This window comes from Balaenoptera acutorostrata, chromosome 4, assembly GCF_949987535.1.
Source record: "Balaenoptera acutorostrata chromosome 4, mBalAcu1.1, whole genome shotgun sequence".
NCBI classification, from domain to species: domain Eukaryota; kingdom Metazoa; phylum Chordata; class Mammalia; order Artiodactyla; family Balaenopteridae; genus Balaenoptera; species Balaenoptera acutorostrata.
Window position 1 is genome coordinate 148087145 of NC_080067.1, and position 144179 is coordinate 148231323.

A 144179-nucleotide genomic window follows, 5' to 3' on the forward strand; every position below is an offset into this window, starting at 1 on the left:
TCACGGTAGGTCTGCACCACAGCCTCCTACACCTAGATCACCTCACCTGTGTCCCCTCACCTCCACCCTGCTAGTGCCCCCCCCTAGAGTGGTGAAGTCCCAGCCCGCCGCCAGGCTTCTGTTCCTCCAACACATTCCCAAGATCTGCACGCATTCCCACTATCTTGGAACACGTTCCCAGGTTCTCCACCACCATCTCCCCGTCATTCAGGTCTTTGCCCAAATGCGCCCCAACTCCCAAGAGCCCCAAACTGACCACGACAGCTAATGTGCTTCCCCCACCTACACACCCACCCCTCTGGTGACATCACTTACAATGCTCATCCCAGATGGCTGGTTCTCTGGTCTCTGCACACTAAGTATCTACTGGCATATAGGCACAAAAGCAGGTCGTTTATAGAAAAAAGTGTCAGGTCAGAGCAAGAGTGGAAAAGCAGACAAGACCTCAACCCCCCCCAAAGCCATTTCTCATAGCAATGCATGCAGCCCAGGGCTGGGTCCACATTCCCCAAGGTCATTACATCTTCAAAAGAAATCTCAGCCTGTTCATTATATTCTATCTGTGAGGGCTGGAAATAATTCCTTTTAAGGCAGATTTGTAGCCAAAATTCTAAAATTAAAAAAAAAATGGTTTGTTGCTGAAAGTGTCAAATTCTCATTGTTAACAACTAATGCAACAGGCCTTCACTGAATTCCAGGCAGAAAAAAAGGAAAACCACCTATAAAGGACGTCGTGGAGGCAGTCAGGGAAATGTGAATATAGACTGTGATACTAGATAATAGTATTGCATTGATGTTAAATTGAAATTTTTAAACATTAATGTTAGATTTCCCAGACATGATCATTGCATTGAATTATGACATGAAGATGCCTGTGTTCTTAGAAAAAGCCTTCTGAAGAATTTAGGGTGAAACATGATGTCCTCAAACAATAATTGATCGATTGACCGATAGATGCTGGATAGAGCAAATGCAGCAAAACTGGGGAATCTAGGTGAAGGGTATGTAGGTTATTCTGTAGGTTTGGAATTTTTAAAAATAAATTGGGAGAATTTAAAAAAAAAAACATAAACAGGGAAGAGCCTCCCTTATTGTCAGTGGATTTTCCTTCCTGAACAGAGACTAGCTATGACGTTAAGATGTCATCAGTTTACCCTGTGGCCCCAGATTGGGTGTCATGCTCTCAGTCCTGACATTGGCCTGCCTGACACGTGTACTTTCCAACTAACTTGTCTCATCAGCTCTGGTTTTTTGTTAATTTAGATATAAAACTCCTTTGCTAGGGGACATTATGGATGTACATATCCTAAGCTTCACTTCTTTACACCACCTTTAGGTTCTACTTTCAATCTGGCTAATTCTTCCCATCCAGATAAAGGGAGAAGTAATCAGCAAATAATCTCATTCCTACTATGTGCAAAGCAGTGCATCTCACTTTCCATCATTCTCACCCACAACAGGGAGCATTAAAGTTCAGGAGAGACTACATAAGGCCACAAGTCCTTGGTCTCTCCAGTTGACACAAGGTAGTAGAGACTTGTGGTCATGATCATGTATTCTCCAGCCAGACAGCCTGGCTTCAAATTCTGGTTCTGCCACTTATCAGCTGTGTGATCTTGGGCAAGTTACTTAACTTCCCTGTGCCTCAGTTTCCTAATCTGTAAAGCAGAGATAGATCATAACTCATGGGGTTGCTTCAAAGAGTATAGGAGTCAGTATCTGTTAAACACTTTGCAAAATTCCTGGCACGTAGTAAGTGCTCAGTTAGTATTGGCTATAATCACTGTGCTCTCGAGTCTCTCTTTCCTGGTATTTCTCTAAAATGCCAAGTAACCCAAAGCACCTAAGCAAGCATCCAACTTTATAAATATTGATGACATCAATATAATGAATAGTTAGCTTTGAATGCCTGGCACATGCAGGGCACAGCTCGGCAACTTGCATTATGGACAGTCATGGTTACAGAGCCAAGGTGAGCAGTGGACAGTGGTGAAACTTGGTGCTTCAGGGGGTCTGGCCTGGCAGCTTTCTCTTGAGGGCGGGCACTGTGCAAGGTCCTTCATCCTGGTGGCCAGCCCTCTGTGGTGAGCGAGCTGCATTTTCTTTTAATAAACGATTTAGTGACATGTACACACAGCACCCTATAATTGTAGGAAGTGACCGAGGTCAAGAGCAGCATGTTTTTTGTCATGTGCCGCCCCTCCATGTCTGGCTCTGTCCGCTGACCCTGGGCCCTGGTGAGTAGGGTAGGATGGGCGTAAGCAGACTTCCTATTTGAGTTTATATAAAGCTGTCTGCTGATGTCCATCATTGCTCTAAGTGGGCACCATCCTAAACCCAGGGGATACGGGCACCTACATTCTTGCTGGGGTGCAAGTCTAGGAGAGAGTGAGATGGGGCCAAGCGACAGGGACTGAAGGATGCCGACGGAAGTGTCCTGGGGCATCCGAGGTGGCCGAGCACTTCATGCAGAAGGCGGGGCTTGTGTCTGGTTAGATCGGAAGAATAGGGAGAAGTGTACCCTGGGGCCAAGGGGTGTGCATCCCAGAATGACCAAAGGTGGTTGAAGTGGATACATTTGGGCTGTACAGAGGGGATTGGCAAGAGCAGTGTGCACCTGCAGGTGACCGGCAGGAGGTCAGGCTGGGAAAGCCGGCCATCCAGCAAGTCCCTCCAGATTCCTAGAGTGTGAGTGCAGAGTGGACCACCGGCCACACAGGAAGCAGCAGTTCCATCCCAGGCCCCAGGATACCTTAATCCCAAACCAGATGCAGCACCATCGCCACCTGCCACATCCAGAGCAGAGAATCCAGGGTCTGAGCCCCGCTAACACTGGGGCTTTGCATGGGCAGACTCTTGCTCTGAAATGCAGAGCTGTGTGTCAGTCTCGGCCCTCAAGTGACCACTCCACACCCGAAAGGATAGGCAGGGTCAGGGCAGCTGCGAGGAAGGGTGGGGGGATGGGTGAGGGGCTGGGGTGGGTACCAGATTTCTAAGTGCCGGGTGCTTGGGCAGAGCAGGGGGGTGAAACTGATGGCAACGGGGAAGCTGATGACCAGGAGAGACGTGAGGCCTGCAGGGCCGGTGCAGGACACTGTGCACCCCTCCCGGCCCCTGCCCCGGCCCCACCCAGTAACCGTGGAGGAGCCCACGCCAGCCTGGATGCCAGCCACCCCAGAGCCCCACCTGGCATATGCCCCTCTGACCCCGTGCAGGTGTCCACTGTGCACCCACCCTCGGGCGACTGCTGGGATGGGGCGATGACAACGGGGGCGATGGATGGATAAAGGCTTCACGCCCCAAGGGGACGGCACTCCTCATAAGGTCCCTGGGGATCACACAGGGTCACGTGGCCACTGGGGGACCCAGGCCAAGCAGACCCTGACTGGCAGCACCTACAATTCACCAGAACCCGAAAGTTCACGGCAGACATGGACGGTCTAGTAAATGATTTTCGCCCCAGGCCTAAAGCGGCTGCTAAGTGACTTACAAAATCACCTAAGAAGAATGTTAGGAGGATGGCTCCTTGTTTAGCCAGCTGACCAGGGTGGCGCCTGACAAAAGAAAGACCAGGATTCCGGAGCCTCAGAGAAGCCGCTGGACTTTGGGGACAGCGCAGGACTCAGCAAAAACGACTCCATGTTTAGTGTTGCATGGGCACGTTTATTTCCTTCAAAGACCGTTCGTGTTCCAGCCACACCTTCCCCGCATGAACCCGACTGCACAGGCCTGGCGCGGGACTGCAGTCTGTTTTTAAAGTGCTTCCCAGGGATACAATCATTGTCGGGTAAAGTCATCACCACACTTGGTCATCAAGCCAAACCTCTCCACATACCTGGAAAACCTCTTATTTTCTTCTTTAAAAAAAAAAAATATGTAGCTTTGATATGATATTGGGGGAAAAAAAGCTACAAGCCTAAATTATAAACGGCATATCACTGACCAGCTGGCAGCTGGGTGAATGGGGCAGTTTGTTGTATTTCAAATGCCTCCTCATCCAGAAGGTAAGAATGCCCCCCCCCCCCAAAAAAAGGAACCAGAGAGGTGTAACCTGAGTTTGCTTCGCAGGATAAGCAGTGCTGGCGTCCCTGTGCCGCTTGCTTTGGTCATCACGCCTTCGCAGGTTTGGGGCAGCAGAGGCAGGGCCTGGCGTCAGGGTCTAGGCCGGCGCTGAGACCTGTTTTTCATCTGATGGAGTTAAATGTTCTGCCTTCGAACATCCACCAACCTACACTCTCAGGTTTCAAGAGAGCCGAGATGGTTACTCAGAAAACATCTGAATTGAGTGGCAGCAGCGTAAATTAATCTTTCCCTTTCTGTTCAAGAAGAAAATCTGCAATATTCTTCTATAGGTGTGGCCAGTGAAACAATCAAACACCTGGTCAGACACCCAGCTTGTGACTGGTTGGCAGCGGCAGGCCAGGTAGCCCTCTCTAGGAATCCAGGGCCGCTTGTGAACTTAAACTTGAGACCTGATTTAAATAAAGTGCTCGGTCTAAACCTTCTTCCTCACAGCAGGTTTTCAGGTGGAACGATGAGATGGGTACTTCTGTTGATGCTACATGAAAACATACACGCACACCTAAAGGTCCATTTCATTCCTCCGCAAGGAACACAGGCTCGTCCTTGAACAAATCCAAGAGAAGCGTTGACAGCTCATTAAAACCAACGTGACCAGCTGGTTCCAGACATACAGACGCACATTAACATTAGTGCTCGCGAGAAGCTGCTTTCAAAACACCACTCTGCAAAGATTTCATCAAGACAAAACAAAAACAAAAACAAAAGCCCTCAAAACACTCCAGCATGTGGAAAAGGTAAGGGAATAAGGTGACTTACAAATGAGTAGGTCTTGCATTTGGTGTATAATCTAGATTGATGTTTGGCCTTAATGACATTTACTTTGACATAAATATCCTACACCATTAAAAAACAGATCTGGATAAACAGCTTGGAAAGGAAACATTCACAGTATCAATACAGCCCCTGTTCTCATGGTGCTACCCTGACCCTACGCTTCTTTTTGCTCATCCTATTCCCTGCTACGTTAGTGTCCTCCGTAACTTCAGAAAAAGCCATTTGACGGTGACTATGTGTGTGTGTCTGGAGGGTGAGCTCTGGGATTGACTCAAGTGTACAGGGTTCTTGACGTGCATCCAACAGACACCAAGAAACGTGCATCTCCCCAGCAACACTGTCCCCCTCGTGTTAATCCACGTGCTTCTCACACACGGGGTGGACGCAGCCCACCCAACACATTCCCAGGACCCTGAAGAGGTTTCAAGTCACGAGGAAGCTGAGAAAGCACAGCCCCGGGTAAAAGTATGAAGCAGTGAACAGAACGCTCATGGGGTCATTCAGGAATGGGAATGGCTAAGACTTTTTTTTAGAGCGAGAAAGTTGAATCTAAAACTCTTGACACCTTCACACTTGAATAAATCGAGTCCATCTGAATTTCCAAATCAAAAACAAATTGTACTAACTACTTCTGATCAGTGCCTGAAATTCAACACACAATATCCTCTTAGAATTAATTCCGGAATGTCACAGGTTCTGTCGACCACATGAGAGAGAACAGTAATCCTTCAAGTAGAATAGAACATTAACGAGACCATCAGTTCCAAAAAGACTAGTAGAGATTACTAGCCTATGGGGACTAACTTGGTAGAAACGTACTATATTTTGGAATACCAGGTGCTAATTTACAGTGATTACAATTGGAGTATAATCTTTAAAAGCAAACTATGCTGAAAAAGTCATTTTACAGTTACTTGATAATTCTTGGGATACCTAAGAATTTTAAATGTGCATTTTATAATAAAATCCTTAATGTAGTTTTCTAATCTCTCTCTCAAAAAAAAGGAAAGGAAAAAAATTCTATAATTTTGATTTTTATAAAGGTTTTTGCTCATCCATGGCTCTCTTGCTCCTGAAATATATGTTTAAGGATTCACAAGAGCAGCTATAGGAAGGAACTCACCCAATTTCATGTCTGTGACAGAGGCCAAGTTTTCATTATAGCCTTTAAATCTTATTGGAGGAAAATGAATCTTACTCAAAACCTTTCACCCTGATAACAAGTGCTTTTTAATAAGTATGTCTCCTAAAAGTGTTTCATCGAGGAGTGGACAATGTGAAAATTGTGAATGAACCCCAGGGTAATGGCGTACAGATGAGGAAAGTGGTTTGGAAGACATGTAGGGATATTAACATCATGTGCTGAACTAACTGTTTTTTCCACTGGGAATCAAAACAAGGGCATCCCAAGAGTTGCTAAACACAGCAGAATTCTGAAGAGCTCATAGAAGAAATGTGATGCACATTTGGCTCATTTGTTATTAAACTTCCATTCCTAAGACCCACACCTGAGACATAATTTCCTCTTTTGCCCTAAAAGTACTTTGTTTCGGCTATGGGCAATATTTGGCAAACCAACCTTGGACTGAAGAAAAACCATATGTGTGTGGTGCCCACGTCCCTCTAGCTGTGGCTTATTGCTCCTAACTTCATCTTTTGGCTTTTCTGTGAACAAGGAGGCCGGACGGGAGAGAAACATTCCATGTGTTGGCTGCTCTGTTGGTATTATTACAGCTCTGATGCTATAGAGAAAAATATAAAAACCACATAAGGATTTATCTATCTCCCACTCGCAAATAGGCTCAAAGCAAACTTAGAAAAGTGTTCAGCATAATATGCATAGGATATATTTAGTATTTGCATAATTTTTCAAGTTATATGGCTAATACCAAAGGCAAATGTCTTCCTACGTTTGTCAGTGTTTCCATCCCCATGGTAATTTCTCTGTTTGCCTGCGTCCCACCTCTCAGTACTCAGGGCCGCCTGCACTTTTTATTCTGAGCAGCCAGTTAGGAGAGGTGACCCATCCATTCCGCTCTCAGTGAAGGCACAGAGGGGCCCTCCTCTCTGTGATGTGGTCCAGGCACGGACCGAAGTTAGAGCGTGGAGGGCAAAGCCTGTCCGCCTCACCTGCCCGTCCACAGCCCCTTATAGTAAGTTCCACAGTTCACAGTGGAAAATATCCTTCTCCCGTTTAACTTCAACTCTTAGACGTGAGCACCGCCCATGCTGTGAAGCCATCGGGTGTCGTGGCTTCTGGTGGCAAATTGGGCTTTGTAGGTTCTCTCCGGGGGAAACCTCCTGGCTGGAGACTCAGATTGTTGAGTTTTTTCTTTCCCCTTTAAAAGATGAAATTGTTGGAAAAAACCCAGCTAGACTGGGGACAGGGAGGCCGTCCACAGCTCACGGACCCTCTGGCTGCGTCCTGGCGGGTGGTTACGGAGGGTCCACGTCTGCAGCATCGCGGGGAAGGAGGCGCGCGCCGGCCTACGGGCAGGGGTCCAGCGGGGCGCCGTTTGCGGTGCTCTGGCCCCGGTGTCTGGAGAGCAGCTTCTTGTTCAGGATCCGGGCCAGCGTCGCACCCTTCCTCCGCGGCCCTGCCGGCTGCTGCAGGAACACGAGGTCGTTGTGGGACTGGCTCAGGCCGGGGTCTTTCTGCTGGTGCCGCCGGCGGAAGAACAGCTTCGCGCCCTTCCTTAAAATCCCTCCTGCAAGAGCAAGGCACGGGGTCAGGGGGGGCTGCGGGTGAAAAGCCGGGTGGGCGACGCGTCCAGGAGGAAAGGAAGGAAGGCGGGTCCCTCCAGCGACTCTAATACAAGGCAGCCTGTGACTGCAGCACGCCTCTCTGTCGGCACAAGAAAGGCAGCTGGGTCTGGCCTGAGCACAGCACAGGTGCTTCCAAGGCGCAGTGAGCAGGGCTGTCACTTGGAACCCATTCCCAGGCAGGCATCTGGATCCCTGACTTTTAGAGATTCCCCTGGCCTTACCCACTCCCCATCATGAGGAGGGGTATAGACGGCAGAGCAGTGCTTTGTGCCCCAGAAAGGATGCTCGTGCTATTGAAACCAAATTAAGGACCCTGAGAACACGGTGTTCACTTCCTTAGGAAATTTAAATAACATTTATTCTTTTGGGGAGTAAGATCTTTTACAACTCCAGATCCAGCACGTGTATATCAGGCTAAGTCACACGAAATGTCTGTTACTTGATCACTTTAGACCTAAAACCCTCCATTTTGTTTGCTTTGACCTATCTGTATATGACGTCAAGTGGTGGAATATGAAATAATAGAAAAAAAATTAGCAGCAGCAATGATTTCCACGGCAATGGTTCCTTAAAGGTTAAATGCCAGCTAACATATCAATGGCCAGAGCCCACTAACCTGCTTCCATTTTCACAAACTAGTTTCACATCCTATGAACAAGGCCCAGGGGGATCAGGGGCCCCTTCCAGCCAGGCTGTGAAACCCATGACCACGTGCATGTAGGCGTTAATGACTTTGAAAGAAGAATGGCCTGACCATCTCCATAAGGAGCTTTATAGCTAATTTGGCAATTCATTCTTTTCATGACAGATCCAAAGAATACTTCAACACTTATGACATACGCAGAAACCATCCTGGTTTATCCAAACGGGAGGCTGGAAGGCATCACTTTGCTTTTCTACATGAAATGTAAGGACAGTTGTGGAATCTGACCCAGCCTTGTCCACAGACCTTTGCATAAGCAGCACTTACCTCGGGAAAAACAGCACGCCCGTGACTTTAAGAGGCCATTTACTGGACCTGACCTTAAGGATGCATGTCCGAGGGGATATATATATATATATGTATAGCTGATTCATTTTGCTGTACAGTAGAAACTAACACAACATTGTAAAGCAACTGTACTCCCATAAAAAATTTTTAAAAAAAGAAATTTTCCAATTAACAATGAAGAAAAAAAAAAAAAAAAGGATGCGTGTCCTACTTGCTCTGCCTGGGTTAAGCAGCAGAACGCAGAAGCTCAAAGCTCCAAGGAATGGGCCGAATTTAATTTGGTCAAAGCTGTCCAAAAGAATTGTTTTTCATTTGCTCTTTGGATACAATCAACCTATTGCGAAGACTCATTCGGACATTTTCTACCATTATCTAAAGCTGGAAGGCAGTGTACAGGGGGGCTGAGGAAGGCTGGAAAGGGATGAAGCAGAAGGGTGAGTATAAAAGTGTCAGTGGCTTTAGGCTCAATGGGCTTCTCCTTGGGCCAGAAAGGTCTCCTCCCGGAGCCGTTCAAATCCCTGTAGGATGCAGCGTATCTCAAAAAACCACCGGGTAGGGTGTGTTACGGCAGGGGTCACCACCACCGACAGGGCTTGACTCTGGACTCTGGCCAGTCCCAGGGGCAGATGCAGTGATGCCCAGCGGTCAGTTTCCCAGCATATCGCAAGTCCCGGGGCCTCCCAGCCTGACCAGGTTACCTCAGATTGGGGGGCACCTAGGAGGTATTTAAGATCTCTAGGTACCTGCTTTGGGTTAAGCTTGGAGCCCCCAAATAGCACGTGAATGGGGGGCTGTCACATTGGAACAGAGGAGAGGAAGGAAGGTCTGATGGATCTATTCCGTTAACCTGGACCCTAATGCCACACCCCACCCCCATCTCCCCGGGGCAGGGGGCAGGGGATGGAAGTGTGGAGAGGGGAACAGACCAGTCCATCCCCCAGGCCAGCTGCAGATCTAGGGATGTGGAAGCCCGGCAGAAAGAGGATCTCCCCTGGAAGGCTCCATCTGCAAAGCCCATTTCATACGTGTCCCTGTGCTGAAATTCAGTCTGGGGTCTGGAGCCAAGGTCTGAGGTGTGAGCAGGGGCGGTGTCATGGGTTGGATCGTGTCCCTCCAACAGTCTTACGTTGGGGTCCTAACCCCAGCACCTCAGAACGTGACCTTGTTTAGAGATACGGTCACTAAAGAGGCAATTAAGTTATAGTGAGGGCATTAGGACAGGTGCTAATCCAGTATGACTACTGTCCTTATAAAAACGGGAAATTTGGACAGAGACACGCAGGGAGACGCCAGGTGAAGATGAAGGCAGAGCTCAAGGTGATGTTCTACAAGCCAAGGAGTGACAAAGATTGTTAACAAACCCCCAGAAGCTGGGGGAGAGCCTGGGACAGATTCTCCCTCGTAGCCTCAGGAGGAACCAGCCCTGCCCACACCTTTATCGTGGACTTCCAGCCTCCAGAACTCAGAGAGAAGAAATCTCTGTCGTTTAAACCACCCCATCTACGGTACTATGCTACAGCAGCCCCAGGAATCTAACACAGACAAGAAAGGTGGGGGGGAGGATCTGACTTAAGATGAGGGTCCTGAAGCACCAGCCACATCCTCCTGTTCATCCTCGGACCCTGGACGCCCCGTGGAAGATCAGGGCAGAGGGCAGATGCTAGAGCAAGTCTTCTCAGCCCCAAGGCATGCTGGAGTCGGGCAGCAACCTGGAAAAACTCCAGACGTCCAGGTCCCAGCTCTGGGGAATCTGATGTGAGGGGCTCTGGGGAGACATCTGGACATCAGCATCTTTCAAAAAATCCCAGGTCTTTCTAACATGCAGCTGGGGCTGGAAACCACCCACCAAGGTCTGGTCAAACCGCCATCAGTACTTGGTACGTGGAAAACACTCTGCTAAGGACACAGACGTCAGCGCCGGGGACCAGACCAGAAGGCAGAAGGTAAGCAGTGCGTTCACTTCCTTTTACATAGTTTCCTGATGCCCCTTCGCGTTTCAATATCTCAGGGCCGTGCGGGACAGGGGACGGGGACATGGCAGCCTAGCCTGCAGGGCACAGCACCCGGTTCTGAGGGTCTGGCTTTGCACCCTGGATTGAGCGAGAAACCAGAACACAGGAACAGGCAAGGGGCAGCTGTGCTCAAAACTCCTTAAAAAGGGAGTCTGCATACTTCCCAGCGGTCGCTTTCTCTCATTTAAATGACATTGCACCTGAAACGCCTAAACTTCGAGTTCTCGTCACATTAACATAAAACAGCAAGGACTTGCGTCCTGGGAGCAGAGCTGGTAGAGGAGACGTGTTGGCCATAACTGTTTAAACGGCCCTGCCGGACGTGCTTTGTTTCAACAGCATCCCCGCCCCAGCCAGCCAGCCCCATGTCGGCTGCGCTGCCCCGACAGGCCTGCAACGCGGTGTTTCTGTTCTTGGTCCTCACGCCCACCCTCTGGAGCAGGTGTGCTGTGTTGTTAACTCTGCCTGTTCCGCGTCACCGCCTGAACCGGATGCTGTCACGTGTGCCCTGGTGTGCATCGTCCTGAGGTCACGTGCACGGCTCACCAGGTCCACGTTTCCCCTAACTTGACACCACTTGTCATGGCTTCTATGGGGACGTGGGCTTCTTGGACAGAGGACAGTCATGTGAGGGGAGACACAGAGGTTTGCAAATCTACAGGCTGGAGCCCCGGTTACATCTCCCAGCCACCTCTGAGGGCGCTCTTATCTCTCGCTTACAAATAAGGAAGCAGAGACTCGGAGGGGTGACGTGCTCTGCCCTACAAAGCCGTGCTCTCAAGCCTGGCTCTTCCGTGCTGCTGAGGATGGCGTCTGAGCTGGAAGTGGCCAGTAGGCGTCTGGAGCGCCGGTCTGCGGGTGGCCGCTGGCGGAGCCTCTGGAAGGCGAGATGGATGCAGCTCTCAGACGGATCGCAGAGCAGAGCCCTGCTCTCTGGGAACGACTCTGACAGGCTCTCCAGAATGATGTAAATCTCCCGAGAGGCATGCTGGCGGCCTGGGTAGGACAGAACATTCTAGCAATGTGAGCCCATCTCCAGGGTCCACAGATTAACTCATCAAACGTGAAGAATAACCAGCACAAACAGAGGTTATTCCATTTTCATGACTAAATAAAAATGTCATTGTCCGTTGAAACTTGGCCAATAAAGCACAACGACCTTTGGGGTAAGTAACGCCGGAAGGACATGGCCACAGGTGGGCTCAGTGGACGCCAATCTGGCTGCACCGCAGGCGGGTGTGAGGTCGTAACTCAGACGGGCGAGTGCCCCCTCGGCTGCTGGCAGGCGGCCGTGACTAATGGACATCGGAGCTCGGTTTCCTGGGCCAGTTTGCCCAGAGCGCCCAGTGACTCCATCCCAGTACTGAGCTGAGTGCTGCAGGGAAGGCTCCTAGTCGACGTGGTCCAGATCTCCCATCAGTGCCTGAGCTCTAGGAGACAACCCGGAGTGAGGTGGGTGGGCTTCATCCAATCACTGAATGCCTGAGAACAAAAAGGAAGGCTCCCGGGGCGGAGATTCTGCCCCAAGACTGCAGCGCCAGCTCCTGCCTGCCCTGCAGATTTCAGACTCGTCAACACGAACCGGTTCCTTGAAATACAGAACCTATTGGTTCTGCTTCCCTGGAGAACCCTGACCGAGAGAAGAACTCTAGTTTGGTATGTCACAGTTGACTCTGGGCCCACAGAATCTGTCACCCTTTGCTGATAGGGAAATTCACATCAATGGGGCAAGGCAGCTGGGGCCGTTTGGATTTAATAAGCCCACCTCCTTCACTCTGGGCTACCTCATCCACCCAACAGGCAAGAAGCAAGACTCAGACCTCACTCCCAATCTTAAAGATGTCTGAAGGTAAGATTTGGAAACAGGTTATGTGAAATTTAAGGCAAATAACCAAAATCTTAGATGGGACAGGGAAGAGAAAAAAAATCTTTCCCGGGTTCTAAAAACAATCATAAGACTAAAGGTTAATAAAAAAAACAATCATAAGGCTAAGGTATAAACAAATATATGAAGGAATTAAAAATAATTATTCTAAGTTATAGCTTTAATATTGCAAATATTCCCAAATTTATTCCCACTCATCTCAGTTTAACAGATGTAAATTGCTCATTGAAGAATACATCTTAACATCTTATAGGTAGGAAAACAGTGACCAAAAGCAACCTTATAAATTATAGTTTGTTGCCCAAAGAACAGCTTTAGATTACAAGGGGAACCATGGAAGACCCAATTACAGAAGTGACAACTTTTTAGAACCAAGGACAATTAAGGGAGTCGGTCTGTCTGTATCTCTTGGCGAGGCTGTTTTGTCGTGTCAGCTAACACAGGGATGCCTTCCCCTGAGACGATGGCCCTCTACTACCAGACCAGGGCACTCTGAAGGAGGAAGATGGGAAAACTGGCATCTGGGGACAGTCAAAGTGGAAAGCGATGGGAGGGAAAAGGAAGGGGGGAGGGGTTAACTTCCGGCTCAGTTATGATATGTGCTTTTCTCATAGCGAGGCTATACTTAATTAAAAAATATATATAAAAAACAAAAATAACTTACTGTGTAGGCAATTAATTCTGGTTGGCATAGCGATCCTCTTAAGTTTAAGGGGATGAGCAGGAGATGGAGAGAAGGAAGAGGTGAAAAGAAAAGTTTGCAACAGCAAAATCAGAACGAGAGATGGTAAGAGTTTGAAGCATTTGCATTATATACAACACGTGACGTTACTGTGCAGGATGCTTGGCAAGGTTTGTTTTTGTTTTCCTTTTTAATACTTTTCAAAGTCTCCACCAATGCTTTTGTTCTTACTTGTGGTAAAATACACATAACATAAAATGCACCATCGTAGCCAGTTCTAAGTGTAGAGTTCGGTTGTATTAAGTACATTCACATATTTGTACTAGCACATCAATGCTTTGTTAAGCTAAAAATGAAACCAAATTGGAGGAATGCATTTCCTGTCTTGCCTGCATCATAACCATATGTACAAGGAACAAGGACTCTCCAGTCAGCAGAGGTCCAGGGGAGTTCTAAATAGGCAGTCTTGGAAAGCTAGAGCCAACTCCTTCCTATGACAGGAGATGCAGGTGGTTCTTGAACTGAAAAATAGGCTTCAGTTTACAAAGGAGAGAAAACTCCACAGAGCTGCCCCCTAGATCATCAGTGTGGAAAAAATTCTGGTGGAAAAGAAAAACTATTTGGTACCCATAAAGCGTAATCATCTAAGGTTCTGACGGTATCTCGTAGAGATGCCGAGTGCAAATCTCTCAGGAAACAATGGAATGAAAAGCAATTTTTAAAACGCTGCCAAATGGGTCCCTTTAAAAACTCCCGGGTCTGTGCAGCGCTAAGAGCCAGGTGCATGACTGCTGGCTCCCGGGTCTGTGCAGCGCTAAGAGCGAGGTGCATGACTGCCGGCTCCCGGGTCTGTGCAGCGCTAAGAGCCAGGTGCATGACTGCCGGCTCCCGGGTCTGTGCAGCGCTAAGAGCCAGGTGCATGACTGCCGGCTCCCGGGTCTGTGCAGCGCTAAGAGCCAGGTGCATGACTGCCGGCTCCCGGGTCTGTGCAGCGCTAAGAGCCAGGTGCATGACTGCCGGCTCCCGGGTCTGTGCAGCGCTAAGAGCCAGGTGCATGACTGCCGGCTCCCGGGTCTGTGCAGCGCTAAGAGCCAGGTGCATGACTGCCGGCTCCCGGGTCTGTGCAGCACTAAGAGCGAGGTGCATGACTGCCGGCTCCCGGGTCTGTGCAGCGCTAAGAGCCAGGTGCATGACTGCTGGCTCAGCGTCCGCGCGCGGCCCCAGCCGCCAGGCCTCAGGGTGCAGCACAGGGCACGCCTGCCGGCACCAGGTCCCAAGAGTGAGGATGTCACCCACCTGGCTGGTGACGGGAGAGGAGCAGCGTGGCCAGGACACAGCAAGGGCGGAAACCCAAGGGAAAGAGCTCCCCGGAAGGGAGAGCAGAGGGAGGGAGGGAGGGAGGCAGGGCAGCGGTCTCGGAACGGACCTGGGGTGGTGAGGCTCGGCCTTCCAGAATGAACGGACGGCGGGAGGGAGGGGCGGGTTCTGTGAGAAGAGGGGGTGGGCTGCTGGCCCATCAGGTCACAGATGGGGCAGCCCACCTGCACCCCACCCTGCCCAGCGCCCACCTGCCTTCCTCAGGTCCCGGTGAGCCCCCTTGGGCTGCTCTGGGCCCAAGACAAAGCCGAGGCCGGGGGGGCGCGTGCCGGGCTGTGGACCAGCAGCCGGGCCCCCTTTTCCATAACAGAAGCCGGGAGCCACCACAGAGCGCAGGGCTCACCCCCACGCTGCTCCCGGCCACCCGACGGGGCCCTGGGGATAAGGCGCCAGGAGCGGGCAGTGGGCAGACAGAGTCCAGTCGTCATCACAGGGTCTGGAAATCACATCCAGGAATCCTGCTCCGTCCTCTCTCCCCTCTTCTTCTGCCTCCACCCCGTCTGTCCCGCTCTGCTCCGGCGAGGGGGTGGGTCATGGGGGAGCCCACGAAGCGAATGGGAAAGAGGAGGGCAAGGCAGGAAGCCGACCTTCCCCAGCGGGGCTCTCGGCTCGGGCCCGTGGACACTGGGGCCACGTGATGCTGCGGTGGGGTGTTGAGCGCCACCCCTGGCCTCCACCCACCTGAAGCCCCCAGCACCCTCTGTCCCCAGCTGTGCCAACTGAAACGGTCTCCAGCCATGGCCAGTGTCCCCCGGGGAGGGGGCACGATCGCCCCGCGTAGGAACCACTGGTCTGCGGCACCAAGAACAGAGCAGCAGGAGGCAGAGCAGCTCCAAGGTTCCCGACCCGAGTGGCCGGGATTCCTAATGTCTACACTCGCGGGGGAGCCGGGACTTGGTGCAGAGTTGCACCCAGGACTGCTGGTTTGGCTCCGGCCCCTGCCTGGGCTCTCCCGTCCTGTCCTCTGCACTGGGCTCTCCTATTACCGCCTGGCCGGTGGGGTTCTCGGGGAGGTGGGCGCACGTGGTGGGCACATCCCATTCACAGAGGAGGGAGCTGAGACTCAGTGAGTCTTGAAGCCTCACATCTAGAACTGGCCCGAGCCTCTGGACTATATTCCCTCGGCAAGTATCTTCAGGTCACCATCGTGCCAAAGCACCGTCTGGGAAAAACTGCACGCGCTGAAGACATTTACAGATTTAGAGCACTGATTTAGCGCTAATGGGAAACAGTCGCTTTTCCTAATGCAATGATTCCCTCACCACTGCACACATATTAAGTTAATCGGCTAATTTTCTAGGGAGCTCATCTCCCCATGGACCCTGTTAGGGTCGAGTGGGGACGTCTGGTTTGCTTTCCGTTGGGGGGGGGCTCTGAGAGGCACACAAGGGGAGGGGTGCCCATCTCGGCAGCTGAGGGAACCCCGGTCTCTGCCCGGCTGGCCTCTGGCTCCATCGTGGTACACGGCTCTTGGTGACCCCTCTCAATGTTCTGGAGAGTTCTACCCCTGCGGGGAGGAGTGCCCAGACAGAGGAAGGGGCGCTTCTAGCCATGAACACAAATTGCCTCCACCAATGAAGAGAGATGACCCGGCCGCTCACACTCGGAAGGATTCTGAATACAGCCCGCACCCCCTACCCCTGCCCGTGGGCTCTAAATGGGCTCAGATGCTCAGCGCAGGTGTTCCTGTAGGTGTGGGGGCGCTGAGGGTGGGGTGCCCTTGTAGAGGAGAAGGGAAGGAAAGCAGAGGGTGAGAACTTGCTTAGCCTGGAAACTAGTAGGAGAGCAGAGCCGTGGGGCGGGGGGGAGTGGTGGGGAGTGACGGGGCGTGGGCAGGGAGGGCACGGGAGGGGCTGGTACCTTTACGCTTCTGGGAAGCGCCCGGCTCCAGCTCAGACACACTCAGGGAGCTCTCCGACCGCTCATCCCCAGCGGGGTCCAGCGGGGCCTGGCCGCCCCACGCCCCGGCCAGTGGCTCCTTCTCCGAGTCCCAGGAATCCAGCTCAGTCTCCTGGGGCTCCAGGGCCAGTCGGGCCCCTGCTGGGGTCTCCTCCTCCTCCTCCTCCTCCTCCTCGGGTGGGGCAGCTGCCACGGCCGCCCCTGGCTGGCCCGGGCCATCCTTCTGGCGGGCGCTGTCCATGGAGGCCGCGTAGTCCAGCATCAGGGAGGCGCCGTTGTCCTGAGATAGCGAGGTCTACCCGGGGGGCGAGAGACAGAGTCAGGGTAAGGAAGATGCCAAGGATACCTGGAAGGAGCTGCGGGCGAGGAAAAGCCTCAGCAGCCTGGTCCAAACATGCTGGCTGGCGGTTTCAGCGTCAGAAGGCGCCCCGGCCCTCCAAGGAGGCAGCTAAGGGAAGCATGGGCTGAAACGCAGTGGATGAAGGTCTCCTGTGGCAGAGGGTCGGCCCGAGGTCGCAGGCTGGAGGGGTCTGGGGGAAGAGCATCCTTCCTACGTATGGGATGGCAGACAGGGTGACAGAGGATGTGAGCTCTGGAGTGCCAGATTCGATTTATCTTTAACCTGTGTTCCTACAGCATTTTTGTGTTTCCTGCAAGGAGGAACTGACCGCTATGCACTTTGTATCCTAAGAGTTATATTTACATGTAAAAGAGATGTAGGTGCTTGGGGCTGGGAAAGTGGTTCTCTGGAGGGCAGGGAAGTAACTGCAGGGACATGGCGGGGGTACCTGGGGGCCGGTCTGCTGTTCCTGATCTGCGTGGCAGTTGGACAGGAGAGTCTGCTAAGTGACAGGTGACAACTGCCCTTTTCTGAGCCAAGTCAGGAGTGCCCACTGACACAGTTTGGGACAATTTTATCATCAGCAAAGATATTAACTGCAGTCGGTTGGATGGACTAAATGATCTAGAATAAAATCTCAGAGAAGGCACAGAGGAGGAGACGGTCACGAGTCTTGTCCTTATTTCACTCATTTATTTATTCATCCTAAAGAAAACCCAACCATTGGGCCAGGCGCTTCCAGAGACGCCATCGCCCCCTGCTGGCTGCCTCTGGAAGCGCACTCAGGAAGCCCAGAGACTCACCCGGCCCCTGGACACTACGGCCACATTGGTGACTCACCTCTGGCACCTCCCAGGACCTGTTCTGGCCCCTCTCCCAGTAGCCAAGGGGTCAACTGTCATCATGCCCTCCCGTCCCACCCTCTCATGCCCTCAAAGTATCAACCCACCCTCCGTGTCCAAAAATTCACCTTCCTCATCCCCTCCCAACTACCAAATGTCCCACCCACCCCTCCATTGCTCACATTCTCCTTGCTTGTTCTGAAATGTTAAAAAGAGTAAGGGGGGGCTTCCCTGGTGGCGCAGTGGTTAAGAATCTGCCTGCCAATGCAGGGGACACGGGTTCGAGCCCTGGTCTGGGAAGATCCCACATGCCGCAGAGCAACTAGGCCCATGAGCCACAATTACTGAGCCTGCGCATCTGGAGCTTGTGCCCCGCAACAAGAGAGGCCGCGATAGTGAGAGGCCCGCGCACCGTGATGAAGAGTGGCCCCCGCTCGCCGCAACTGGAGAGAGCCCTCGCACAGAAACGAAGACCCAACACAGCCAAAAATAAATAAATAAAATTTAAACAAACAAACAAACAAAAAACCCTTAAAAAAAAAAAAAAGAGTAAGAGACTGTAATGTGGGCCCTTGCCTGCCCGGGGTCCACCAGGGACGCCTTGCACCCGCCACCTGCTCTGGACAAAGGTCACAGAGCAGGAGAAGGAAGGCATGGGGATCAGGATGAGTTTTAAAACAAGCTTCGTTTCTCTGATTCTGAAAGGCATAAACATTCACTGCAAAATGGAAACGGTTTGGAAATGTGTGATGTGTGAAGTGAAAGCTCCCCAAGATGGGGCGGCCATGAGGGTGGAGGTTCTGTCCCAAAGGGGAGCTGACATCATGCTGGTCTTTCTCTTTCAATAATTTGTCTTCACATGATTCACCCACCTTTCAACAACCAGAGCATCCCCGGGTCAGAAACGTTCACATTTCCTTCCTCAACAGGATAAGCTGCATAAACGAAATACCACGAATAGCCCCTCGTAGGTGAGGGGATGTAACCTGACACCTGCGGGGTGGAACTCGCTGGAGCTGATCAAGGGCTGGGGCGGGGCTGACGCAGGCTGAGCGGCCGGCTCACCTTGGAGACCCCAGATATGATGATGGTGCTCTTCTTCCGGGGGGATTTGAGCTTCAGCTTCGAGGACTCGCTGAGCTGTCGGATGGCGACTTCGGCCACCGGGTCGGCACCGTTCAGCACCAGTAGCTCTGCCGGAGGAAAAGCGGGCGTGAAGCACGTTAACAAAATCTGAGGCTTTGACAGGAACTTCCGGGGTGACGGATTTGGTCTTTAAGCAGGGGTTGGCAAATATTTTCTGTAAAGGGCCAGACAGCGACTTTGCGGGCAGCCGGCCTGTCACAAGTACTCCACGCTGACTTGGAAGCTAGGAAGCAGAGACTGGACGTAAAAGTGTCCACGGCTGGGTTCTGGGGAAACTTTACGAGCAGGACAGGTGATGCCCCTGGGTCTGGAGCTGATGCTCTGTGGTTACACACACTCACCGAGGTGTGCGCTTCAAATCATGCACTTTAATGAATGTAAATATGCCTCGATTGAGGTGAAAAACAGAAACCTCTGAGCTTTGGGGATATTGTGAACTTTGAAAGGCAGCGCAGCTACTCCCTGGCCCTCCCAGGAGTGATCGAACACAAAAACTAGTGTTCAGGGCGACCGAGGGCTGGTTCACAGAAGCTGCTTCTTCCCAGGGTTAATTCCACACCTGGGCCAACATCCGGGGAGTGCTTAACATGGACCTGCGCCCTGCAAAGAGCTCCGTGCACATTATTTCAGGTAATTAACCCCAAGCTCTCTGAGGGAGTTGCCTTTCAGTTTCCATCTGAGAAATGGGGCAGGTAGGAGACAGCCAGGTGGGCGGCGGAGCTGAGATGCCCGGCCAGGTCTCTCCCACTCAGAGCTGACGCTGGAACTCACACTAAGGTGTCTGCTGCTGCAGGAAAATGAAAAGGGCAATGGGATTAAGGGGCAGGAGGTTACCAGGAACTTTTTCTCAGTTTGGCCTCGGCCTGCTGACAACAGATGCTACATTTGTGTGTGTGTGTGTGTGTATATGTATTTTAACGACTTAAAGCATACATTGATATCCCACAAAAGGAGGATCAACTTTTTTTGGTAAACACATACACATCAAATTTTATGATAACTTTCAGTTAAACAACAAAAAAATTTATGATATCAACTCAAAGTAGTAAAGGAAATTTTACTTCCTGAGAATTTTTTTTTTACAGAAAAAAATTTCTCAACTTAGAACTTCCTAGAAAATGTCTAGGTCAATGCCAGGAGGGTTTGGAAAGACCTTTAAGAGAAGGCCAGCCCAGCATCTTTCTCGGAAGTAGAGGTGGATTTGCTTTCAAGAAACTAGGCCTGTTGGAAGTGATAAAATGGAAGAAATCCTTTAGGAATCACTGGATGTAAGATACTGTTAAAATCTCTCTAAAAACACAGATGCTCCATTTCCCAAGGCGGCGGCGAGGGACCAAGCGGCTGAGAACTCTGGGGCTGCCGACGCGGAGGGAAGAGCGGGACGTGGTGAGGACACCTGGGGAGAGGGCTGCGCTGTGAGTCCCAGGCCTTGGGACACCAGTCGGGGGGGCGCTGAGCCCAGAGCTCCTGTCCGTCCTCAGCGAGCCCGGCCAGGCGCCAGCTGGGCCTGAGGCAGCGAGCCTGCAGGGCTCCTGGCTGCATGGTGCGGGCCGGTACCAGCACCCACAGACCAGAGGGGCAACCACAGCGGGGACGTCAGCCCGGGGTGAAGGGGCCCCCGTGGTACAAAGCAGAGCTAAGAAAGGGCCCCCAGGAGCGGCCAGTGAGGGGCATTGCTTCTGTCTAGGATCTTGCAGCTGGGGGGACCCTGCCGCTTCTAAGCAACCAGGGAAGCTCCCCCAGGGAAAGAGGCAGTTTTCCACTTCCGCCAGGTTCAGAGAACACACGGCCATCCCAAGACAGCAGCCATCAAACGAGAGCTGCCTGCCCACTGCCTGCTCCCCCCGTCCTCTCCTGGACATTGGCAGGATCAGACACAGGACTCAGGGGACGGGGGTGGGGAGAAGCTGCCCACCCGGCCCTTCTCAGCCTGCAGGTCACACTTGAGCGAAGGGAGAAAATTTAACCCCCAAATTTAGATTATGCTCTGATTCCAAGAGACAGTGACACAAGCGGCCATGAAAGTGGGAAATCTGCATCCAGAGTTCCAGGGGAAACGAATCCTATTAAACAGGTTTCAGGGGACGGTGGGAGACAAAATAAATTGCCTTTATGATTATGTCCCCTGAGTCCTGCTTATTTTATGACATCCGTGTTAACTAGTACGTTGAACAAGAGAAAAAATAACATTCAGAAATTTTGCACAGTGACGCATAAGCTGGCTTTTTGTGCTTATTTTGTTCAAGTGTTCCCTAAAACTTAAGGCAGGGATGCCAACGCCACTCCTGGTCTTCCATAGACTTGGATTTCCCTTTTCTCCTTCTAGTTCCTCACTTACTATATTAAAACACCTCTCCCCAGACTCTAAAAAGGAAAAGCGTCCTTCTCACCAGATGCGGAGCTCGAGGGCAGAGCCTGAAGGAGCTGAGCGGGGACCATCTCGAGTGGCCTTGCGTTACCTGTATCTGAGGAAGAGAACATCTTGCTGACGGGGGCGCCGTGGCAGGAGATGGCCTGGATGGAGATGTCCTTCTCGATGACCTTCACCTTGACAGGTGTTCTCAGGGGAGATTCTGCCCGGGAGAAACCCTGATTACAACAGCCCGCCGAAAGCTGCCTGACCATTACAGTTACCGGAAACTGAAATCACACCTCACTTCAACTCTACTTCATGCAGTTGGAAAAGGTTAAGAGGCAAACCTTAAGATATTTTTAACAACCTCTCTGATTCTTTTTTGGGGGAGGGGAGGAATGCCCAAGAGGGGCATTGGAAGCCCAGGTTTAAATAAAATTTCAGAAACCTTTTAATTAAGCCGGAATTTCACTTTCTGTTTTGCATTCAAGAACAGTGCCAAGTGATTTATTCTGGGATGATAATACTTTTGTACAGGCAGGAACACATTATAAATTTTAAAAAATAATAAATCATACACTTATACAGAAGTTGTCTCCAGGGCAGTGGCTATGGGGACAGGTACAGAATTCGGCTAGATCTAAAATGACTGCACATCAAGCCTTCAAATGAATGATTTTTAACATAAGAAACTCTATGTTGGCCGCTCACATCTAATGTTTCAAGATAGTGTGCTGTCCCCACGTAAACGTCATGGAGTACTTAATGTAACGAGATATTTCATCTAGTATCTAGATTTTAGCTTCAGAATTCACTACAGGTTTGAACCTTGCTTTGGCATGTCATGTGTCTGACAAGATAGAAAGATAATTGTCTGAAAAAAAAAGCTATGCAGAAGCCTTGCCAATTACCATTCTTCCCGTACCAGGACATTTTCTTACAGATAATCCTGCAGCCTACAGCGCTCTGCAGTTTATAGAGGCAAGATGTTTACAGGGGAGGCGTGACTTCAGAGTTCCTGCGGGGAGGAAACTCACCGGAGCTCAGCGGGGACGCCCTCCCTGCATCGAAGCGAGGCTTGGTTTTCACGGCAGTGACAGTAGTGACCACGGTCCCGCACGGCATCACCGTGCGGTCTTTTTCTATCTTTGCAGCAGGAACAGGTGGAGGCATTTGCCAGGATTTCGCTTCACCGGGTTCGATGTAAGAAAACTGCAGAGAGGGCTGGTTACATGCTTTGTAGTCAGCGCAGACGGACACCCCGCCAGGGCACGCTGCCTGCCTTCCAATAACCTCTGATTTCTTTAGCTGTCGCTTAGTATCACAAGTAACTTATAATTAACCGATTTCCCCAGAACTGACACAGGATGATGAGACCCAGGCTCAAACCCAGCCACTCAGCACATAATGATGGGAACAAAAGCTGGAGAACCAAATGAAATAAAAGAGCCCTTTCTGGGTTAGGCCTGCGTGAAAGGGCATCACGGCAAGTTATGTCAGGTAGACAATGCAACACAACCCTGGGCAGGAAGCATCCCATTCGCGTCTAGAAATGCCTGGGAGGAAACATCAGGTCTCGGACAAGCTTCTTGCTTTATGTTGAAGCGAGAGCAAGACTCTGACAGACATAAATGAAGATGCCCCTTTTCTAAAGTGGGTCGAGCTGGGCCTTGGCATCGTAGAGAATGACGTCATACCTCTGCAGTGACCGAACCCAATGCTGAGCTGCCCGAGGAGGACCCGCTGGTCAGTGTAAAGCTCTGTGGCCCAGAAGGCTGCTTCTTGAACAAATCCAAGGGGACAGTCGTCATCGCCAACAGAGCTAAAGAGACAGGGGACAAGCAGGGAGCATCGGGGGTGTCTCCATGGGAACAGGATGCCCGCAAGCGGCTGCAACCAGAACCAACTCTGGACGTGCGTCCCGCTCACTGGGAAATGCTCCCGTTTCAGAACGTTTTAGAAAAGTCAAGGTCATGAAAGACAAAGGAAGGCTGTGGAACTGTTCCAGACCAAGGGAGGCTACAGATGTGACAATCAAGAGGTAGTATCTGATCCTACACAGGACTGGGAAATACCGCTAGGAAGGACCTCAGGGGCTTGGCTGATGGAAACTGCTGTGGACAAATAATATCCCTACTCTTAGGAAATACACACTAAAGAATTTAGGGTAAAGGGCCAGGATGCCCGAAACTTACACTCACATGGTGCACACATTTACCCTTGGGGTGTGTGCGCGCGCGCGTGTGCGTGTGTGTGTGTGTGTGTGTGTGTGTGTGTGTGTGTAGACAGAGAGAGCAAAGTGAGAGCAAGCAGCAATTGTGAGTACAAATGATAAAGGAAATGGGGCAAAATGTTAAAAATATATGAGCCTGAGTAAAGGTTATATGGTTGTTGTTTGTTCTGGGGTTTTTTTTTTTGGTTTTTTTTTTAAGTTTGAAATTTCATAGATCCCATCAAGCTGGACTGGAATGAAATTCCAATGGAGCCAACGGGGGTGGTGCCCCAGGAATGGATTAGGCAAACAGTGGTCCCGCCCTGTGTTCAGACCACACGCCCTCTCTTGGAATGTCAGTTCTTATCTCAGGAGCATCCGAGTTATCTCTAGACTACAGAACCAGGGAAAGTGCCTCAAAAATCCTTGCTAATAACTAGGAGCTTGAATTGTTTTTTCCCATGCCTCTGTAACTTTAGGAGGTAACCAGATGGCTTGGTTTCACAGCTGAATAGGCCAGGGAAGGGTCACCTCTCCCAAATTTGGTATGTTCATAGGGATTTTTAAAAACCTAACAAATACTGAAACTACTGATTTACACACATACACACACAGGTCCATGTTCACTTTAGTGATTTTTACCTCTATTTGTTGCTGACTTGTATCTAAAGCATGTGTCCAAGTTAAGCTGCTGTGGTTTATTCCATACGGAAAAGTCAGCTGAAATTCACGGAGACAGAGAGCAGAAGGGTGGGGGCCAGGGGCTGCGGGAGGGGCCTGGGGAGTGAGTGTCTAATGGGGACAGAGTTTCGGTTTTGTAAGATGAATTCTGGAGATGCGTGGCAGTGATGGTTGCACAACCATGTGAATGCACTTAATACCACTAAATTCTACACTCAAAAATTGCTAAGATGGTAACTTTTAAGTTATATGTATCAACACAATTAAAAACTGAAGTAAAAAAAAAAGTAAAAGGTCTATTAAGGCTAAGAGGGTTGAGAACTGCTCTAAGCCAAGAACTGTTGAATAAAAGATTTTGGATATTTGTTTAAAAAAAAAAAGAAAAAGAAAAAGAAAAGAACCAGTTGAATATACTCTTTCCCACAGTGTTTGACCTTGCTAGTAACAGAATGGACTTTCAACCAAACATTCCCTTGGGAAGACCTGGAGTGGCTTAGGGGGAGGGGCCGAGGCTCTGCTGGGTCTCCCGCCCTCCCCACCCCAAGGCCCTGGTCAGGGCCGCTGGATGACCCTTCCAGAGAGCAGGGTCTCCGTCCGCCTACTGACCACCCACCTTCTGAGGACTGCCCATCCTCTGAAATCTGCAGGTGCAACTCCCTCGACTTGGCATTCAACTCACTGTGGAAAGGAAGAAGGGCCATGAATCCTTAAAAATGCTTTACTATTTTCTTGAAATAGTATTTTTTTTCCTGATGGTAGAAAGGAATGCAAATCACCATCAATATTTAAGAAACTGCAGAGATATATAACCAAAATACAAAGATTATCTGCAACTTCACCATCCAGAAATAGTTACTGTTAATATTTGGTGACTAGTCTCCGAGGGTAATCCAATGGGACTTTCTGAATGATGGTGGAAATGTTCTGTAGAGCTGCTATCAAATTCGGTGGCCACTAGCCACATACGGCTATTCAGAACTTGAAATGAGGCCAGTGCAAACTGAGGAACTGGGTTTAATTTTGTTTACTTTTAATTAATTGAAATTTAAAGAGCTACATGTGGCTAGTAGGTACTGTATTGAAAGATATAGCCATATAATTGCCTGAAAACAAATATAGAACATAACATACCTCCCTCCTCCTTTGTAACCTATTTTTTTCACTTAAGATATCATGGACATCTTTCCATGTCAATAACTACAGAGCAACATCCTTTTTAATAGGTGTCTAGTATTCCACAATCTGGCCTTAAGAGATTTTATTCAGCCAATTCCTTAATAACCAACCCTTAATAATGGGTTGTTTCCAATATTTTGTAATTATAAACAAGCTGAGATAAATATCCTCATACATATATCTTTGTACACACTGTGTGATTATTTCCTTAGGAAAAGAGCAATTGCCAATCAAAAGGTACATGCATATAAGAGATTTTCTTTTTTTATATATATTGATGACTTCCAGAATGATTATTCTAATATATACAGTATTTCCACTGGCCTTTCTCACTTTTTCTTTACCAACCTATAAGGTGAAAAACAATCTCTTTTGTTTAAGTTTGCATTACTTTAGCTATTTCTGAGACTGAACATCTTTTCAGATGTTTCTAGCTATCTACAGTTCTTACTTTTGCTTTTCTAGTACAGAAATTTTGCCCAGTTTTCTAAGAGAGTGCCCATATTTTCATTAATAATTTATGAAGGCTCTTTATATTATACATGGGACACCTTCTTCCATGACTTTTTCTAATTATTTATTGTTTATGTACCAGAAAGTGATTGATTTCTGTATTTTTGTACTCAGCTACTTTACTGAAATATTATTTATATTAGTTTTTATAATATTATTATTTCTACCCTATATTCATTATTTCAAATAGTTTCAACTGATTTTCTGGAGTAGTCTAAATATGCAATAATATTATCTCCAAGTAATGATTAGTTTTGCCTCTTCCTTTCCACTACTTGTGTACTATTTCTTTTTCTTATCTAATTGCATTAACTAGTACTTCTAGAACAAAACAGTGGGTATCCTTCTCTTGACTTTAGCGGGACTGTTCCTACTACTTATCACTTACAGTGATTTTTTTTTTTTAATCTTATGAAAAAAGTGACCATAAATCTTGTTCTAATTAAGTTTTAAAAATTAGAAATGGTTATTAAATGTCACTGAATATCTTTTGGGCATATAGAGAAATAATAAGTTTGTTTTCTCCCTTGATCTAGTGACACAGTGGATTTCATTAATAGATCTCCTCACATTAAACCATCCTTGCATTTTCGGTATGAACTCAGTTGGTCTTGGTGTATTATTTTTAATGTGCTACTGGATTCTATTTGATAATACATTACTCAGAATTCCTACATCATAATTTATAAGTGGTCTATAATTTTCCCTTTTTCCATTCTCTGTGTCAGATTTTGGTATCAATCAGAAGTTTCCTTCCATTCTGCTCTGGATGGTGTGTGTTTCTAAAGCAAGTGGAAGGCCCAACAACAGATCTCTCGTCACAGCAGGGCGTGGGTGTGTCGGTGAGGAGTGAATCGATACTAAGAGCTGCCTTCAAAAAGAAATCCATGTCTGACTTACAGCTTCCTCAGACGCTTAATATACTTCTTTTTAAATTTTTATATTTTCTTTTTTTCTCCCTCGCTCCCTCCCTTCCTTCCTCCCTCCCTCCTTTCTTTTGTATGAACAGTGCTGCAGAATGGTTTTAGAATTTCGCAGTCTTGAGTAGGTGTGGCCATGGAAACCCGGGCCCCTTACGCACAAGGTGAATTCTTCTTCCCAAGTGAGGGTGGTAGTGTTTTTCGAGAGGGTGCTGGAGAACTTCTGGACGGGATCATTCAGCTGAACTACACATACTGGGTTAATGTTGCCTGTAATCAAACAGAGGGGCACCGTATTGGCTTTTATTTTTGTTTTCTAGTTGCATATAAAAGAAAGGCTGAATTAAATGTCTGGTCTTGGCTCACTGGACCCTTGGCTCAGAGGGTCCAGTGTTCCTTTCATTTGCCATTTACAAACTCTCAAAGCACCTCATCTGGGGTTACAGATTCTATTCTCACTGGATGTCCATAGCCCCGGGCTGCCCCAAGTGCCCCTGCTCCCCCCTTGGTTCTGACTGCGGGCACAGCTCTCTGGTGGGAGCCCTCCCTGGGGGCAACATTACTCCAGCAGGGATGTGGGCCCCACTTTGGACAAGACTAACAGCTTGGAAAAGGAAGGGCATCTGAGGTAACTGCTAAATTTGGGGCTACCTCACAGAGAACCCATTTCCCTCTTACAAAGATGCAGGTTTTTATACCTAACTCAGCTCAGTCAAAAGTTTTTGAGGTATTAGATCCAGATAACAGGACATTTCACTAGTGAACAGGTTGTGTCTGCTTCGAGGCAATGCTTGCCCCATGGCAGAAAGCCGTGAATATACTGTGTAATCAATAATCAATGGTAAAGGACTGGAAATGTGTTGGCCCTTTACCGTGTACCAGGTGGTGTTCGGTGTTCTACACACATCATCTTACTAATCACCACAGTCACTTTCAAGGAGAGACTCCGACTCAGATGGGGACCTGCTGGCAAAGGTTAGAAATTGGGACCCCAACCCTGGCCGACTGGGTCCCGGGAGCCCCTCCCGGCTGCTAAGCGGCGTGCCCTCAGGGGGCGAGGTGTGAGCTACCAAAACACCACCCATACCCAGCTTCATTCACAGAGTTTCTAGGTAGTTCAATGTGTTCTACCTGCACTTCTGGAACGGGAGGAAACTCCCCACAAATAATCATAAGTAACCCCGATGTTCTCAGACAATACAAAGAACTCATCGCTACTCTTAGCAAAAACCACACCACACTGGAAAGATGTGTCCGGTCCCAGGCTACTCAGCATCCGGGGTCTCGGCAGTGACTCAGAATCACCGAGAAAGAGTCACCCGCTCTGCAATGTTTCTGTCTTGTCTCCATAGCAGCGTCTCTGGGCAACTCAGGGTTCCCGGTGGGCCCAAAGCCTTCCGGACACCCATAATCCCCCCATGTGGCACCCCCCTTCCACAGGAGGAAGCAAAGGCCACGGACAACCCACAAGGCACCTCCTCCCCTCTGCTCACCCTGCAGACGGTCACATTCACAGCCAGCCGGGTGCCCTGCCCTCACCTGGGTGTCCCTGCAGCGCCATCACCCACCTGAAGCACCAGGATGGCTCATCAGCGAGGCTCGGATATTCTTCACCAATAGTTTGAGCTCATGAGCCCTTGGAGGTTTGGGAGGGCAGGATTCCTGAGTAGATGAAGTGCACTGCAGATGCTGCAGAGAGGAAAACAAAGAACAGTGAGCCGTGGGAAAGAGGGAGTGGCCGCTGGACACCTGTTACAGGGAAGGAATCTTCAGGAAAACCTTCAGAGGGAGCCTGGCCCCCAGGCCTGCTCTGTAACAACTGGGGAGGGAGGGTACCAGTCACCCACAGCTGCTTCCCCTGCTTGGGAGCCTTGTACATCCCACAGAAAGCAAGCGAGGGAGTTAAGCGTTCACCCAGAGAGGACTCCCCTGAATCTCACTGTGGGCGGAGACGGGGCCACGCGTGACCCAGGGCAGGAGCTTGAGACAGAGTGGGGAGCCCTCCCTGGGATGCAGGGGCCCACTGCCCACCAGCACTAAGTGTGACACCAGCCAGGACACTGGCTACTTCCCACCTCCTGGCAGGCCTGCCATCCACGTGGGGAGGATCTAAGTGTCATCCAGGTGTCACGCTAGGGACAAAGCAGAGGCAGGTACCCCTGGAGTCTGCTTCATCACCATATCCTCAAATGGGCATCAAGGTGTTTCCAACAGAGAGCCTCCCCAAGCTTGTGGGGCCTCACCTTCAGACCAGTCTTTCTCAAGCTAGCTTCCTCCTCCCACTCATGGCTACGAGTGTTATTTACAAGGGGCTCCTTAGGTACAAACATTTGGGAATCCTGGAAAAGCTTCTCCGAGACATCACAGGCCTCTGCACAGTGAGAGCCTTCCAGGGAGGGATCCTCAGAGCTGATTTGGCCTCAGAGGGCTTTTGGGGGGGATGCCTACTAACATCTCAAGCGACTGTAGTGCTCTTAGGTCACCACCTAGAAAACATTATTCTGAGCCGGGGCCTTGCCCACTGTGAGCTGCAGGTGCTGGGAGGCCAAGAAGTAAACCCAGAAGTCCTCAAGATCCAGGTCCCTGAGCACTGGGGACAGAGCAGCCCACATGTCTGGGGTGGAGATGCAATGTTTTCTCAATTGTGTATGCGTGATGGCTAATCTCATGTGTTGACTTGACTGGACCATGGGGTGCCCAGGCATGTGGTCAGACAGGATTCTGGGTATGTCTGCGAGGAGGTTTCTGCCTGAGATTTACATTTAGATCAACAGACCGTGTAAAGCAGACTGCCTTCCCTAGTGTGGTGGGCCTCGTCCAATCAGGTGAAGGCCTGAATAGAACAAAGGGCTGACTCTCCTTCAAATAAGAGGGAGTTCCTCATGCCTGATGGCCTTAGAGCTGGGATATCCATTTTTCCCTGTCTTTGGACTTGAGTGGAAACATCAGCTCTCCTGGGTCCCAGCCTGCTGGCTTCTCCTGCAACTCTTGGGGCTTGTCAGCCTCTGGCATGAGCCAACTGCCTAGAATAAGTCTCCTTATATACATGAATATATATATTTTATACATAAATATATAATTGGCTCATGCAGTTACGGAGGCTATTTTATACACACACACACACATCCATTGGTTCTGTTTCTCTAGACTACCCTAATATAATATGCGTGTTATTTTGATACATACACTCTACAAATTTATTTAAAAGCATTATTGAATTTATAGTAGTCTTGGTCCCTTTATTTTCTGGATCAATGTATTCTAAAAAGGCAGTACTATTTTGTGAAGTTTCTCAAATTTTGACATTAAAAAGGTATAGTCATATTCAAAACAGGCACCTCTGATTTGAACTAAGCCACCAGGATAGCATTACTGAAAGAGAGAACGGCCAAGCCTCTGCTCTCACCCCTGGGAAGCCTGGCCTGACCCCCAATCTCTGGGCTGAGCCCCACCCAGCGGCACACCCCTGGGAACGTTGCACGCACGCCCACAAACCCCTCCCTCTGCTTGTCTGCTTACTCAGCTGCCCCTTCTGCTGCATCAGGTTTCTTATGTTCTGATAACCTTCAGCACCCAGAGCGAACCACAAAGCACTGTGATCCCCTGATATCTGTGCAGTGAATCAAAGAGATTTTGTCTCCAGGCTCTACACAGGCACAGTGGTGATGCCCTAACGGGAACCAGAGACCAAGAGCCTGCATCAAAAAATCATATTAAAAGTTATACTTTAGGGACTTCCCTGGCTGTCCAGGGGTTAAGACTTCACCTTCCAAGGCAGAGGGTGAGGGTTCGATCCCTGGTCAGGGAGCTAAGCTCCCACATGCCTCGTGGCCAAAACACCAAAACATAAAAAACAGAAGCGATATTGTAACAAATTCAATAAAGACTTAAAAAAAAAAAGTTATACTTTCACACTGACTTCACCACCCACTATATAATAACAGTGGATATTCTACCATGCCACATAAAAATACTGGAAAGACATAGGAAAAATAACTTTAGGGACTGTAAATATATGTTTTGCAGAGTCATCACGAAAAGATCTGCTCATGATTGGGAGAATTAATTCACCTCAAGCCAAGGTTTTTAGATGTGTCGCCAAAAGAGATGTGCGTGACCAAGCCCAGGGAGGCTGTCCTGGGCGAATGCCCTGGACGTGAATTTAGCCAGAGAATTAGCACCTAATCAGGTGGTGGGGAGGGCCCCAGAATGGGGAGGGGGGTCGTCAGCATGGGAAGGACCCCACAGAGGAGATGGCCTCATGTGTCCACACTGCCTGAGGGCGACAGACCCCCAAGAGGCAGTGTGGACGGAGGCTGTCCCCGTCCTGGGCTAAACGTCTGTGGGTCCAGTGTGCTTCCTCTGCCTGCCTCGGGGCAGTTCCCAGGTACCTCAGTTCTGGAAGGTTGTGATCCCAGACAACAGGCTCTGGGGGCACAACGAAAAGTCAAGTTCTGGTTCCTAAAAGGAGAGGATCTGGGCTACTTCGGCTTGGACTCTGCTGAGTGGGCTGGACCCCTCTTCCTTCCCTCCCATGGGGCTTCAGAACCCTGTGCCCTGAACTCAGAGCTTTGCCCCAGACCATGGTCATCACCCACCAGCAAGCGACCGTGCAATCTCACTCTACCACGACGGGGGTGGGCAGAGGCAAGGTGCAGGGGTGGGGGGGCGAGCATGGGAAATGCACACAAATTCTCCAAGCGGGCGGACCGCGGTTCTTCATGGGGTCATGAAGCACCCACACTCCGTGAACTGGTTTACCTGAACTTCCCTCACATCCGTAGGCTTTGTGCTCAGAACCACTGATGGGGAGGCAGAGCTAACCAGGTGCTTCAAAATATCCTTGAGACTTTCTGAGACTGCATCTGCCCCAACCGCCTGGTCCTGCCGAAAGAGGAGGGAGTCACCAAACCATCTCGTAACCAGGCACGTGGACAAGTGGGCAAGCAAATGCATGGCTCTCCGGATGTCCCTGGGACAAAACAGACTTGGGGTCACCAGGGCTCCAGGAGATCAGACTAGGACAGTGAGACGCTCACTCATTCTTATCTTTGCCGATCTCAGAAGTCATTCATCCTCCTTGTTTTTAAAAGTTAAAGATAAGACATGTGCAACACAGACATGTGTCATTTCTGTGGATATCTTTTCAGTCCTTTCCCGTAAACATATAGGCACATGTTTTTTCTTTCTTGCCTGATGTTTGATTTTTTTTTTTAATTAAAAGGTAGTCACGGGACTTCCCTGGTGGTCCAGTGGTTAAAACATCACCTTCCAATGCAGGGGTTGCAGGTTCGATCCCTGGTTGGGGAGCTAAGATCCCACATGCTTTGCGGCCAAAAAAAAAAAAAAAACCAAAACATAAAAGCAGAAGCAATAATGTAACAAATTCAATAAAGACTTTAAAAATGGTCCACATCAAAAAAAATAAGAAGAAAAAAAATAAATGGTATTCAAGTAAATGTAAAGGCTCAATAAAAATGAAGACAAGCTTGTAGAAGAATAACAGAGCAGGATGACTTGCATCACCAGATGTCAAGCTCTATAAGGCTACAATAACTAATACCCAACAGAAACGCGCTCATGTGTTCTAGAATGTTCACAGCACCACCATTCATAATGACTCCAAACTGGAAACTACCTAAGTATCCATCAATACCTGAACAGATACACAAGTTATGGTGCAGTCACACAATGGAATACCACAGGGCAATGAGCACAATGTACAAGCACACACAATGACACAGATGAATCTCACAGACATAATGTTAAGTGAAAGAAAACAAACACAGAAAAATACATACATAGAACTGCATGATTCCTTTATTTAAAGTACCAAAACAGGCAAAACTAAGCTAATGCTGTTTGTGGGCAGAATTCTAAGATGACCCTCAACGAGTCATGTTCTGCATCATCCCCTCGCCTTGAGGGCAGGTGGCACCCGTGACTTGCTTCCAGCCAACGGAATACGGCAAAGTGATGTGATGGCCAAAGGTTATGTTATATACAACTCCCTCTTAGCAAACCAGAGCAAGAGATTCTCCCGCTAACCTCTAAGAAGTCAGCTTCCACGTGTGAGGGGGCCACATGGCACAGAACTGCAGGGCTTCAAGGAGCTGAGAGCAGCCCCAGCCCACAGCCATCAAGGAACTGAGGACCTCAGTCCTACAACCACAAGGAACCGAGTTTTGCCAACAACCATAGGAGACTGGAAGAGGATCCCAAGCTCTAGGAAGGGCAGTCAGCCCAGACCGTGATGACAGCCCATGAGACCCCGAGCAGGGGACCCAGTTAAGCCTGGACTGACCGACAGATACTCTGAGGTAAATGTGTGTTGTTTCACGCTGCTGGGTTTGAGGTAATTATTAGTTGCAAGCATAGATAACTCATACATGTTAGAAGTCAGAAGCATGGTTACCCTTTGTAGGGGCTGCAGGTAGTGAGTGGAAGTGGGTAGAGGGGGTTTTCTCAGGAACTGACCCTGCTCTGTTTGTTGAGCTGGGTGCTGGGTTCTCATGAATGGTCAGTGTGTGAAAGCTTCAATGAGCTGCGCGCTTACAATATGTGCACTTTTCTGCATATCTTATCTCTCATTTTTTAAGCAAGGAGGATCTATTTTTTAAAATCTCAGTTAAAAGCCTTGTTTAAATATAATAGCTTTTGTTTTGAACTCTTAAAAGGTGGATCTGGCTGGACACTTGCTAAAAGAAAATGTCAAACTCTGCCAGCTCTGCTGGCATCCACGCCATCATTCCGTGGTTTCAGGAGAGCAGCTGCAGTGTGGTGAGCGCCGGGCCATGATTCTGGCTCTGCCATTGACGGCTCCAGGGCCCTCTGTGCCCCTCGCCACTTCTGGTGTAAACGTCCCCACTGTGGGGCTCCTGCCCCCGCTGCGCAGGGGGATGGACACCGGCAAGACTTGATTTCCACCAGGACCACAGACCTATTGAAAAATCTTCCAACTTGCGGGGCTGGATTTCAGAAATTGGTCTGTGGTGTCCCAAGGACAACCAGCTGGCCAGGCCTTGTTACAGCAAACTTAGGCCAAATCTGCCATTTATTGAAAATCTACTCTCTGCCAGGAACTCTAACCTGATAATAATAGAAATGGCTCACATTTACGTCACTCTTACGATGTGTCAGGCTCGATGCTACGCATTTACACATATTAACTAGTTGAATCCCCACAACCACCTTGAAAATCATCATCCCCATTTTACAGACGAGGAAACTGAGGCACAGAGAAATCAGTTAACATGTGTGGGGTCTCGCAGCTCATAAGTGGCAGAGCTGAGAGTTAAGCCCAGGCACTAAGGCTCCAGGGTCTGCACTGAGAACCGCTCTGCCATCATCTTTCTCTTATTGCAATAGGTTCTTGATACCCTTATTTTTAAACTGAGGTGAATTCACGTAACATAAATGTAACCATTTTAAGGTATGCATTTCAGTGGTGTTTAGTACATACATACACAGTGTTGTAAAACTATCACCTCTATCTAGTTCCAAAATATTTCCATCACCTCCAAAGTAAACCCTTTACTCATTAGCAGTCACTCCCCAATCCTCCCCCCAACAGCCCCTGACAGCCACTAATCTGCTTTGCATCTTCATGGATTTGTGTATTCTGGGTATTTCATAGGAATGGGATCATATGACATGGTCATTTATGTCTGGCTTCTTTTACTTAGCACAATGTTTTCAAGGTTCATTCATAAGCTAGCACATATTAGTACTCCAATCTTTTTATGACTGAAGAATAGTCCATTGTATGGATGTGTTGCACTTGGTTTATCTATTTCTATCTTTTTTAACCCGCCCATTTCTCCTCACTTTACAGAGGAGGAAACCAAGGGGGAAAGATGGGTTCTGGGGTGCTCAGGGTCCATCACATTTTAGATCTGCAGAGCAGCTGACTTGGGGACCTTCCTTTATAGCTGTCCCCCTGCCCCCATGCCATCTCAACCGCCAGGGGCCCAAGGGGTTACTAAGCCCACAGGACCCAGCTCCAAGGGGCTGGTTTAATCCCACAGGATTACTTCATTGGGAAAGTCATGCTTCTTATTAATACGGGGAGCCCATGGTTGGCAGAGAAATGTACAGGGCCTTGTGGGGAGCAAGGTGTGAAGACTGCATACAGCATGCCACTGAGTGGCTTAAGAATGGGGCAATAAGGTCCATTTTGCAAAAAGAAACCTAGGATGGGTAAACGAAAACGAAAGAGACAAGCGAGCAGAGAGCAGGGGATGGATGGGGTGGAGGGGAGAGGGATGGAGACTGGACTTCTGCACACAATATTTCATGTAATTTTGACTGTTGAACTATGTTAATATTCTGCACGTTCAAAAAATATGTAAATCAACAAAGATGGGGGACAAAACCTGAAACTGTACTAACAGAAGCAAATGCTTACATCTGCTTACATTAACTCACATCAAGTTGGTAACGTAACCACACAGAGGAAAACACTTAATTTGAGTAGTTTTTGAGCACAGAACTCAGTACCCCCTCGGCGGGATACACTCTGCTATGAAGACCAGCAGAGCAATCTTGAACTCTGGAAGGTCTGATGTCAGAGGTGGCAGGGGAGCAGTTTACAGAACCGTTCTGTGTGTACTGTAGGCCTGAAAAAGCAGTGCCATGTGGGGGAAAGCAGATGCAAACGTGGGCGGGAAGGAGAAAAAGAAAATAAACCAGTGACTAGGGAAACACTTAACATGTGTACTTTGTACAACTAAACGGTCAGGCAACAATTCCACTTCTGACGTATGCAAGGGAAAAGAATTACAATTCAAACTTCTTAGTCTTAAAAACAAACTGCCTACACCTATATCAAGGCACAAACAGTTATAATATTTATGGACAAATTATTAAATTTTGAACAATTTTTCCAGCAACTGAAAGTGACAGCACCCACGTGACTCAGCAGGCCCCTCCTGCTCCCAAATTCACTTCCTCACACCCCCAAGACCACAGGAAGCGGGGAGATCACCTTCAGACTTGAGATGCAGCTTTGCAAAAGCTGTGGAGAGAAAGGAGGTGGTGGCCTTGGAAGCCAGGCTTTGGACTCAGGCTGAGCTGTAGGTGAGTGGAGCGCCCTCACAGTGAAGGCAAGCGTCTGAGGGTCAGGGGTGATAGAACGGTGAGGAAAACCTAGGTTCCATCACTGCCATGGTTTTCAACCACTGCACACAAGTGCTGCACACAAGTGCTTTAAAAAATCCCCGGTCCAATTAAACCTGCCTGGGGGACGGGGGAGGCTTCAGGATTTTTAAAAGCTGCCAGGTGACTGCAGGTGCAGCCCAGGTGAGAGCTGGCATTAAATCCACGGAAGGCCCTCCCCACCTCCCCTACCCCCCACCCCGCCCACCAACGCTGCCCCATCACTGCCCTGTGCATTCCCCGGGATCACACATCAGACACGCATTAATCAGAGGCTCCGTCTCCCAGAGCAGGGGGTCATAATGTGCCACGTTTGCACGTACACGAGGGAGGAATCACAGTCACTCACGGACTGACCTCCCCCGGTGCCTTGGGCTGGATCGTAATGGCCATCTCTGGCGCACTGATGAAGGACCACTTGATCTGAATGTCTTCTCTCTTCTCCTTCATGTGGAGCTCCAGCTATTAAAGAAAAAAAAAAAAAAAAAAGATGGGAGGACTGCTCTCTTCACTGGAGCCTCAAAATGTGTCTGTGTGTTCATTTGTTTTCTTAGACCGTTATTTATCGCCTCCTTGGCATACCGTGTGCTTTCAAAATGGAAAGCAGGGTCCCAGATCCCCTGACCTCCCCTTCCCCGTTGTGTAGCCCACCCCGCCCTCCCCGGCGCCTTCCTCTGCCTCAACCTGTCACTTGGCGAGGAACGTCAGGGTCGGGGCTAAAGGCCAGGTGCCATGAAAACCCTGCAGCCTCTTGATGACCAGCCCTCTGCTTTGCAGCTCTCTCCTGAGAGCCTCACCAAGGCATAATGGAGCCGGAGGAACAAAGAGAAGGGAGCCGGACGCCTTGTCCAGCCCCCACACGCTGACACAGCCCCCGAGGGTTGTGTACAGAGCCGTCAGCATTCTTATCCTCTCTTGCCGGGGCCACTACACAACCTCCACTTGGACTCTGATCTCTCCCGATGCCCCTTCCGGCCCTACCCATCTGTTGTGGCAGAATAACGCCTGCCCCCCCAAAGATGTCCACACCCCAATCCTTAGAACCTGTGGATATATTACCTCACGTGGCAAAAGGGACTCTACAGGTGTGATTAGGGTAAGGACCTTGGGGTGTGGTGACAACCCTGCATTAACCCAGTGATCCCTGGGGAAGCATAGGAGCCCTTAAAAATAGAAGAGGAAGACAGACGAGCATGCCAGGGAGATGTGACTGGAAGATAGAGAAAGATGCCAGGAACCCAGGAGTGAGGTCGCCTCTCGAACCTGGGACCTTGCCCTTAGCTGACAGCCAGCAGGGAATTCGATCCTCAGTCCTACAACCATAAGGAGCTGAATCCTGCTGATGACAGGTGAGCAAGGAAACAGATTCTCCCCCGAGAGCTTCCAGAAAGGAAGGCAGCCCACCAACACCAGGATTTTAGCCCGTGTTGGACATCAGACCTCCAGAATGGTGACATGATAAATGTGTGCTGTTTTCAGCTAAGATTACGGTGATTTGTTTCAGCAGCTAGAGCAAACTAATACGCCATCCTTCCTTCTTCAGCTGGAGACTCATTCTAAAGCCAACATCTTGACCCTTCCCACCTCCACGCCTCCGCCCCACCACCCAGGGAAAGGGAAGGAGAGAATGGCTTTAGACTTGTTTTCTCAGTACTCAGTACTCTCCCTCATGCTAGCAACTAGCATGAGGTAAGAGAAACGATGCTTCCCTTGCCCTGTAATTCTGGGTGACTCTCGCAAAAGTGCACTTTAATTTCATTGCCACAGTCCCCGAGTCGCTCCCACCAGGTTGGGGAGAGGGCTTAGCTGCTCGTCTCTATGCATCTTTTATCTGAAGAACAGCAGAGGGGGGGAATGCCTCCTGGCATGAGCGTTAATAATTCACCAACCTCTAGCAGCTGCCTCTGCTCTGAGAGGTAATCCACAGGCTGCTTTTAAACTACGGTAAGAGATCAAAGATACAATAGTGTTACCTGTATCTGAGCTGCCGAAAATGGCACATAAACAGCATCTCAGAAACTACGTTTCCTCGGTGAATGTCTGTGGTCCTTGCTGGACTCACCCCATCCTGAAACGTGTGTCATGTTGGGTACGTGTGTCCCAGACTTTAAAATAATCTTCTAATCACACTGTCCAAAAAACTAGTCGGGGAGCAGGAGGGCTTTAACATCTGACAAGTCCACGACGTCAACTTAACCTCTGCGACTCTCGGAAAGGGAATGTTACCAGGGTAGGGGTGGGGAGGCTGGGTTTCAGAGAAAAGCCATTTAGGGAGCCAGAAATTTTTGTTTGCTCTGGTTGTTTAAAACCATGTCTTTTAAGCAAAGCAAATGGAATATAATCTTCCCTTGTGGTTGAGAACCCTGAATGATTTGCCCTCGTTCCCCAAATTAGCAGTCAAGCACAAGGACAGAGGAGAGGGAACAACTTGAATCAGCAGTGACCCCTGAAACAGAGCCAGAAATTCACAGTTTTTACACACCGGCTAAACAAGAGCTTCAGTGAACTTCTGCTTCTGTGTGTGTGACATGCTATCTGATGGTTTAGGCATCCAGAAGTTTCACTAGTAAGTCTATTATAATTATTACATATGTCTCTATTTATAATTGCTTTATGTATAATTATTAATGTTATATATACAATATATAAAGGTATCAATCATAAAAGTTATAATTATGTAAGTCTAATATAATTATTATAATAATGTCTATTATCCAAAAAATAATGGTAGTACACATCCTTTAACATATAAAAATAATAAGGGGTCTTTTAAAGCTGACTTTTTCAAACACTAAAAGGAGGAATGCCAAGTCCAGCCCCTAAGCTGTTTTCCAAGCTGCAGGAGACTTCTGAGGTCTAGTACTTGATCCTGAAATAGAACCACTTTCCTCCTCTCAGATGCCATTTACCTTAATCTAACAGTCGACAACACCCTTGATATGCTTCAGTGCCTTGAAAAATACCGTATCTCCCGTATTTGATGGATGGGAAACTCTGAATTCGTTATATATACGTGTACATATGTGTGTGTGTATATATATGTGTCTGTGTATATACCTATGTGTGTACATATGTGTGTGTGTGTATACATACACCTATTTCACACACACTTTATTTCCTACAGAGACAATATAATATGGAAGGTGGCAGTCTGAAACTTATGGAATGAACGGTAATTAATGAAAACAAGAGCATCCACGTCCGTGACTGCACCCCTCTCACCCTGCAGGTTTATGAGAACTGTTTTCCTAGGACTCGCTCAGTCTCCGCAACTTTACCTGTAGATGAAGCGGGGAGAGCCGCACACTGTAGAGAGGCCGCCCCGTGTCCTCGGACGAGGGTAGCCCCACGCTGACCAGGAACTGGATGGTCTCGGCCAACACATGACAAAACACCACCTAGAGAAGGGGCCATAAAACCACGGAACTTTACGCAAGACAGAGGAGAGCTTGCACCTTACCCATCTTCGTTTCACTGAACAAAATAATCTGGACTCTATAAATGAGCAAGGACAAGAATTCAGAGTTTCAAATATGGAGGAATATCCAGACTCACACCTTTTCTATTATGCAGCAATTTGAAAACTAGAAGCAAAATTTCAGATCTTTTCTTCCTGATGGACTCCTGGGAGCTCACTCTGGCTTGCCCAAATCTAGTTAGGATCTTTCCACTCATAAAGATTTTTTTCTTTAAACATGGCTTTGTTCTATTTCTCCACGCAGCTGATTTTAAACTGCCCAGACAGTTCCACATTCACATGGAGTGAACGCCATTAGCCACCGTCTCTCACTAAAAATGGGCCTTAAAAAGAAAATTTCTTATGGATGTTGCAAGGAAAAAATAAAAAATGTACCCAGAACACAAGAAATTGTTTCTATTTAAATACATTTTAACCTATTGTGGTTTTCAAAGAGGCAGGGATAATTCAAAGAACGAATGAAATATTAAACAGTTACAAAATGATATAGCCTTAATAAAAATAGAATTATAAAATGAGCTCATTTAAAGACCTACGAGAGAAAATAATTACATCAGGAATAAACCTGACCATATTCCTGACATAAATCGCAAAGCATTTTAGAGGGATGAGTGTGAAAGCTGTTGCCTCACAGAGGAGTATCGAGTTTCTGCCACAGAATCCCCCTACTGGAGCAGACCTTCCAGAATGAGGGGTCGGCCACCCTCCTGGCAAGATGCCAAGCAAGCCCAGTGTGGGATGACCACAAGGCCAGGTGCCAGGTGTGCAAAGGCAGGGAGGAAGGGCAGTGGGAGAGGATGGAGGGGGTCCAGCAGGTGGCCAGTGCGTCTGGCCAAAGCCGGGTCGGCAGAGGCTGAGAGTACGGCGGGATGGATCCCACATTCCCAAGGGAACTGCTCACCCCACATTGGATGGTGTCACTTGGGAAGAAAGGAAAAATTCTTTTAATTCTCTGGTGGATTTAGAACCTAAAATACCAAGTAGAAAGACTGTCAAAACAGTTACTTTGTCGGGGTAACTGCTATGTCACAAAGTTCAGACTAAAAACATGTCCTCCCCACTAACCCTCTCCCCGACCCTCTCCACTCGGGGCCTACCTGCCCCTCCAACAAAAACCTGACCTGTACTATACCAGGCCCCCCAGCAAGGGGCCCATCTCCAGGGTCCACTATAAATGCTCTGGACAGTGCAGGGCTAGAAAAAGAAAATCTTGCCTTTACCAAATACTGGCAGAGAATTGCACAACCCTTATTTTCATGCGTTCTTGTGAAGTCCCTCTCAGAGGACTGATCTACGTGGATTAGTGCTATATCTTCATCATGTTATTGCATCTCCAGAGTTCATCAAAGGGTGGAACAAAAAAAATGTTTGTATAAGAAATGTCATCTATTCATTTTAAAAATAAATGCTCTATAAACAATCCTTTGAGAAGGAACTTGTTTTTGTTTTTGGCCGAGCCACGTGGCATGCGGGATCTTAGTTCCCCGACCAGAGATAGAACCTGGGCCCCCTGCACTGGGAGCGTGGAGTCTTAACCACTGGACCACCAGGGAAGTCCCAGAAGGAATGTATTTTGATGCCGGATGAGTTATACACACAAGTGACATGACACGGAGAAAATTCTCTGTTCTTTGTCTCAATAGCGGAGGCTGTTTTACTGCTTAAAATTAAAAACCAGACAGTGACTGGTTGACTTCTTCTTTGGAAACGTCTATACTGAGCTAATTAGAATGTTACCGAGAAAACTGACAGCTTCATTAGCGCCCTGACTCAAGAAAAAGTTTGGTTTCCGTTTGTACCCAGTTCTACAAAAAGCTACCCCACTGCCCCATTCCTGATACACAGATAGCCCAAGCACCTGGTTAGAAGCAAATAAACAAATAATCCAACAAAGATTTTAAAAGACTTTAAAACTTCTAGAATGCAAGCCTCCAAAGGTCACAATTACCATTCAAGTCACATCAGGAAAGTAAGTGCAATCACTAAAAATGGGACATCTAAAGGTCTGAATGCCGTTTCATAGAGACCCCCCCCCCCGGAGGGTCTTCCCTGGCCCTATGGCTTTCTGACCCTCTAAATAACACCTGTCATATAGACCAACCATTTCTTGGCCATTCTTTAGTATATTCAGCTGGAAAAACTAATTAAATCAACAATCTGATCAGTTTTGATACGGCCAAACGAAATGCCACCACTGTTCCTGTGGGTCCAGCTGGAGGGATGACCATTAGGCCAAATCCATGCCCAGGGCCAGGCTCTGCCCCCGCCTCTCTGAGAGGAATAATGTCCCATTTGCCAAATGGATGAAAACAAAATGGAAAGGAGGCTTTCAAAATAAGTAATCTTCTTTTAGTGCATTAAGGTGTTATCCACAACGGGGATTAAATTCTCTCAACCCAGGCAAATAGCGGCAAGGCTGTCCGCATCCCCAAGGGGTCCCCTCTTGGAACAGCAGAAGGCAGAATCACCTGATGCAAGGTTAAGCAGACCCTTCCAGCTAGTGCCAGAGCGTCCAGGGTTGACTTCTACCTAAATATGGACGAGCGGGTAGAGACCCTGATCTTGACCCTAGAGTCTCCCTGCCCCAAACACAATCGTGTTCATGAGGCTCCCTTCTGAAGTTTACAAGTCAGCTCCTTGGAGCATCCCAATTATACAGGGCTGTTTAAATATGGCTGTCAAACCTTTAATGTGTGGGCCTCCCCCCCGAAGCAATCTGATATCGGTACTGGATTTTTAAAGTTAAACTGAAGCGATGTCTGGCTTCTGTGGCAGAGGCCCTGGAGCAGAATTCCACAAAGCCAAGATCTGGACGCACAGAAGCGAGCTCCCTTCAAAGTAGCCAGCCACAAATCCACCTGCTTTATTCTTGAGATTTTGTTTCCCAAAGCAAGCAAAGAAATCCTCGATTACATAAACCATTTCAAAAATCACACAACAGAAGGCTGAACCGTGTATTCAGATAAATCCCCTTCCTCTCTACATAGGAGAGCCTTTCATGGGGGGTGGGCGGGCTCCACATGGGGAGGGTTTCAAAGGTGCAAGTCTTTAGCCCAAGGAGCAGCTGCGCTGACAGGTGAAGGGTCAGGGTCCCTGGTCCACCCCCAAGGGTCAAGAGGGGAGGCAGCTGAGGGAAGCATCTTCAGGATGTGAAAGTGGGCACATTTCGTTATAACTGCAGGGAGGCCATCAGTCAAGGTTATTTTTTTTCTCTCTAGCCTCCAGACCTTAAACTCAGTCACATACCTATGCAAATGGGTCTTATCTTCAAACTATATTCCTTTGTTTAGACAGGGGCCCAAAGAATTCCAGGCCTAGGTAGTCCCAGGTTTTGCTACTGCTTGCCAACAAGAAAGTCCTCAGAATCTGTCAATCTCACCACACTTTTCCACTTTCCTTTTCAATTAAGCCTCTTGTATGATTGCCTTAGCTCCTCCTTCTCTGAGAACACTCTAGAGAACTGGAAATAATGTAATTACTTTTGTCTCCAAAAGAATTAGGAATACAGCTGAGAAAAAGGATCTAAAAGGTTTATGTCACCCAATATATTTCACTTCAATCACGCTATATGACATCGTGCGGGAAAGAACTCCAAAATAAAAATGGAAGTAAAGACCCTTCACTAGTCCTTCAGAGTTCCCAGTCAGATTTCTTCCCCAACTCTGCAACCCAGTCTTGGCCCTGTAAGTATTCTTTAAGATGGCACGAGCCTGATAGAAAATATTACTTCTACTCTGGAACAGACTCAATTTAAAAGTAAACTCCATCAGAGCTGACTATTCTCAGAACATCTATAAAGTTAACCCTCCTTGCCCGCTTGTTCACAATACCTGGCTGAAGGTGTATTTCTATAAGGACTCTCCCAGTGGACAGAGGTGAAAAATGCTGGAAACAAGATGGCAGCCAACCCCAAGGAATGCTGGGTAGATGCTCTATTTCATCCCCTCGAGGGGTGTGCCTTGGACCACACGGGCTCCGATACCCCACCCCCAACTACACTCTCCATCCCTTCTCTTGTTGGGATACTTTAAAAAGAACAACGAGGCTTTTCAGTAATAGTACACGACCAGAAGGTATTGTTACTACACCATGTGGTTTAATGTGAGCATTCCTTGGCTTAAAAATCCAAGAATGTGCTGTTCTCCTCCATGGACTCTATGCATTAAAAGACATATACAGGACACTTCCTTTAAAATGCAGGCACTTGGTCACACCTCCACCCAATGCCACTGCTCTGTGTGTTCCAACTCACAAACAAAACCCCAGCTTACCTGAGGGTCCTTTTACCTGGTCTTCACCAGGCGAAGTACCTGAGGGCTGACTCAGCCCAGAATTCCACATTCCTCTATCCAAACAAACAGGTGGCCCTCCCGGAGACACTGCTCCCATTCACACCTCAAAGGGCAGGGCCTCCAATGAGGAATTTCGCACCTGCCCTTGGAAAGACCTGGCGTCAAAACAATTTCACAACCTGTTAGTATTTTAGCATAAATACCAGGCTAATGTGGTACCTGGAATTTCAAGTCATGCAAAGCCAAATAAAGAGTCAACCAAATTTCCTATTTGCAACTACGACTTTGCGTGCTCTACCCTTGCAAAGTAAGGGGTCCACCAAGGTCTGGAAAGAGCACAGGAGTGCCCAGAAGCTCCCAGAGTATATTATAGTATATGAATGCATAACAGCCTTAGACAGAAAAAACCCACGTGCTCACAATATACAATTCATCCCAGTGACGGCTGTGGGGTTCCCCAACATACACTGTGGAATAAGATTCCGGGGGAAATTCCATGCAATTTCCCGAGGTCTGTTTGTTGCTATGGTTTTACAGAAGCAAGGGTTGGTTAGTGCCTTTCAGTTCCTTTTTTTCCCATTTTCACCGTCTCTTTCCTGGGGGGGGTGGGTGGGAGCTTAAGTGAAATGATAATAATAAAAATGTAAATAATAATAGTAACAGTGCTGTTTATGGTGTATTGCGGTTGGAGCTCGTTTCTGGAGGCCGACTCGGGTTCAGTTCCAGCCTCTGTTATTCAGCAGCTCTTAGTTCCCTTGCCCGAGTGCCCCAGCCTCTCTTAGCCTCAGTTTCCTCCTCTGTACAATGGGCACAATGCTTCCTTGGGCAGAGAAGAGCTGTGGGCACTAATGAGAACAGACACGGCCCTTATTGCCCGACGGCATCAGAGCTACCACATGGCAGGGGCCCTGCAGGTGCTGCACAGGCCGGGGCCGGGGAAGGATTCATCCTTTACAGACACAAAGCCCGTGGCTCAGAGAGGGCCTCACACCGAGAAGGCCAGCATCACTGCAGTCCCCCAGCAGCAAGTGACCCTTGCTTTGCCTGGCAAGCCTTCCACATATACATCCTGTTCAAAGGGACACTCACTATGCTTGCTAAGTAAACGTGTGGCCTTTGCAGCGCGTGCCTGTCCCAGCACAACACTCCTAACCCTGATTCACGTTTGGAGAGCTCCCAGGCTGCCCTTGTAGACCTCACGCCTTCACAAAGCTTCCGAACCCACGCATTTGCCCTGGAGGGGTTAAGGCTGCACCCCAAGAAGGAAGAGCTAAACTAAGTTTGCTCCTTCTGGGTCAAACATTCTGGAGCAAACCTCTCCTAGGACATGAGGAAAGAGAACACAGCTGAAACTCGCTGCTCTTGTGTAAGAGCGCAATTACAGTCTGGGAGAGAGAAATGTACTGGGGGCGTGTTGAGACTGGAAGGGAGGACACAGAGAGCCCTGGAGAGAAGATGAAGGGCAATGCTCTCCTCCACAAGAAGTGCCCCACCGAGAATGCCTCTCGGTACCGAGCCCTCACTGGGCCTGCCACCCGGCTAAGCTGAGCGTGTGTCTGCAGACCATGAGCCCTGGAGACCCAGGGGTGCTTCCAGTCGCCACCTGGAAAGATGCCCGTCCACACGAGCACAGGCGTCCTGCCCTGCACGGGGAGAACTCCTTTAGAAAAATGCCCCTGCCCCAGCACAGCTTGCCTCTTGGAATAAATATCTGGTCTTTGTCCTCAGTTCCTGGCACACAGCTCCTAAAAGCCTTGGAATCTCCGGAGTGATAAGAATGTCTTTTGTATGCTAAGGAGATGACTGGTGGTTGCCAGCCCCTAGATAACATCAGGATGGGGACTGGGGGCCAGAAAGACCAAGGCGTGGTTAGAAGGTAGCAGCTTTGCCACCTGGACTTCAGGGGAGGGGATGGGAACTAGAGAGGGAACACTCACCCATGCCTGTGATTTAATCAGCCATGCCTCTGTAATGGAACCTCCAGAAAACCCCTAAACAATGGGGTTCGGAGAGCTTCTGGTCCTGGGAGGGCGGTACATGTGGAGAGCGTGGAAGCTCCGCACCCCTTCTCCCTTCCCTGTCCCAGGCATCTGCCATTTGGCCGTTCCTGAGCTGTGTCCTTTATTAGACACTGATAATAGTAAGTAAAGTGCTTTCCCGAGTTCTGTGAGCTGTCCTAGCAAATGCTCAAGCATTTGGAAGGGGTTGTGGGACCTGCCGCTTTATAGCCAGTTGGTGGGTACAGGTGGCCCAGACTTGGGGTTGGCGTCTGAAGTGAGGGGCAGTCTTGGGCTGAGCCCTTAACCTGTAGGGTCTGTGCTGAGTGGGTAGTCAGTGCCAGAATCGAGTTGAATTGTAGGACACCCTGTTGGTGTCCAGAGAACTGGAGGACTGCTTGTTGGGTGCAAGAAAAATCGCACATATTTGGTGTCAGAAGAGTCATGAGTAAACTGCTCAGAAGCCCCCAATTCAGCCACGGCTGCCGGGTGTGGAGTGTGCATCTACCACGGGTCCTGCAAGGTGACTCAGATGCTCTAAGCTATGCAAGACCCCACTCTCTGTGCAGCACGGGAGCGGGGAGCTTGCTGATGAGCCAGGTACTTGCAAAGGTAGTTGCTCTGCCACATGGGGGTCTTCGGGGGCTGCAGGAGAAAGTCCGAGCACATGGCAACTGGTAGGCAGGGGAGACCCGGTTCTTTTCTGCGAGGGTCGTGCTGGGAGACTCAAGACCAAACACAAGCTGGGAAGATGCTCACGAAGGGAGACCAGAACCCCATTCTCATCTACTTGATTGAAGACGTGACTAGACACCAGACCCCAGAGTCATCCCTTTCGTTACCTCAAATGTCATCCACACGCCCCCTGTCAGGACTGAGTTAGAGGGATGAGAAACACAGACCCTGACACTCTGGAGGGAGTGTGGAAAGGGGAGGGGGATGTCATTGAATCTCCCATCTGCATTCCTTGGACACCTTCTGAGTCCTCAGGCTCTGCTACGGTTCTTCCCTTCTCAAGAATTACACAGAGCAGAGAGAACACATGACGTTGCTGGCACAGGATTCAACCTAAGTTTGGAACCCATGGGGGGTGTTTAGATCCTAAAAGGAGGAAGACACCGTCATCAGCGTCCTGCCCGACAGGCAGCCCTAGAGCACGAGCTCCTGGGACAACGCCTGTCCTTCGTTTAACGCAGGGGTCCCCAACCCCGGGGCCAGTCTGTGGCCTAACAGGAACCCACAGCAGGAGGTGAGCGGCAGGCAGGTGAGCGAAGCTTCATCTGCCGCCCCCCAGCGCTCACATTACTGCCTGAACCATCTCCCCTCCACTGCTTCCCACCCCACATCCGTGGAAAAGTTGTCTTCCGCAAAATCAGTCCCTGGTCAAGAAAACACACGAGTCAAGAACTACGAAGAAACTTGTAAAAGAATACGAGATCGTGTGCACTTTCCCAGTAGTTTACTGGGTAAAAAGCTTCCTAGAAGATAGTGTGGACAGCCGTCCATGGTCCTATCCGGGGGGAGCAGAGGAAGGAAGGCTGAGAGCAGAGAGGAAGAGGGCAGACTTAAAAAAAAAGCTTATGCACTCTATATATTGTTTTTAACTTTTTGAGGGGTATGCACAATTACTGTAATGGTATTAAAACAAACACAGTTTAACTGTCCACTTTCCAAAGGATGCTTTTCTGGCAATATATATCAAGACCTTTAAAAATGGTCTATTGCCATTTCCAATCTCTGCTCCCTCCCGGCACCTCCAGGCCAGCCCCTGAGATCTGTCCCTCTCTTAACGCTGACAGTGTCAGAAATCAGCAAACAGAAACTGTCCACCACAAAGGGACCTGGGGTCTATTTGTAATAATAGGGCACTCACTGCACAGGGGCACTTGCCAAGCAGGGACCTTGGGTAGGTGAGGCCAGCAGCAATCTGTCCCTCAGTCCCCCAGCCTTTGAAACTTAGGCACTGGAGCATCTGCTCGCAAGGCCCCTTCCAGCTCTTATGGGCTGTGCCGCTGTCAGCATCCTGCCTTGTGGCCACCAGTTTCCTCCCAATATCTTCCAGAGACTTCTCCATGCTTGTTGCAGGGGTTATGGAGCTCTGTGACCCCCGTATCGGCCAAGGGTGGGGAAAGAGAGCTTCCCTGCGCTGCCCGGGCAGAGGAAGCTGGGCCAGCTCCCGGGCGACCAATTCTGGAATCCGTGGTGGAGCTGAAGCGTGCGTACCTACAAGCTAGGAATGCCATGCCTGCCCTGGAGATACTCCCGTTCTTATGCCTGAGGACTCAGGAGACAGTCCATGGCAGCTCTGCTTGCTGTACTTGAGAAAAAGAGAAAACTACCTAATTATCCATCAGTGGAAAGTGGAAAAAGCAGCCCTGGTCCACCCAGAATCCTGAACTGTAGTTCCAGCTAATGAACTAGAGAGACACAAATCAACCTGGATGAACCTCCAAGCTGTCATGTTCCATAAGGAGAAAGCTTCTTGTGAAACTGTGCACACAGAACAATAAACGTCTGAAATGCACAAACAATGCTCTAGCTGAGCCAGGGAGGAGATACACAAGAGGTGGGGTTCCAGGGGGCTGGATGTGAGCTCCTCCTGGGCCCGGGGGCCACCCAGGTGTCCCCTCCTTGCTGTCTGCTAAATGATATGCATTTAATTTGATAATAAAATATAGAGAGATACAAGGGTAAGCCTTGTACCTAAGAGTTTCTCAGCACTTCTACAGACGCTTTTTGTTAAAAAAAAAAAAAAAAAAAGAACTTACAATTATTTATGGTATTCGAGCAGTCTAATAAGTAACTTCAGCATGTGAGCTGTTAGGAACTATAAAATAAACTCTACGTGATATCTAAATGACTCAAATCTATATATCGTGTTACAGAAATTATTCACATATTATTTATATAACTATATGTATAAATTTAGATATAATTCACCCATTTAAACTATACAATTAAATGGTTTTTAAATATATTTCACAGCGTTGTACAAACATCACCAGTCTAGAACATTTTCATCACCCCCTGAAACCCTGTCCTGTTCACCGAAGCAGTCAGTCCCTGTTCACGTCCCCTCAAGCATTACCCGGCCCCAGCCCCTGGACACCACTCATCTACTTTCTGCCTCTACTGATTTATCTATTCTGAATATTTCATATAAATGGAACCTTATGTGTCTTTTCATGTCTGGCTTCTCTCACTTAGTGGAGTGTCTTCGAGGCTCATCCACATGGGAGCACGTGTCAGAACTGCATTCCTTTAGGAGGCCAAATAATACTCCATCGTGTGGATATGCCATGTCTTATTTATCTAGTCATCAAGGTGATGGATCAGATTTTATTTATTTTTTTGATGTAAGGTGTCTGGCATTTTCAATAATTCCAAGACAGAATAAATTCCCCCATCCCAGCTTTTTTTCTTTTTTAAGCTGAAGTCTAGCTGATCTACAATGCTGTGTCAATCTCTGCTGCACAGCAACGTGACTCAGTTATCCAACCCCGCTTTAAATTCGCTTCTGCGGTGAGGAAAGGCCCAAGGCAGGTGACGGCGCCCGGCTCACCTTCTCCTGGGCTGACTGGGCCACGCTGGACACTTGTCCCATGGCCAGATCCAGGGGCTGCTGCAGCGGGTCCTCCTGGAAGCAGAGGAGTGGCGGGCCCTGGAACGGAAAAGCACGGTGAGGAGACGGGTGCAGTGCCAGGCGGGGTGGCTACTTTCTAAAGGCAGTGACGTACTTGCCGCAAAGCTCGGCAGACCTCAGAAAATGTGGTCTGACTTCTTTCGGTTCAATCCATGCCTCTAAATAGCAGCAACGGGCAAATATCAGTAAGGAACGCAGGGACAAAACCAAAGATGTCGCAATAAAGTCGGCAAAGGATATTCTGAGAGCTCGTGTTTACAGTGTAAGGGGAGAAGCCCAGGCTCCTGGGGTGGACGGTGGGTCTGGAGATCAAGCCCAGCGCCTGGCCAAGCACAGCAGGTTCAAGGGCTGTGCTGCCCTTCTTCCGGGAAAGCACGCTCTCCGGTTTCAGAGAATCACCTCGCCCTGCTCCACGTGGGTGCTGGCACTCTACTCAGGGTGGCCCCCTTCTCCTCTCCCACTGCCCAAACGGCGCGTGAGTGGGAACCCGGGCGGGGGCACTGGGAAGCTGTGGATGCTTCTCCCTGGAATTTGGGATTCCTTGGCTGGAAATGACCTTGGGCCGGGGCCATGCCCAAGGATCGGGTTCCTCCAGGGCTGCCAGGCTCCTGCCCTCCAGGGTCTCCTGGTTCAACCCCGTCCTCGGCTCTGTGCATCCCCATAAGCTTCCAGAAAAGTCCTCCGTGGCTTGTCACCCTATGTCCATTTTGGTTCTTGCCATTAAAATCTCCAAGTGCAAGACGTGCAGGTAATGAATATGACCACAAGGCAACAAGATTGATGTCTTATAAAAGAACAAATCAGGCTTGGATTGCCAACCAAGTCTTGGCCTTTTAAAAATAAGTTCTCTTGAGAAGCTGAACACTTATGCCTACAATACGACCCCGGAACGAAACTCTTCTTAAACTCTTTTCCGGACATGCTCCAGAAAGTACATCATCGTCAAGTGAGCTCCGATTGACTGGTTAAAAAAGAGATTCAGACCCACAACTTCCCTCCGTATCTCATCTATTTCCGAGACTCTCAGCTGCGATGTGCTGGTTCCAACTACAAGGCCAGATCAAGGGTAGGGAATTAAAATGGTACAAAAAGGCACGAAAGCTCTCCTGGAAAGTGCAGTGCAGAGGAACAAGAATGAAGTCATCACAGGGCTGTTTCTTAAGAATTCCCAGTGATCCAGAGTAAACCTACAAGGCACAGAACATTGTCATTGACATGCTTCTAACCTCACCCTGTCTTAGCAATATTGATCTCACCCCCTAAGAATCAACAGGGAAGAATTAAATCTACTTCTCAAGCGTGATGAAGTCATGCTTTGGGGGCTGCTCTGCTGACATTCTCCACGGCTAGAGCTTGGATGACCTGCCGACCAGGGGCTTGGGGATGACAGCACGCTGTGTGCCAAGCTGCGTGGCAGGAAGAACAGCACCCAGCACAGAGCCTAGCGCCGGGCAGGGAGCCGAGCCCCCGCGGGAGTCGTTACAGCTGCCGGGACTGCGGCAGCCTGAAGACGCCACGTTGCCTTAAGCAGCCCCGATGCCACCTCCTGCCCCTGCCCGTCAGGAGGTGCCATCTATGCCCTCTTACGTATGACAGCTTCTGGACGAAAACCCTGGAAATATTTTGCTAGGGAAGTTAATGTCAAGGGGCGGTCTCGCAAAGGAAATACATTATGAAGTTAAAATAAGGACCCAGAGGTTCGCCTTCCCTTTCTGCTTGATCCTTGAGTTTCAGGAAGCCCGGCGTGCATGCAGCATGGCCACAAACTCCCACATCTCTGCACCCTGTCCGTGGGCAGGCAGCCCCGTTCCGGACTCAACTCCACTCAGACCAGAGCAAGATTTTACGTCCACAGGAAAAGCAACAGGCAGGAATTGCCAGGAAAACACTGAGAAAGAAAAACAAGAGACTAGCTCTCCTAGACATCAAGACGCACTCTAGAACCTCTGCAATTCAAAGTGTGAACACACAGACGACTAGTAGCGCTGGAACAGGACGTCCGCAATAGACCCCGACACATGTGGAAACGGTATGTGACAAAGGTCGCACCCCAAATCACCGGCGAAAGATGGATTTTTGAAAAATCTGGATACGGGAGGAAACCCAGATAGAATGCAAACCTCACTCCACTACAAGTAAAGAACACAACCACGCGAAGGGGAGGGAAACAGATCTAACCTGAGAAACCGAAGAAAACAGTATCCTGGCTGCACATGAATGCTAGAATCTAGTCAGTAAATGTGTTTCTCATGGGGATGCAGGCCAGCAATTCAGAAAGTAAGTTATGTGTAAACTAGAATTGACCAAATAAATATGTTACAAAGAGTAAGTCCCAGATACCTCACTCTTGGAGGAAGAAGTTAGAGATAAGGAAAGGGGAAGATGAAAATGAACTCTGTGCCGTTGACCTGGAATCCAGGATATAGGGATAGTTGTGGTTTTGAAGATGCAGACAGAGAGATGTGTGCACATGAATGTGTTAGCGTCCACATATACATTTCCTAGGTCTGTCCACTAAGAGGGTCTAGAAGCAATGAGACCCCAGCAGTAATGAGCACACCTGATGCCCAGATCTTGTTTTCTAAACACTTCTCCAGGAAAAGGAATCAGAGCTGCTTAGAAAAGTGGCTGAATCCAGGGCCAGAGAAGAGGAAAACAGAAGACGAGCTTAGAGCAAACATCTTGTGGAACCATCAAGCAAGGAAATGCTAAGAAAAGAAAAAAACTATGTGTGTGTGTGTGTGTGTGTGTGTGTGTGTGTGTGTGTGTATATATATATATATATATATCTCGATGGAAGAACACAAAAGAGCTTCTAATGGCCAAAACAAGAACAGTTTAAGCAACAAAATAAATAGTGATGGTACTGAATTATAACCCATGGAATAAAATAAATACCCATGAGTCCATACTGATGTAAATAATCAATTAAATATATAGATGGAGAAGTGGCAGCTCTTTCTTGCAGTAGAATTCCAATGAATAAACGTAGAAGGAGAGAGGGAAACAGAAAATAATCATTAGGCAAACTCCACAGAAGTCAATGGCTGCAGACTAGATACACAGATGGATGGCAAAAATCAGTGAGTGAAAGTATGAGGGGTGACAGGATTTGTACAATCTCAAAGTATCTCCCGAAGTTATGTGGTAACTATAGGGGGAAAGGATACGAGGAGACATAAGATGTAAGAAGAGAAACCAGCGGAAATCACCGTAACCAAGGAATGAAGGCCACTGCTTCTCCCCAGCAGTAAGCCACACCGACATCAGGCACCCCGTGATGCAGTACACTGAAAGGGGTGCACCACTTCTGCGGTTCGTGTAACTGCAGTCCAATTGTGTGAAAACACCAAATTGAGGGATATTTGGCAAAATAACAATCAATACTCCTCAGCGTTCTCAAGGTCACAAAGAAACAAGGGAAGACTGGGAACCTGTTACAGGCTGCAGGAGACAAATGCAAAGCAACAACTCAAGCCATGGAGGACCTGAACGGGACCCTGGAACAATAAAAGAATACTGGTGGAAAGCCGGTGAAATTCAGGCTGCTGCAAAGTCACCACAGCCTCTGCTGTTGCAGGCTTGCCCCGCATTCCAATTATAACTACCGTACCCCTCCCTCCCCCCCCCCCCCCCCCCCCCCCCCGGCCTGAGTGAGCCAGAGTCCCCTAATCAGCCACTGCTTTAACCCTGTCCTGTCTGGGCGGGAACAGATGCCTGAGGGCAACCTACATGTAGAGGTGGAGCCAAATCCAAAACTGAACCCCAGGAGCTGTGCAAACAAAGAACAGAAGGGAAATTTCTCTGTGCAGCCTCAGGAGCAGCGGATTAAATCCCCACAAGAGACTCGAGGTACCCTGCATCTGTGGAATACCTGAATAGACAACGAATCAACCCAAAATTGAGGCAGTGGACTTTTTGAGCAACGGTAGACTTGGGGTTTGCTGTCTGCGACTGACTGGTTTCTGATTTTTATGTTTATCTTACTATAGTTTTTAGCTCTTGTTATCATTGGCAGATTTGTTTATTGGTTTTGTTGCTGTCTTCTTTTTTTAAATTACTTTTTAATTTTTTTATTTTAATAATTTTTTCATTTTAATTATTTTATTTTATTTTATTATTATTTTTCTTTCTTTTTTTCTCCCTTTTCTTCTGAGCCGTGTGGCTGAGAGGGTCTGGTGTTCCGGTCTGGTGTCAGGCCTGAGACTCTGAGGTGGGAGAGCCGAGTTCAGGACATTCGAACACCAGAGACCTCCCGGCCCCATGTAATATCAATTGGCGAGAGCTCTCCCAGAGATCCCCATCTCAACACTAAGACACAGCTCCACCCAATGACCAGCAAGCTCCAGTGCTGGACGCCCCATGGCAAATAACTAGCAAGACAGGAACACAACACCACCCAATAGCAGAGAGGCTGCCTAATATCATACTAAGCTCACAGACACCCCAAAACACACCACCGGCCGCAGCCCTGCCCACCAGAAAGACAAGATCCAGCCTCATCCACCAGAACACAGGCACCAGTCCCCTCCACCAGGAAGCCTACACAAGCCACTGAACCAACCTTACCCACCAATAAACAACGGGAACTACAAACCTGCAGCCTGTGAAAAGGAGGCCCCAAACACAGTAAATTAAGCAAAATAAGAAGACAGAGAAATACACAGCAGATGAAGTAGCAAGGTAAAACTCCACAAGACCAAACAAATGAAGAGGATATGGCAGTCTACCTGAAAAATAATTCAGAGTAATGACAGTAAAGATAATCCAAAATCTTGGAAACAGATTGGAGAAAATACAAGAAACGTTTAAAAAGGACCTCGAAGAACTAAAGAGCAAACAAACAATGATGAACAGCACAATAAATGAAATTAAAAATTCTCTGGAAGGAATCAATAGCAGAACAACTGATGCAGAAGAATGGATAAGTGACCTGGAAGATAAAATAGTGGAAATAACTACCCCAGAGCAGAATAAAGAAAAAAGAATGAAAAGAATTGAGGACAGTCTCAGAGACCTCTGGGACAATATTAATCACACCAACATTTGAATTATAGGTGTCCCAGAAGAAGGAGAGAAAAAGAAAGTGTCTGAGAAAATATTTGAAGAGATTATAGTTGAACACTTCCATAACATGGGAAAGGAAATAGTCAATCCAGTCCAGGAAGCGCAGGGAGTCCCATACAGGATAAATCCAAGGAGAAACACGCCAAGACACATGCTAATGAAACTATCAAAAATTAAATACAAAGAAAAAATATTAAAAGCAGCAGGGGAAAAGTAACAAATAACATACAAGGGAATCCCCATAAGGTTAACAGCTGATCTTTCAGCAGAAACTCTGCAAGCCAGAAGGGAGTGGCAGGACATATTTAAAGTGATGAAAGGGAAGAATCTACAATGAAGATTTCTCTACCCAGCAAGAATCTCTTTCAGATTCGACAGGGAAATTAAAATCTTTACAGACAAGCAAAAGTTAAGAGAATTCAGCACCACCAAACCAGCTTTACAACAAATGCTAAAGGAAGTTCTCTAGGCAGGAAACACAGGAGAAGGAAAAGATCTACAATAACAAACCCAAAACAATTAAGAAAATGGTAATAGGAACATACACATCGATAACTACCTTAAATGTAAATGGATTAAATGCTCTAACCAAAAGACACAGACTGGCTGAATGGATACAAAAACAAGACCCGGATATATGCTGTCTACAAGAGACCCTCTTCAGACCTAGGGACACATACAGACTGAAAGTGAGGGGATGGAAAAAGATATTCCATGCAAATGGAAATCAAAAGAAAGCTGGAGTAGCAATACTCATATCAGATAAAATAGACTTTGAAATAAAGAATATTACAAGAGACAAAGAAGGACACTACATAATGATCAAGGGATCAATCCAAGAAGAAGATATAACAATTGTAAATATTTATGCACCCAACATAGGAGCACCTCAATATATAAGGCAACTGCTAACAGCCATAAAAGGGGAAATTGACAGTAACACAAACATAGTAAGGGACTTTAGCACCCCACTTTCACCAATGGACAGATCATCGAAAATGAAAATAAATAAGGAAACACAAGTTTTAAATGATACATAAAAACAAGATGGACTTAATTGATATTTATAGGACATTCCATCCAAAAAACAACAGAATACATTTTCTTCTCAAGTGCTCATGGAACATTCTCCAGGATAGATCATATCTTGGGTCACAAATCAAGCCTTGGTAAATTTAAGAAAATTGAAATAATATCAAGTATCTTTTCTGACCACAATGCTATGAGACTAGATATCAATTACAGGAAAAAAAGTGTAAAAAATACAAACACATGGAGGATAAACAATACGCTACTAAATAACCAAGAGATCCCTGAAGAAATCAAAGAGGAAATCAAAAAATACCTAGAAACAAATGACAATGAAAACACAACGACCCAAAACCTATGGGATGCAGCAAAAGCAGTTCTAAGAGGGAAGTTTATAGCAATAAAATCCTACCTCAAGAAGCAAGAAACATCTCAAATAAACAACCTAACCTTACACCTAAAGCAATTAGAGAAAGAAGAACAAAAAAACCCCAAAGTTAGCAGAAGGAAAGAAATCATAAAGATCAGATCAGAAATAAATGAAAAAGAAATGAAGGAAACAATAGCAAAGATCAATAAAACTGAAAGCTGGTTCTTTGAGAAGATAAACAAAATTGATAAGCCATTAGCCAGACTCATCAAGAAAAAAAGGGAGAAGACTCAAATCAACAGAATTAGAAATGAAAAAGGAGAAGCAACAACTGACACTGCAGAAATACAAAGGATCATGAGGGATTACTACAAGCAACTATATGCCAATAAAATGGACAGCCTGGAAGAAATGGACAAATTCTTAGAAAAGCAGTCTTCCAAGACTGAACCAGGAAGAAATAGAAAATATAAACAGACCAATCACAAGCACTGAAATTGAGACTGTGATTAAATATCTTCCAACAAACAAAAGCCCAGGACCAGATGGCTTCACAAGTGAATTCTATCAAACATTTAGAGAAGAGCTAACACCTATCCTTCTCAAACTCTTCCAAAATATTGCAGAGGGAGGAACACTCCCAAACTCATTCTATGAGGCCACCATCACCGTGATACAAAACCAGACATACATGTCACAAAGAAAGAAAACTACAGGCCAATATCACTGATGAACATAGATGCAAAAATCCTCAACAAAATACTAGCAAACAGAATCCAACAGCACATTAAAAGGATCATACACCATGATCAAGTGGGGTTTATCCCAGGAATGCAAGGAATCTTCAATATACACAAGTCAATCAATGTGATAAACCATATTAACAAATTGAAGGATAAAAACCATATGATCATCTCAATAGATGCAGAAAAAGCTTTCAACCAAATTCAACACCCATTTATGATAAAAACTCTCCAGAAAGTAGGCATAGAGGGAACTTACCTCAACATAATAAAAGCCATATATGACAAACCCACAGCCAACATCATTCTCAATGGTAAAAAACAGAAACCATTTCCTCTAAAATCAGGAACAAGACAAGGATGCCCACTCTCACTACTATTATTCAACACAGTTTTGGAAGTTTTAGCCACAGCAATCAGAGAAGAAAGAGAAATAAAAGGAATCCAAATCGGAAAAGAAGAAGTAAAGCTGTCACTGTTTGCAGATGACATGATACTATACACAGAGAATCCTAAAGATGCTACCAGAAAACTACTAGTGCTAATCAATGAATTTGGTAAAGTAGCAGGATACAAAATTAATACACAGAAATCTCTTGCATTCCTATACGCTAATGATGAAAAATATGAAAGAGAAATTAAGGAAACACTCCCATTTACCATTGCAAGAAAAAGAATAAAATACCTAGGAATAAACCTACCTAAGGAGACAAAAGATCTGTATGCAGAAAACTATAAGACACTGATGAAAGAAATTAAAACTGATAAAAACAGATGGAGAGATATACCATGTTCTTGGATTGGAATAATCAACATTGTGAAAATGACTATACTACCCAAAGCAATCTCTGGGTAGTATCAATGCAATCCCTATCAAACTACCAGTGGCATTTTTCACAGAACTAGAACAAAAAATTTCACAATTTGTATGGAAACACAAAAGACCCCGAATAGCCAAAGCAATCTTGAGAAAGAAAAACACAGCTGGAGGAATCAGGCTCCCTGACTTCAGACTATACTACAAAGCTACAGTAATCAAGACAGTATGGTACTAGCACAAAAACAGAAATATAGATCAATGGAACAGGATAGAAAGCCCAGAGATAAACCCACGCACATACGGTCACCTTATTTTTGATAAAGGAGGCAAGAATATACAATGGAGAAAAGACAGCCTCATCAATAAGTGGTGCTGGGAAAACTGGACAGCTACATGTAAAAGAATGAAATTAGAACACTCCCTAACACCATACACAAAAATAAACTCAGGGGCTTCCCTGGTGGCGCAGTGGTTGGGAGTCCACCTGCCAATGCAGGGGACGCGGGTTCGAGCCCTGGTCCGGGAGGATCCCACATGCCGTGGAGCAGCTGGGCCCGTGAGCCACAATTACTGAGCCTGTGCGTCTGGAGCCTGTGCTCCACGGCAAGAGAGGCTGCGATAGTGAGAGGCCCATGCACTGTGATGAAGAGTGGCCCCCACTTGCCACAACTGGAGAAGGCCCTAGCACAGAAACAAAGACCCAACACAGCCATAAATAAATAAATAAATAAAATTTAAAAAAATAAAAAAATAAAAAAAAATAAACTCAAAATGGACTAAAGACCTAAATGTAAGGCCAGACACTACACAACTCTTAGAGGAAAACATAGGAAGAACACTCTTTGACATAAATCACAGCAAGATCTTTTTTGATCCACCTCCTAGAGTAATGGAAATAAAAACAAAAATAAACAAATGGGACCTAATGAAACTTAAAAGCTTTTGAACAGCAAAGGAAACCATAAACAAGATGAAAAGACAACCCTCAGAATGGGAGAAAATATTTGCAAACGAAACAACTGACAAAGGATTAATCTCTAAAGTTTACAAGCAGCTCATGCAGCTCAGTATCAAGAAAACAAACAACCCAATCCAAAAATGGGCAGAAGACCTAAATAGACATTTCTCCAAAGAAGATATACAGATTGCCAGCAAACACATGAAACATCACTAGTCATTAGAGAAATGCAAATCAAAACTACAGTGAGGTATCACCTCACAACATTCAGAATGGCCATCATCAAAAAATCTACAAACAATAAATGCTGGAGAGGGTGTAGAGAAAAGGGAACTCTCTTGCACTGTTGGTGGGAATGTAAATTGATACAGCCACTATGGAGAACAGTATGGAGGTTCCTTAAAAAACTAAAAACAGAACTACCATATGACCCAGCAATCCCACTACTGGGCATACACTCTGAGAAAACCAAAGAGTCATGTACCACAATGTTCACTGCAGCACTATTACGATAGCCAAGACATGGAAGTAACCTAAGTGTCCATCGACAGATGAATGGAGAAAGAAGATGTAGCACATATATACAATGGAATATTACTCAGCCATAAAAAGAAACGAAATTGAGATATTTGTAGTGAGGTGGATGGACCTAGAGTCTGTCATACAGAGTGAAGTAAGTCAGAAAGAGAAAAACAAATACCATATGCTAACACATATATATGGAATCTTAAAAAAAAAAAAAGGTTCTGATGAACCTAGGGGCAGGACAGGAATAAAGACACAGACGTAGAGAATGGACTTGAGGACACAGGGAGGGGGAAGGGTAAGCTGGGACGAATGAGAGAGTAGCATTGACATATATACACTACTAAATGTAAAATACATAGCAATTGGGAAGCAGCTGCATCGCACAGGGAGATCAGCTCGGTGCTTTGTGACCACTTAGAGGGGTGGGATAGAGAGGGTGGGAGGGAGACGCAAGAGATAGGAGATATAGGAATGTATGTATATATATAGCTGATTCACTTTGTTATACAGCAGAAACTAACACAACATTGTAAAGCAATTATATTCCAACAAAGATGTTAAAAAGGAAAAAAAAGTAGGGTCTTCAGTTTCATTAAAAACTTTTGTTAATTCCTTGTACTGTTACAATGTTAATATCATTTTATTATAAAATATAGTAACATTGTGCCAATATTAATTTCTTATAGGTTACAATGATAATATCATTGTACTATGAAATATAGTAACATTATACCAATGTTAATTGCTCATATTTTTACAATGTTAGTATCATTATACTACATTATAGTAACATTGTACCAATGTTAATTTCTTGGTTCTGCTCTTGTGCTGTGGTTATGTAAGGCTGGCTGAGGAAAGTATGGAAACGGAATTATTTTTGAAACTTCTCTCTAAATCTAAAAGCAGTAAAAAATTTAAAGTTTTTTTTTTTTTAAGGAAGATGTTACAAGAAAGCAGCCCATCTTTATTGACTCTACTGACTAAAGGCCTTGCACAGATCTCATCGCATCCAGAGTGGATGCTGTTTTCCAGACTGAACCCAAACTTATCCTCTTCCACAGATGAAGCACAGAGAGGTCAGGGCTTGCCCAAGGTCACACAGCCCCAGAGCTGCCTTCCAGCCTAAGCAGTGGTCACACAGCTCTTCCGAGTGGCTCAAGAGGTCCCTTCCCTCCTCAGCAATCCAGGAGGGGCTGACAGGAGTGGATGTTAGCTTTGGCTGCATTTTAGTTGACACTAACACTACACCCACTCTTCCTTCCCCTGAATTCCCGTCTTGCTGAGAGAATGGGTGAATGCAAAGAACAACCTGAACTGGCATCTATTCCTTGTTTCTATTGACAGTTTGCAAAGTCATCAGTGAGCCTCCTTTAATGTTGATTCTTTAGAAGTGAAAAACAAAGCACATTAAACAGCTTGTTTGGCCCAGGCTTGGCCAGCTCCCAAGCAGGGGAGGCCTGTGTCCAGACGGGGTGATGCGCATCTCCACCGTTTTTCCCCCTCCAGCGACAAGTTTCTAACAGGGCCTGTTATTCATGCTCCAATCGCCACCTGGCCCAAGCCAGCCGTGCGCTGGGCACCGGGTGCGCTGTGCCTGGACGGACAGGGCTCTGGCCTCCCTCACAATCCCGGGGGCTGATGAGGGCACCAGTGACCACAGGGTCCTGCTGGGGTGAGGGTGGGGCAGCATCCTCCAAAAAATGAGAAGGTCAGGGACCCCTGTGCTGAGACCTGAAATACTGACAGGAGTTAAATAAGCAGAAAGGTTAAATAATGTTAGAGACGCAAGAAATGCCTTAGCGGGAAGATCCCACGCAGGGAAAGAACGCTGAATGTTTGAGCAATGGAAAGGAGACCGGTTTGGGGGTCAGGTAGAGAGTGCCTTCCCATTCTTACCAGCTGACTTACACTGTGGCCACCATGGGTGGTCAAGGAGCTTGAATTTTTGTGAGGAGCGCTCGAAGGAAGCTCATTATAGAATAAGGACACTCCCAAGTGTTGTCACTTTGTTTACTTTTCAAATTGCCACAGCTCCTATACAAGTCAGAGCTATTAATAACATGTTCTAAGTTCACAGGACATCTTCCCCCCCCCCCGCAAAGACCACAAATTGTCCTACAGTCTCGGTCATTTGCATTTAGAACATTCCTCCGAAAAAAATCCTGGGGCAAAAGACTAAAGAGACAAACAGCTCTGTTAACCCTCCCCACCCGGGGCCCGGGCCTGCCTGAGTGGCCCATTTCTGGACAAGTCCAGAACGTGGCCCTCACTCTCGGATTGCTGCTCTCCGCATGTGGTCCCAACAGCATCAGCCCTGGGAGGAAGGCGCTGTCCAGCCCACCGGTAGGGGGCACGGGACCACGGGCACACTGGCTGCCATAGCTGGTGACCTGCTGTGGAAACGGCAACCCTGGAGGCAGCAGGTGGGTGTCGAAGGTGTGGACCACTGCTGGGGTGACTGCCACCCCAAACCACTTTGTAAGTGTTCATGTAAATGCAGGGGAACCAAAGGGAAAACCTCAGCTGTTGCCTTTAAATAATACAGCATTAGTTCCCAGTCTGGTGACTGAGCCAGTTCTGGGATCTTTCTGTTCTCTGGGAGCGAACTGCCATCAGATCAGCTGGAATTAGGTGTTTGCAATGCCAGAGTGGACAGACGTTGTTGGGTGAGGGGGACCTGACTGACTGGCTGGTGGCTGGCTTACGGACACTGTGTGTATCCAGCAGCTTCTCACTAGCGAGGAGCTAGCTTGGGGAACTTGTGAAAAATACAGTAAGCTCCCTGCGCCCCCAACAACTTCCTAAGTCTGAAGCGGGGGAGGGAGCAGGCATGTGTATTTTTCCAAAGCTCTCTAGGCGATTCGCCAGTGTTCCCCAAACACCTGGCATCAGCCCGACCAGCTGGCAGAGCAGCCACGGTTTCCTCACCTGTCTCTCCAGTTCACCATCCTAATTATTATTCAGAGTGAGGGTTGCAATCCCAGGGGCCCTCTGACACAGGGAACCTGCAGTGCCACAGTCACTGGTCATCCGGGGCCAAAGGAGACTCCACAAGCTACTGACCCACCCTCAGCTCCTAGGAGATAGGAGCCCCTTTGTTAGGGATGATGCATTAAACAATCGCACCCTTTTATCCTTTCTTGCTGGACCTCAACTAAAGGAAACATTTGGGTCTCAAAGTCAAGTTTGCTGTCCACAGGGGACCGTGACTACAGATGTGGATGGCCCATGAAGAACCCCCAGCCCAGGGTCTAGGTCAACCCTGGCAAGTCTCTCTAGCCCATGGGCCTCAATCTCCCCTTTTGGAGAAGGAAGAGGTGCTGCGAGAAGGGTTTAGGGTTCCCTGCAGTCCTAAAATACAAGCTGGGGTAAAACAGAATGGGAGGAGTCGCTCCATTCAGGAGAGAATCCCACCTTGCACGGAAGATGCTGGAGATGCCTGAGTTACTGCCAATCCCCCAGCGATAGGCCGAGAAGTGGTCCCCTCCCGGGCCAGGGCAGACAGATAACAGGACAGGGTGGGGGCAGAAGGGGGACGCTAAGCTGTGGCTCGCTGGGCTGAGTGCGGGCTTGGAGTGTCAACCCTAATCGGGGATTAGTGGAAATCGTGTTGGAGGGAGGGCAGAGGGAGACTCCGCAGGGCTGACTGCCAGGTCAGGACAGCCGCTAACGAAACACCAGGGCCTGCTCACCCACGCTGTCATGAGTGTCGCAGTCGGGATGGCCCAGGACAGGGGAGAGGCATGCCAAGGCCAGGGCAGGAGTTCCCCAGATCCTATCAGCCTGCAGAACGTTCCATCTGAATTCAAATCAAGCAACATTTCCAGGCACCAGGGAGAGCAAAGTGACACCACCAATTCCTTCCCCCCATAACACACACGCACACACACCTGACACCACAGTCAGACCCAATCTACTGTCAGACCTCCCCCCATAACACACACACACACACACACACACACACACACACACACACACCTGACACCACAGTTAGACCCAATCTACTGTCAGAGAAGACTCAGGGCTGCCTTGAGCTTAAACCCAGTACATTATTGCCCCTTCCGGGCAGGAGTTCTGGAAAAACTGGTGTCTAAGACTCTGCAGTGCATGGCGAATAGCAGAGAACGGAAGGTGCAAAGGAGCCAAATCTCTCTCCCCGCCCCCTGAGCCAAGGGCCCTCTCTCCTCCCACACACAGATCCAAGTGAGTAGGGAGAAAGGTTTGCCTCCGAAACCTTCAGGTATTTTCTTCAGTTCTCAGCCTTACCCGACCGGCTGCAGACAAATTCCAGAGCAGGGGTATTCTCCTTTCTCTCTCAGTGCTCCAGGCACGAGGGTAATCTGGAAGCATTCTATCGAAGGCAATCATAGTTTCTAAGCCAATCAGGAAATGTCAGGGAACACGGCAGAATGGTTTAAGCAGGACTGTCCCAGCCTTACAGGAGGGAGGCTCGTGCCTCTGCCGGACCCTCTCAGGAGTCCCAGGGGAGTGACCAGGACCCTACAGATAATGCACCCAACACCAACACGCATGTTACAGCTCACGAAAGGCTGAGAAGCAGAATCAGTGGCCCACGTCATGCCCCCTGTCTCATCCAGCTGGGACAAGACTTTCACCCGCTCACAACTCCAGCCTGCAGTGTACTCAGCCCTGGAACCCAGGCCCAGGACGCCAGGTCAACCAGGGGTCAATGACAGCAGCTTCGTGGGGAAACAAATCTGTGTTTGCTCACATAGGTGAGGTCACATGGCTTCAGGGGCTCCCACAAGAGGTGGGGGGGTTCCCCTGAAGAGCTGCCCAGTTCTGGCGGCCGGGGCACAGACTCCAGGCACCGAGGCAGACGGCAGTCAAATGACCTTGACGGCTTTTTTCATCCAAAAGTTACGGTTATTTTTTTTCTCCCCCCCAGGGTTCAGAACACGGTCTTTTGTTGGATTTATGCTCATTCACACTCAAAGCTATTTTGTTTTTTAAATCTGTGGCTATGTGAGTAAGTCAAGGCCATGCTCAAAGACCAGACAGAGGGCCCACCGTGGAATATTTTGAAGGTTGATGGTCCAGACACACAGCATTCACTATTTCCAAAGCACAGCGCCACAGGCTTCTCCACTGAGTTCCCAAGCAGGTGGAGGAATGTGGTACACCTGGGAGCCATCAGGACAGGCGAAGACTGGCAGGTACCCCAAACCCCCCAGGCCCCCATTCCTCCTATGGAACACCTAGAAATAGCAGACGCCAGGAGCTTGTCATTAAACCAAGATGTCTTAGAAGCAAAAATAAGTCACCCAGCCATCAACCAGACAATGAACATAACCACAGGAGCAAGAGGCAGCCGGGTTCAGTCATAAGCCCCTGAGCTGTGAGGCAGGAGATAGGTGGGTTCAAACCCCAGCTCTGCCACCCACAGGCTGTGTGACCTTGGGCGGATTACTTAACCTTTCCAGGCCTCAGTTTCCCCACCTGTAAAATTTTGACAACGTCTTTGTCGCAGGAGTTGTGAGGATTCAGAGATGACAGAGGTACCTGAAGCCCCCAATACATGTCTGGCGAGTGGCTAGCCCTCAACGGTCACTAATTTTAAATGCCAAGGAATGCAAACCTTTTGGAAATAACATGCTGGGCGAAATTCAGCTCTGTACGTGGAAGCATATTTGGTTCGCAGTTATTCAGGTGCAAAAGCAGTTCAGTGTCCAACTGCATACGGGGATCCACATGGGATGCCAGGAAGGGCAAGGGATGCCAGGAAGAGCCTGAAGGGGAAGGGGCACCCCGAAAAGTCTCTCCAGCAGCCAGTCTGTCCCTCCAGTGGAGCCTAGGGCCTGGCACACCTCATGTCTGGTTAATAAAATCTAACCATTTTGCCTTGATTCCCCATCAAGGGTCCTCCAGTCTTCAGGGGTCTTTCTCCTAACTTTCAAGGATGCTCTGCCCCTTGAATCAGTCGAGGGCTGTGGCGAGGCTCCAGGGAAGAAGAGCTCTGCTCTGAACCCGCACCCCGAGATCACCGCGCCCGACCCCGCAGCACGACCGGCCCTCACGGAAACTCACCGCTTTCCGTTTGGCCTCCTCGTTCAGGGCGGTCACCCAGGCGGCCTGCCACTGGTTCCTCCAGCTGCTCAGCGCCAGGATCCAGGCGAGCAGCGCATCCGACTCGGGGCGCTGGCCCTCGCCGGGCTCCGCCGCCCGCCTCGGGGAGCGGGGTCGCGCCCTGGCCAGCGCCCACTGCGCCAGGTACAGGCCCACAGTGCCCAAGGCCACGACGAAGAGCGCCACCAAGCCCAGCCACTGGACCTCACCGAGCCACGAGTCCAGGCGGGACATGGTGATGGCGCATACCCGGCGCGCCTCGCCCCAACTTCCCAGGCAGCCCCTGGCCGGGCGCACAGCCCGCGGGCGGCGAGCTCACGACATCAGCTCGCGGCCGGCCGGGGCTCGCGGGGGGCGGGGAGGGGGCGCGGCGGGCGGATCCGGGCGGCTGGCGGCGCGGGCCCCGGGCGCCGAGAGGCCGGCGGGCGGGGTGAGCGGGAGGAGAAGCCCGGCCGGCTCACGACGGCCACGGCCCGGGACTGCGCCTCTAACCCCGCACCCCTGGCAAATGGGGACGCGGTGTCCCGCGTTCCCGACTCCGGCGTCTGGTAGTTCCCGGGGCTGTGGCGGGCGCGTTTCCTCCAGCGCGCCGCCCCAGGCGTCCCGCCCGCGGCCCAGCGGCGGCCGGAGAAGGGGCGGGGCCGCGGGGCGGGGGAGGGGGCGCGGCCTGCGGGGCGGGGCCGGGGCGGGGCCTGGGCCTCCCCTGCGCCCGGGTCGTCCCCGCCGCTCCCCGCTCCCCGCGGCCCGCCCCGCCCGCCCCTTGAAAGGCCCGGCGCCCAGCTCCCCTGCCGGCCCCGCCCCCGCTGCGGCCTCGGCCCCGGCCGGCCTTGTGCGCGCGCCGCCCGCCCGCTCCGGCGCCTTCGCCCGGACCGTGGCGGCGCGGGGGACGCGTGTGCGCCCGGCGCTGCATCCTCCTGCGCGGACCTGTCTCCGGCGTGGAGACGCGAAAGCGCGGGACTTTCCAATTAGTCAGCCCAACCCCAGGGCTACAGTGGGGCGGGCTGGCGGGGCTTCCGTGAGCGTGTGTGCGCGTGTGTGCACGCGTGTGTGTGCATGTGTGTGCGCGCGCCTGTGCGTGTGAAAGGGTGATTTCTAGGATCGCCATCTGCCCACCAGCAAAAGACAGTTGTCTGGTTTTAACATACTTGGAAAGTCCCTAGAAATCCACCACTCGCACCCTAAAGTCTGGAACCTCGCTTTAAGAGCTGCCATGATCACTCCTGGGAGGGTCTCAGGAAAATGCCCATTAAGAAGTTTGTGTGCGCGCATGTGTGTGGCGCGTTCCCTGTGCCCGTCACCTTGCAGTCAGCCCCCATCATTAGGCAATGCCTCAAAACACTAGCCTGAGATTCTCCAAGGCCTAATGCAGAGCCTGAATCATAAAATAGTGATTTGCTTGTAGTTCTGCAGCGGTATGAAGGGGATTTGACCTTGAACTGGGTTGGTTAGACCTGAGCACTTAGCCTTCTCTTACCTAGCCAGGGTCTGCCTGTCTGGTTGGTAACATCGGTGAGGATTCTGGCCCCGACGCTTCTGGCCCGGACACTGCAGCAGAAGCTCCTCACTGGTTCCTCCCCAGCCCCTCCCTGCCGCGGCACTGGGTAAAGAGAAGCCTTCCAACCTGGCTCAGAGGGGAGATTGCTAAGAAGACAGACTAGTTTGGCCGATGGAGGTTAGGATCTGGATCTGGTTCAGAGGCTGATGGCATTTATTGACACCTATTTTGCGAAAACCCTGAGAGCAGTAGAACAAAGAGAACCACAGATGCTGTGACGAATCTGCCCTAGTTACCAAGTATTAAAGAGGAGGGTGAGGTGCCAGGCTGGAAAGGGGGAGGTTGGATGCCGTGGCGTTTGAAGAAGTGTGTGTGTGCAAAGTCCCTGAGGCCTGCATGTAGCTCAGTACCCTAAGTCCTAGAGTGTGGGCCCTCACAGGAGAGGGTATTTCTGGCTTAGAGACTGGAAGCCAGGAGATGAAGGTGGGTGAGGGTTTGTTTGTTTTTTTTAAAATTTATTTTATTGAAGCATAGTTGATTTACAATGTTGTGTTAATTTCTGCTGTACAACAGGGTGATTCTGTTATACAAATATACATCCTTTTTCATATTCTTTCCCATTACTGTTTATCCCAGGAGATTGAATATAGTTCCCAGTGCTCTACAGCAGGACCTTGTTGTTTATAGGGTGGGTGAGTCTTCAGCAGTGGGAGGGTGAAGGAGTGTACGCCCGAGGGCCCGATTTTCTTTGAGAAGGAGGAAGGAATTGGGAGGTAGGAGGACTGACAACCCCAGTAGGGAACTGGACCAGAAGCCGGCAGGGAGGGGAATTCATCAGGCTGCCCAGGTGAGCTGGGGCCGGGGAGAACCAGCCCTTACTAGGCAGGTCCATATTAGAAAGTGGAAATAGAATGATCCTATCAACTTCCTGGGAGTTATCGATCCTTTAAACTCTAAGTCGCCCTTCAGCCCCCAGGCTGTAAAGGATTGGGAGGAGTTGCTCTCCTTTTCTCAGAAATCTCTTCTTATTTGGAAGAAACATCTTATTATTTTCTGACCTGTAGCCAGATCTATGCAGTTGAATAATCCAAGTCATGCTGGCCCAGTTGCCAGAATAACCTGGATAACTGGATACCCAGGGCTCCTCGTCTCCCTGTTCGACGGTGAGTACAGGTGTGCGCATGTGCACTGGCTGTGTGGCAGGTAGGAGACAGCCGTCCCCATCCCATGTGACTGGTGGAACCAGTCTCATTCCTCTGCGGCAGTGTCTCCGAGGCACGCTCACCCCACTGGCACATTTAGGGGCTTTGTCACACACTGTAAACTAACAACCACCCCCGGTTTAGAATTTGTCACACTGTTGTAAGTTTTTTCAAAGGGAAGGTAAACATATAAATATTGAACTACTTCCGTGTAGAAGCAAAGTGAGGGGAAATGAGGAGCATCATGGGCTTACAGGAAAATGCAGTTGGCCAAAACATGCAATAGGAAGGAACTAAAACACCTTGTAAACCTACGGAAAAGAACAAACTCCCTTTATTTCTGCTCCGGTGCCCGACCCCATTCATCCACTGCCTGGAGTGGATACTGGACAGCTCAGTCGCCAGGAAGAGTGGCATTTCACCACTGTCACCCATGGTGACAGTCCCTGCTCCTAGTATGTTGCCCTCTCCTCCACCCCGTGTCCCTTCAACCCAAGGAGCCAGACTGCAACTTTGCCCAGGAAGGACACTCGTCACCCACCAGACCTTCCAATGGATCGGGGTCCATCACACTCTACACCAGCGGTTTGCTGCTTTTAACCACTCCTCACAGGAAACTACCATGCTCTGAATCCTCCAAGCGCTCGCACTGAGCTTCTGTGAGCAGGTGGGGCTGGGGTCTAGGGGTCTGGGTTCAGGGGCGGGGCCCACGGGTGCTGGCCGTTGTTCCCAAGCCAGTCACTCATACTGTGGCCCAAGGGAAACCATCTTCACATCAACCTACTGGATCCCCCAGAGGCAGCCACCTGCCTGGAATTCTCTGGAAGGCGTGACTCTGAACCTGGGACCAGGGCGGTCCCATTACTGCATGAGGCGACAGCAGAAACTATGTTTCCAAATTCCTCTTCGGACTGTTCTACAGTAACTGGTTGTGAGCCTGCACACAGGAAGCAGGAGTAAAGGCTCCTTGTTCCCTTTGGTGGTTCATCTCTGCGTCTTCCGTGGAAGTATTTTTTTTTTAACCTTCTTCTTTATTATTATTATTATTTTTTTTTATTGGAGTACAGTTGCTTTACAATGTTGTGTTAGTTTCTGCTGTACAGCAAAGTGAGTCAGCTATACGTACACATATATCCCCTCTTTTTTGGATTTCCTTCCCATGTAGGTCACCGCAGAGCACTGAGTAGAGTTCCCTGTGCTATGCAGTAGGTTCTCATTAGTTATCTATTTTATACATAGCATCAATCCCCGTCTCCCAATTCCTCCCACCACCCCATTCCCCCTTGGTGTCCATACGTGTGTTCTCTACATCTGTGTCTCTATTTCTGCTTGGCAAACAGGTTCATCTGTACCATTTTTCTAGATTCCACATATAGGCATTTAATATACAATATTTGTTTTTCTCTTTCTGACTTACTTCACTCTGTATGACAGTCTCTAGGTCCATCCACCTCACTACAAATAACTCAATTTCATTTCTTTTTATGGCTGAGTAATATTCTGTGGAAGTATTTTAACGTTTCCCTCTACCAAGCCCAGGAGGTTCTATGATGATGTTACATTTTTTTAAATTAATAAATATGTCTAGGGTCATATATGTTTCATAACTACAAAGTTATACTTATTAATACTAGAAGATATCCATTATCATTGAACCAGATATTCTTATGGGCTCTTAAAAATACTTAACAAAAAATTGGAATAGATACTTAAATACTTACCAAAAATGTCATTGAGTTTCCAGTTCCAATCTTACATTTCTAGAAGAGGAAAAGGGCAGATCTAGTTGTCTCTGACTTGGTGGGGATGCTTCTCCCTCACGCTGCAGCCATTTGCATGATGGTGAGGAGGAGGATTGCTTGAACTATCGACTTGTGCTCGCACTGCCCCAATGGACTGATGGACTGGAGCCTGGGCCCCAGCGGGGCTGTGATGGGAAACCTGGGAAGACAAACGTGCAGCTTCCTCTGGCAGCGCTTGATGGAAGACATTCCGAGAATTCCTTCTTAGCAAAACGCTTTTAAGATTTGGCTCTGCGCCCACGCCCTCAGCAGTAGGGTCCGTGGGGACATTTGACCCAATCTCCTAGGCTGCATTGGCAGGACTTAGTCATTTCCACAGTCGGAGGCTCAGGGGCTGGGGGCCATTTCCTGTTGTGCCTGGGGGTCAAGGTGGGGGAGGGGGGTAGGACGGGGCAGGGGTGGGGGGAATGCAGGGAGACTGCTCCAGGCATTAGAGGCCTTGGATCCTCCTGCTGGTAATTTTCATGGTTTTGTGATGCCTTCCCTGGGAGAAAGGAAGCACCTCTGCATAACTGTCAACCCCAAATCACAGCATCAGGAGGGCTGTGAGAAAGTTTCTGAGTCTGAAGATCAGACCGCACGGAAGTCGCCCCGGCTGCGTGAGATGGAGATATGGTCTGTCCTGCATGCCCCCTCCGCGAGGTCATAACTGCACCTGGGGGTGGGTCCCCATACAGGCACCTGGTGTGGCTGGGCGGCTGCAGGCACTCAGAGCCGGCACACTGAGGAGCCGCTCCACTTGAGGGCCTCACTTAATTTTCATGGCAACGTGAAGGATGGCATCATCCCGTGTTAAAGGTGAGGAAGCCGAGTTCAGAGAGGCTGAGTCACTTGCTCAAGGCCACACAGCGAGAAAATGGCAGCGCCAGAGGTGGCCCCCAGGTGGTGTCGACCCCAAAGCCCGTGTTCTTTCCATCAACGATTATAAAGCAAACAAATTCTGCTAAAAACAGAAACATGTTAAAAGCTGGAAATGAAGGCATCCCATTTCTCATGTGCTCGGGCAAAGATCTGTCTAAGGAAGATGAATTGCCTTTTGTGTTCTGAAGTCCAGGAGACACGGATTCTTTCAAACCCAGAGGGGAAGGAAGTTCATTCAGGGGTCATTCATACCAGAGGGCCTTGCGTGGCACTTCTGCTGTGTCCCAAGCCCTTTCTGGGGAAGATGGCAGGGAAGTCAGCCAGCCGTCCTGCGGTGCCCACCAAGGAGGACCCGACCCCCCTGCCCCCAGCCCTGCAGGGCCTTCCAGGCCGTCCACCTCTCACCTGGAGAGTGAGCAGTCAACAGGATGCCCTCATTCCCCCCGGTGATGGCCACTGAGGCGCCTGAGTCATTGGTGATTCATGGGGGGGCGGCCTGTGGGGCAGAGGCAGGGCCTGGCAGCCTAGAGCCTGCCCTGGGCCACCCTGATGACGCAGTCCCTGTGACTCTCTGTCCACACTGGGTGGATGGAGGAATGTGATCCAGATGGCAGCTCCATCGCAGCCAGGTGGCTCACTTAAACCTCCTGTGTGACTGCCCAAGAGCAAGGGGATGTGGCGAGTTTGCTTGCACCCAAGGCGAGGACCTACATTATGAATGAAAATATTTGACCTCGTATGTTTTTATACACTGACAAAGTCCTTCTGAGGAGGCAGCCACCTACAGGGTATGTTTTCCACGACTCGAAAGAATGCTGCCCTGCACCTGTCCACTGATGTCTGAAGTCACGCTGTCGGAGAGTCAGATGTGTCTGCAATATAGCGGTCAAGTTCATGGGGGGTGGGGGGAGGGGCGGCCTGGCGGGAGGGGGCGCCAAGGAAGAGAGAGATGAAGTCACTGAAGACAGACATCGCCCCCTCCCCCTGCCTCGTTGGGACTTTGCTGTAGCTGCATCTGAGGTTCCAACTGGGGGTGGCCGCCGTGGGGTCTTCTTGCTGGGTACTGGCTCCTGGGCACCGAGGGGCGCTGCTCCTTCCTTCTCAGAAGGAGCTGGCATTCCTGGCGCTGACTTCAGAAAAACGCGGACTTGATGTATGGGATGGTGCAGCCGTGCAAGGGCGCTCTCATGGCTGCTCTCAAGCCCAGCAAGCTGGAGGGAGGGCCATGGCTCAGCCAGCCCATGTGAGACCTCGGAAAGCTTCTCCCATCCCCCATCAGGGCACGTGCTGTATAATTAATATTTTGCCTTCATTCTGGCCCCAAATTTTCCTTTGTGCTATGTATTTTTTTGAAAAAGCCTTACTGGCACAAGGATAGAGATAAGAAGATAACAGGAGGAATATTTAGTCTCTTTGGGAGTTAAAGGAAACTACTATTCGAGGGCTTTTAAAACAACCCAAAGACACCTACTTACCTACAAAGAATTGATGTTCTAATTACAAATGATTATTATCTATTCCAGCGGCTCATCGAGCAGTCCAATAAGACAAAGTGAAAAATTTTGCTGGTCCGGAAAACACTGGAGTCTGGAAACAATTGATCTAGTGATTAAAAGAGGAAAACACAAATGCCTTCTGTTTGCCTAGCTCTCTGCGATGATTCCTATAACACGTAACTCAGCAAGGACCGCTTGGCTTGAGCAAAGCTAGACCTGGAATCCAGGTGTTCTCTGTGTGGTCCTTCTTGCTATACCTGTGGGCCGTCCCTGTGCAATTAAAGAGCGATTCTTCACACGGATTTACTGCAATGTCTCATTTTTCACCGATTCTGATGGAGTCGTCATCTTCCCTTGCCACTCGGGGTGGGAGGTGTGACTGTACCTGTGAACACGCATCACAGGTGTGATCATCACACGCATCTCTTGTTGCATCATTTCCTGCAGAGTCACCTTCCAGAAGCTCTGCCAGCTCCCTCTCCGGGGGCCCCTCTGAGCCCAGGGACCGGGGAGCCAGCAGACCTGGGGTGGGGAGGGAGGCAACTCTGCGATTCCAGCTTCCCTCAACGTCCACTCCAATTGGCCTGACTCTCCTTGAGTCAAGGCGGTGGGGGGGGGGGGGGCGGGGGGCGGGGTCACAAGGATGAAGCAGGAACTCTAGGGAGGGAAGCAGCTGAGTCCTTACCCTTCAGGTTCTTCCCCAGGTGACAGGAAGAAGGCAGCTGATGGGTCCCAGCAGGAGAAACAGCCCCGCTTCAGCCCCACCCTTTCTGTTTGTTCAAACACACAATAATCCTGCCTTGAGGGTGTTTGCAGCACTGCAATTCCTGATTATTCATACATATACTGTTTTTTTAATATTTCTTTTTTATTGAAGTATTGTTGATTTACAGTGTTTCAGGTGTACAGCAAGTGATTCAGTTATATATATGTATATATATATATATATTCTTTTTTGGATTCTTTTTCATTACAGATTATTACAAGATATTGAATATAGTTCCCTGTGCTATACAGTAGATCCTTGTTGTTTATCTATTTTATATACAGTACTGTAGTGTGTATCTGTTAATCCCAAACTCCTAATGTATCCCTCCCCCCTTTCCCCTTTGGTAACCATACGTTTGTTTTCTATGTCTGTGAGTCTATTTCTGTTTCGCAGATGAGTTCATTTGTATCTTTTTTTTAGATTCCACATATAAGTGATATATGATATTTGTCTTTCTCTGACTTATTTCGCTTAGTATGATCATCTCTAGGTCCATCCATGTTGCTGCAAATGGCATTATTTCATTCTTTTTTAGCGCTAATATTCCATTTTACATATATATATATATATATATATATATATATATATGTGCCACATCTTCTTTACCCATTCATCTGTCGATGGGCATTCAACAAAGGGGTCTACCCATACCATGGAATAGCATTCAGCCACGAAAAGGAATGAAGTAGTGACACACGCTACCACATGGATGAACCTTAACTCGTGATGCTAAGTGAAGGAAGCCAGACACGAAAGGCCACATAGAGTGTGATTGCCTTTATATGAAATGTCCAGAACAGGCAAATGCATAGATACAGAAAACAGATTTCAGTGGATGCCAGGGGCTGGGAGTGGGGAGGAATGGAGACTGACTCCTGATGGTTATGGGTTTCCTTTTGGAATGATCAAGACGTCCTGAAATTAGGGTGATGGTTGCATAACATTGTGAAGGTGCTAAACGCCACCAAATTGTTCACTGTAAAATGGTGACTTTCATGTTATGGGAATTTTACCTTTATTAAAGAAAAATCATAGTGAATGAATTAAAAGGAGAACATAGTAACCTACCCATGGTCAGTGATGGTTCTCTGTTAAACACGATCGAAGAAAACGCAAAGGGAAGAGTCGCTCATTCATTCAGGCAACTCATGCTTACTGAGCACTTGCTTTGTTGGAGAGGCAACATACAAACACAATTTAAAATGTTTATTATGCAACAACGGAAATCTTCCCGCCCTCCGACTTCTCTATTTGTGCCCCAGTGGCATCATTTTCTCTCACAAACACGCCAGAATCATCTTTACCAGACTCGTTTCTCCAACCCTGATCCCATCCCATCCGATGGATCAGAATCAAAGTCCCATCCTTTTCCATCTAAATGCAGCTTCTTGCTTCCCTCCTCCTGGAACCTGTCTACAGGGCTCTCCAGCCGGTCCTCCCACAGCTGTGTCGCTTTCTCCTCCATGCCACCCTGCCCCTACCTTCTGACCACCTGCTGTGGCTACCCGCCCCCCACCGCATGCACCTTCCAGGCTGGGTGACCTTGACACGTTTCCTGACCTTCCTCGAGCTCACCTCCCCTCGCAAAGCGGACACGTGGATGCCTAGCTCACCGGGCCGCTGGGGGGCCTGGAGACCCCAGCAGGTGTAGAGCTCCTGTACAGTGCTGGGCGCAGGTGAGAGAGTCAGGTGTTGTCCATGGCTGCCCAGTGTCCCCAGGATTACTTCCTGGCACTGAGGGCACCCCGTTCCCTCCAGGCACATGCTCAGTCCCCCTCCACTGCCCATTCCCCCGACCGGTCCTCCTCTAGGTTACAGCCCTCGGCCTGCACTCCCCGCACGGCGTCTCTCCCATGTGCTGTGTCCTGCCTGGGACCCGAGCCTGCATGCCCTCCGCTGTCACACCTCCTCTACTGTGCTGGACTGTCATGGGGATCTTCACAGATGTATCTGTGTGTGTGTGTGTGTGTGTGTGTGCGCGTGCAAGTGTGTGCACGTGTGGCCCCGCTAGACTTCGAGTTCTTTTAGGACTGAGACCAGAGTCCTCTGAATTCTCTCTGCAAGAATCTGCAGGTATTCTGGAAACATCTCTTGATTTGGATTAGAGGTTTGTAGCTCGAGCCCCAGAGTTAAGTTGGATTTAGGGCTGCCGTCTGTACCTGAACCCAGGTGTGCACAGGTCCTGCTCCAGCCAAGTTCTCCAGGGCTGGGCTGGGTCTGCTTTCGGGGACCAGAGGCTCTGTCCCCGTTCTTGGGCTTGGTCCTTCCCACTGTGGCCAGGGTTGTCTTTCTGTGATGCCAACGGGCAGGTAGAGCTGCTTCCCCTCAGCCTGGAAGCGATGCCAAATTGTCCCTTTCTCATGATCAGTCTGGGCCCTCCCCAGCCATGTCCAGCCTCCTGCGAGGGCCCCACAGACCCTAGACCCGTCCGATGGTTTGCATAACCCAGGCCATTCTCTGCCTGCAGCTCCCTCCATCCCCTCTCCGCCTGCAACCATCTCTCCTTCTTCCAGGATCAGGTCAAAGTCGCCCCGTAACAGGAACTGTCACATGGGGGTTAAGACCTCAAGCTCCAGGTCAGACCAACTGGGTTCAAATTTGGACCCCTGTGATTTTAGGCAAGGAATTTCATCTCTCCGTGCCTCAGTTTCCTCATCTGTACAAAGGGGTTATTATTCTTCTCTCCAAGAGGACTGGACAAGCTAACACACGCATGTGAAAACACAGTGCTAGCAGCAGCCGAGCTCCCAGAGCCTCGCTGTTGGCTCCGTCCAGCCCTCTCAGCACCTCTCTTGTGATGTGCAAAAGCGGGCATCTCATTTTCTGTGTCTCCTTCCCGCAGGAAGGACACAGAATTCCTGTCCTCTACAGTGTCGTACCCCAGCACGGAATAGGACACAGGTCAGAGGGTGCAGGCTCAGTGGATGTTTGTTGTATGATTGAATGTGTCGACTGAAAAAAATGCATGACCTACAAGTTGAGAGTTAGGTTTTATTCTGTGGGGAAAACTGAGGACTTAAGCCCGGGACATGGCATCTCAAATGGCTCTGAGGGACCGCTCTGAAGAGGTCAGGGTGGAGCCAGGATATAGAGGAGTTTTTTCAGCAAAGACCAGGTAGTTGGACCATCAAAAGTTTACTGTTAATTAAAGAAAACCAGACACCTCAAGTTAAGAAATTTAGTGCTTTTCTATGTATGGGAAGATGCAAGAGTATGGGCTCACTGAAATCATTCCTTTGATATGCACCTCAGCTACCTGGGGCCAGCATCCTGTGCTTTCTCATCCTGAGTTTCCTCAGGGTGGACCATCCGGGGACGGGGTTGGTGGCTGCAGTGGCTGATGACTTGATGGCGGGCATCCTGTTTCCATTCTGAGTTCCCTCAGGGCTCCCCATCTGGGCGGCTGTAATGTGATGGCTTGATGGCTGCAACATCTTTATTTACTGATATGGCAGGCAATAGTTTTCATTTACAAATGAATGAATGAATGAATGAATGCAAGCGATAAAAATCAACAAGCAAGCTTTCAAGGGAAATTTGGGTCGTTGGCCCAGAATATAAAGTCACCCTGTTGGTGCAGGACAGGGACGTCGCCTGTGTCTCCTTCGGGGAGGGCGCGCTGGGCGCAGGGCACCGCAGGGGTGGGTGGAGCAGAGCCCTCTGTCTCCCGCAGGGCCTCAGGTGAAGAGCAAGTGCCGGAACGTTCAAACAGAACCAAGGCCAAGATCCCAGAGTCTGAACACACACCAGGGCCCACAGGCACCCAGGATTTGCTCCCCAGAGGTGGATGGTGAATGACAGGCCGAGTGTTGTCACTTGTTACTTCCGGTCACTACAGGTGACTCCGTGGCCATGTCCTCTCCTTACGAGCGTTCTTGGGGCTTCCTGAACAGGGACTCAAATGCAAGGCAGCCTTAGTGAGCTGTTTACAGCCCCAAGTCCTGAGTTGGGATGTTTGAACGCTTTCCCTGATTCGAAAAGCTTCTGCTTAAAATAAGTGTGATTTTGGGGTCAAAATCGAGGGTCGTGCCGTTATCCTAGCTCCTCATCAGGGGAAGTTTGAGGTTATTCATCTTGATGTAGGATGGACAATAAACAGATTTAAAAACCAAAGATCTCCATGCTACATTTATTTTACATCCATAAAGCCTGGAAACTTTAAGTGAAGGAGCCAGCCTCTGGCTTCTCTGCTGTGTCTGGATATTTGTTTGTCGCAGACTCACACACACTCAGCAGGAACTGCCCTCTTTCTCACTCCCGGGGGTTCTGAGTACCCCAGGGGCCACAAGGTCCGCTCCACTGGACACCCCCTTGGTGCCTTTTTGCACTGCACAGAGGAGGCCCCGGCAGCAGCCTTGGAGGCTGAGACCCCTTAGTGGATTCCTATGACTACCCCTGACTTCCTGTTCGGTTGCTCAGGCTGCTCACTGCACAAGGACACCGGGTGGAGAGGCGCCTGGGGCAGCCGTGCGTCCTGCCTGGAGGAAGGGGCATCTTTTTCTAACACACACAGCATGTCCGTGTGGGCCGGCAGCAGCCCCAGCTCCCTGTCCTCCCTGGGCTGCACGGGGCTCAGGGCCTCGCAAAGGCAGCTGCGCTGGCCCGGGTGGTAGAGACCCTCAGAAACTAAGGCTGCACAGTCTGTTAGCAGCCTCGGGGAAGGGAGAGTGTTCTTATTTTAAGGAGAGAAAAGCTATGCTCTATTTCGTGCTGGGTACGAGGGGAGAGAGCTGGGTGGGCACCACAGGTGAAGCCGCGAGACAAACAGGGTGGGGCTGGGCGGCTTGCTGGCTTTCTCCCGGGGCCACCGCTGGGCGCCTCAGCTTCTAGGCACTCACGGATGTCAGGTGCACGGGGAGTCAACAGGTGCCTTTGTGGAGGCCTGGAGACCTGGTCCCTCGTCTCACACGGCCTTCCCCTCATGGCCCACGGCTCACCCACGAACCCTGGGAACACGGCTCCTCCTTGCAAGTGAGAGTTCGTATGTTCGTTTTGGAAAAGCAGGCCCTTTCCTCCGGGTTGTGCCGCCACCAGCCCGCCTTGCTCTCCGCGCCCCGCTCCCGCTTTCTCTTCCTGCTCTGCGCGCAGGAGTGGAATCCTCGGGCCTGAGATGTTCCTTCCCACCCTCTTCTCCCGGCAACATCATGGTTTCTCATTCGGTCCCTCAAGAGGCCTTCTTCTGGCACGCCGGCTAGCTGGGTCCCCTGGGGAGATCCTTTGGCCCTTTGGTCGGACTCACTCCACGGTCACCTGCCCTTTGAAATCCTTTCCGCGCTTGTAATTTGTGCGGGTGTCTTTCCTGTGGCGGGAGAGCCACACCAAGCAGCGTCTGTGTCTGAGCTGTCAATCACCCATCACGGGAGCCTGGGCCCCCATTACAGGCCTGTAGAGTAAGTCCCCAACATACGAACGAGTTCAGTTCCAAGAGTGCGTTCGTAAGACCAATTTGTTCGTAAGTCCAACGAAGTTAGCCTAGGTACCCAACTAACACAATCGGCTACATAGCACTGTACTGTAACAGGTTTATGATACTTTTCACACATATAATATGTAAAAACAAACACAAAAAATAAAGAAAACATTTATAATCTTACAGTACAGTACCTTGAAAAGTACAGTAGTCCAGTACACCAGCTGGCATCCAGGGGCTGGCATCGAGTGAACAGGCAGGAAGAGTTACTGACTGGAGGAGGGAGAGGAGGTGGGAGATGGTAGAGCTGAAGGATCGTCAGCAATAGGAGACGGAGGGCAAGCTGCAATTTCACTCACGCCTGACGTTGACGGCACAGGTTCTGGTTCCTTGCTGGATTCAATTCTATCTACCTTCTTGAAAAAGCGATCCAGCGATGTCTGGGTAGTAGCTCTTTTTTTCTCGTCATAGATGACACGGTGGCACTGGATTGCATTCTGAACGGCTGCTGCAACCTTCGTGTACTGTTATATGTTTGGGTCCTGTGCCTCAAAACTAACAGTGCCTCCTCAAATAAAGAAAACCCCCTTGCCATTTCCTGCGTCGTGAATCTCTTCGGTTCTTCAGTTACTTCTTCTTCCTCTTGCCTCTCTTCGTCCTTTCTCTGGGCCTCCAATTCCATCAGGTCTTCGTTAGTAAGCTCCTCGTGTTGCGCAGCAACAGTCCTGTACAGTAAAGTACACAAAAGCACAGCCACTGGAGGATGCACGCGTGTGACAATGTACGCTGGACACGTGAACTAACTTAGGTGATTGGACATGCGAACGCATGTTCACATCTTTGAAAGTTCGCAACTTGAAGGTTTGTATGTAGGGGACTTGCTGTAAATAACTGTGGACCAGATTAGAGATGCACTTGAGAGCGCCCCTGCGGGCCCCCTTTTTGAGGACAGATGGGCTTTTGTCTGTGTGAGGACACAAGTCAGGACCTTGAACTGTCACAGCAAAATATTGGTAGCAAGTGTCACACAGAACTTGGTCCATCAGGCCCTGGTCCATGAAAGTCACCAGGGATGCAGGGAGACCCACAGGCGCTGGGGCCACCTCGACATCCAGGATCGGAAAGACGACTCACAGAGAATCAGGTGTTCACCTATACCTTGATTAGCCTTTCCTCTGGGATTCTGAAGCTCCGTCTTGTTTTAAGTTAAATTGTGAGAAAAAAAGTACCTCGCTTCAGCCCCCCATGAGAAGAATCTCCCTGAGTTAACATTAATAATGGACCTTCAGCTTTTAATAGGGTCTAATCTAAAGACGATTTGTTTGAAGAACATTTCTGGACTTTTAAAAACACAGCAGACTCGGTTAGTTCACCAAGGACCCTTCAGTTAAGTAATAAATTCCTCTTTTACCACCAGCCCGGGGTCGTCCCCCAGTTGAACATGAGACATGACTGTATAGGAAGCCGCTTGCGGCCCCCCAGCTGCCTCCTGGCTCAGAGGGAAATTCAACCACGGCCGCTTTTCACGGACTTGAACCCCATGCGTTCCGGATCAGGTCTCAGGTTTTTCGTTGTTCTGGTTTACGTTCAGTTTACTTTGCTAAAGTCCCTTATAAGCAGCGAACTACACTACAAGGTGCAGAAAGGGAAGCAAACCTCTAAACCAACGCATTGGGATTATTATGGAAAACAAAATTCTGGTAGGAGCGGGGGTTTGCTGACACAGGCAGTGCCGGGGACCCTTCCAGCTTTTCCAGGGGTCACACGGGGGCTCGGTGTTCTCTTGTCCCAGGAGAGGAAGGAGGAGCGTGGATGCTGGCGGGGGTTAGAGGAAGATGCTGTGATGATGATCTCCAAAATAAACATGCGTGGAAGCAGCTATTAATTATAATTTGTTTTTCATTTCACATATTCATATTTCCAGTTTAAAAAGTCAGTGTTTGCTCTCTTATTTTTAATTTTTTAAATTTTTTTAATTTTTATGGCTGTGTTGGATCTTCGTTTCTGTGCGAGGGCTTTCTCCAGTTGCAGAGAGCGGGGGCCACTCTTCATCGCGGTGCGCGTACCTCTCACTATCGCAGCCTCTCTTGTTGCGGAGCACAGGCTCCAGACACGCAGACTCAGTAGTTGTGGCGCACGGGCCTAGTTGCTCCGCGGCATGTGGGATCTTCCCAGACCAGGGCTCGAACCCGTGTCCCCTGCATTGGCAGGCAGATTCTCAACCACTGCGCCACCAGGGAAGCCCCTGCTCTCCTATTTTTACATCAGCATCTGAGCACCAGCAGACCCTCCGCGTTCTTATTATCTTCTTGTTCTGTTCAAACTGACCTCCAGACCTGCCCGCTCCAAACCTCGCACTGCCAAAATGTTGTTTCTCACACACTTTTGAAGGTGTTTCTGACGCCCTAGCGCCTACTGGGGTCAAATGGATTCTAGGATCTCGGTTAACCAACTCTAACTCTCTTCCAGTGCATGAAGTGATTCTGCAGAGTCCTTGTTTTTTCCTGCTCCTACGAAGTTGTTTTTTTTTTTTTTTCTTTTTCATTTTGGCCTTGCCCATGATCTATTTGATATTCTTCCAGCTTTTATTTTATCTGCAAATTTGATCAACGTCAGTCTGACTTGAAAGTCTTTGGACAGAGAAATGGGGGTCAGCACTGGCTGAGGCCTGAGAAAGATGGAGAATCCGCCAAGAATGGCCTGGTGCTCGGCCTCTGTCTTGAGGCTGGCTCTCCGAATGGCGGTGGGTGTGGGCTGTACACTCGGATCCACTTCTCCATCCTCCCTGCAAGCCCCTCAGGAGAGGCCTTGATTAGTTCCTGGTTGTCAACCTGATACTGGATCCACAAAGAAAACGAAGCTATTTGTTCTCATCCATCTGTCCATCCATCATCCCTCCAATCCATCCAGCATCCAGCAGCTGGCCCCGAGCCTGGTGCGGTGGTCCCCGCTCTGAGCTACACCCGAGGCGAGCTGCAATCCCGCCCAGTGTCAGGTGCTTTGGGCGCCACCCTCCCACCCTCCTCCCTCTCGCCTCAGCCCTGCCCGGTGCCCACTGTTCCCGGTGGAACACACGTAAATCTTGAAATGACAGAACATCAATATGCTCCGGGCCAGCCCTGACCAGTGGTGACAGGAGATGCAGGGCAAGCACTCCCCTTTTCATGTCTTCCTTCTCAGAGGCCCCGTCTGCCTGTCTTCAGAGGCGTCCCAGCAGGAGGGGCACCTGGGCCTACAGCGTAACTAGCTTGATACCGTACCTTCTGGGGCGGGGGGCCCTTCCTCCCAGCCTCCACCTGTTCCCTAGAATAGCTTCCAAAAGTGAAACACCAGGGGGCAGGCTCTTGTCCCTTGGGGAGACCTGACGAAGCTGCACAAGGGCTCCCGGTCCAGAGGGATGGACAAAGTTACCCCCGAACCCTTAGTTACCGAACAGTGTGCGTGGGGGCCACAGAGGAAGGAGAGCCCTACTGTTAGGGGTGGCTCTGCGTCCGGGAAAGTCTGAACAGGGTCTTGAGTGTCAGCAGAAGTCAACAAGCCTGAAGAGGAAGTGGGGCGGGAAGGCCGGGCACAGAGAGGGGCAGGCACAGCAGGGAGTTCAAAGGCCAGGAAGTGAGAGCAGGCCCTGGGCTTCTGGCTCCTGCAGCTGATGTTTAACATGTTTGATGGGACCCGATGGAGAGGAGTCTGTAGATGCAGGCAGGGCCTGGCCAGAAGTGGCCCTGCTGAGAGTCAGCTCTTAGCCCTAAAGGGATGGGGAACTGGCCAAGGGCTGAGCAAGGAAGAGTTTGTACAGTATGTCACCCAGAACCTTGCTAGGCAGAGTGCGGCCTGGGACCAGCTGCTGCAGCATCGCCTCGGAGCCTGTAGGAAATGCAGACTCTCAGGCCCTGTGGAAGCCAAGCCTGCACTTTAAGAAGAGCCCGGAGAATTTCAATGCACATTAAAACGTGAGAAGTCCCGTCCCAGGACACTTTGAAGCGGATGCTCTTGGCCGGGTGGGCACTGCGTCCTGCGGGGCTCTGCGGGCAGGGATGAGGAGGTGGGCGAGGGATCAGGGGCACTTGGTGAGGAATCTGGGGAGGGGGAGGCGGAGGCAGGGACGAGGCGACCGCCGGGCCTCCTCCACGGCTTGGGGGGAGAACCGTCATCGAGCCGCAGGGCTGAGAGCACGTTGGAGGGGAAAGGGAGGTGGATGGTGGGCTCTATGTGGCGATGCTACATCTTAGGTGTCTGTAGTGATGGGTCTAGAACTTGGAAACCAGAGACATGCACTGGGAGTGGATGGTGGTGACCCGGCCGGCTTTGAGTCTCTGCTGGTTTCTAAATCCTCGCAAACCATCTGCTTAACGATCCGTCTGACGTGCTGTCAGGGGTCAACGCCAGCACTGCCAGATTGAACTTTCTGGGAGGCACCTTGCGAACACTCAGGACGTTTCCGCTTCCCCTTTCATTGCACCTTATATTAGAATCTCTGAGTGGGGCCCCCTCCCTACATTAGCACCCCTCTTCCTCACCGCGGTTCTGCATAAGCTGGGAGTGAAGTAACCAGTAAACAAGGGGGCAGACTGGCATCGTTAGTGCCGGTGAGCCAAGTGGACCGCTTGGCCCGGGTCTCTTAGCCGAGCCCCCAGATCAGGTAGGTCCAGGCGCCCGAGCACAGGCAGGGCTGGGACAGACCTGCTTCCTGCGGGCAGCTGGCCTCTTCTTGCCGGGGCAGCGGGCCCAAGGGCCGCAGGAGGCCGGGGCTCACAGGAAGGAGGCCTGGGGTTGGGAGATCTCCCCCTACACACCTGGCTCTGCTCGCCCAGCTCCAAGGACAGGGATCCTCTTGTCACATCTGCCAGCTCGGCGGCATCTTTGTGTTGACCCACCTGGGCCTGAGGACCTGACCCGAATAGTCTCCTTCTCCGGCTGCAACCCAGTCCGGCTGAATGTGTTTAGTTTGGGGACCGCTGTCGAAGACGAGGGATGAGAAGCAAATCAGAATAGAACGCGGCCCCTAGAGCGGAGGGGCGGGCGCTCTCCCAGGCTGCCAGCCTCGCTCAGGGACGCCCAGGAGGGCCCAGCGCTGCTTCTAGCTGGCCGGCCAGGGCGCCACCATCGTGGGAGCTCTGTGGACCCTCCCTTGAGATGAAGGGCTGTCCCTGGGGTCCCTGGTTTCCTTCCCCACCTGCGCAGTGCCCACAGCCCACCCCAAGCCGCCTCCCAGCTTGGAATGTGCCTCCTGACCTTGGCTGGTTTCTCCTCCTTTTAAAAATCTTTTTTTTTTTTTTTAAAGGAGGCAAAGGGTTTTTTTTTTTTTTAATCTTTTTATTTATTTATTTATTTTTATATTTATTTATGGCTGTGTTGGGTCTTCTTTTCTGTGCGAGGGGCTTTCTCTAGTTGTGGCAAGCGGGAGTCACTCATCATCGCGGTGCGCGGGCCTCTCACTATCGCGGCCTCTCTTGTTGCAGAGCACAGGCTCCAGACGCGCAGGCTCAGTAGTCGTGGCTCACGGGCCCAGCTGCTCCGCGGCATGTGGGATCTTCCCAGACCAGGGCCCGAACCCGTGTCCCCTGCATTAGCAGGCAGATTCTCAACCACTGCGCCACCAGGGAAGCCCCTAAAATCATTTTTTAAAGTAGCTTCTAAAATCCCTTTAGCCAACTTTCTCATCTGAAGAAAAACAGTGAATTCTAAGGAAATTCTCACCACCTGATGAAGCAGTTGGGAACCTGATCGGTGTCTTTCAAACCTGCCTCAGAACCACGTGCTTGTTTAAAATGCAGGTCGCCAGGCGCCCCGGGCACGGACAGTGAACGGTCGCTGCCTGGCTGCCCCCAGGTGGTGCTGTGTCAGCAGCATCGGTGCCACTGGGCTTGTTCTAACGCCATCAGGAATGCAGAGTCCTGGGCCCGCCTGGGCCTGGGAGACAGGGGCCGCAGTTAACGAGATGCCAGGCGAGTTGATCCACACTGACGTCTGAGAGGCACTGCGCTCGTTTCCCACGTCAGAACCTATCGGGGCGCCCGGAGATCTGGCACAGCTGCCTCAGACCTGGGGCTCGCCCCCAAAACTCTGATCGGCCTGCGGTGGGCCCAGCCTTGTGTACTTTATAGTTACGTTGTGAACTTTTGCTGCAGTATAATATACCTGAAAAGGTGTACGCATCTTGGGTTCAGCTCCGCGAGCTGTCACCAGTGGGCGGCCCCCACGTAACCCAGATCAGGAATCTAAACAGGACCAGCACCTGGGGCCCAGCGATGGACGCCCTCTCAGTCACGCCCCATCGCCTCCTGCAGAGATGACCCGGTGATGACGGCTGACAGTCCAGGGTCGCGGCTTTGGTTCTTCTAGAAGCTGCGGTGCTTCCCCTTCCACACAGTGGGGCTGAGCTGCCCCTTCCACACCGCAGTGTACAAGTCCATCGTAGGGACACATCAGGCTACCCTTGGGGGACGACGGGTCGCTTCCCGTTTGGACTAATGTGAGCGTGCACCTGTTTCTTAACAGTTCCCGCGCTGATTTTAACGTAGAGCTAGGTCAGAGCCACCGGCCTGCACGATGCTTCGTCCCCTCCTGGCACGCCGTCCCCACCCCATTCCCACCCGCTCCACCTTCAGAGCCCACTGAGAGGCGCTGGCAGCAGCCCTTTCGTCTAGTCTTACATCCAGCTGCCCAAGGATAACAAATGGCCATTTCCGGAAGCCTCTGTGTTCCTCCAGGACAGCAGGAGCTGTGATAAAATTTCAAGTCCAACCTCATTTTCTTTAAGTCAAGAGCTCTGACGAAAAACGATGTGAGCTTGTACCCTCAACCAAAAGGTTTCAAGCGTCCGGCCGGGGAAAAAGCCTGCAGGGCCATCTCTGCCCACTCTCCCTGCTCCTGGCAGGTGGATGGTTCAGGATGGAGGTTGGGTCCCAGCGCCAGGGCGAGTGTAAGGTGAGGAAGGCACTTGTCTGGGTGCAAAATTTAAGAGGATGCCAAACACTCAGTAATCAAGTATAAACACAGTTTTAATACAATATTTAGAAAAAAATCAAAATTAATGCAAAAAGTCCATGATGAACAGACTATCGACATTTTAAACAAAGGCCATTGCTGACCTGAGCCATACTGGACCACAAGCAAAAGAAAAAAATGTGCACCATACATGGTCTTACTTTTTTTTTTTTTTAACATCTTTATTGGAGTATAATTGCTTTACAATGGTGTGTTAGTTCTGCTGTATAACAAAGTGAATCAGCTATATATATACATATATCCCCATATCTCCTCCCTCTTGCGTCTCCCTCCCACCCTCCCTATCCCACCCCTCTAGGTGGTCACAAAGCACCGAGCTGATCTCCCTGTGCTATGCAGCTGCTTCCCACTAGCTATCTATTTTACGTTTGGTAGTGTATATATGTCCATGCCACTCTCTCACTTTGTCCTAGCTTACCCTTCCCCCTCCCTGTGTTCTCAAGTGCATTCTCTACTTCTGTGTCTTTATTCCTGTCCTGACCCTAGGTTCTTCAGAACCATTTTTTTTTTTGATTCCATAATATGTGTTAGCATATGGTATTTGTCTTTCTCTTTCTGACTTACTTCACTCTGTATGACAGACTCTAGGTTCATCCACCTCACTACAGATAACTCAGTTTCGTTTCTTTTTATGGCTGAGTAATATTCCATTGTATAAATGTGCCACATCTTCTTTATCCATTCATCTGTCGATGGACACTTAGGTCGCTTCCATGACCTGGCTATTGTAAATAGAGCTGCAATGAACACTGGGGTGCATGTGTCTTTTTGAATTATGGTTTTCTCAGGGTATATGCCCAGTAGTGGGATTTCTGGGTCATATGGTAGTTCTATTTTTAGTTTTTTAAGGACCTCCATACTGTTCTCCATAGTGGCTGTATCAATTTACATTCCCACCAACAGTGCAAGAGGGTTCCCTTTTCTCCACACCCTCTCCAGCATTTACTGTTTGTAGATTTTCAGCAAGATCCGTTTGACCCACTTCCTAGAGAAATGGAAATAAAAACAAAAATAAACAAATGGGACCTAATGAAACAAAAGCTTTTGCGCAGCAAAGGAAACCATAAACAAGACGAAAAGACAACCCTCAGAATGGGAGAAAATATTTGCAAACGAAGCAACTGACAGAGGATTAATCTCCAAAATTTATAAGCAGCTCATGCAGCTCAATATCAAAAAAACAGACAACCCAATCCAAAAATGGGCAGAAGACCTATATAGACATTTCTCCAAAGAAGATATACAGATTGCTAACAAACACATGAAAGGATGCTCAACATCACTAATCATTAGAGAAATGCAAATCAAAGGTCTTACTTTTTTTAATGGCTTGGGTTTTTTCCAGAATATTAAGATAATTGAAAAATATTGAAGAATGGAAAGTACGTATACTGAAACGCATGACATTTAAGTATTTTACTAACACCATAAACAGAATTTATACATTTCCTTTCCTGGTTTTAATGGAAAAAAACCTCATCAATAGTATTTTCAAAATCTACTTCTTTGCTTATCTCATTTTTAATTCAGTAAATGCTATGTCTGACAATCTATCTAAACCAAGTGATGATCAAAAATAATTTAAAATTAATATTAAATATTATTTTATGTATTAAATAACATTAAACATCAAATACTTTAATGATATAAAAATTATCTAAAATTGTCACTTGATCAAGAGAAATTACTATGCATGGCAATGCTCTCATTAACATTAAATATCATTATTATAAAATATTAATGTTAGATAGCATTAAACATTTAATGTTTTAGTACCATTAAAATATTTAAGAGTTGTCTGTTGCTGGGGATCTGATGCCTTGAGGGCTGTAGTTATATTTTATCCAGTGTTTTAGTTGTTTTAGGTGGGGAGGCAAATCCAGTCCCTATTATTCCATCTTGACCAGAGTGGAATTCCTCTATAACTTTGAAGTTTTCCTCCATATTTTCAAACTTCTTGTCTCTTTGTGCTGATTCTGTGTAACTTTTGTTAGTTCTTTTTTTTTTTAATTGAAGTATAGTTGGTTTACAACTTTTCAGGTGTAGAGCAAAGTGATTCAGTTATACAAACAAATACACACATATATATACATACATATATATATTCTTTTTCAGATTATTTCCATTTTAGGTTATTATAAGATATCAAATATAGTTCTCTGTGCTACAGAGTAGGTCCTTGTTGGTTATCTATTTTATAAATATATAGTAGTGTGTATCTGTTAATCCCAAACTCCTAATTTATCCCCCCACCCCTTTCCCCTTTGGTAACCATAATTTTGTTCTCTATGTCTGTGAGTCTATTTCTGTTTTGTAGATAAGTTCATTTGTGTCATATTTTAGATTCCACACATAAGTGATATCATATGATATTTGTCTTTGTCTGTCTGACTTACTTCACTTAGTATGATAATCTCTAGGTCCATCCATGTTGCTGCAAATGGCATTATTTCATTCTTTTTTATGGGTGAGTAATATTCCAATATATATATACACATATACATATATGACATCTTCTTTCCTCTGTCGACGGACATTTAGGTTGCTTCCATGTCTTGGCTATTGTAAATAGTGCTGCTCTGAACACTGGGGTGTATGTATCTTTTTGAATTAGAGTTTTCGTTTTTTCTGGATATGTGCCCAGGAGTGGGATTCCTGGGTCATGTGGTAATTCTATTTTTAGGTTTTTAAGGAACTTCCATACTGTTTTCCAAAGTGGCTGCACCAATTTACATTCCCACCAACAGTGTAGGAGGGTTTCCTTTTCTCCACACTCTCTCCAGCACTTATAATTTGTAGACATTTTGATGATGGCCATTCTGTAGGTTCTGTGTAATTTTCTTCTGATGTATCTGCTAGTTCATTAATTCTCTTTGGCCATATGAAATCTGTTCTTTGACCCAGTTGTCTTAGTCCATTTGATCTGCTATAACAGAAAACCACAGACTGGGTGGCTTATAAACAACAGAAGTTTATTTAGGCTGGAAGTCCAAGATCAAGGCACCAGCAGATTCAGTGCCCGGTGAGGGCTCTTTTTTCCTGGTCCACAGATGGCATCTTCTCACTTCGTCCTCACCTGGCAGAAGGGCTGAGAGAGTTCTCTGGGGCCTCTTTTATAAGGGCACTAATCCCATTCATGAGGGCTCCACCCCCGTGACCTAGTCACCTTCTAGGGGCGCCACCTCCAAACACCATTACATATTCTTACGTAAGGCATGGGGGACACAAATACTCAGTCCACAGCACCATTCATTGAGGTTTTTTTTTTAAATTTCAAATGATTATTTTTTCTCTAGACGTTCCATTTGTTTCTTTCTCAAATATACCTGATCAGTCCCTAAACTGTCCAGTTATTTGTCATCTTTATTATTTCACTTTATTATTTTAAAATGTTTCATAAATATCTATTGTGTACCTGCCCTATGACAGTGTAACACCTGCAGTTTCCGGTGGTCTAATTCTGCTGCTGGTTGTCACTGCCAAATCTCACCCAGGGGGCCTGCCTCCTCACGTGTTCACTGTGAGTTCTTGGCTTGATCTGCTGGAATCATGAGCACCTATATTTGGGGTGCTTTCAAACAGAGGGGACTATTGTCTGATTCAATTGTGAGCCTTGGGTGACATGGACTTGAAACTGCATATTGCGGGCCCCAAGACCATGCCCAGGTTGGGTGGTTTGCTAGGACTCACAGGACCCATGGACATGATATACTGCAGTGAAAGGATACAAAGCAAATGCAGCAGAGGGGAAATGTGCATGAGGTGAGACCCAGAGGAAGCAGGAGCAAGCTTCCTGGTGGAGCCATGTTCCTTCAGCCCTGAGCGTGACAGCACATCACACCTCACACCTACCAGGGATGCTCATTAGTGTCTTGGTGCCAGTTGTTCTACTGGGAGCTGGTCATGTGGCACCTTCTGTCCGGCATACCAGACTCTACAAAATTCCAGACTCTACAAAGGACAGCAGGTGTTCAGCATAAACCGTATTGTTTGTACAAACAGCTGAGGCACAGTGAGCCGCTCTGGCCCTTGCACACTTCCTAAGGAGGGCAGGCTGGCTGCGGTCACACTTTCCTGCACAGCCCGGCTGCCCCGCCCCACAGTCCCAGCTCCCCCACCTTGTCACTGCCCAAGGCTCAGCATCCCCGAGAGTGATGCCAGGGGCGCCCACCCTCAGGCAAGCCAACTCTCTCCAGCTCACGAGCTGTTTTGCTTCTTGGGGGTGAGCTGGCAAGGGGGCTTGGAAAATCCCCCTATTTCTTATGGGTCTGGTAATTCATCAGAAAGTGTGTCCTATCAAGAATCCAAGTGCTTCCATGCAGGAAATCTCAGAGCATCTAATTCATCATGCATCAGAAATAAAAGTGTTTCATAATTATTTTTTAAAAGAATTTTTTAAAAACCCAATAAGAATTCCTGATCTCAGGTATCAGGCTAAAAAATAAACATAAAGTTGGGAGGTGATCATCCACTGAGTAATAACTTCTCCAACAGAAAGTTTGGAAGCCCAAGTTCCGTCTCTCTATCTGGGGAATCTGGCTCTCTTGGCAGCTTGCATGGTTGCTGGCCTTGCTCTTCCTGTAATCAGGGTCGATTTATCCACTAGGCACAGGGTTTAGGGTCCATGGTACTTTTAGGGAACCACAAAAGTGTTTTTATGGGGACCACAAAAATATTTTAATTTCTTTGAAAATCAGAAGGAAAAAAAAATGAGGTTTTAGCACTGAAGAAAATGTTTTAACTCACTTCAGCCTGGGTAATATTTTTCTTTTTTAATGAAAAAGATATTATATTTTAAATATGAAATATAATTTTTAATCTATATGTTTCTACGGAAGAAAGGTTCTCCCGAAGTGTCTAGGCTCAACAAAAGTTATAATGTGGCCCTGTCTTCAATGTATTAAGAAAATCACTTATTGGGAACATACTATATTCCTAGTATTGACACTGGAAATATGGTTATTTCAAAAAAAAATTTCCAAGTTATATATATTTTAAGACTGTTCCAGAGCTCTGGTAACTCTTTCAACTGTAACTCTTTGGACCAATCAAAGTAAGTTTGCAGGGAAAGAGCTTCAGCTCCTGAATTGGTAAACCTTTCCTTAGTGGTTGGCTACAGCCATTTCCAACTATTCAGTGCAACAAATCAGAAAAAGTTCCCTGGATGTTTCTAACATTCTATGGGTGAGTAGGTGGCTAGAAACAGAGCTCAACTCTTCTTAGAGACCCAACAGCACTTGATGAAAATGATTTTATTTTAAATGAGAGGGCTATTCAAGGCTATTTTGTACTTTAAGTTCTTTTACATTACAAAAAAACAGACAAAAATAACATCAAATGTTACAAACTATTCAGTAATCCATCTTTGGTCTTTGATTTTGTGAACAGAAACAGGTTCTTTTTTTGAGGGGGGGGTGGGCGCGCCACGTGGCATGTGGGATCTTAGTTCTCCATTCCCTGACCAGGGATCAAACCTGCGCCCCCTGCAGTGGAAGTGTGTGTTTTAACCACTGGACCGCCAGGGAGGTCCCAGAAGTGGTTTCTTGATAAGCTCTTTGAACTGAACTTGGAGACCCAACTTGAATGCCTGTGAACACCTACTTTTCATCACTTGAGACCATTAGAACCAAATCTCTGCTTCCTTACACACCAAATTTCTGTTTCGAGGGGAACAAATTAAGGTGTCATTCTGATGTGTTTATCACATGAGGGAGAAGAATAGGTCTGGTGTGCCTGCCATTTTAACTACTTATCATCTCTGCCACCAAAAACACTGAGGATTAAAAGGGACAGCTCTTCCCTCAGCCAGCAAGTCCCAGGCCCCCTGGCCTCCTCCTATAGAGGACACCTTGCCACCCAGTTATCCGATGACCTGGGCAGGACAAAGCGTCTAACGGTGGGTTGTGACCCATTACCAGATTAGGAAATTCACATAACGGGTTGTGACCTAGGTTTTTCACTATAAATGAATAAAACAGGCAGATTTACTGTGTGGCTAATGAAGCTAGGCTCCAGGGCCCCTCACTTGTGCAGGCCACCTCGTAAATTATCCTACTATGGCAAATTGTATAAAAGTGCGACCAGGAACATACTGATCACAAGAGAGAGGTCTGTCTGTTTCCATCCTGACATCCCCTCTGCCAACATTTCTTTTGCGATGGTTGGTGTTGAGGTGAACATAGGCTTTTTGAGACCTGACTTAAAGGTAAGCTGAGGAGGGGACAAGTTTAGTTTGGATTTAGTGAGATGTATATGTGATTTTTTGGTCAAGTTGGAGAAAATTTCATTTATGAGCTGCTTGGAATTTGGAAGAATTTTTCAGACACACAGTGCTAGACACTTTAGGACATGTTAGCTAAGCTATTAATAATAAAATAACTAGTCTCAGTTCCCCTTCTGACCAAGATGGAGTAACAGGACTGCATTTACTGTCCTGCTTGAAACAACTGAATTCCAGACAAAACATATGAAAGAATGCTTTTCCAAACATTGATCATTAGGCAACGAAGAACAGTGACCACTGAGGGATGAGAAAGAAATGAGGTAAAGCAGCATCTCTGACTGAGGAGCTGGGGCCACGAGTCCAGGGAAGACATAGTGGCTGGGGTTCAAGGGGAGACGACTAGAGAGGAGAAGCCTGCCCAGAGCGGCTGCTTGACTCTTCAGCGTGTACTGATCAACACACGTGAGGAAACTTCTGACGCCAGAAAAGAGCCACCCGAACATATTAGAGGGGACAATCCCAGAACTCATGCTGCATTAAATAATTCATGGGACATTGGGCAGAAGGGGTGTATTTGCCTCAGCAGTGGAGCAAAATTAGCCCTAGATTAAATGCCACTTGGATCCCACTTAACACGGTTTAAAAACAAAACCTAAATGGATAGAGCTGTTTCCAACTAAGCTAATTATGTCCCCCAAACAAAGTTCTAGAATATTTATAGAAATACAAAAATACCCAGCACCCAACAAGGTAAAATTCACAATGTCTTCCATCCAAAAAAATTACCAGATATGCCAAGAGGCAGAAAACTGTTACCCAGAATGAGAAGAAAAAGAAGTAAATTGAAACCAACCCAGAAATGGAACAGATGATAGAATTAGTATACAAGGACATTAAAAAGTTGTTATAACTGTATTCCATATGTTCAAGAAGCTGGAGGAAAGATTGAAAATGTTAAGTAGAGACATACAAGATAAATGTAAGATCCAAATCAAATTTCTAGAGATGAAAACTACACCAGATGGTTAATGGCAGATTAGACATTGCAGAAAAAAAAGATTAGTAAACTAGAAGCACAGCAATAGAAACCATCCAAAATGAAACAGAAAGAACAAAAGGGAAAATTTTAATAAAGCAACAGTGAACTCTGGAACAATTTCAAGTGGTCTAATAAATGTGTAATTGGAGTTGTGGAAGGAGAGAGGAGAGAGGGCAGGAAGGGAAAAAATATTTAAAGAAATAATGGCTGAAAAATGTCCAAATCTGATAAGAACTATAAACTCAAACACCTAAGAAATTAAACGAGCCCAAGTGTGCATGGGCATAAACACACACACACACACACACACACACACACACACACATGATAAAAGTACACCATGGTGTGTCATAATCAGATTGCATAAAATTGGTAACAATGAGAAGAGGAACCAAGATGGCGGAGTAGAAGGACGTGCTCTCACTCCCTCTTGCGAGAACACCAGAATCACAACTAGCTGCTGGACAATCATCAACAGGAAGACACTGGAACTCACCAAAAAAGATACCCCACATCCAAAGACAAAGGAGAAGCCACGATGAGACGGTAGGAGGGGCGCAATCACAGTAAAAACAAATCCCATAACTGCTGGGTGGGTGACTCACAGACTGGAGAACACTTATCCCACAGAAGTCCACCCACTGGAGTGAAAGTTCCGAGCCCCACGTCAGGCTTCCCAACCTGGGGGTCTGGCAACGGGAGGAGGAATTCCTAGAGAATCAGACTTTGAAGCCCAGTGGGATTTGATTGCAAGACTTTGACAGGACTGGGGGAAACAGAGACTCCACTCTTGGAGGGCACACACAAAGTAGTGTGTGCATCGGGACCCAGGGGAAGGAGCAGTGACCCCAGGGGAGATTGAACCAGACCTACCTGCTAGTGTTGGAGGGTCTCCTGCAGAGGCAGGGGGTGGCTGTGGCTCACCGTGGGGACAAGGACACTGGCAGCAGAAGTTCTGGGAAGTACTCCTTGGCATGAGCCCTCCCAGAGTCTGTCATTAGCCTCACCAAAGAGCCCAGGTAGGCTCCAGTGTTGGGTTGCCTTGGGACAAACAACCAACGGGGAGGGAACCCAGTCCCACCCATCAACAGTCAAGTGGATTAAAGTTTTACTGATCTCTGCCCACCAGAGCAACAGTCAGCTCTACCCACCACCAGTCCCTCCCATCAGGAAACTTACACAAGCTTCTTAGATAGCTTCATCCACTAGAGGGCAGATAGCAGAAGCAAGAAGAACTACAATCCTGCAGCCTGTGGAACAAAAACCACATTCACGGAAAGATAGACAAGATGAAAAGGCAGAGGGCTTTGTACCAGATGAAGGAACAAGATAAAACCCCAGAAAAACACCTAAATGAAGTGAAGATAGGCAACCTTCCAGAAAAAGAATTCAGAATAATGATAGTGAAGATGATCCAGGACCTTGGAAAAAGAATGGAGGCAAAGATCGAGAAGATGCAAGAAATGTTTAACAAAGACCTAGAAGAATTAAAGAACAAACAAACAGAGTTGAACAATATAATAACTGAAATGAAAACTACACTAGAAGGAATCAATAGCAGAATAACTGAGGCAGAAGGATGGATAAGTGACCTGGAAGACAGAATGGTGGAATTCACTGCTGTGGAACAGAATAAAGAAAAAAGAATAAAAAGAAATGAAGACAGCCTAAGAGACCTCTGGGATAACATTAAATGCAACAACATTCGCATTATAGGGGTCCCAGAAGGAGAAGAGAGAGAGAAAGGACCAGAGAAAATATTTGAAGAGATTATTGTCAAAAACTTCCCTAACATGGGAAAGGAAATAACCACCCAAGTCCAGGAAGCACAGTGAGTCCCATACTGGATAAACCCAAGGAGAAACATGCCGAGACACATAGTAATCAAATTGGCAAAAATTAAAGACAAAGAAAATTATTGAAAGCAGCAAGGGAAAAACAAAAAATAATATACACGGGAACTCCCATAAGGTTAACAGCTAATTTCTCAGCAGAAACTCTACAAGCCAGAAGGGAGTGGCATGATATACTTAAAGTGATGAAAGGGAAGAACCTACAACCAAGATTACTCTACCCAGCAAGGATCTCATTCAGATTCGATGGAGAAATCAAAAGCTTTACAGACAAGCAAAAGCTAAGAGAATTCAGCACCATCAGACCAGCTCTACAACAAATGCTAAAGGAACTTCTTTAAGTGGGAAACACAAGAGAAGAAAAGGACCTACAAAAACAAACCGAAAACAATTCAGAAAATGGTAATAGGAACATACATATCGATAATTACCTTAAAAGTGAATGGATTAAATGCTCCAACCAAAAGACACAGGCTTGCTGAATGGATACAAAAACAAGACCCATACATATGCTGTCTACAAGAGACCCACTTCAGACCTAGGGACACATACAGACTGAAAGTGAGGGGATGGAAAAAGATATTCCATGCAAATGGAAATCAAAAGAAAGCTGGAGTAGCAATACTCATATCAGATAAAATAGACTTTAAAATAAAGAATATTACAAGAGACAAGGAAGGACACTACATAATGATCAAGGGATGAATCCAAGAAGAAGATATAACAATTATAAATATATATGCGCCCAACATAGGAGCACCTCAATACAAAAGGCAACTGCTAACAGCTATAAAAGAGGAAATTGACAGTACCACAATAATAGTGGGGGACTTTAACACCTCACTGACACCAATGGACAGATCATCCAAAATGGAAATAAATAAGGAAACAGAAGCTTTAAATGACACACTAGAACAGATAGATTTAATTGATATTTATAGGACATTCCATCCAAAAACAGCAGATTACACTTTCTTCTCAAGTGTGCACGGAATATTCTCCAGGATAGATCACATCTTTGGTCACAAATCAAGCCTCAGTAAATTTAAGAAAATTGAAATCATATCAAGCATCTTTTCTGACCACAACGCTATGAGATTAGAAATGAATTACAGGGGAAAAAAACGTAAAAAACACAAACACATGGTGGCTAAACAGTACATTACTAAATAACCAAGAGTTCACTGAAGAAATCAAAGAGGAAATCAAAAAATACCTAGAGACAAATGACAATGAAAACACGACGATCCAAAACCTATGGGATGCAGCAAAAGCAGTTCTAACAGGGAAGTTTACAGCTATACAAGCCTACCTCAAGAAACAAGAAAAATCTCAAATAAACAATCTAACCTTACACCTAAAGGAACTAGAGAAAGAAGAACAAACAAAATCCAAAGTTAGCAGAAGGAAAGCAATCATAAACATCAGAGCAGAAATAAATGAAATAGAAACAAAGAAAACAATAGCAAAGATCGATAAAACTAAAAGCTGGTTCTTTGAGAAGATAAACAAAATTGATAAGCCATTAGCCAGACTCATCAAGAAAAAGAGGGAGAGGACTCAAATCAATAAAATTAAAAATGAAAAAGGAGGAGTTACAACAGACACTGCAGAAATACAAAGCATCCTAAGAGACTACTACAAGCAACTCTTTGCCAACAAAATGGACAACCTGGAAGAAATGGACAAATTCTTAGAAAGGTATAACCTTCCAAGACTGAACCAGGAAGAAATAGAATATATGCACAGACCAATCACAAGTAATGAAATTGAAACTGTCATTAAAAATCTTCCAACAAACAAAAGTCTAGGACCAGGTGGCTTCACAGGTGAATTCTATCAAACATTTAGAGAAGAGCTAACACCTATCCTTCTCAAACTCTTCCAAAAAACTGCAGAGGAAGGAACACTCCCAAACTCATTCTATGAGGCCACCATCACCCTGATACCAAAACCAGACAAAGATACTACAAAAAAATAAAATTACAGACCAATAGCACTGATGAATATAGATGCAAAAATCCTCAACAAAATACTAGCAAACAGAATCCAACAACACAATAAAAGGCTCATACACCATGATCAAGTGGGATTTATCCCAGGGATGCAAGGATTCTTCAATATACACAAATCAATCAATGTGATACACCACATTAACAAATTGAAGAATAAAAACAATATGATCATCTCAATAGATGCGGAAAAAGCTTTTGACAAAATTCAACACCAATTTATGATAAAAACTCTCCAGAAAGTGGGCATAGGGGGAACCTACCTCAACATAATAAAGGCCATATACGACAAACCCACAGCAAACATCATTCTCAAAGGTGAAAAACTGAAAGCATTTCCTCTAAGATCAGGAACAAGACAAGGATGTCCATCTCACCACTATTTTTCAACATAGTTTTGGAAGTCCTAACCACGGCAATCAGAGAAGAAAAAGAAATAAAAGGAATACAAATTGGAAAAGAAGAAGTAAAACTGCCACTGTTTGCAGATGACATGATACTATACATAGAGAATCCTAAAGATGCTACCAGAAAACTACTAGAGCTAATCAATGAATCTGGTAAAGTAGCAGGATACAAAATTAATGCACAGGAATCTCTTGCATTCCTATACACTAATGATGAAAAATCTGAAAGAGAAATTAAGGAGACACTCCCATTTACCACTGCAACAAAAAGAATAAAATACCTAGGAATAAACCTACCTAGGGAGACAAAAGACCTGTATGCAGACAACTATAAGACACTGATGAAAGAAATTAAAGATGATACCAACAGATGGAGAGATATACCATGTTCTTGGATTGGAAGAATCAATATTGTGAAAATGACTATACTACCCAAAGCAATCTACAGATTCAACGCAATCCTTATCAAATTACCAATGGCATTTTTTACGGAACTAGAACAAAAAATCTTAAAATTTGTATGGAGACACAAAAGACCCCGAATAGCCAAAGCAGTCTTGAGGGAAAAAAACAGGGCTGGAGGAATCAGACTCCCTGACTTCAGACTATACTACAAAGCTACAGTAATCAAGACAATATGGTACTGGCACAAAAATAGAAACATAGATCAATGGAACAAGATAGAAAGCTCAGAGGTAAACCCACACACCAATGGTCAACTAATTTATGACAAAGGAGGCAAGGATATACAATGGAGAAAAGACAGTCTCTTCAATAAGTGGTGCTGGGAAAACTGGACAGCTATATGTAAAAGAATGAAATTAGAACACTCCCTAACACCATACACAAAAATAAACTCAAAAGGGATTCGAGACCTAAATGTAAGACTGGACACTATAAAACTCTTAGAGGAAAACATAGGAAGAACGCTCTTTGACATAAATCACAGATAGATCTTTTTTGATCCACCTCCTAGAGTAATGGAAATAAAAACAAAAATAAACAAACGGGACCTAATGAAATTTCAAAGCTTTTGCACAGCAAAGGAAACCATAAACAAGACGAAAAGACAACCCTCAGAATGGGAGAAAATATTTGCAAACGAATCAACGGACAAAGGATTAATCTCCAAAATATATAAACAGCTCATGCATCTCAATATTAAAGAAACAAACAACCCAATCCAAAAATGGGCAGAAGACTTAAATAGACATTTCTCTAAAGAAGACATACAGATGGCCAAGAAGCACTTGAAAAGCTGCTCAACATCACTAATTATTAGAGAAACGCAAATCAAAACTACAATGAGGAATCACTCACACCAGTTAGAATGGGCATCATCAGAAAATCTACAAACAACAAATGCTGGAGAGGGTGTGGAGAAAAGGGAACCCTCTTGTACTGTTAGTGGGAATGTAAATTGATACAGTCACTATGGAGAACAGTATGGAGGTTCCTTAAAAAACTAAAAATAGAATTACCGTATGATCCAGCAATTCCACTACTGGGCATATACCCAGAGAAAACCATAATTCAAAAAGACACATGCACCCCAGTGTTCATTGCAGCACTATTTACAATAGCCAGGTCATGGAAGCAACCTAAATGTCCATCAACAGATGAATGGATAAAGAAGATGTGGTACATATATACAATGGAATATTACTCAGCCATGAAAAGGAACGAAATTGAGTCATTTGTTGAGACGTGGATGGATCTAGAGACTGTCATACAGAGTGAAGTAAGTCAGAAAGAGAAAAACAAATATCGTATATTAACGCATGTATGTGGAACCTAGAAAAATGGTACAGATGAACCGGTTTGCAGGGCAGAAGTTGAGACACAGATGTAGAGAACAAATGTATGGACACCAAGGGGGGAAAGCCGCAGGGGGGTGGGGATGGTGGTGTGCTGAATTGGGCAATTGGGATAGACATGTATACACTGATGTGTATGATGATGTGTTTTATACATAAAGTTGATGACTAATAAGAACCTGCTGTATAAAAAAATAAATAAAATAAAATTCAAAAATTAGAAAAAAACACGAAAAACTAATACTAAACTTTCTTTGGGTTATTTGTATGGAAATATGTTAATATAAATATTTCAGACATTACATGAAATTCCTAAAAACCTTATATGTTCTGGTATAAAGTTATAAGTCATAATTCTAGTTATTACTTTAAAATGTATATCTCAGAAATAACTAAATTTCCTTGTCAATTGCATTATTATGAACTTTCATCAAATCTTTAACCGTGGTCATTTTTATGTCTTTTGTCATTTACAGACAGTTCTGGATGTACTCTGATGCTTTTGCAAAAATGTTCCTATAAAAGGGTTTCATCTTCAAGGAATTCATGGAAAAGACTCTGACAAGTACAGGTTTCTGGTAATTGACTATACTGCTGAACTGAATGAATAAGCCTTTCGAGAACTCTAATGGAAAACTGATGAATTCATAAAATTGCTAACAAAAGATCAAGATGAAAAAAAATTAATTAAATGGGACTGAGTGAACTGATGAGGATGATTATAATTTTTGTGACTTTCTGTTTGAATAAAAAAGAAATGTGATGTAAATTTATGTAAAAGAACTTAATGTAAAACAATGCCACTCTTCTCACAAAAAAAAAATAACATTTGATAACAAAGAGAAAAACTTAAAAGCAAAATTGGTATATTATGTATATGGGAACAAAGATAAGGAGAGCAGATTTCTCATTGGAAATAATTCAAGGTAGAAATAGTGAAGCAATATCTTTAAAGTACTGGGAAAAAAAACCCTATCTATTCTAGAATTCTATACCCAGCAAAACGATCTTTCAAAACTAGCAAAAGAAAACCTATAATGGAAAAGAATTTTAAAAAAGAATATATACATATATATGTATAACAGAATCACTTTGCTGTACATCTGAAAGTAACAGAATATTGTAAATCAAATATATTTCAATAAAAAATAAACAAAATTGGCAAAATAAAGATTTTTCTAGACATACACAAGCTGAAATAACTTAGCACCAGTAGACCTTTTCTACAAGAAATATTAATGTTAATGTCCTTCAGGCAGAAGGACAATGATATCATATGGAAACTTGGATCTGCAGGTGAAATGAAGGGCTCAAGGAATGGAAACTTATATGGGCAAATATAAAGACTTTGTTTCTCATTAATTAAATTCCTTTAAAAATTTAATTGACTATTTAAAGCAAAATAATGACAATGTATTGTGGGGCTAATGACATACACAGCCATGAAATGTATGATAACCAAGCACAAAGGCTGCGAAGCATATACTGTCAATTCTTGTATCACCCATAAGGTAAGGTAATTAAAAAACATTAATGAAATCATAAAAACTCAGTTAATCCAAAAAAAGAAAACAGGGAACACAGAATAGGTGAAATAATTAGAAAATGAATAATAAGATGGTAGATTTAAATGCAACCATAACAATAATCACCTTAAATGTAAATGATCTAAATACCCTGATTAAAAGACAGAGGATGTCAGATTGGATTTAAAAAATCAGTACCCAAATACATGCCTATAGGAAATATACTTTAAATATAATGACACAAATAGGTTACAAGTAGAAGGACAGAAAAAAAAATACCATGTTAAAATTAGTCAAAAGAAAGCTGGAGTAGTTATATTAATACAAATGAAGTAGGTTTCACAGTAGATAAAGAAGGTCATTTTAAAAATGTTAAAGGGGTCAATTAATCAACCCTGTACACTTATGCACCTAATGTCATAGTGTTAAAATACATGACATAAAAACTGATAGAACTGAAAGGAAAAAGAAACAATTATAGTCCTCCCTCCCTCCCTCCTTCCTTCCTTCCTTGTTTCCTTTCTTCCCTCCTTCCTTCCTTCCTCCCTTCCTCCCTCTCTCCCTCCCTTCCTTTCTTCCTCCCTTCCTTCCTTCCTTCCTTCCTCCTTTCCTTCCCTCCTTCCTCCTTTCCTTCCGTCCTTCCTTCCTTCCATCCTTCTCTCCTTTGTTAAAAGCCATAAGGTAGATCCCCACGTGGACGGCAGTCAGCCTGAGGGTGGAAAGCAGGCCCGAGGTGGGCTGGAGATCGGCTACATGGCAGGGAAACTGAGGTAATGGGAGCTGAGTTTCTCACCGTCACAGAGGAGAGATACAAACCTGGAGAGAGGCAGCCAAAGAGCACATCGTGTGGTATTGGATTGGAATCGAAGCTATGGATGTGAACTCATAGATTTCTGAATATGTCAGTAGGTCTACAGGATTCACAGATAAATTCAGATGCGTGTGTGTTTCCCCCTTTAAGCCTCTGTCCACAGAAGCGCCTGGGAGCACCCACACGTTAGTTAGAATCAGCAGGCTCAACGCCCAGACCCTGGTCTTCAAACACCATTCTCCACTAAAAGGAATCAGACTCTCCAGGCTCCGGCAGAGAAGGGATGAGATGGGTCTGGAACATCTTGATGTGTCAGGAAGTGAGAAGATACTCAAGGAATGAAGGGGACATGCCAAAGGTCAGAGAAGCCAGTGTAACGCTCCCACTGGCTAAATCTAGGATAACCTGAGCATGAAAATGAAAAAAAAAAATGGTGGCAACTGATTATAACCCATTGAATAGAACAGGAATCCATGAATCCACAACACATACACAAGTAAATGAACAAATTAATTTCTTGCAGTAGAAAGCCCACAGATAGGGCTTCCCTGGTGGCGCAGTGGTTGAGAATCTGCCTGCCAATGCAGGGGACGCGGGTTCGAACCCTGGTCTGGGAAGATCCCACATGCCGCGGAGCAACTAGGCCCGTGAGCCACAACTGCTGAGCCTGCGCATCTGGAGCCTGTGCTCCGCAACAAGAGAGGCCGCGACAGTGAGAGGCCCGCGCACTGCGATGAAGAGTAGCCCCCGCTCGCCACAACTAGAGAAAGCCCTCGCACAGAAACGAAGACACAACACAGCCAAAAATAAAATAAAATAAATAAATAAAAATTAAAAAAAAAAAAAAAGAAAGCCCACAGATAAATGAAGAAAGAATGAAGGTTTGAGAAAATCTCCCTTTGGAAACAATTATAAAAATAATTCAGGCAAGACACAGAAACATCAACAGATGCTAAAGTTAGTGGGTAAAACTGAGATGAATAATAGGATTTTACATAGTCTCAGAACGTCTCCCTGCAAAATATTAACAACAAAGGGGAAAAACATAATGAAGAAACCTGGTAGAAAAGATCTCAGTCGAACGATTAAAATTAATACCACCAGCAACAGGACAAACAGGCGTCGCATGCCACCCATAGGCTGAGATGGAAAGAACACGGCCTCTGTGACATTCCGGTACAAAAATGCATGACATGGTCTCATCATGAGAAAACACCAGACAAACTCCAGTTGAGGGAATCTACAGGATGACTGGTCCACAATCTTCAGAATGATCAAGGCCATAAAAGTCAAAGACAGACTGAGGAATATTCCAGAGTGAGGGAGACCAGAGAGTACTGGACTATCTGAGAAGGGGGCAGGGGAGCAGGGGGCAGGAAGGGAAAGTCAAAAATAATATGGGAGGAAAACGAGCCTGTTGCTATTTTACAGACTCTCAGACACACGTGCGCCGTGCTTCACATGCAGTGAGTACCAGCATCAGTTATTCCCACAATACTAGGAAGAGCTGTCGATTAGCTACTGCTACTCCTAGGTTTACTGATGAACTTACCAGGCAACTGGCCACACTGGCGTGACCGAACGGGCACTTTAGCAGTGCTGGGCCACACACCCAGAACTGCGAGAGCAGCACAAGGGCAATGCGTCTACACAGTTCAAGGGGCTCGTCAACCTAAGACCTGCTAATGGAACATTTCCATTCCTCCTTGGGCTTACTGAGAACCATGTAAAAATTAAAATACCCTCTGGGTCTCTTATTGAGTAGCTGAATCAAAATATTGTGGGGAATATATGCAGAGGTATTCAGGAAGTCTCCTTCTAATATTAGCTGAAAATCATCAGTCTGGTTGTCTTTCATCTCAGACAAGATTTTTTTGCTGCATTTATTTATCAAATACTTAATAGACCCCTTCCCTTGCCTGGCCCTGGAGATGAGGATGGATAATAACAGCCCCTGCCCTCGGGCCCCTCCCAGCCTCGTGGCATAAACCATACATGGTTAGACGGAGGTGGCAAGGGGAATGGCAGGACCGTGTCAGGGTCTTACGGGAACACTTAGGAGGACGACTACTTTGGGCTGGAGTGAGGAGTGGGTGGATAGGGGAAGGAAGTATTTTCTGGAAGAAATGATGCCAACCACAGTAAGTGTGATCTAAGACATTCAGCTGGCTGAAAAGCAGGTTTGCACTACTGTGAGGTCAACAAACGGACCCAGGGACCCTGCTGCAGAGGGTAGGGGCTGATGGCCGATCACGATAGCCAAGTTCACGCTACAGCAGGGCTACACCAGGCTTTATTTTTAAAGTGCTTCTGTGACAACACGGGGAACATTTTCCCCAGACAAATGCTGTGTAGGAGGAATACCTGCCACTCAACTTCCACGGTTCACAGAGCCAAGATCTGGCCTCTGGCTAGGGAAGTATTCCATGTTGGAGACATGGTTTTGTCACCACAAGCGTTTGCCGTCTTGGGTGTGTGTCTAAGACCGAGGATGCAACAGGAGTGCCACAATCCCAACCTCAAAAAGCCATGATTACTAAGAACAAAAGGCAAACCTAAGTTTTTTAAACAAAACAAAATTTGGTGGCAAATTGAATAGCAGGGCTAAAGCAGATTAAAATAAAGATTAAACCACTTATTCCTGGTGCAGTGTGTTCAAGAAACTTTTAACCAGAGGCTCCCAGGAGAGGCTAGTTTGGGATAGCAGGCGGGGAAAACAAAACAACGGGAAGAGGCGAGGGCAAGCCCAGATGGACGGACTCGGCATTGGTCACCCCAGCTCTTCACTTACAGGGAAAGCTAACAGCAAAGGAGTGAACACGTCTTGGTGTTTTGGAAGAGCTAGATTAGAATGATAAAAGATACTGCTGCGTGGAAACCCTTAAAATATGAAACAAAACTAGTTTATCGATTGCTATGCTGAAATGTCAACGCAGGGTGCTTAACACGTTCCTTTCATGCATTTACCCCACAATCAGCTTAAAAACTACTCATCTGAACAGTAAAAAAAAAAAAAAAAAAAAAGAAAAGGTGGATAAAGATTGCCGCTTATGGTTTTTTTTTTTTTTGGCCTCGCCACGTGGCATGTGGGATCTTAGTTTCCCCAGCAGGGATCGAACCCATGCCACGCCCCCTGCAGGGGAAGTGCGGAGTCTTAACCACTGGACCACCAGGGAAGTCCCCATGGGGTTTTAATTATCATGTATTTGTGGTGCCCAAGTAACTTAAGCTTCAGTGCAAATTTCATTCTACAAGCCACCTGGAGCGGTAGGGGAATTAAATCTCTCTCACGACTCAAGTGGCTCTTCATACTACCCAAAGAGGAGGGCTTTATCTCATAAATTAAATTTTCACAAATTTAAACTCTATTAATTATATCATAAAAGTCCAAAACATCCCAATGAGACCATGATTCAAAACAAAATACAGTACAAATTTATTGACTCCAATCAACCTTAGTCAAGATTTAAGCAAAGTAAACAGATAATTGGATACAAATAAGCAATGGCTTAACATTAGGTAGAAGTCCTATTTTACTATGAGTTTTCAGTCCAAAAAAGCTTATTCCTAAATAAAATTGAACAATGATTTCTCTGCTGAGGCGTATGACAACAAAATACACATAGTTATAAAGCCACATCTGTTTTTCTTTTAGCAATAAGCATTCATTCAATGAAAATTTTGAAACTGCCTTGATTAATGTCAATAAGAAATGCTCACCTTTTGAGAATTAGTATTGACCAAGTATAACTTTGTGGAAAATCTGGACAGCACTAATAAATGACTAAAGAGCACTGAATTCAATTGTTTTAAAGATTTACAGTAAAATACTTTGGTTCCCAAACGACTGTCTCTAAATGGAATTTTTAAAAAACCTGACATTGACTCATTTTTTCTCTTCCAGAATCTAAACACGGACAGTGAGTTTTCCCCCCAGTCACGTGGCAACGGGGCGCCCTAGCGCACACACCAGGAAGCACTGAGCGGGCACCCCAAAAACTATGCAAACGTCAAATTACTTAAAGTGCTAAAGCCACAAGAGAAAAACCTATTTGTAAAACTTAAAAAAAAAAAGCCAGTGTTAAAGAACTTATTAAAGAATATGTGCTAGCATTATTTAAATCAATAATGCTTTTCACAATTATTGCAAAAAACATCAGACACATCAGAAATTGATAAACTGACTCGTAACATTCCAATATTAATTAGTGCAATTTATAAAGAAACCTGTTATGAATGACATTATTTTTGCAGTAAGAAAATGAAAATAACTTTACTTCCTAAAGTTCCAGATTTTGGCTGTACACACACACATCCACACACACATACATACACACACACACACCCACACCCACAGTTTGAGGGAACAAAGGCCAACTTGGATCAGTCCATTCCTGTCCCTCCCTCATCCGACTGTCCGGCTGGCCTGATTACACCTCTTTTCTCCACCAAAGGGCACATTTTATTCTTGTCTCAGTTTCTACTCTTAGCACCAATGGGTGCTGTGTGTGGATCAGACTATCACCGATTAAGTGCTGGGGCATATTTTGAAAGAGAAGGCCATGAGGATCTGTTCCCAAACAGAAAACCGGACACCACATCCATCTCCCTACAAATGCAGACAACGTCACTGTCGAACTGTTAGCTGTATATTTTGACAAAATTATAAATGCATACTAACCACAACTAGTTTTAAAGGTGAATATTCTATTACTCTTTAGATATTTTTACTGTAAAAAATGCACACGATTTGTTACCTCCATTGCTTACTTGGATAAAAACACACTTTCTGTGGTGTTCCTCCCTCCCCCAAAACGAAGAAAACGATTCAATAACAAGTTTTCAGATTAACAAAGAATATATTAAAACATCTGACATTCTTTCCACAATTGCATAAAAAAGCAGGCATCCTGAATAGTTACAAGGAATAATGAGCTTTCTACATTTTCAAAAATTAATTACAATCAGAAAAAAAACATTTTCAAGAATATCTTTACTAGCTAACGTGTTTCAGCAAGAAAAGGCCAACTTGTCTTATACCAAGTATTTGCCTACTGGCTGAGATAAACATTCTTAAACAGAACTTTACTGAATAAAGCAATTTATGTGTCTTTCATTATTTTACATCTTAACATTTAAAATAGTTAAATGAGTGGAAGCCTATTTTTTGACCACCAAAATAAACTCTTTCAGCCTGATGCTTTTAAGGTACAGTATAAAAAGTAATAGAAAAACCAGAACTGCATTACAAATGTTTTTGGTTCAAAATTTTCTTTGAAATCTTATGTTCCTTGCCTAGACAAAAATGTGAACAAGACCAAACACTGGCAATTTTAAAAATCTAACAGATATGCAGAGCCTATATTTAGATCAAAAATATTTTTTATTAATTAACGTTATTAAAAAATCTTCAAAAATGTAGCATAAAGGTTCAAGTCCTGGGATCCTGAATTTACAATGCCAAGATCCCATGTATCATGGAATTACTAACCCATCCTTCCACAGCCGTAAGTAACGATTACTCTGAAGGAAACTGGCTTTTTTTGAAGTGATAGCTACCAGGACGATCAGAGTAAGAAATACCACATTATACAGGCAGTGAGTTCAAAGAACAGTAATCCATCACATAAAATCACATGCTTTCGTTTTGTCTTTAAAATGCATAGATTTCTTCAAGAAAACATAAAGATGGCAATAATCAATAACTGCAACTTGATTTTATTTTACTTTCTCCATCAAATTTAAGAACAAAAATAGGAAGTAACCATATTCGGGGACTTTTGATAGTTTCCAAATTAAAGAATAAAAGGCAAAATTTCATATGTAATTTCTACAATGTACAAAGTCAGTTAGAATTTTATAAAAATGCTTGTGTTTCAATAAAAAAGTAAGAATCCCCTTCCTACCATTGGTATGGAATGCGGGTTATGAGACTGATGAGTAGACTTCTGCTAGAGCACCAATTTAAGCACTCAGCAGATTACTTCTCAGTCACAGTAGTTGACTTTCTTATTTGAAAGAATAGCTTGCAAAAAAATAAACTTGGAGGCTTAATCCATCATTACCTTGAAAGAATTTAGGGGTTTCAACAATATTTCTGCTTTTATATATCTCACTTCCCCACCCCGTCAATGAAATAAACTTCTTTTCCTTTTGAAACACCCCACTGAACTTTGGATTACACCTACCGAAAGGCTTTGAATTACAATTTACACAAAATTTAAAAAAAAGAAAAAGAAGCCCAAGCCCTATGGGCCAAAATAAGTAGCAAACACTAATTTTGGACCCTTGATAGTACTTTAATACATATTTATGGAATATTAAGCAATGACTTAAAGCAGAAAGCAGAATGGTTTCACTGTGGACACTTTACCACCATAAACTCCAAAAAATTCTAACAGAAATCACAAGACAAAGAGGCAGGAAAATCGATTATTGTATATATTGTTCTTGAAAAGCATGTGGAGACTGCAGTGTGGTTTCTCCCTCTGCTTCAAGTCTCGGAAAGTAAACGGTAATTTGGGATTTAGAGCAGCTGTACTCACTCCGGGGGCTTGGGATCTATGTAAATATATGTCCTGACCTTACCTGTTATCCTAATGTTGTTAAATTCAAATTTTGTGCCATATGCTACCTTTGTTTTCTGTCCCAGTACACTGAGAGCTTCAATCTGTGACAGCACAAACCAGAGGAAAGCAAATACGCACAGCCCCTCGATGCTGGTCTGAATTCCGAGCCGTGACAGAGCACTTTTGGTTACCATGCCCGCCACTACCGAAGCTTTGGAAACCGACGTGGAGGGCTTCCAGAAATCTTAATGTTTTCATTTCCCAAGTCTTCCATCACTAATTATATGAAATGACCCAAGAACAAGTTTTTGTTATTTTATAAAAATCTAAGTATTACTATTGCTGATTTATATTTGTCACAATTTTCATACAAAAAAGAGTTCTCAATGACCACAAAATACCAAATATTTATTTTTATCAAGTGTCAGGATAACTTATTAAAGTTGAGGTTTATCATTTTTTATTGCTTAAGTATTCTAAGATCTTAATACTGCAAACTACTCCACTTCGTTCCGATACATTTTCGACTTATAAACACGGCTGAGATTTAACCAGAACTTAGGCGTCTTAAGAGAATCAAAGGAAGAAATACTTGAACAGTGTTTCACTAATTGCAAATCAGTAAAAACAAAAAAACCCAAACCACCTCAAGTAAAAGATTATACTGATACCATGGAATGAGGAACCATGCAAACGACCAAGAACAAATTTCAACAGTAATGAAGTCAAGTCATCCTGTGACTGTAAGGTCCAGGAGCACAAGGTTTTTTGGAGTTTTTCTAGGTTGAGTAAGGACACTGCTGATGAACATCAGTTTACCTCAAACTCATATTCAAGCATGACAGTTTGCAACCTTTATTACTCCTTTCGGAAAGACACTTTGTTCCTTATGACACAGTTCAGGACACAGGCTGAAGTCTGGCGAGGGGCTCCGGTCTCCCAGGAGTGAGGCGGGCGGCCTTTTAGCTGTGGGTCTGCTCGTGGCTCCAGAGACTGAACGCCGTCTTGAATGTCCTATGGCAGAGCTTGCACATAAACTGTCTTTTAAACGTGATCGCGGAGAGGGGTGGCGCGTGGTAGAACAGCGTGTCTGACTCCCGGGCCGCGAAGAGCTTGTCGGCGCTGGGAGCCGGGTTCTCGGGCAAGCCCGTGGGGCTGTCGGGCTCCAGGGGCTGGATCTTGGGCAGCGGCGGGGGCAGAGGGGGCGGCGACGGGGAGCCGGTGGGGCCCGGGCCCACCTCGGGCTCCCGGTGCGCCGGGTCCTCGGCGGCCTGAGCCATGTGGGACTGGAAGTGACTCCAGAGCCGGAAGTTGGTGCGGAAAGCCTTGTTGCACACGTGGCAGATGAAGGGCTTCACGGAGCACAGCAGCTCCTGATGCCGCTCCAGCTGCTTGGGCGCCGGGAAGGTCTTGCCGCACTTCTCGCACGGCCACAGGTCCTTGGGGGCGGCGCCGGGCTCGGGCGCCTCCTCCTCGGGCCCCTCCGCCGGCTCCTCTTTGACCTGGACCTTCAGCGGCCTGGAGAGGCTGAGGTCTTCGGGGAGGCAGGGCGAGTCTTCCGGGTCGAAGTTCACGGGCTCGGGGCCGTGGCCGCCCGCGGGGTCGTCTTCGGCGGCAGTGGTGGCGGCGGCGGCCGCGGCGGGGTCGGCCCGGCCGGCTTCGGGCAGGGCCTGCGGCCGGGCCGGGCCGCTGGCCTCGCCGTTGAGGTCGGGCCGGGGCGGGGAGGCGCCCGCGGCCGGGGCCATGCTGTTCTGGTTGTGCACCTCCACCTGGTGCCGCCAGATGCTGAAGGCCGACTTGAAGGTGCGCATGCACTCCAGGCAGGTCAGCTTGCGGTACTCGCACTTGCCCTCGTGCTCGCGCTTGAGCTCGGGCGAGAAGAACCTGAGGCTGCAGTAGGGGCACACGGTGGCCGTGCGGCACAGGCGCTCATGGCTCCCCTGCTCTAGGAGAGAAGAGAGCTTGGCGTTACAGAGGCGGCACAGGTAGAGCTCCGAGCCGCCGCCCGCCGGGCCCCCGGGCGCCGCGCGCTCCCTGGGCCTGGCGGCCCTGCCGGCCCCGAGGGCCTTCTCTCCCGGGTGCATCTTCACGTGCTGCTTGAGCTGGGAGAGGAAGCGGTAGGCCTTCCCGCAGGCCGTGCACACGTACGCGCCTTTGGCCCGGGACCTCAGGCTCCTCTTGATGGCTTGCGCGGGGGAGCCGCCGGGGCCCTGGAAGCCGGGCCGGCCGCGCCGCAGCTTCAGGATCAGGGCCTTCTTAATCTCCCGCTCCCTCACGATGTCGATCAGCTTTCTCTGGAACTTCTCGTCCAGAACGGCGTGCGAGCTGGCGGCCGGCGACGGGTTCTTCACGATGCCGTGCTGCGTCTGGCAGTGCGTCCACACTTTGAAGTTGGTGTGAAAGCGCTTGTGACAGATGTCGCAGGCGTAGGGCTTCTCGGGGTTGTGGTACATGTTCACGTGCCGGTGAAGGCCGGCCGTGGATCTAAAGATCTTAAGGCAGTGTTTGCACTTAAATTTTTTGTTTGGTCTCGCTCCCTCCAACTCAGCGAATTCGTCCTTGCTCAAGCCAGAACCCGGGAAGTCGGCCTCGAGGAGAGGCGGGCCCGAGCACTCCTCGCCAGGGTCTCCCGCGCCCGGCGAGCCCCGGCCCTCGGCCTTCGGCTGCTTGGCCGGCAGCCTCCTGTCCGCCTGGAACCGCCTCTTGGCCGGGAGTCGGCTCGCGTCTTGCCGGTCGTCGTCCGCCTGCGGGACCAGGTCCCTTGTGGCGGCCGCGGCATCCCCCACGGTGACGCGGATGATGTCGCCGGGCTCTGGGGGGCTGCGCGGCTCGGCCTTGACCCGCACCTCGGGCCCGGGGGCCGCCCCCGGCCGCTCGGCCGGCTGAGAGGCGCTGAAGGACCGGAGGCGGTGCGGCTGCGGGGCCGGGGCCCGGGCGTCGGGGGCCGCCGCCTCGCTCGCGTCCCTGGAGGACGGCCCCCGGGAGAAGGCGCCGAGCGCGCTGCCCGCCGCGTCGGCCGAGGCCGAGCAGGAGCCCTGCGGGGGCTGCAGGTCGGCGGCGGGCGCGAAGACGGGCACCTGGCTGTCCATGGACAGCGAGCGGCGGAGGAGGCTCTTGACGAGCGGGCCGCTCCTGTCCACGGCCTGGGCCCCGGGCGCCGGCCCTGCCGCCGGGATCACCAGCCCCAGCCTGGAGTAGTAGAGCAGGTTCCGGTCCTCGCCCGGCCCGCCGCCGCGGCCCGCCTCCTTCAGCAGGAAGGGCGTCTCCGGGGCGCCGCGCAGAGCCAGCACGGGCGGCCGCGGGCTCCGCAGCGCCAGCTCCACGGCCACGCCTCTGGGGAGCGCAGCGCTGGCGCCCGGCCTCTCGTCCGCGGCCGCCCGGTCCTGCGCGGGCTTCGAAGGCGGCGCCGCAGCCCGCTTGGCCAGGCCGCCTCGGCTCGGCTCCTCCGACGGCCCGGCGAGGCCCGCGGGGCCATCTTTCGGCCGACTCTTCTCGGCTGCCGCCACGTGGTGCGCTGGCTCCGTGGGCTTGGGGCCGGGGGCCTTACTGGCGTTGGCCTGGACCGCGATGCCGGGCGAGGGCCGGGGAGGGTGGCTCGGGTCGGCTGGATTCTGACTCACGGTTTTCCCCGGGGCTTCGTTTCTACTTTGACAAACGATGACGCTTCTCTTTTGAGAACTGTTCTCATCATCTTCTGCGAAGGGCTTCTTTCTGTTGGGACACGTTGGAAAGGGGGCCTGGGGCGTCTTAGAAGCGATGTTGGTCAGAAAGGAGATGCCCAGGCTGTAGCCTAGTTCCTGCACAGCAGCAAGGCTGCCTTTCTCCACAAATAAAGACGAAGAATAGATGTAGTTCAGCACATTGTCGAAAGCATCTGGCTCACAAAAGTCCAGCTGGAACACAGTCTGTGACTCGTTCTCCTGATTTGTGAATAAGCTCTGGAAGTACTCACTGCTGGCAGCCAGGACATTCTTATGCGCGCGGAACTTCTGGTCCCCCACGATCAGGAGCACGTCGCACAGCTGCCCTTTGAGGCGCTCCTCGTTGAGGGCGCTCAGGAGAGAGATGGCGTGCGCTGGGTTGATGTAATGCAGCAGCCCCTCCATGCTCGGGCTTACCTGCAAGACAAATGTGCGATCACCGTGAACAGGGCGGTGAGAAGCTCCCCCAGATGAGGGCTCCTCAAGGGCCCGGAACGTCAGCTGTCTTCTCACAGGTGCCAATGCTTAGCGGACTGTGGCCCAACAAGAGGTTTCTGGATGAACAATCTTACTTAAATAACGAGGAGAATATACAGAAACAAGTCTCATGGCTTAAGTAGGTCATCAATCATTAAAACTGAAGAATTTTAAGAACTAAGGTCTGTAACAGGCATTTCCGTACCAGCAAAAAGGCAGCTACAACTTGGCAGGTACGTAGAGGAGCAATATTTGAAAACAAGGTTTATTATCCATATTTAGGGCCCATATCCGTTTGAGGCTTAATTCTATTCCTTATTGGCTCAAAGAGTAAGTATGAAGTACCGAACCCCACAGAGTCCGTAATTCTGAAAGGAAAGCAGTTTTATTACTGGATATGATTAAACACAATGTGAATTAACAATAGGCTGTAAAGTAGAGGTCTCAAAAATAGGTGAGAATTTGGAAAGAGGAAAATCATTTGCTAATTACTATTGCATCAAAGTGTTTAGCAAAGGTTAGAAATACTAAAGAATAAAAAAGTTTGTTTTCTTTCTTATGCTAAACACCTTGCAATCCGAATACTATTTTCTTACCAAATTACACTTTCAAAAATAGCACAGTAGAAGCTTTAGCCTGGATCTAAACTTAATTATACTAATCCTAAACTAAGGGGTTTGACTTGAGATTTCACTGAAACTCTCTTCAAATCTAAAGGTGAGATCTAAAGGCCTACTGCGGGGCTGGTGGCGGGGGTGGGTGTCTGCCGAGAGGCTGGGGTTGAGATCCTCCCTTGTGGTCCCCTAGCATCTCAGATTAGCAGGTCCCTCACGTGAGATGGGTAACAACTGTGCCCTCCTTTAGGGCTGCTGCGAAAATTACATGAGCCTGTATGTCATACCTAGTAAGGACTTGACAAATGTGCAATTAATTTTCAGAAACTGCAGGGTTAATAGATATTTAATTCAGCATAAAAGGGTGCAGATTAACCCTCTGACGAAGATGAAGCCATTTCACACAGAGAGGATGCCTGACTCTCCAAATCTGACACTTCCCTCAGGCTGCTGCTACGGTAATGTCTCGTCTTTCTGGGTTGGTTTTATAATGCCATCTTGTTCTTTAAAATAGTTATGACATTTATTTTTTAATATAAAATGGATTCAGAGTAACTAAGACTATTTGGACAGTTTTATCATTCCCTAGAGGGTGAGCTAGAGCTACACCAAACACGGTACCCGCACGTTTGCAAGTTCTCCTCGGGCTTCAAAGGACCAGGCTTTGCTGGTCAACCAGCCTCTGCGCTCTTCAGGAGAATCTGCAGGGAAGAGTTTCCCAGGCCACCACCTGGAGTGACCAAGCGTGATCCCCGGTCTTCTTCACCACTGATCTGGCTCCTGTTGAGGTACTGACTCCACTTGACTGACCTGGAGACGTGACTTTGCTTCCAGAGACGACGCCTGGAGCCCGTCCACAGACAACTGCCTTGGTCAGCTTGCACCGAGCTGCGGTTCATTCTTGCCTGGCATCATTTCACCTCGATGGTGAGTGCTTGAGAAGGGGATTTTCCCTTCCTTTTTTTTGACTAGCCATTTAAATTTCTCCCTTAATCCTACTATACTGTCTTTGTAATCACACATCTATTTATGTGCAAAGAAACCCCTGTCATCATTTACAGAGGCCAGCAGAGAAAAAAATAAGCTTATAATGCCACACTCATAACTCAGCCGTGTTCTGAACACTATTTTTAGTGCAATTAATTTTTGAGACAGCTAGTTCAGATGTTGCCACAGGGAAAAGCAGCAGATGCAGAATCAAAAGCTTGGACGAGTACTTTTCAAAAGGGTTTCTTAAAATCAATTTAGTGGTCTGAAGTGAACAACTGAAAAAAATGACTAGGGCAGAGTAGAAAAGTCCGAATGTCTCAAATGTAGTAAGGCTGACTACGATCTTGTGAAACTTTCACAAGTTATATGCATACATTTCCACACATGTAAGCTGGCACTGGGGTGAGATGTACAGTGGTCCCTCAGTATCTGCAGGGGATTGGTTCCAGGACCCCTGCGGATACCAAAATCCACAGATGCTCAAGTCCCTTGTATAAAATGGTATAGTATCTGCCTATAACCTATGCACATCCTCCCATATACTTTAAATCTTCTCTAGATTACCTGTGGGTCAGAGTTAAGACAGTTTGAAGGTCAGTGCTCTAACCTAATCAACCTCTCTGAGCCTCAGTTTTCCCCACCATAAAGTAGGGATAATAATGTTACTGTGAGAATCAGAAAAGAAAACCATAATCGCTACCATTTGTTCAGCACCTATAACACACTACAAATTTTACCAGAACTTCACATCATTCCCCTATTCACTCACTCAACAAAGTGACATTTCAGAAGGCCTGAAGGACGCAAGGATGAGCCATGAGGATCACTGAGGGAAGAGCAAGCATATAGGCACAGGGAAGAGACGAGGTAACAGCAGGGCTGGAGCAGAGCTGAAGCAGCCGTGGATGATGACACTGAAGGAGCCTGAGGAGACACTGTGCAGGGCTGGGGGGACCGCTGGAAGGACTGCACTTTTTACCAGGGCAGCTGTTGGAAGATTCTGAGAAGAAGAATGACGACAACCTGAATTTTGTTTCAGAAAGATTCCTCTGGCTATGTTGCAAAGAATGGACCATGGGAGAGGGTGTAAGCTGGGAAGTCAGCTAGGAGCCCACCGCACTGATGCAGGCGAGACAGGACAGTGCCCGGGGCAGCGGGGCAGCAGTGGAGGTAAAGACAGTCATTAGGGTTTCTGATGGACGGACTGCAGAGGGTAAGAAGGTGAGGTGTTAAGGGTGTCTCCAAGGTTTCTGCCAGAACTGGAAGGATGTCCTTACTTGAGATGAAGCTTGAAAAATTGGTTCAGAATTTTTTCAGGAATTCAGTTTAGATATTCTAAATGTGAGCAGCGACCTGGTCATTAATGTACCCTTCATGGGCATCCTTTCCTGCTTCACTTCCCCTGCAACCTTTCTTGTGCTTCCTGGGATCACTTCCCAAATAAACATCTACACTTGAATCCTTGTCTCAGGGTCTGCTTTTGGGGGAACCCCAACTAAGAAACCAAGGGACTGCGTGAGGACTAAACCAAGTGAGATTTTCTACATCCCTGGACGTGAAGCAACGCTAATGCACATACCATCTGCTCCCTATTTCTACAGGCCAAAAAACCCGCATTTTCTCACATTTCATTGTTCGGAAAAGTTTCCTTCTTTTTCTTCCTTCAAATTATCGTGACCTCTATTTTTGTTCTAAGTAACTGCTTCTAATCCCTAAACCACAGGCTTCCATACTTTTTGAACGAAACAGGAAATCAGGGAAAAATAAGTCACAGAGTTGAGTTGTAAGAGGAACAGCCACTGTCCCTGAAAAGTATTTGGAATTTAAAACGATTCATTTGACTCTAGCCTTAATTTATAGTCATCAACGAGAGCGCCTGCTTGAAAAGTGGCTAAGCATGTCCAAATTCCTGATAACCAGTGCAGAACAGCTCCAGGTATTGATTTTTCCATACCATTCCCTAGACACTGATCGGGCACGAACAGCAGCTAACATCTGAGCGCTTACTCTGCCACGTGGCACTGTGAACAGTTTTCAGGCTTTAACTCAATATTTACACCAACCCTAGGAGGTAGTACCATCATTATCCCCATTTTACAGTTGAGAAAGCTGAGGCACACAGGGTTAAGGCTATGTGCCTGAGGCTCAAGTTTGCACAGATAATAAGGAGCAGAGCAGAATTCACACCAGGTGACTTGGCTCTGGAGGCCATGCTCTTCACCTGCACACCATACCAACTTCTAGTTTCCTCTTTTAATTCCCACATAAACATCTGAGCTAGGCACTGCCATCATCCCTGTTTTACAAATTAGGAAACCGAGGCATCGAGAGGTCAGGTAGTGTGGCTAAGGTCACCCAGTCAGTTAACAGTGGGGCTGGGAGTCGGGCCCCAGAGCCTGGATTCTTGGTCATCACGTTACACACTTCTCATGGTCGGGCACCGGTCTAGTATGTGCTAGAACTGGCCAGACAGGGAGGGTGGCAGTCTGACAAGCATGGTCCTGCCTACGGCTCTTAGTCTTGCGTGGGAACAGGACAAGTCAATCCACCACACACTCCGGTGTGCTGAGCACCAGGAGGCAGGGTGCAGAGGTACAGATGGAGTACAGGTGATGGCACTGGATCCAGGTGAGCGGAAGGTCAGGGAAGGGATTCTACAAAAGTTTCCTGAACAGGCAGGAGTCAGAAAATATGGGAGTCAGGAAGGAAGCGTGAAGGACATTTCAAGGACAGGAGCAGTGTGTCCAGTACATAGGGCCAAGACCAAGTGCCTGGCTGGAGCAAAAGACACATGGAGGGGAGGGCGGGTGATGAGGCGGGGGAGGGGGTGGAGGCATGAGGCCCTGGGAGCAAAATTAAGGCCCCCCAAGGGTCATCGGAGGACGGTGACCTCTCCCATCCTCTTCAGGAGCCCAGGACAAGGGCTCTAGGTGTAAAAAGCCCTTGCTTTTACCTTTTAATTCAATCATCAAAGCTTAACAATGGCCCCTTTCCTGGTCTAGCTGCAAACAATTAACATTTTGGACTTTTGTGTTTTAATGACACAGTAGGTATATTTATTGAGCTTCACAACTTCATTAAAAATATAAAATGCTACACTAAGAACGCAGGCAAAAACGGGGGTGAGAATCACGACTGCTGCGTGTCACGAGATAATCCAGAAAACCCTTTGTAGCTGGTGGATGTGCAGACTGAACGCTCAAGGCCGCCTGCTTTTCTGCTCTTCAGCCTCAGGTGAGGCCAGCTTTGGTGCTGGAGGTACCTTCTCCTCCATCAATCTGCTGGGTCATCAAACTCCAATCTCTCGTGGACGCTCAGGACCTCTGACTCACAGAGGACAGCGCATGCCGGGTCTGCAGGCTCTGACGTGGACACGCGCGCTGCCGCTGCATCCCCGGCCCCTCCTGCCCACCGCTCATCTCCATGAGCCTCCAGCGCCCGAGCTCCCGCCACCACTTCAGTCACAGTGGAGACCTTGGTGCTCTTACAAGAAAAGTGGGTGAAACATGGAAGAAAAGGCCCCTTTGCCACAGAAAAAGCTGGGAGGAAATCCCCCAGGAAAACCAGCTCCTGAAGCGGGGCGGGCTTGCTTACCACTTGGATCCCTGCACACAAATATCTTCCCAAACTCTGCCTAAATTGTTTCTATTTCATGTTGTTTCCTGATATTTCAAAATGAGAGAATCTTTACAGTTCACAATTCATGGCCGTCACTATAGCTCCACGGGAAAGACTTTCAAATTAGTCTACTTGTCTCAAATCCTGGCTTTGCCACCTATTTAGGTATGTAACCTTGTAAAGATCACTCAACCTGAGTACACGTTTCCTCAACCTGTTCAATGGGGCTAACACTGCCCACCACACAGGATTCTTACGAAGAACAAAAGACGCCGTATGTGTGCAAGCTCCTGGTACATGTAGTGTTTCCCGTCTGCGCGCAGGCACTTTCCTTCTTCCTCTTCTTCCTTTCCTGAACGTTTCCATGGTAGGACAGACATGTAAGACTAAATATAACGAAGCATACAAAAAGTGCTGCGAATTCTGTTTACAGGAAGCAGTTAATTTGGCCGAGGGGTGGGAGGGTCGATGAGTGAACAGTGGGGACCTGAGGGAAGATGGGCGACTCATTGCTTACCGGACAATTATAATGATATCAATACTACAGGTTCCACTCTTCACCATTCTACTGTAGATACTTTCCAGAAACATGTATCTAATAGTGCCAGAGCTTAAAATCTCCAGAAGCCCCTGGCTTGAATGAAGTTCCAATTCCCTAGAATGGCTACGGAGCACTTCACAACCGGATTCCAGAAAACTATTTCATACCACCACCTCAAAGTCCTCAGGTGCCGAGTCCTAAGAGGGGCAGGGAATTCATATCTTAATATAACGTAATTCAACGCAAATAATTCCCTCTTTATACCAACTGTAGGAAGTTGAGATTTTTAAGGAGATGGAGGAAAGGTAGGCAATTCTGGACCATAGAACATTCCGGGGATATAAACAGAAGCAAAGCAGAACTAGACACTCGGATAAAAGGACACCAGGAGGGGAACAATGGGCGCAGAAGGGGAGATGAGAAGGGACCAAAATAACCTCACACCAGCTTTCGAGTTTTGGAGACGAACACTCAGGCTGGTATCAGAGCTAAGGTACATTGTAAATCAAACTTGCTCTAAGACCAGCCCACAAAACCCTTACCACCAGTTCTATAGGAGAATCTCTCTTTAATACAAAACATTAATGTGAAACTGAACTCTGGGCACACAATCCTTTGGAATGCTGGAGATTGCTTATATAGCCCTAACCATGACACTGGGAGAAAGAAGGAATGCATAGAACACAAAGCAAACACTTAGTTAGAAAAACAAAGCATCTACGTTTGGCTTCGGAATATAAACACACACCCCGCTCACCCCCAGACCCTCACCTCTGGGTCTAGCCTGACTCTCTCCGTTTGATTTTACTATGAGATGGTGGCAGGCAGGCGGCTCTGAGTTTACATCTCATCATGGCTCACTTGGAGACAATGCAGATGTGCAGACGTCCTCGAAAGCGCCTGGGAGTTCAAAGCCAGCCTCGCTGATCTGACCCTTCAAGGGCAGCGATGTCACCCCTGGGACCCCATCTCGCCACAGGCTTAGTGTCCCCCGAGGAGGGCTGGTCTGGTCTAGGGTGCGCGCGCCGCCCCACCCAGCAGAGCGCACCCCGGTTCACAGAGCTGCCTCCTGTCGTGCCGCTCCCGCCGAAGCACCCGGTCCCGAGGAGTCTGAGGCGCTGCGCCCCCCTCGCTCAGGACCGGGTGCACAACCATGCCCAGCCCGTTAGGAACTTTCTCCTTTGGAATACGGGCTGAGAGCAACAAAGGCAGCGACTGGCGGAGCTGGTTCATCTCAGCCCTGGCCTCAGGGTGCAGCCGGCAGCGCCCGCCACACAGGCTCCTGCAGTTACCTTGGTTTCTGTCCTTCCCGGCCCAATTCTCTGTCTTCCCTTCAATGTCAAGAGCAGCCCTCTCTCTACCTTTAAGTTTCTTTTTCTATTCAAGCTGGCCTGGCAGTTTCTGCTCTTGTCATTAAAGGACCCTGACTAATAAGATTTCCAAGTGGTATTCATCCTTCCCGTCATGCCCTCCAAATCCATCCTGACTGAGCTTCCGAAAAAAAAAAAACTTTGGTCATTCACTGGACGCACACATTAAGTATTACTATTATGAATTCAACTTCTTTACTGAGCCCCTATTACGTGCAAGGCACAATTAGACACACGTGAAATACAGGGTCGCACAGAACAGACAGGGACCCCACTTTCCATCGGGGTAAATCAGACGATGAACAGGGAAACAAGTAAAAAAAGATAACTTTGGACTGTGCTAAGAGCTACAATGGAAATAAATAGGGAGCTATGACTGGGGGGAGGTAACCAGGGTTTGGAGGGGATGGTCGGGAAATGCCTCGATGTGACAGATTAGCTGAGACCTAAGACCTGAGTAAAAAGAAATAAAATGATAAAAACGAAGGTTCTCCATTAGGTTAAAATGCAAAACTTTAAAAACATGGACTTCAAGGCTCTGTAAATCTGGTTTCAAACTACTTTTTAAATTTTCTTGCCTTTAGTTATCGCCTCGTGATAACTTCCTGCTTCAGATACTTTGTCTCTGAGACACCACCCGCAGGTCTTGCTGCTTCTGTCACCCAATCTGCAATGTCCCAGATCCCCCCTAACCCCGCCCCCAACACCACTCAGCTGAACGTTACTCACCCTTCAAAGCTCAGCTCGAGGCCATTTCCTCCATTAAGCCTTCAGTCATGGGCTGGACTGTCCCCTGCGATTCCTAGGTCGAAGTCCTAACCCACAGCACCTCAGAATGTAAGCGTATGTGGAGACAGGGTCTTCTAAGAGACCGTAGGTTGTAATGAGGCCTTAAGGGTGGGCCCTAATCCAACGTGACTGGTGTTCCTGTAAGAGGTGGAGATAAGGACACAGACACAGAGAGGAACCATGTCAAGACAGAGAAGACGACCGCCCACAAGCTGAAGGCTGGGGAGAAATCAAGCCTGCCAGAGCCTTCATCTTGGACATCTAGGCTCCAGAACTGTGGGAAATACATTTCTGGTGTTCAGGGCCCCCAGTCTGTGGTGCTCTGTTACGGCAGCCCCAGCTAACTGATGTACACACCTTCCCTGACCACTGCAGTTTATAACGAGCAAACGCCTTTCAACTGCAGTATTACAGAGGGACACCATTTACGCAGTGTTTATTCAGTGCCGTATACTGTAAGTTGTCTGTATCCCCAGCAGAAATGTAAGCTATTTAAGGACTAGGAATCTATTTAATGTCTTTTGACACTCTTTGCAATGCCCAACGTGGTATCTCACACAACAATAATATCTGTTGATTTTTCTGTACTCTGACACTCTGATTAGATGAGGAGTGGAAACCGTGCCTTTTATCTGTTTTCCTAACGCAGAGCTGGTCCCACCAGTACCCTTCAGAATACTATATTGATTGTTCCATTCCTCCGTAGATAAAATGCAAACTCTACAGACTGGCACGCAGGAGTCTTCATATTCTGATCACAATTCATCTCTCCAGCCTCACAGGACAGCATGAAGGTCGGCACCTACCCTACAAACCTGCACACCCAGTTTCCACCGACTATCTTTCTTACCTTTCCTTTACTTGGCTAACCTCTACAGAAAGATCCAGCTCAAACGTCACCATCTCTACAAAGCTCTAGTGATGTGCTCCTGGCCAGCAGCTCAGCCATCTAAGCTACCACAATACTTCGTCTCCTCTGCAATAACACAACTATGTTGAATGCTCTGCCTTTATATCTACCCTCTCATGAGAGTCCTTAAAAGGAAGAACCCTTGTTGTCAGCTGTGTATTCCTAATGCTTAGTGCAGGCCCAGCAGGTGCCTGCTGGCCAAAGAGAGAAACCATCACTAAGGCTCGAGGCCTGGGCGGGCTCATCTCTGCTGCTCCAGCATCCGGCACAGAGAGCAGCGCGTGGCAGCGGTCTTCGCTTTGTGTGTGAGCGCCTGTGGCCTTAGCTCCTACCGGCCGATGACTCCCAACTCTGTATCCCTGCTGAAGCTTCTCGGGACTCGTCCATCACAGGGCAGCCCTCTTGTCCAGGATGGCACCTAGGACCCTGCCCTCCCACATCTGCCCGTCCCCACACATTCCCTGTTTAGTTCGGTGTGCTGCCAGCCAGCGGGTCTCCCAGACTGGAAACCTCTTCTCTTTCCTTTCTAGCCAGTGACCAGCCCCTGTCAAGCCTTGCTCGTGATCAGCTCTAGCGTCTGCTCTCCTCATCCCCGCTGGCTTTGGTTCCTCCAGTCATCGCCCCTCACCCAGAGACCCTCTCAGTACCTCGGCCCCTCTTTTGTTACACACCTAACATGCCCTGCCATGAACACCGTCAGGTTCCTCAAGGGCGGGGGTCATATCCTTTCCAACTTTTATTTCCAGAGAATGAAGCACACTCTACACCGAACAGTGTAAAAAGGAAGAATAAATTAGATGCAACGTTATTTTTAAGTGAACCAATGCCCCCCATGTCTACTTTCTTTATACCATCGATATCTACTGGTACTCATATTTAAACGTCATGACTATTAGTCATTAAGGTGGATGAAGGATTTACTCCAAGCACCAGCGGGTAAAAGTTTTCAAAAGCAACTGTCAACGAGAAACCTTTCTGACACGGATTAACCCACTTTCTTCCGAACAAGGAATCAGACCACAACGCAGGTTCCCCATGGATGACGCAGGGTCACCGCTGTCAACAGCCCTGGACGCTGCGGAATATCTGGCGCCGCCAGATGCCAGGCGTGAGCGGGGCTGGTGGCTCCCGCCCTAAGACCCCCAGAGCGCTGTGCACTGCGCGGGCTCCGGTCACCGCTTCCCCCACCTCCCACTGCCAGGCCGCCCCGCTGGAGAACCTGTCTCTACGGTCACCCCTCTAAACCGTGCTGCCGAAGCGGCGTCCTCCAGAACCGCGCGGCGCTGCGGTCGGAGCGCGCAGCAACCGGGGTGGAGGGCCAGGACCGAGGGGCGCTCCCGCGGTCACAGCCATGCTCTCCCGTACGGAGGCCAGTGAACGCGCGCCAGGTAAGCGGTCTGGGCGAGAAGAGAAAAGATCTCGGGGAGTCCGGCCAGCGGAGGTCTCTGGGCGGGGGTCTCCAGCGCGGCCGGTCGGCAACCTACGCCTCCGGCCGCAGGTTTCGGACGGGGGCTTTCCCGAGCGGCGGGGGAGGCCCTCCGCATTCCAGCAGAGACGCTCGGGGACAGCGCTGGAGAATCGGGGAGACGGGTCCTCCCGGGGGTCTGCGGGGGACCGGCCAGGAGGCGAGGCGGGGCGGGGCAAGCAGTCCACTCGGGTCATCGGTTGGATGCGCCGGCGGCCGCCAGGCGGGGCTCGAGGGCCGGTGGGGCGAGGGCGCGGGCCGCGGCAGGTGCGGGGGTCCCCCCGCCCCGCAGCTTCCGCGTACGCCCGCGCGCCCCGGCAGACACCAGCCGGCCTCCACGCCTGCCCGGGATGGAGCACGCGCCCGCGGCCGGAAGGCGCCCCAACCGCCCGGCGCAGGGGCGCCGGGCCCGGCGAGGGAAGCCCAGTGAGGGACGGAGCGTGCGCAGTGGCGAGGGCGAGGCCAAGTGCGGGCAAGGAGCATGCGCAGTGTGAAGGCACAACGGGCTACGTGGGAGCCCGGGGCATGCTCGGTGAGCGCCGGGCCCGGCGCACGCGCAGAAGCGCTCCGAGCCCGCAACCCGCCGGCGGAGAGAAAAAGGAGGAGAGAAATCACCTCAGAGTTACGTCAGGAAAGGCCGCGTTTTGCGGGGAGGCTGTGGCCTCCCACGGGTCCCGCAGTTCTCCTAGGGCCAGGGACCTGACAGTTACTCACCGGTCTTCAGCCCCGAGGCAGACGCCAGGCCCCTTCCCGCTCACACTCGGCTCGCGCGCGCCGCAGCCGCCGCTGCCGCTGTGATTCCATCCATCTTGAATTTGACGTCATCCCACACCAGGGATGAGGTCATCGCAGGCAGCGCTCGTCACGTGCGCGGCGCTGTGATTGGCCGCTAGGCGCAGGGGGGCGGGGCGAGGGAGGTGCGCGGCGCGGGGGGCCGGGCGAGGGCGGGCCCGATGGCAGCCGGCTCACCGCCACCGCCGCCGGGTCCTCCCGCGCGCGCCTTCCGCCCGGTGTTCCTCCTCCCGAGTCGCACGCGCCCGCGTCCTACCCGGGCCCGAGGCGGGGCGCGCGTCCCCCGTGGGCCGCCCTGAGGGGAGGCGGCGGCGGCTGGAGGGGCGCGTATCGCGGAGGCGCGGACCGCGCTCTGCCCGGCGGTCCCGGTGGTGGGCTTGGCGCCGCGGGGACACGCGCCGGTGGGCTCGCCGGGTGGTGCCCCTTCCCGGCCCGGCGCGCTGCGGCGGCGCCTCCGCTCGGCCCTCGGAGGACTGTTCTCCGACGGCAGCCCCTTGGTGCCCGGGTCCAGGTGCATCTCGGCGGCGCGGACGCCTCTCGGCGGGCGTGGAGGCGCGCGGCGTGCGACCTGCCGAGAACCGACCTGGGCGCTAACGTTTCCTCCCAGCTGGGCGGTCCGATCGCTGGGGACCGCTCGGTGCTGACTTGGGGTGGACGGGCCTCCAGGTTCACCCCGCCTGAGCAGATGGGGGTGGCAGCTCTGCTCTTCAGCCTCGCGTGGCATCCACTTGTCAGCTGCGTGTTCACAGACGAAAACCTTCACTTTTAATAGGCATTGGCTTAAGCGATCGCTAGGCAACTAACTTATTTTCTCTAATATCAATTCTCAATTGCTGTCTCCTAGACTGTCGTTTTCTTGCATGAGTATTACAAGCCCATTAATTAGAAAACTCACTTCTCTCTCATTCAAAACCAGAAAATTAGTGTAACAGAAATGCCAAACTGTAAACACTAACTCTACAGAAAGGCTCTGTTAGGCAAGGTAAACAAAACAGATTAGATTGGAATGGAGAGGAGACTGCGTGTTTTTCTGTTTTTTTGTTTTTTGGCCGGGGTGCATGGAGGATCTTAGTCCCCCGACCAGGGATGGAACCCGTGCCCCCTGCAGTGGAAGCGCAGAGTCCTAACCACTGGACCGCCAGGGAATTCCCCGGACTGCCAGGGAATTCCCGAGGCTGCCTTTTAAAGTGATACTTTTTAGGACCAATGCTTAAATTCCTGGCTTTTAAATCCATGTTGTTTAATATTTTCCAAATGTCAATTTTCAGATAAATTTAATTTTTTAAAGTTGAGTTTATACATACGACCCTAGGTTAAAATTTTATGAAACGTCTGAGGAACATGTGTAAGAAATAATCTTGCATTAGGTTGATTAAAATTAAAAACGTGTTGCAAAATGAACAGCTCTATTGTCAATTGTTTTCGTTCCACTAATTTTAAGAGGACTCAGTCTCAAAGGAAGAATCTTGCACCTAAAAGTTTTCTTCTGCAACTCTTTAAAAACTTGAAAAAGTGTCTTTGTATTTTGAACTGAATGGTGGTGGAGCAAAAAGTGGCTTTGAACTAAAAGAACAGTGTAAGTCTTTCAAAGGACCTTGAGTTTTAGGGTCCCCTGTGGTTAGGCTGGGCGAGCACACATAGTTGTCCCCACTTTACGGGTGAGAAAACGTGTACCAGCTGTGTAGCCAGAGCTAGAAGCTGGGTTTTCTAGTTTTCAGCGTACTGTACCGTATGCCAAAAGCAATCGTCTTCTGCCTGCATCCCTTCCAGCTGCCTCAGGAAGATAACACGTTGGTGTCTCCTCTTTAATGATCAGGCCATTTCACTAAAAGGGGCCTGACTGCTAAATCCAGCAGTTTGTTCAGTTGCCTCTTTGGTTTGTGACCCTACCAATTGCTCCTTCAAACCCACTCGTTTCAGTGATGCTTCATTCCCCTGGATTTTCTTTTCTTTTTCTTTTTTCTTTTTTGGCCTCGCAGCACACGGCTTGCGGGATCTTAGTTCCCCGACCAGGGATTGAACCTGCATCCTCGGCAGTGGGAGCGCAGAGTCCTAACCACTGGACTGCCAGGGAATTCCCTCCCCTGGATTTTCTACCCGTTATCTGACCTCTGGTTCTCAGCCTCCTGTGTCAGTTCCTCTGCCCTAACTGTCCTCACACTTTGGGTCTCCTGACGTTCTGACCATGGCCCTCTTGTTCCACTCACCCCCTGCAGCCCCGTCCATCCCTGGGATGGGAACCCAGCTGCCTGAGCCAGAGCCCCTCCCTCATCACCAGTATTCGGCCAGTCACCAAGTCGGGGCCATCCACCTCCTGGCTGTACCTCTGATAATGTAACCACGGGCCAGTCCCCAACTTCCTAACTGCTCCCCAGCCTCCAGGATGTCCCTGTTCAATCCACCCTCGTGCTGCAGTTCAAGTGATCTTCTTAAAAAGCCAAAGGTGTCATGCCACTCCCTTGCTTAAGTTGCTGATGGCTCTCTATTGCTTTAAGGATGACATTCAAATTTCGTACTGTGACTGAGCAGACTGGTGACAGCCCGCCTCTAATCCCGTGTCCCCCGGCACCCACATGGACACACGTCCTCTCTGAACAAGTCACACTCTGCCTCTCACCTCTGAGTGTCCTTGTGCGTTGTCCTCTCCCCTGAGCTGTTCCTCCCCCTGCCCTGTGCACACTCAGTCTGCCCTTGATATTTTTATCTTGCTGGTTCACGTTCCTTCCTCCAGGACTCCCCCAGCCCCCTCCCCTGTTATCACTCACCCTCATTATGTGTTTGGGGCCCCCCACCCCGTGCTCCCATAGCCGCTTGTGTAGCTTGTTATACACTTGTGCACTTGCTATTGGATTTGCCTGCCAGCAACCTCTCCCCCTCAGTGGGCTTCCTGTTCCCCTCTGCCTGCCCGGTGCCCAGCGTGGTGCCTGACCTTGAGTTCATTTTTTTTTTTTTTTTTTTAAGTATTTTTTTAAATATTTTATTTATTTATTTATTTATTTATGGCTGTGTTGGGTCTTCGTTTCTGCGTGAGGGCTTTCTCTAGTTGTGGCAAGCAGGGGCCACTCTTCATCGCGGTGCGCGGGCCTCTCACTATCGCGGCCTCTCTTGTTGCGGAGCACAGGTTCCAGACGCGCAGGCGCAGTAGTTGTGGCGCACGGGCCCAGTCGCTCCACGGCATGTGGGATCTTCCCAGACCAGGGCTCGAACCCGTGTCCCCTGCATTGGCAGGCAGATTCTCAACCACTGCACCACCAGGGAAGCCCGAGTTCATATTTTTATTGTGTGTTATCCATACACGGATGCATCCCGGCAGGATTTCTAGCTCCATATACGTGTGTATTTATTTACACACAATTCACATCATTTATCTGGCCAGCTTCTTGTTAGATATCACCGTTTGGATAACCTACAGCTCTGCGCTCACATAGCTCAACTTCCTATGTTCTTTCTGTCTTCCCTTGAAACTGTTCTTCCTCCCCTCTCCCCGTCCTATTTAGTGGGGCTGCTCTGTCACCCCAGCCAGAAGCCTGATGGTAATTTTAGACTCTTCTCTCTCAGTGTCTGCATTCAGCCGTCACTCAGTCTTATCAATCTACCTCTAAGCACCCCTGATCTGTCCTCACCTGCCCTCCTGCTGCTGTTCCCTGGCTCCAGGGCCTCTGGCCAGTCATTGTAACCACGCATCCCAAGTTCCTGCTTCGGGTTTGCGCCTTCCCGTCCCAACCCAGAACGTTTTTAGTCCGATTTATCTCTCTAAGTGCAAATTGGATGTTGTCTGCAGCCTCAGTGCTGGCACGACCTACAAAGTGGAGTGGAGATAGCTCTGGGTGTCCCCCCTTCACCAACTGCTCCAGCCACGCATGTTTGGGACCGGCACTGCCCAGATGCCCTTTTCCTATTCAGCTTGCTGGCAGATCCCATTTCTCCTCTAAGCTTCAGCCCCAGGCCTCCTGCCCCTGTGCTGCGGTTGCTTTGCTGTGACATCTATTCATCAGTTCCTGGCTGCTAGCAGGTCAGCTGCTTCACTTGTGGGCTCTTGGTGCAGAGACTGTGCCTGTGAACCTGTGTGTCCCAGAGCTTTGGGCCTGTCGCTAGCCCTGTGTCCTGGGCCATCTGCCCTCGATGGCCAGTTTTCCCTCAGAGACTGTGTCACAGTGATGTCTGAGTCCATGTCAGTAATATCATAACTCGACCTGTTTGTATTTCTTGTACCAAACAGCCTTTTTGTAAATTGGGGTTTAAAAACATAAGCCTCTACATATTTGGAAGTTTTAATTTATTATTATTATTATTTTTGGCCATGTGGTTTACGGGATCTAGACCCCCAACCAGGGATTGAACCTGCACTCTCGGCAGTGGAAACGCAGAGTCCTAACCACTGGGCCGCCAGGGAATTCCCTGGAAGTGGGAAGTTTTAACTGGCTGTGATTCTCTGTTTCATTTTGAACTTGTGTCTAGACGTCCAAATTTGCCCAACCTGTAAGTTGAGGGGTTGTCCCTTTAAACAGGTTAAGGTAGAGGGTGGTGGATTCATCTTCCGTGGTTTCTTTAACAAATTACCCCAATCTTGATGACTTAAGACAACAGAAATGTATTCTCTCATGGTTCTGGAGGTCAGAAATCTGAAATCAGTATCACTGGGCTGAAATCAAGGCGCCAGCGGGACCGTGCTCCCTCTGGAGGATACAGGGGAGAACCTCTTGGTGGCCTCTGAGCTTTTGGTGGCTGCTGGCATTCCTTGGCTTGTGGCCTTTCTCTTATAAGGACACTTGGGATGGCATTTAGGCCTCACCCAGGTAATCAGGGATCATCTTCCAATCTCAGGACCTTTAACTTAATCACATCTGCAAAGACCCCTTTTCCGTAATAAGGTCACATCACAGGTTCCAGAGATTAGGACCTGATGCTTTTGGAGGCTACTATTTAACCTACTACATGTAAAGGCAGTGTTCCTGTTTCCATGGCAGCCATGGGGGAAGGTCTTTGAAAAGCACATGATGATGTAGAAAAAAAGAGGAAATGAGAAGTGGTGAAATGTTAGATTCTGTGTGAATGGATTATGACAACCACCCTCATGGTGTATGCCATATGAGATGCCGAGTGAGCCTCAGAACTGGGTGGGCCCCGGCTCTCTCTTGAGCATGGTTGAAACTGGGCTGGGTTGAGTGTCAATTCCACTGTGTTCTCACTGTTGAGAAGCGTGGTCTTTGCACATCATGGTAAGAAAAGGGAGGGTACCAAACTGAAGAACCCCCCGAGTAGAAGCTTCCGCCCGCCGTGCCCTTTTCTTTCGAGGCAGGACCTGATCACCCCTCCTCTCTCTTCCTACCACCCTGGTCCTTAAAGACCTAGACACCTCCAGGTCCTCCAGTTCGGCTGACAGTTGCCACTGATAGTAACTGAATCACATCAGCACCTCAACGCCGGTTCCTAGCAGCCCTTTTGCCTTCAGCAAGATTGGGAGAGGACTCGTGTGTGTGTGTGTGTGTGTGTGTGTGTGTGTGTTTGTGTGTGTGTGTGTGTAATAGCAGTTGTAATTCTGGGTATTTGATTATGAACCGTGCAGTAAGAACATGGATTTACATGGGATTTCTTGTGTGCCCTTGCATAAGCTGCTCTCATGAAAGATGGGGAGGAATGCAATTCTTTCAAGAGCTGCACCGTGGGATTCCTTTGGTAAAGGAAGATGGATCCACGTCCCCAGGCCGCGGAGCAGGGTGAAAAGTGGCAGCCCCTGCTGAACAAGTGTCTTCCCTCAATCGTGATCAGACCCACAGGGCTACCCTGCCCTTTAGAATGACCATTGCCGTCTACACCCCAGGAAAGTGAGGCTCATAAAGGCCAGGCCGTGGAGCGATTGGACTCAGAACCAGGGCAGACAGCAAAGGCTAAGACCTGCAGATAAGCTGCTCTGAAAATATTTCAGATCTGTGGAGGCATTGTTAACTGGTCAGCCCTTATCTTCTTTTTCTTCTAACGGGGAGGGGTAACCCAGGGCCCAGAGGTGAAGTTAGATGGTCGGGGCAGGGAGAAAGGTGTATGCAGTCGGGAGACCTAGAAGGAAGCAGGAAGCTGAGGGACCTGCCGTCCACGGCCTGTGCTTGATGAGTGAGTTGGCGGATGAGCTGCATTTTCTGTGAAGAGTGAGGTGTGTGGGGATGTGGATTGGGCCCACCGCTCGGCCATCCCTCCCTTTCACCCTCCCTGCCTTCAGCATTATGATCTACGTGCCTGCTGTGCCCCAGGCTCTTGGACTGCAAAGATGAATACCAGGCGGTCCCTGCCCTCAAGGAGCTGGCATCCTCTCTGGGGAAATAGACGTGCCCTGTCAGTCCAGGTGGTAAACGCTGTGGGACCCGTGTGTGCTCAGAGCTGTGGAGCCCGAGGCAGGCGGTTCCGCCTCTCCCGGGGACCCAGATGCAGGGCGGGCCTGAGGCAGGAGGTGGCCCTGCCAGCCTCTGTGCTCTCTGTGCCACAATGAGAGCTCTGGAATCAATCAGCCACCCACTTCCCGTAAATGGCCACGAGACAAGACATTCCAGCTTCATCCCTGACACGGGCTGTGCTGGGTCCAGCGCAGGCACGAGGGAGCGGACGGCCGTTCTGGATTTCTAGACCAAGACACCAGATTGTGGGAGAAAAACGAACTCAGCAAAGGGTATTGGTGGGGCGGCCCTTCCCAAACAGCAGTTTGTTCTGGGTATCTACGAGCGGAATGGGGGTGTCTCTCACCAGGACATCCCAAATGGCTGACTTTTTCCCACTTGGACCTCAGGCTTTGTGTGTTTCCGCGCACAGAGTGAACAGAGGGCTAAAAACGCTGACTAAATTGATCTGACCCTGAAGCCATTTTTAAAAGATCAGAGATGCCACTGTTTTTTGTTTCTTTCTTTTTTCCTTTTTAAAAAAAAAATCTTGGCGACTTTAAAGCTTTGCCCCTTTTCTTTTAGTAAGAGTCAGCGTCGTTGACCCTGGTCCAGAACATGAGTCACCCTATTGAAAAAAGACATACGAACGTGCATTTAAATTTGATTTTAAAAGTACTTACTGTACTTAATCACCTCCAAGATGCCTTTTTTTTTTTTTTTTTTTTAAAGGATTTTCTTATTTATTTATTTATTTATTTATTTTTTTGGCTGTGTTGGGTCTTCGGTTCGTGCGAGGGCTTTCTCCAGTTGCGGCAAGCGGGGGCCACTCTTCATCGCGGTGCGGGGACCGCTCTTCATCGCGGTGCGCGGGCCTTTCTCTATCGCGGCCCCTCCCGTCGCGGGGCACAGGCTCCAGACGCGCAGGCTCAGCAACTGTGGCTCACGGGCCCAGCTGCTCCGTGGCATGTGGGATCTTCCCAGACCAGGGCTCGAACCCGTGTCCCCTGCATCAGCAGGCATATTCTCAACCACTGCGCCACCAGGGAAGCCCCAAGATGCCTTTTGATATTTGTCATGTTTTATGCTATACATTTGACACATTTAAGCGTCTTTAATAGTTCCCCCCCAATTAATATTAAAATAGCAACTACAGAACTAGACTTGATAAAACATTATAGAACTTGGAGTTTGCTTACGAAGCACTCGTAAAAACTGGGTCAAATGATTTGATCTGCTTTCTCCATTAGAGAGAATCCCCCCCCTCAGTATGTGACTCTATTGATTTGGTACCCTGTCTGGTTCTCTGATATCTGTGAAATGACTACTCCCGAAAATAGATGCCCTGTCCCTTTTATGCTTGCTTGCTTTCTTAATAAGGTAGGCAAATCACTGCCAATGTTTTAACACTTCCAAAGTTGATAGGTGAGGCTGACCCATGACCAAGAACCACAATGATGTCATCTGAGGTTTTACCAAGCCTGCGTATTTAATTCACTTGATGTATCACCAGCTATGATAAGTCTAGGATTCTCAAAGGATGCTTGGAAAGATTCCCAAGAAGTTTTGACTTATAAAAATCGACTAAATTAAAAAAATAAGGTATCCAGAGTATGTGATAGGGAGGTAAGCGTGAAAAAATGTTTGGGCATCCCTCTGAAATCTGATTTCCTTTTCAGATTTAGTCCTCCCCTTGCAATCAATGGACTGGAGTGATTGATTTCGTCATGATGGCATGCTTATCGAGATACTCACCACTGTATCGTCAGCAGTGTAATAATTATTCTAAAATTAAGTGCTGTGATCTTTCTCCTGGGCTTGAAGTTAGCTCATCAGAATTCTGAATTAAAACTAAAATCCCCTCCCAGTCCTGCAAGAAAGGGGACCTCACTCTTTTCATTGTCTTTCAGTGCCTGCTAGAGTCAGTGGCCTATCTTGGGCTCAGGTACCAAAAAATCTAAGTGGCCACCAAGATAATTATACTATAGTATACTATAAGCCATCAGTTGTTTCAGCAGGTCTAAGCTAACTTTCAGGAGAGCATTGCTCAGATAATGTTTTTAGCGGGGTCAGATCTGTATAAAAAGGTAAAGAGATAATAAGCAAAAATTATACCAGTGATGCCTCACCAGACATATTACAAAAACAAAGTGTCACCAAGCATAGCTGAGCTGTTGTGCAGATGTTACTGAAACTGACACACCTGCAAGTCTGCAACTTGGTATCAATTGCACAATAAATGAAGAAGCTTCCCTCAGCTGAGAAACTAGGGCTTAATTCTGCAATTAGGAATGATGAACCAAGTGTCACTGATCACAGTGAAAGAAAACTTAAGCTGCGGTGATTTCAATAGGCATGGCTGGTCTGGCTCAGACGCGGCCACAAGAAATGCAGGGGGTGCTGATTTTTTTCTTTTTATTAAGGAGGGCACCAAGAGGCAGAATAGGCGGTGCTGAGAGTGTGGTGGTGGGATTGATCAGTCCTGGGTTCAAGTGCCAGCTCTTCAACTGAATAACCGGGTGGCCCTGGGCAAGTTATTAATACATAACCTCTGCAACCTGCAGTCTCCTCATCCTTCAAACGGGAGCGTCGATAATCAACACCTCCGCAGGTCATGTATGAGGATTAAATGAGATAACAAAGGTCCTCCTTAGCACTGCCTAGCAAATAGTAAGCATTCAACGAGAATTAGGTATTATTGTTGTTATTTCTACTCCTTCCGTAAAGAACTACTTAAAGCTATTCCAGGAAAAAATAACTAGATCTAGAATAAGTGCAGATAAAAGTGTTCCCGGAGGAGATGGTGAGAATGACTAACAAGATGCATAGGGTGAAACGGAATCAGCCTGGGATGATCCTGAATATGAGATTAAAAACAGTGATGCATGGGGATGTCCCTGGTGGTGCAGTGGTTAAGAATCCCCCTGCCAATGAAGGGGACATGGGTTCGATCCCTGGTCCGGGAAGATCCCACATGTCATGGACCAACTAAGCCCCGTGCGCCGCAACTTCTGAAGCCTGCGTGCCTAGAGCCCGTGCTCCGCAACAAGAGAAGCCACCGCAATGAGAAGCCCGCGCACCGCAACGAAGACCCAACGCAGCCAAAAATATAAATAAATAAATAAATAAATAAATTTATTTTAAAAAAATGATGCAATGATATCACACTTGTATGTGGAATCTAAAGTATGACACCAATGAACTTATCTACGAAACAGAAACAGACTCACAGACATAGAGAACAGACAAGGAGGAGGTGGGGTGAGGGAGGGGTGGATTGGGAGTTTGGGGTTAGCAGATGCAAACTATTATACACAGAATGGATAAAAAACAAGGTCCCACTGTAGAGCACAGGGAACTATATTCAATATCCTGTGATAAGCCATAATGGAAAAGAATATGAAAAGAATATATATAGGTATGTATAACTGAATCACTTTGCTGTACACCAGAAACTTAACACAACATTATAAATCAACTATACTTCCATAAAAAATAAATTACAAAAAGAAAACAATGATGCAGATTAACAAAACAGGTCATGAAATAAAGACAGAATCCCTCATGTGATACGACCGATGTCATAGTAAATTGATAGAAGTAATGTGCTCAAAATCGAACATATTCAAAAAAAAATCGCACATATTCCCATTTGAAAATAATAATGGCAATACAAAAGCCAGGGAAACCTATAAATGGGTACGTACAGAACAATGCGAGGAAATTCCATACAAATCTATAATATTTTAAAAGTAGGACCTTAGGAGATGTTGCTAAGTAAAGAAGTACTAAGTTTGGGCGAGGTGGGAAGTTCCCGGATGTGCTCGGAGCGAAGCCCTGTTAGGGATGCCGGGCTGGAGTGTGAAGCGACCCGTGGCAGGTGGGGCGGGTCTGATCCGCGGCCCTGGGATGCTTCGCTCTTCCAATGCTTTACCAAGGTAACCCTGATGCGCGCTCACCGAGCCAGCTCAAAATTATTTTTGGTAGTGAAATTCGTTACTGAATTACAGTAATTATAAAGTTGACCACGGAGTTGTAATGACAGGGGAAATAGACATTCATTGATAATCAGGAAATTCTAAATTAACTTTCAGGGCTCTGCAGTGCACTGATGACCCAAATGGTTTCACGCAGAGTAACTGGAACTCTGGGAAGGATCCGACAGTGCCTGCGACAGACCTTCCGTCGTCCTTGGTCTGGGGCACACGGTGTGTGAGTGCTGCGTTGCCTCACTCCAGAGCAAGTGAGCGGGAAAACTCCTGTCCATCTTTCAAAGGCCACCTTTGGGTGTTGCTGCTCTGACTCTCCCAACAAGCAACACCTGGGGGCCTGGGACACTCCTCTCGTGAAGAAATGTGGGTTTACATGCCTGTCACCAGGCTGAGGTTCTGAGCTCCGCAAGGGCAGAGCCCACGTCTTCCCCAGCGTGCTCGTTTCTCAGCGTGAAGACACTAGGCAGGTGGGCGCCGGCCCCAGGGGGGCTCCACTGACAGTGGATGGAATGGGGTTCCCTTTTACAGAGCAGCAGAGACTTTCTGGGCTTCTCTCTGAGTCTCCTTCCGACCACTCCAGAGCACTCATGGTAATTACATGCCATTAGGGGGCATCAGTTATGGCTGATGGGTTATGAGCAAAAGTGACATTTCTCAACAACAGCTTTTATTTATTTTTTATTTATTTATTTTTGGTTGCGTTGGGTCTTCATTGCTGCGTGCGGGCTTTCTTTTTAGTTGCAGCGAGCGGGGGCTACTCTTCGTTGCGGTGCGCAGGCTTCTCACTGCGGTGGCTTCTCTTGTTGTGGAGCATGGGTTCTAGGTGCGCAGGCTTCAGTAGTTGCGACGCACGGGCTCAGTAGTTGTGGCTCGTGGGCTTAGTTGCTCCGCGGCATGTGGGATCTCCCCAGGCCAGGGCTCGAACCCGTGTCCCCTGCATTGGCAGGCGGATTCTGAACCACTGCACCGCCAGGGAAGCCCTCACCAACAGCTTTATCCAGGTGTTCAGTGAGTAAGTTTACTGAGCATGGACCAATGGGCGGGGGGTGCTTGTGCTGCTGGTGGGGTGCAGAGATGCACAAGGCTCAGGCCCCGTCTTGAAGGAGCTCAACTGGCCAATGGCGTACATGAGGTCATCAACATGAAATACAGCATGGTCAGGACACTTGGAAGGTGTCTGTGTCCCCATTTCTGTTCACACCCCTCCCCTTGGGTGCTCCTCAGTTCACTCCAGTCTTCCTGAGTCTCCATCACTTGCCAAGGTCACTGGTAACCTCCACGTGACCAAACCCAACAATCACTTATTTGTCTTCTTTTTCCTCCCTCCCTCCCTCTCTCTCTCTCCCTTTCTTTCTTTCTTTCTTTTTCTTTTTCTTTCCTTCCTTCCTTCCCTCTTTCCCTCCCTCCCTTTCCTTCTTTCCTTCCTTCCTTCCTTCTTTCCTTCTTTCCTTCCTTTCTTTCTTTCTCTCTCTCCCTTTCTTTCTTTCTTTCTTTCTTTCTTTCATTCTTTCTTTCTTTCTTTCTTTCTTTCTTTCTTTCTTTCTTTCTTTCTTTCTTTCTTTCTTTTTCTTTCTTTCTTCTGCACCTACTTCATGCTGGGCACTGTTCTAGCCCTTAGGACAGATAAACAGTTAAAGCAAAACTCCTGCCCTCACAGAGCCCACACTGCACTAATGTGGGCCCAGCTGGTGCCCACAGGGCTGAGGGCTGAGCATGGACAGGTGCGGGCTCTGTGAGCCCATGCCTTCCCTTGGGCGACAAGGACACAGTGAGAGACTTTACCATCGGGAGAGACATGTCCAGCTGGTGAGCCTGGGTACTCTGCTGAGGACTGGAGGGGAGGAGAGGGAAGAGCCTGGAAGCTGTGGGTCTTCTGCAATGTTTGCGATGGGAAATGGAAAGGGCCTGAAATAAGACAGCAGGCACGGTCACTGATGCAAACATCCAGCGGGGAGATTCCAGGGCACTGTGACTCCCTGGGTTTGCCGGGTGGAGAGGGGGGGAGGTGTTCCCTAGGGCCCAGTCACGACCTCTGCTCCCCCTCTTCCACTTCCTTTTCGTGCCCTCGCGCAGGCCATTAGCTCTACTCTGGCCACTGCCCCACAGCCTGCCACCCCTGCCTGTTGAATCTTTGCTCTGGCTGCATTAATCAATCCCGGATTAATTAACTAACACTCGCAAACATGGCAGAGTGTATCCAGTAAGTAGCTTTTGTCTTGGATGGGAAGGAATTCAACTGTATTACACATATGCTAAGAAGGGGTTAGTCATCTGTTGACGGTGCTTTTGAAACCCATTCTGGAGGCACGAGCCCTGCCATGGTCTGGGTGGGCAGCTTCCCAGAGCACGCAGAAGTCCAGGAGATGCACTTTGAATGCACGAATCAGCAACTCATGGGAAATGTGACTTTTTAAAATGGAGAGCAACTGCATGAAGTCGTGTGCATGCTGGGAAATCAAGGATGCGTGGCAGATACAGGCCTTCACCTGACAGTGTCAGTGGATGCACCCAGGCTGGGAAGCCCTTGGGTTTGAGGAAAGATGCACTCGGAGGACCAGAGAACCAAGCCAGGGCCTGCAAAAGGGGTGCAGCAGAGCGGGCTGGCCTGCAAAAGGGGTGCAGCAGAGTGGGCTGGCAGCCAGGCAGATGGATTTAGGGCCTTGGGGATAAGCAGGCAGGAGGCAGGCTCTAGCACCCTGGGATTGCGAGCTGGTTCATCCAGGGATGGAGAAGTCCCTCCAGGGTCATCAGCCATTGCGGGGAAGGGGCTCCAGGGACAGGGCAGGGTGAAGCCTCCACACCAGCATCATACATAGGACGGATTCCAATGACAAAGTGCAGTCGCCCTGCAGGTGGTCGGAGGAACGTTATGTCACAATAGGTACCACCAGGTCTGGCTGGGTTGGGGAAGGGCGGGGTGTTGTTGCCAGGCAACAGGTCCCTGTGTCCTCCGCCTCCCCATCCCCAAGCTGGGTCCCACGCATTGACACATGCCCAGCACTGCGTGGGACTGCCACAGCGGGCCTAAGATCACCGTCCCACTTGCAGTGACCACACAAGAACTTTGAGAGGCTGCCCCCAGCAGAGCAGCCCCAAGCTCTTTGGCTCTCTGGGTCCAGAGGAGGTGAGGAAGCATCTGGAAAGAGAACCAGGAACAAGCAGCCTATGTATGAATAGAACCTAGAGTGGGGTGGAACTCAACAGTGGCAGTTAGGGATGTCCTACCATCTCTGGACCTTAGCAAGTCACGCGAGGCTGGGCTGATGCAGCTCAGTCTGTCTCTCCAGCCCTCTGAAGCCTGCAGGCGGGCCAAGATGCCACCAGGTAGAGCTAACTTCAGCTCAGGGAGCTCACACAGCTTCTCTCTCCTCCCTCCTCCTCCCTGGAATGTCCTCCCACCTAACGCCTAGCCAGTTCCTTGTCATCCTCCCAGCCTCTACCTGGTGTCACCTCCTCTGGGGAGCCCTCCTTGACCTCTGCACAGAGCTAAGTAGTTTTTCCTCGCTATTCCATTGGGATTCAGGTGCATTCGGGGCCCAGCACTTATCACTTGGAGGCAATCGCAGGTACCTTCTCACCTGTCCCCGCACCTTTTCTTCCTGCTTGCAGCCCCAGGGTTTAGCACCCTGCCTGGCACATAGAGGAGCTTCATGCTCTTGGAGACCAGATGAGGGGTGAAGATCAAGGAGGAGTAGTGGGAGATGAGGGCGGAAAGGAAGATGGGGCCGGGGGTTGGGGGTGGCACAGTTGGATTGACGTGGGGGGAGCAGATGGAAGTTGGGAGATAGTCATAAGCTCTGATGGCGGTGGGCAGGGCCAGGTCGGGCTGGGTCGCACGGTCAGAGATGTAGGGGTGGGGCCTGGTCACATGTACAAGGCAGCTGAGAGCGGGAGGCCTGGAGCAGGGATGGAATGGAGTAGGAAGCTGTTGGGTGGAGGCGGAGTTGAAGGTGGGAGGGCGGGGCTGGGGCGCGAGGCGGAGGGGAAGGGCTGAATGTGTGCGGTCAGGTCTGACCCAGAGTTCTTGATGGTTCTGGTGGTGACGGCACATAGTAGCTGCTCACTGAATAGTTGTCCAGTGAAGGCACTCACGTCTCTCCTGACACGCTGACTCACTTTCAAGTCTAGGCGTTGTGCTGCCCGCAAAGTGTCCCATTGGGAATAACCCTGGAGCTTCGTACAGAGACCACGGTGCTGCAGAGAGGGTGCTTCCAGATCCAGAGGCTCAGCTGCGGCGACAGAAGAGGCCCGTCCAGGGCAGCGCAGAGGCGAGTGCCCTGTTCCCTGAGACCTGCGGTCGCATGTGCATTCAGGCGGTTTTCTCAGGTCCCCGGAGAGCAGGAGGCTTGGCCCTGGGGGAGCCCTGGGGCCCTGGCCTGCTTCCCTCCTCCTACACGCCGTCTTAGCACCCCTGAGGACACTGCATCCCCAGGGCAGGTTTGAGCAGGTATTGGGTGTAGCCGTGTCCCCAAATACGTCCACTTCCTCAGCCCCGAACTTGTGACCGTGACCTTATTGGGAAATGGGGTCTTTGCAGATGTAATCTAGTTAAGACGAGGTCATCCCGGAGTGGGTGGGCCCTGGATCCGATGACTGGTGTCTTTACCAGGAGAGAGCGATGTGGAGACACTCAGGTGCCCAGGGAGAAGCCCGTGTGAAGACACAGGCAGAGATTAGAGTGAGGCAGCCACAAGCCAAGGAAAGCAGAGGATTGCTGGCAGCCCCCAGAAGCTGGCAGAGGGACAGAGGGATTCTTCCCTAGAGTCTTCAGAGAGAGAGCACAGACCTGACGACACCTGGATCTTGGACTTCTGGCCTCTTGAACTGTGAGAAAATAAATTCCTGTTGTTTTAAGCCACCAAGCTTGTGATACTTTGTGACAGCAGCCCCAGGACAAGAATACACGCTGGACCACTTAGTGCTGAAGAAGGAGGCTCTGGGTCCAAACTGAGTCACATCCCCACCCTGCCAGGGATGAGCTGTGTGACCTTGAGTGAGTTACTTAACCTCTCTGTGCCTTGGTCTCCCCCTAGGTTGTTGAAGGGTTGAGTTAGCGAGTCTCTAGTGTTAGACAGTGGACAGGTGCCCAGCATGATGTAAACCTCTAAGAGTATGAGTTACTTGTTTCAGAATTTGTTTCCTGTTCAGCTCACTGCTAGTACTGGCTCTCAGGGCATAGCCTTGTTCTGTGCCGTTTGACGTGTACTCATTCTATACACCACAGACCGGGTGGCTTAAACAAGAGAACTTTGTGCTCTCACAGTGCTGGGGCCCACAAGTCCCAAATCAAGGAGCTGGCAGGGCCATGCTTCCTCTGTGGATTCTACGGGAGGGTGCTTCCCGCCTCTCCCAGCTTCTGTGGGTGCCGCACTCCACGGCCCTCCTTGGCTTGTAGACACAGCACTCCAATCTCTGCCCCGTGGTCACACGGCCTCCCTGTGTGTCCTCTGTGTCTTCATGTCTCTCTCCTTACGATCCCAGTCATTAGATAGAGACCAGCTCATCCACAATGACCACATTTTAACTTGATGACATCTGCAAAGACCCTGTTTCCAAAGAAGGTCACAGTCACGGATATTGGGGTCACAGTTACCAATAACGCTGATATTGGACTTCAGCATATCTTTTGGGGGGGCACGATTCACCCCACCACACTGCCTCTTGTGCAAACGTGTAAAAATGGTGGGGACACTATTTTCACTCCAGACACTTGAAATAGCAGATTTTTAAAAATGGATTTCACAAACGAGCATTGGGCAACCACTGAAGTATGTGTTAGAGCAGGTGCTGGCTGCTCCTATGTGAGGTTTCATCAATAGTTGGGGAGAGTGCAGGAATTAACCCACCTGTGTGTGCACAGAAACTTCTTATAGTTTGACTTTATGGGATTTACTCATTCATTTGTTCATTCAATGAATGTTTATTGCATTCCTTTGCATCCTAGCGTCTATAAAAGGTAAAACGGGATATGAGGCCCTGGTCCTCACCACCATCATCTCCTGGGAATTGCTGGTCAGCTTCAAGCAGTGGGGAGCCCCTTCCCCTGTGTCTCACTGCACAGTTCCTCTAACTCTGGGCCAGCTTTTTCCGGCTTCAACTTGTCCTGAGCTTCTTTCTCCTCTAAATGTCCCATTTTCCATTCCGAATAGAGCTGGTTTCCCACACCCTTCTCCCTGTACCCAGGAGGAAGACACATGTGATCTGAGCTTCTGTTTGTGTCTTGCTTGCAGCTGGATCTGGCAGAGCCTCCGTGCCTATGGATCCCTGCCGTGGGTGGACAGGACAGCCACTTTCAGCATTGTTCTTCAGACGTACTCACCACTGTGATTATACAAGCTACACATGCACACGGTGACCCAGGTATTGGTGGAATTCAGAATCTTCGTGAAGGGAAACTTATAAGTTTTGCACAGCAAAGGAAACGATAAACAAAATGAAACAACAACCTACAGACTGGGAGAAAATATTTGCAAACGATGCGACCATCAAGGGCTTAATTTCCAAAATATACAAACAGCTCATACAACTCAATAATTAAAAAAAAAAACCCAATTGAAAAATGGGCAGAACATCTAAATAGACATTTCTCCAAAGGAGTCATACAGATGGCCAAGAGGCACATGAAAAGATGCTCAACATCACTAATCGTTAGAGAAATGCAAATCAAAACCAAAATGAGGTATCACCTCACACCGGTCAGAAAGGCCATCATCAAAAAGTCTACAAGTAATAAATGCCAGAGAGGGCGTGGAGAAAAGGGAACCCTTGTGTACCATTGGTGGGAATGTAAATTGGTGCAGTCACTGTGGAAAACAGTATGGAGGTTCCTTAAAAAACTAAAAATAGAGTTACCATATGATCCAGCAATCCCACTGCTGGGCATATATCCACAGAAAACTCTAATTTGAAAAGACACATGCACCCCAGTGTTCATAGCAGCTCTATTTCCAATAGCCAAGACATGGAAGCAACCTAACTGTCCATTGACAGATGAATGGATAAAGAAGATGTGGTATATATATATATACACACACACACACAATGAAATATTAGCCATAAAAAAGAATGAAATAATGCCATTTGCAGCAACATGGATGGACATAGAGATTGTCATACAAGTAAGTCAGAGAGAGACAAATATCATATGATACCACTTATACGTGGAATCTAAAATATGACACAGATGAACTTACCTATGAAACAGAAACAGACAGACATAGAAAACAAAGTTATTTGCCAAAGGGGAAGGGTAGGAGGAGGGATAAATTAGGAGTTTGGGATTAGCAGACACAAACTACTATATAAAAAACAGATAAACAACAAGGACCTACTGTATAGCACAGGGAAATACATTCAGTATCCTGAAAAAAAGAAAAGAAAATCTTTGTGAAGGGAAGAATAGCCAACGTCATGTGAATAATGAAGTGTCAGCCATTTAAAAATCTCAAACAAGTGCCGTTTTACAAGAAAAATAATAAATGTAGTGTGTTAGGGTTCTCCACAGAAGCATAACCAATAATCAGTAGGGTAACAGGGTGTGTGTGTGTGTGTGTGTCTGTGTGTGTGTGTGTCTGTGTATCTATATATCTGTTGTATATTGAGAGAGAGGGAAATATTTATTTTAAGGAGTTATTTTACACAATTATGGGGGCTGGTAAATCCAAAATCTGTAGGGTGGGCGGGCAGACTGGGGACTCAGGGAAGAGTTGCAGTTTGAGCCCAAAGTCCGTTTTTGGCAGAATTCCTTCTTCTTTGGGGGACGTCGGTCTGTTTTGTCTTCAGCTGATTGGACGAGACCACCCCCCCCAATACAGAGGGCAACCTGTTTTAGTCAAAGTCTACCGATTCAATATTAATCTGACCTAAAAAATTACCTTCACAGAAACATCTAAAATCATGTTTGACCAAAATCTGGGTACTACAGCCTAGCCAAGTTGACACATAAAATTAACCATCACATATGACTAATCTAGTTTTTAATTTAGTTTTATTTTTGAAAATGAGTTAAGTTTTTGTAAACCTCCCAGTTAAAATGAACAATGCGAGAATGAGAATAGAGAAGCCTCACCATTGAAGAGAATGACACGTGGGTTTCTCAGACCTTGGACGCGACGTCTGTGCAGGATGGATGCGCGGCCGTAACCGTGCGTCATCAACAGACACTCCAGCTTCATTCCCACCTATGTACAAATGATCAGGCATATATGCCACTCACGCCCTCTTCACTTACCTTTGCATTTTCCGTTATTGCTTTTTTCCCTGATGAGGATGAAAATACAATGGAATGAATGATAGTTAGTGATAACATGGCAATTCATAAGCATCGCAATGGCCTAGAGTACCACAAGTGTCAATGGCGGGCCGGTGCACTGGACACATGTGTCACAGGCTGGCTGGATGCCTGACGGATGTGAATCAGGAAGTGCTGGGGGCTGTTGAATCATTCCTGGGTGTGGGAGCCATCCTGGGACTTGTAGAAGGTTGAGCAGTATCCCTGGTCCCGCACCCATGAGATGTCAGTAGCAACCCTCTTAGTTTTGACAACCGAAAGCATCTCCAGAAGTTGCCCAATGTCCTCCGGCTGGAGGGGGCCCCAGAGCATCAGGCGTGGGCAGCAGGAGCCAGGCTGTGTAGGGGGTGGGAGGAGCGTGGGAGGGTGGGTCACTGCAGGCTGAAGTTAAGAGGCCGCACAGACTGTGCACAGAGAGGACAATGACCTTGGTGGGGGACAGGAGCCCAGGAGCTGCAGGGCTTGACACTTTCATGCTGGGATCCTGTATGCGGTTCCAGAGGTCTGGAGAAATCCATTCTGGGTCCAGCCACGCCCTTCCCGTCTAGAGCCTTAAGGTGGCCTTGCTACAGGGCTCCTGTGGCCTTCACTGCCGGAAGAACTTGGTTCAGACCAGCTGAAATGGGCCACCCCTGAGGGCCCAGCACCAGGCAGGCTTCAGGTTCAGGGGATTCTAAATGCAACAGCTGCACGGTCCACACTTTCTTCCCCACTCAGGAGAGCATGTGAACACAGGATTGGAGAGGCACCTACAGCGTCCACGAGAGGACTTCATGTGCTCACAAATGATCCACGTGCCCAGGTACTGCTGGGATCTTTACCCCGAGGAGCCTTCCCAGATTGGCTGCATGTGTCCTACAGAACCTCAGGGATGCTCAGGGCGTCCTAAAGGTGACATGAAGGAAAATGATTAGAACTGACAGGTTGAGATGCCTCCCACCCCGCCACTCATTGGCAGCCGGAATAAGAAAATGCAGCTTCCATTTCTAAAAATGGGCTGAGCAGACTCCAGACAAGAGATACAGACCCCAAATGAACACGTGAAAAGATGCTCAACATCATTAGTCATTAGGGAAACGAGCATCAACATCGTAATGAGATACCTTACACACCTATTGGAATGGCTAACATTTTAAATGCCGACAATATCAGGTGTCAGCAAGGATGTGGAGAGACTGGGGCTCACACACAGCGGGTGGGAACGTGAAATGTTACAGCCCCTTTGGAAGACAGTTTGGCAGTTTCTTCTGCAGTTAAACATATGCTTTCCTCAGTGAGCCCTCAGTGTCACGCCCAGGGGTTTACCCACTAGAGGAGAAAACATCTAGCAGCTTTATCACCCAAACTGGAAACAACCCACATGGCCATCAGCTTGCACTTGGATAAAGAAGTAGTGGCCCATCCATACAATGGAACACTCCTCAGCAGTAAACAGTTACCAAGACAGGAACATGACAACCTCAGAAGCATTATGCTACATGAAAGAAGCCAGACACTAAAAGCTATGTACTGTATGCTTCTATTTATGTGACATTCTGGAAAAGGCAAAAATATAGGAACGTAAATCAGGAGTGCTGAGAGGGGGAAGTGATTGACAGGGAAGGGACAGGAGGGAACTTTCTGGGGTGATGGGAAAGCTCTATATCTTGACGGATAAGAGCTGTACACCTGAAAATGATGAACGTTTTTATTGAGATATAATTGATATATAACATCGTGTTAGTTTCAGGTGTACAACATAATGATTTGATATAGGTATATATCACTAAATGAGTAAATGTTATCATATGTACATTTTACCTCGATAAATCCATCTTAAAGAGAAAAACATAAAGAAGGCAAAACAAGCTCTCCTTCAAAAAGTGTGAAGACTCAAGTTTACAGGGTCCTGAAGTCTTTTGAAATTGTGCCGTTGAGGGGGGGGCAGGCTTTGCCACCCCAAAATATGCCACTTTCTCGTGATTATTTTGGGCTAAATGCAATCAAACTCCCAGCAGATTCAGGAAAATTTCTATACCTCCCCCTCTGCCTACTTACACTGCAGAGGGGGAATATACCAGGAAGAGAGCTCTCACCAGGGATGCCTTTTTACCTGAGAAAATTACCTGCATAACAGGGCAACCTTTGTTTTCCAAACGTCTCCTCTGCCTTCCTGTGAAGGGCCCTCCTCCCCTTGGTGTCCCCAGACCCCACCCCTTTCCTTAGCTCAAGATGTTATACAAGCTTCAGTTACCTGGCTGCCTTTTGAGTCTTCATATCTTTCTGGGGCTCCCATACGTAAGTCATTTTCTTTCTTTGTTTCTCCTGTGAATCTCTCTTATATGGATTTAATGATCAGACCAGCCAAAGAACCTAGAAGGGCAGAAGGGAAAACTTTCTTGCCCTGTACTATACTCCCCTGAGAAGCCTAGAGGAAGACAGAGTTTCAGAACAATCCCTCCTAAATCTTTTCGTTTCTGGGTTTTAAGTTTGGGGCATGAGCCCCCTGATCTGTTATAAACATAAGACATAGGAAGGTTTTCTGGGACTGTGCTGGCGTCCGTCACGCAAGGATTCTTCCTCCAACTCTTTGCTGAACCTTCAGTACAGACACTTAATTTTTCCATAAACAAGGATGTTAGGAAAGGATATTTTTGGCAAGCATTGCTTCAGGAGACTTGTCCTCTTTGGATATTTCTATACACAGAAATGTGAGTGGTGAGATCACTCGTTTTGGCGAATATTTTTGAACCGAAGAGTCAAAACCATTGCTATGATGTTTATATACCTTGAAGGAAAACATTAGCTGGAAAACTGCATCTGTTGGGAGCCCACGTTCAACCCTGAACCTGAGAATGGGGAAAGCAAGATGGTGGTGATTGTGCTGGGCGGGGCTCTGCCTTCCTCCGCCCAGCCTTTGTCCCCTCGCTTCTGTCTGCCCCAGGCTGGCCGCACACGGGAAGAGCTGCCCATCCCTTGGTTCCCCGGCACGGCTTACGAGCAGGCCGAGCAGCGGGCCCTGAAGGTCAGCCTGGGAGCCTCGGACCAGTCCTCAGGTTGTGGGCCTGCCCCCCTGTACTGGCCCAGACCCCGCTCCTGCCACCTTTGGGATTTTTCCTTGGGAGGTTCAGCCGGGCTGTCCTCCTGGATCAGGTCAGGAGATGCT

The 144179-nt window shown here is 48.2% G+C and overlaps 2 protein-coding genes across 15 annotated transcripts; both read right to left on the reverse strand.

Moving 5' to 3' along the window:
• Positions 1-3660: 3660 nt before the first annotated feature.
• On the reverse strand, positions 3661-65459 carry C2CD2 (C2 calcium dependent domain containing 2). Of its 7 annotated transcripts, none has more exons than XM_057545474.1 (15): positions 64782-65459; positions 49138-49236; positions 39087-39206; positions 36166-36270; positions 31414-31536; positions 28221-28341; positions 26814-26922; positions 24657-24721; positions 22848-22972; positions 22188-22362; positions 21257-21370; positions 18717-18844; positions 16431-16764; positions 13176-13212; positions 7505-7565 (listed from the first exon to the last, which is right to left on the reverse strand). In XM_057545474.1, exons 1-14 carry the CDS (start codon positions 65052-65054, stop codon positions 13187-13189), a joined length of 1917 nt encoding a protein of 638 aa, XP_057401457.1. In that variant the 5' UTR covers positions 65055-65459; the 3' UTR covers positions 7505-7565; positions 13176-13186. The 7 variants fall into 7 exon arrangements, with proteins under 7 accessions (XP_057401455.1, XP_007172765.2, XP_057401456.1 ...); XM_007172706.2 differs by lacking the exon at positions 7505-7565 and adding an exon at positions 12661-13032; XM_057545472.1 differs by lacking the exon at positions 13176-13212 and having other exon boundaries at positions 3661-7565.
• Positions 65460-107507: 42048 nt separating this feature from the next.
• On the reverse strand, positions 107508-122442 carry ZBTB21 (zinc finger and BTB domain containing 21). Of its 8 annotated transcripts, none has more exons than XM_057545593.1 (4): positions 122310-122405; positions 120802-120891; positions 119161-119358; positions 107508-111238 (listed from the first exon to the last, which is right to left on the reverse strand). In XM_057545593.1, exon 4 carries the CDS (start codon positions 111224-111226, stop codon positions 108083-108085), a length of 3144 nt encoding a protein of 1047 aa, XP_057401576.1. In that variant the 5' UTR covers positions 111227-111238; positions 119161-119358; positions 120802-120891; positions 122310-122405; the 3' UTR covers positions 107508-108082. The 8 variants fall into 8 exon arrangements, with proteins under 8 accessions (XP_057401576.1, XP_057401574.1, XP_057401575.1 ...); XM_057545591.1 differs by lacking the exon at positions 122310-122405 and adding an exon at positions 121615-121909; XM_057545592.1 differs by lacking the exon at positions 122310-122405 and adding an exon at positions 121496-121909.
• Positions 122443-144179: the final 21737 nt, after the last annotated feature.

Excerpts from the sequence above, each read along its gene's own strand:
- ZBTB21 (XM_057545589.1), bottom strand. The coding sequence starts at position 111,226 with ATGGAGGGGCTGCTGCATTACATCAACCCAGCGCACGCCATCTCTCTC.
- C2CD2 (XM_057545472.1), bottom strand. The coding sequence starts at position 65,054 with ATGTCCCGCCTGGACTCGTGGCTCGGTGAGGTCCAGTGGCTGGGCTTG. Across the intron at positions 36,271-39,086 it reads TCTCCCCGCTTCATCTACAG|CTGGAGCTCCACATGAAGGA; the intron begins GTAAAGTTGCGG and ends TTTCTTTAATAG. Across the intron at positions 21,371-22,187 it reads GGCGTCCCCGCTGAGCTCCG|AATCTCCCCTGAGAACACCT; the intron begins GTGAGTTTCCTC and ends TCTCCCGGGCAG.